The sequence below is a fragment of the Sminthopsis crassicaudata genome, chromosome 3, assembly GCF_048593235.1.
Source record: "Sminthopsis crassicaudata isolate SCR6 chromosome 3, ASM4859323v1, whole genome shotgun sequence".
Taxonomy (NCBI): domain Eukaryota; kingdom Metazoa; phylum Chordata; class Mammalia; order Dasyuromorphia; family Dasyuridae; genus Sminthopsis; species Sminthopsis crassicaudata.
In genome coordinates this window covers 631,894,784-632,021,238 of record NC_133619.1, presented here as the reverse complement: position 1 = coordinate 632,021,238, position 126,455 = coordinate 631,894,784, and the positions used below count along the sequence as shown (strand labels likewise).

At 40.1% G+C, this 126,455-nt stretch overlaps 1 protein-coding gene across 3 annotated transcripts; it reads right to left on the bottom strand.

Annotated features, from left to right (window-relative positions):
• Window positions 1-5,784: 5,784 nt before the first annotated feature.
• Window positions 5,785-91,153, bottom strand: TTC34 (tetratricopeptide repeat domain 34). Of its 3 annotated transcripts, XM_074306487.1 has the most exons (10): window positions 77,661-77,815; window positions 76,552-76,801; window positions 72,738-73,568; window positions 70,764-71,574; window positions 68,186-68,411; window positions 61,845-62,037; window positions 43,176-43,342; window positions 28,704-28,974; window positions 26,628-26,842; window positions 5,785-6,547 (listed from the first exon to the last, which is right to left on the bottom strand). In XM_074306487.1, exons 3-10 carry the CDS (start codon window positions 73,516-73,518, stop codon window positions 6,023-6,025), a joined length of 3,189 nt encoding a protein of 1,062 aa, XP_074162588.1. In that variant the 5' UTR covers window positions 73,519-73,568; window positions 76,552-76,801; window positions 77,661-77,815; the 3' UTR covers window positions 5,785-6,022. The 3 variants fall into 3 exon arrangements, with proteins under 3 accessions (XP_074162588.1, XP_074162589.1, XP_074162587.1); XM_074306488.1 differs by lacking the exons at window positions 76,552-76,801; window positions 77,661-77,815 and adding an exon at window positions 90,651-91,153; XM_074306486.1 differs by lacking the exon at window positions 76,552-76,801 and having other exon boundaries at window positions 77,661-77,830.
• Window positions 91,154-126,455: the final 35,302 nt, after the last annotated feature.

Below are 126,455 nucleotides of genomic sequence, written 5' to 3'. Positions count from 1 at the left end.
AGTCCTAGGGATTGTGGGTAACATGATAATGGAGGTTCAGTATCACTGGCTGACTCAGGACAAGGTTTTGGAATGTCTTTATTCAGCTTATCCCTATATTCTACTTCTATTTTCCTTCTATTCATACACCCTCTGTCTCTTTCAAAAATATGTCTCATTTTAATCTCTCTGTCTGATAGACAAGAAAGATAAGCCAGTACTACTGGGCTTATATCCCAAAGAAATACTCAAGAGGGGAAAGGGACCTGTGTGTGCCAAAATGTTTGTGGCAGCTCTATTCGTAGTGGCTAGAAACTGGAAGATGAATGGATGTCCATCCATTGGAGAATGGTTGGGTAAATTATGGTATATGAAGGTTATGGAATATTATTGCTCTGTAAGAAATGATCAGCAGGAGGAATACAGAGAGGCTTGGAGAGACTTAAATCAACTGTTGCTGAGTGAAATGAGCAGAACCAGAAGATCGCTGTACACTTCAACAACAATACTGTATGAGGATGTATTCTGATGGAAGTGGAAATCTTCAACAAAGAGAAGATTAATTCAGTTCCATTTGATCAATGATGGACAGAAACAACTACACCCAGAGAAGGAACACTGGGAACTGAATGTAAATTGTTAGCACTGCTGTCTATCTACCCAGATTACTTATACCTTCAGAATCCAATACTTAACGTGCAACAAGAAAATGGTATTTACACACATATATTGTATCTAGGTTATACTGTAACACATTTAATATGTATGGGATTATCTGTCATCTAGGGGAGGGAGTAGAGGGAGAGAGGGGAAATTTTGGAAAAATGAATACAAGGGATAATGTTATAAAAATTACTCTTGCATATGTACTGTCAAAAAATTATGATTATAAAATTAATAAAAAAAAGAAAGATAAGCCAGACCACATCAAGGTAACTTTAAGCAATAGAAGATATTTCACCCAGAAGAAAATGAGACACAGAAGAATGAGTATAAGTCTAGAAACCAGAGAGAGCTGGGTTTAAATCCTGAATTTTATTCTTGTGCCTTACATAACCTTAGACAAATCATTCAACTTTGGGGGAGGGTTAGTTCCCAATTTTTCATTTTCTTACTTTTGAAATGGATGGGATTTGTACTAGATAATCTTTGTGATCCTTTTCCATTGTAGATCTTAATATCCCACCAGGAAAGAAGTAAGGAAGCCTTGGGCTTTGGTTTAACTGCATAAAAGATCTTGGTGTTGGAGAGGCTGCTCAGTAGCCAGGTGACTTCTGCATCATTCCTACTGAGGGTCTTTCAGATTCTGTTTACATAGTGCTAGAGACAGGGAACTTATTTCCCCTCAGCCTTAGTTTCCTTATCTGTAAAATGGACCTACATAATAGCACAGCTCTCAGAGCTATTGTAGAGGAACAAATGAGATGAGTTAATGAATGTCTAATCAATGGCAAACTTTAAACATCATATGGAGAAAGGCAACTTTGAAGTAGTGAAAACAACATTGATTTTAGTGTTCAAATCCCCCTTATAACAAATACTGTGTGATCCTAGACAAGCTGCTTAACCCATCAGTATTAAAGACAACTATAAGACACTAAGATGCCCAATTTTCATATTGGTAGTTAGAGTTTCCTTAATAGGAGTTCCCTAGGCCAATAAAATCACAAATCTAGTAAATAAAAAGAAGAAACAGCATAAAAAATCCTACCTACTGGATATTATCCAATTTTTCACTCTCCTATCTAAAAGGAAATAGCCCTTCCCATTTTAGATGGTGTCAAATATCAAAAATATCTTTCTCTTGTTGAATCCAAACCTGTCTGTTTATGGACACTGTCAACCTCCAACTCCCTTCCCCATCCCTTACTGGACTAAGGACACCTCAGAAATTTATTTCTCTTTCTCCTTGACAGCATATCAGATATTTGATGACAGCTCTTAAGCTCCCACCAGAGACATTTCTTCTCAATAATAAACAGTGAAGAGATCCAGGCAGTCTGGATAGGGAGGAAATGAAATGAGAAACTAAATGCAATCATTTTCACCCTAAAATTTTGTTATGAGTTTGTAATGCAGTTTCACAATCTAATCATACCACCTCTTCTTTCCTGCAAAATAGGCGTCTTGTCAGGCAGTTTCATATCTTTGTGAGCAGTTGGGGGGAGGAAAATTTAGGTTTGCTACAGAGGAAAATCTAACCAGGAGATCTGACACAAAATGAGATGGACTGACTTTAGAAGGAGTGAACTCCCTGTCACTTGAGATGCTCAAAGATTAGATGGCCATTTATTGTGGATTCTGTAGTCAATAGTTACCTTTTTGTGTGTTAGGTAGCCCTTTGGCAGTTTGGATCTCCTTTTCAGAAACATGTTTTTAAATTACCGGAGAAAATACTAAATTTCAATTAGAAGTTCATGAAAATAAAGATGTGTTTTTCCCATTTAGTTGCCCAGACCACCTAAAACTTCTCCACAGATCTTTTGGAAGATCCATAATCTCCAGGTGAATAACTCCACTGTAGAGGAGAGTCTTGTTCAGATACAGTTGGAACCAATGGGCTATGAGGTTCCTTAGAATTGTGAAATACAATATGAAAGAAGAGATGATAAAGGCCAAACTGAGATTTGATAAAAATATGGATAATGAAGAGGCAATCAGGTTCTTTTTGAAACCTTAAGCAACACAGAAACAGTGGGATATACCCAGCAACTCAGAGGCCCAAGGGATTTCTGATACAATCCACACCTACAAAAGAATCTTTTACCATATCCTTGACAAGAGGTCATCCATCTTTTGCTTTACCATTGCACTTTTGGACAGCTCCCACAATTAGGAGCTTGTTCTTGTATTCTAATGCTTTAAGAAAATTGTACGCGATGCTAATCTTGGGTTGCATGGTGGAATTTGCTTTGAAATTTATTCTCAGATTGGCAGAGCCAATGAAAGGTTACTTGTATGATGGTAGAAGACTTGAATTCAAATCCCACTTGACTCTTGGATGTGATAGTTATCAATACTTCAGTTTCTATCTTTAACAAACAAAATAACTGTTTGGACATGTATACATATATTGTATTTAATTTATACTTTAACATATATAACATGTATTGGTCAATCTGCCATCTGGGGGAAGAGGGTGGAGGAAAGAAGGGGAAAAATTGGAACAAAAGGCTTGGCAATTGTCAATGCTGTAAAATTACCCATGCATATATCTTGTAAATAAAAAGCTATAATAAAAAATAACTAAGGAAAAAATAAAAATAATTTCATTATCTAAAAAAAATGGGCTTAATATTTGCTCTACCAACCTCAGCTATCAATCATAACAATTGATTAGCTAGCTTTACAAGTATGAGTTTTGAATTTTTTAACCCTGACCTTGCTAATCTGAAATTACTCAGAGTATAATGTTGTTAGACTTACTTTTGTTTTGCTGCCAAAAAAGTCTTGTTTTTTTTTTTTTTTTTAAGAAAATAGTTAAATAAAATTGCTTGTAAAGGAAATGCTTCCATTACTTTGAGGAGTGGGGAAAGGAACCACCTGTTTTTATAAGTTCTTCTGCAGCTTGGCGTTTACATCCCAGCAATGGACATAGTATCCCTGGCATTCTATTCATTAAAGTAGGTCCTCTAAAGATTTGGAATGGGCAATGCTTCCTTAGACTAGATCAAGTTATTATGTGTATTTCAATCTAAGAAGTCAACATTATAAACCTTGATAAATCAAATTCATATACAATGCTCAAGAATTTCAAAAATGCAAGACTCAGAGAAGAAAAGATGGGTTAGTCATAAGAAAAATGAAGGATAATTAATTTGTTTTTACCCTGCTTGTTCCATAGGTAACTACCCCAAATCAGGAGATCTTTAGGAGGGCCTTTGGGAAAACTTATAATCTCCTTATGAGATGAATTGAATAAGATTAGAATGGGCAAATTGGATGAATTATAATATGTACCATGGGTAGAGTTCCCCTTTAGATGATATCACTTATCTTTTGGATAATTGCAGTAATTTCCACTGGATTTTGTCTCTTTCTCTTAATTGTTTATTTTAAATTATATTTCAAGGAAATGCAGACAGACTGATGACCACAAGTAATAAGAGATTGAGTCCATCAGCAGAGAAAGAAAACAATCTGTAGCAAGGCATAAATAGGCTTCGTCAAACCATGATTGTAGTAAATAGATAATAAGTGTGGAAGTTCTCCACGAGGACGGATCCAGACTTTCCAGGAAACTGGACTTTAGGCACATCCCTGACTCCTGTGACCAAAGGCAATTTCATGCTTGTGAGAACATGCTTATGTAGTTGCTCTTTTATCTCCTGTGACCACCTGGAGTGTTCTTGCCCTTAAACCCAATTGAAACCTAGTCAACCTTAAAAATTATATACAGGGGAAATTCTCCTTGGGGTCTTGCTCTTTAATTCTTGAGTTTAAGGTACAGAGACTAAGAGAGACTGATGACTCCAGCATGTTTTTTTTTTTTTTTTTATTTTGAAGTAGGCTATGCCTCTGAGAAGTCCTAGCATCTTCCCTTGCTGCAGAAACTCTCCCTTCCCTTGCCAATAGCACCTCTAACTTTACGGCTTAAGTCAAAGGAGCAAGTTACTTTATACCTCTACTGTGTATTTATTTAAAATGTTAAAACTTCCTTCCCCACCCCCTCCATTCCACACTGAGTGTAGGGAACAATCTTGTAACAAATATATCTATGAGTTAGTCAGCCAGTGAATATATTGTTTGTTGTCTTTTTGCAGGCAATTGGGGTTAAATGACTTTCCCAGAGTCACACAGCTAGGAAGTGTTAAGTGTCAGAGGCCAGATTTGAACTCCAGTCTTCCTGACTCCAGGGTTGATGCTCTATACCTCTACATACAGTGGTCCTCAAACTTTTTAAATAGGGGGCCAGTTCAATGTCCCTCAGACTATTGGAGGACCGGACTATAGTTAAAACAAAACCTGATACTGTCTCCGCCCCTCAGCCCATTTGCCATAACCCGGTGGGCAGCATAAACATCCTCAGCAGGCCGCATCTGGGCCAGGGGCCTTAGTTTGAGAACCCCTGCAGTCTACAACATCTAGCTGTCCCGTTGAATATGTTTTATTAAGCACCTACTATGTGTCATGTACTAGCTCTTAATTTATTATAAATCCCAGGAGCGCAGCAACTATATTTTATTTAATTTTTGTCTTTCCAACTAGGTAGGAAAGTAGATCAAGTATTGGTCTTAAAGTCAGGAAGAATTGAATTTGGATTTTGTCTCCGACATTTACCAGCCATATGATTAATCCTGGGCAAATCATTTAACCTTTCTTAGACTAGTTTCCTCCTCTGAAAAATGAAGATCATCCTTCTACCCCCAGAGAAAGGACTGTTAAGTACTGAGGGTGAACCACAATTTATAGCATTCTCACTCTTTCTCTTGTTGTTTGCTTGCATCTTGTTTTCTTTCCCAGTTTTTTCTTTCTTCTTGATTTGATTTTTCTTGTGCAGCAAGATAACTGTATTAATATGGATATATTTTTGATTTAAGATATATTTTAACATATTTAATATGTATTGGACTACCTGCCATCTAAGGGAGGAGGTGGTGAGGAAGGAGGGGAAAATTTGGAACAGAAGGCTTTACAAGTGTGAATGCTGAAAAATTACCCATGAATATGTTTTGCAAATAAAAAGCTTTAATTAAAAAAAAAAAAAAAGAAAAATGAAGTTCATGTGAAAGCATCTACCTCAAAAGGTTGTTACAATAATCAAATGAGGTTACGTAAGGAAAGTGCATCACAAGTCTTAAAGTGCAATGTAAATGATAGCTTTTATTATTATTATTTAGGCTAATTTTGGATATCTCAATTTTCTCCTCTAAAAAGTAGTTGACAGTTTGTCAGGAGAATAACAGAAAAAATGGACAGCCACTGTGATTAAGTCTCATGTTAAAGGACCACTTTCCCCTGCCCTCCCTAAACAAAGGAGGATGGATACTACCCAGGGAGAAGTGGAGGGGTTAGCTTTTAAAGGCCTCTCTTTTTCTGCAGGTCAGTGAATACTGCAGCCCCATGAGATTTCTCTCTTGAGCCTGCCTCGAAGCTTCTTTAAATCGCTGCTGTTTTCATCTAGAAGGAGGCCATACTCGATCACCTTCCAAGAATCCTCATAGCGCTGTTCCTCTAAGCAGTGCTGACCTGCCACGTGAAACATTTGGGCTAGGTGTTTGGGTCCTGGCTGAGCAGACACACTACGCAGAGCCAGGGATGGAGAGAGCTGGAAGGCTCGGATGAACTCTTCCACGGCACTAGCCTCGTCTCTGAGGCCCAGAAACATTTGGCCTCTAGAGCAAAAATCTTCCACTTGTGTCTGAAGGTCACTGGCTGTGTGCTTCTGGATCACTTTGTCCAAGTCCCTGAGGGCCCGACTGAAGTCCTGCAGGTGGGACAGGCAGGCCGCCCTCAGCCGGAGGTATCTAGGGTTCCCATTGCTGGCCAGGACAGCCAGGGTGTAATAGCCAAGAGCCTTCTCTGGGCACTGATCCTTCCCTAGGGCATTTCCTTCTTCAGCTGCTGCCTGAACAGAGATAGAAACAGGGGCACATAGATTATCTCCCTATTATTTAACAACCAAAAGGACCTTAAGAATTATAGACACTCGGAATTGGAAGGAAACTCCAAGACCAACTGTTCTGACATGGAGCTGAAGAAAAATCCTTTCTACTTCGCATTCCTCCTAAAATGGCTCATTCCAGTTCAGGAAAGTTTCCAGTTTCTCTTTTTTTAGACAGGTTTTTTCCTAACCTCAAATATAATTTTGCCTAGTTAGAATTCTGCCTCTTCCCATCCTCTACCCCCCCAATTACTTCTAGTTCTGGCCTCTGAACCAGGCAGAATAAGTCTCTTTCCTATGGTGAGTCTTCAAAAAAACAACTCCACCTTCCTACAATTTAAACTTTTCCTCCTTAAGGCTAAACATTCCCTTTTACTCATGTGGAATGAACTCAAAAGCCCATTATTTATCTTGCCCTCTTCTGGCTACTCTCCACTCATCAGTTCCATCATTTCAAGTTGTGTCCAACTCTTTGTGATCCTAGTTGGTGTTTAGATGGCAAAGATACTGCAATTACAGATGAGGAAACTGAGGTAAACAGGATTAAGGAACTTGCTCAAGGTCATACAGCTAGTTAAGTGTCTGAGGTCAGATTTGAACTCAGGAAGATCAATTTTCCTGATTCCAGACTCAAGTGCCTTGAGCGCTTAGCTGTCCTTGCTAAAATGGGCTGCCCCAAACTGAACACAATTCTCTTTTTGGTTTTAGTTTTTTATTCATCTTTCCATCCTTCTGAGTGTCCATCCAGCATAAGCACTGGTTGAATTTAATAGAATGAGTTGAGGAGAATAGGAGAATTTTTAGGCAAATTGAACTGGATGATGTGGAATGGACCTTGAAGTTCTTAATCTATGAAAACAGTAGATGACAATAAGAACCTTGGAGGTCCAGGGGCTTGCCCATGGTGACGCAGGGAATGAGTCCAAGTCTTTTATCTTCAGAGTCTGTTCCACTATTCTATTTTCCTATTACCACCACTCCTGTGCTTTCTGGAAAAGAATTTGCCTTTAGTTTAGATGCCTTGGTCCAGAGTTTGAAGGATGGATAAGATATTGTCTAATCCTATTAAAGCACATCTTAGATTGAGATGCATTGAGCTTTGGATGTGGACTTGGGTCATAGTATCACAGGAAAGATCTGGAGGATTTAGTCAATATAATATGAGTCAACAATATAATATGGTGGCCAAGAAAGCTAATGGGCTTCTAGCTTAGATTATAAGAAAAGGACAGTATTCACGAAGAAGGGTGTCATAGTCTTCTTCTCTAGTTTAAGTGCATCTAGAATACTGTGTTCAGTTTTATATGAATAGTTATTATTTTCTCCCAAATCATCATTTTATTTTTATTATTATTGATTATCTTAATCACAACTAGGTGGTGCAGTGGATAAAGCACCAGGCTTGGGGTCAAAAAGACCTGAGTTCAAATCTGGTCACAAATACTGGCTAGCTGTAGGACCCTGGGCAAGTTACTTTATCCTATTTGTCTCAGTTACTATAAAATGAACCAGAGAATGGCAAACTGTTCTGTACCTTTTCCAAAGAAAGCCCCAAATTGGGTCACAAAGACTTGAATATGTCTAAATGTCTAATTAATGAACTCAGTTTCTTATTTCCTCCAACTGAACTTTTTTTCATTCATATTTTTTTTTTTATTTTGAGCTTCAAATTCTCTTTCTCCCTCTAGTTCCTTTCCCACTTAGTGAGAAGCCAAGCAATGTTACCTATTATACATGTGAAGTCCTGAAAAACACATTTTATATTAGCCATGTTGCGTGATTACCTTGGGGACTTTTTCTAAGGCAATTGGGTTAAGTGACTTGACTAGTATCACAAGCTAAGAAGCGTTAACTGTCTGAGGTCATATTTGAACTCAGGACCTCCTGACTCCAGAGCTGGTGCTCTATCCATTGCACCATTTGCCTATCCTGCATAGTTATTTTTAAAGGGAAAATAAAGATCCTATAACAAACAACCACAGTTGAGGAAAACAAATTTCCCCACTGGACATGTCTGAAGATTTATGTCTCTTCCTACATTTTTAGCGCTTCATCTCTCCAGCAGGGTATTTCACCTTGGGTCATTGCATTGACTGGATGGATATTTTATCAACATTAAAAAGATGGAGGGATGAGGAGAACCAGAATAATGACTGGACTAGAGACATATACCATATTAGGACTGACTGAAGGAACAAGGGTAGTTTAGCCTGGAGAAGAGAAATGGAGGTGAATGTGATGGCTCTCTCAAAAATTTGTGAAAGATTGCCATGTGTAAGAGGGATCCGACTTGTTTGACTCAAATGCTAAGAACTAGGAGGTGGAAGTTATAGAGAAGCAAATTTAGACTTCATATGAGGAAGATCTTTCTTGATTTTAGAAAAATCCCAAAGTGTAATAGACTGCCTAGAGAAGCAATACCTTTTCCATTCTTGGGGGATTTTAAAAAGCCAAGGCTAGACGAACATCTGTCAAGTATGTTGGAAAAGGGATCATGTGAGATGCCATTGGGACTAGATGGCCTCTAAGGCTCCAACTGCGATATTCCACAATTTAGTGTCAAGCTAATTTAGTGCCAAAGCCTCTTAGAAATCATCTATTCCCAAAGTGTCATAAAAACCTAAGGTTTTTTTATTATTATTACTATCTGTTGTGTTTCTATCGTAATTCACTCATCACTTCCCACTGACTCTTCCCTTGTGTAAAGAAAAACAATTAGGCAAACATATTGAATAAAAAGACTAAATTTGACAAAATATACAATGTAATTCAATGTGTCATCTATCCCTTCAAAGCATCAAATGGGATAATATTTAGAAAGCCTGGATCATAGTAGGCACTTAATAAATCTTATTTCCTCTTTTCCCTTCATCTATGGGGCAAATGAAAAATTGATAAGCAGTATACCCATCTGCCCATAGTCTTTCCAACATTGATGGCTTCCATAATTTTTAAAAATCTCTGCCAATTTAGGGGCAGCTAGGTGGCACAGTGGACCAGCCCTGAAGTCAGAAGGACCTGAGTTCAAATCTGGCCTCTGACACTTAACACGTCAAAATTGTTAGCACTACTGTCTATCTACCCAGGTTACATGTACCTTCGGAATCTAATGCTTATTGTGCAACAAGAAAATGGTATTTACACACATGTATTGTATCTAGGTTATATTGTAACACAAGTAAAATGTATGGGATTGCCTGTCATCGGGGGGAGGGAGTTGAGGGAGGGGGGGGATAATTTGGAAAAATGAATACAAGGGATAATATTATAAAAAATATAATAAAAAATTATTTTAAAAAATTTATGCTAAAAAAAAATCTCTGCCAATTTGTTGAGCTTGAGATATTTTCCCTTGCATATCTCTTTCTATTAATGTTTTGGAACATTATCCTATGTAGTTACTTAATAGTTTGCAATTCTGCTTCTTTCCAATCCTGCCTTCACACAGCTAAGTGATATTCTTAAGTAAAAGTCTGATCACTCCCCTATTCAATAAACTCCAGTGGCCCCTAATATATAATATAAACTCCTTCATTTGGTACTTAAAACCCTATAGAAATCATTAAAGGTCCAACCTATAGAAAGAGCCTTGCTTTAGACTTAGAGAAACTCCATTCAAATCCCACCATTGATGCTTACTATGTGTGATCTTTGGCAAGTTGCCTTACATCCACTGGCCTCAGTTTACCTCCTTGTAAAATTAGGGATTTGGACTAGATAGTTTCTAAGGTTCCTGCACAGGAGCCTGTGATTTTATATTGGTTTCCCCAATAGAAGGCAAGTTCTCTGAAGACAGGGATCCATTAGTTTTTCTCTTTCTATCTTCATAGCTTAGCATAGTGGCTAGCAAAATAGGCCCTTAATAAATGCTTTTTGATTGATGGATAAGACTACCCCTGATCAGATGGTAATTTCCTTCTAGCTGTCCTGCTGTAGGTCCCATTGAATTATTTCTCTCCCAACAATGATTCAGGGTCCAACAATGGTATTTATTCTCTGGGGCACAGAGCTTCCTCTGGAAATAATGCCTCCCCCATGAAGAAAAATATACTAACCTTTGCTCCAATCTCCCTTAACACCTGTTCATTAGTGGTTGTTATAACAGGGAACAGACGTGTCTGTTGCCTGGGTTAATCTAAAAATTCACTATTAGAAAAGCATCCTACAACATTAATGCTGACTCATTTGTTTTTACAGCCTAAGCAACATGAAACTGGTTCCAAAACATTAAAGTGTGTTTCCCATAATTGACAGTCAAAACTCAGGCAGAAAGCAAGGGGAGGGAGGACCTTGCAGAGGAGGAAAGTAGGTTGCAGAAAGAAGATGCTTAGTTCTCAAGGTTTCAGAAGAGGAAGGGACGGGGGACCATTCTAGGTCCCCATTAATCCAGGCCAGGCTGTTTATTGGCTTTGGGCTAATACTCCTCTCTGTGCTTCTCACCTCCCAAAAGCCAAATGCTTGTTCATGAAGGTCAGCAAGGAAAGCAGCCTGGACCCTCGGTGCACTAATGGATTTTTCATTACTCCTAACAAGCGGATTGTGCTTTCTTCAACCTAGAGAGAATGTGTGAACTGCCAAAGAGAAACTCCACTAAGACTCAGTCCTTCTCAGCAAGGGCAAATGGGCTGTGAGGGTGGAAGGAGGCAAGGAGGAGGGGAAGAAGAATTTGGCACGGCGGGGCTCTTATCTCCCCAAATCCTGCAGGTTCGAAAGGCTGTCCTAACCACCTTAGCTTTCCCTGTTCAAATCTAGTTAAAGAATATGATTATTCTCCATAAAACCCCAAATGAAGTAGACATATACAATAAGAAATAAAAGCAAGCAACCCTTGATAGGTAGGAGGCGGGGTATTACAGTGAAACAAATGGCAGCTCTAAAAAAGAGTAAAAAAGCTTTCTTTATGATCTGTGAGATCTTAGGCAAATTACTTCTCTTATTTGGGTCTCAGTTTTTTGATCTGAGAAATGAGATGGTTGGATAAGGTTTAAACTAAAGACCCCATGGGTATTATACTAATATGCTATCTGAACAGAGTAGAAATGAACAAATAAATCATGTAGACATACTCTGTTTGAACATTTTGCAAGGTAATTAATTTAACTTAATTTGGGAACTTTATCCTAGAAACAAAATATAGAATTTGCTCCATTTTAAATCAGTTTGAAATTCGACATCCTTTGGAAAACTGGGTTTCTTTTTTTAAAAAGTAATATTTAAAATTTATTGTATACTTTTTCCCCACAAATTAAAAAATTATATATATTATAGCTTTTTATTGACAAAACATATGCATGGGTAATTTTTCAGGATTGACCCTTGCAGAAGTGAATGTAAATTGTTAGCACTAATATCTGTCTGCCCAGGTTGCATGTACCTTCGGATTCTAATGTTTATTGTGCAACAAGAAAATGATATTCACACACACATGTATTGTACCTAGACTATATTGTAACACATGTAAAATGTATGGGATTGCCTGTCATCGGGGGGAGGGAATAGAGGGAGGGGGAGTAATTTGGAAAAATGAATACAAGAGATAATATTATAAATATATATATATATATAATAAAAAAAATAAAAAAAATAATAAAATAAAATAAAATAAGTATACCATCAAAAAAAAAAAAAAAAGGATTGACCCTTGCAGGGGCAGCTAGGTGGCGCAGTGGATAGAGTACCAGCCTTGAATTCAGGAGGACCCGAGTTCAAATTTGGTTCTAGACACTTAACACTTCCTAACTGTGTGACCCTGGGCAAGTCACTTAACCCCAGCCTCAGGAAAAAACAAAACAAAACATTAATCCTTGCAAAAATTTATGTTCCCACTTTTCCCCTCCTTCCCTCCCCCGCCTCCCCTAGATGGCAGGTAGTCTTATACATGGAAAACTATGTTTCTTTAAAAGTACCTCACTATCCCTAAAAATTAAAAATCCAACCATATTTGATTATATAAGATGCAGTGTGACACAGCTGAGAAATCATTAAGTTAAAGGTCAGCAAACCTGGGTTTGCATCCTGCCTCTCTCAGGCAGGATTTATCTGTGTGATCTCTGTAACTCACCTTTAATTAGAGAGGATTGGACTAGGAATCCCTTTCCAGGTACCTATGATGGTAAGAGTAATAGAAATCTTGGGAGAATAAGTGCTTGGCATTCTAGGGGACTACTAGGAAAATGGAGAACATTTATTGGAAAGTAGAAGTCCTAACTTATTTGTCACAACATCAAAGATATTGTCCAATTCAATTCAACAACAGTTCTTTCTTGGAATATTTTGTTCAGTTCTCAGTATTATAGTTTGTTTAAGGAATGTAATTATAGGAAGATAACCAGGATGCTGAAGGACCTTATAGCTATGTCATATAAGGGCATGTTTAGCCTAGAAAAGAACAAACTTGAGGGGGACTGTCTCTCTCTACCTGTCTCTCTCTGTGTGTCTCTGTCTCTTTCCTTGATGAAGGGACTACCTTTTGCCTCTTCTATCCTCAGTGCCTGTCCAGGTGTTTTCTAGAATATGAAGTCATGTGGAAGAAGGATTGGACTTTTCCTGCTTTGCCCCAGATATAGAGGAGACAGAAAAGTGATGCAATGGAGAGAGTGCTGGGCTAGACTTGAATTCAAATGTAAGGACAGACGCTTAATAGATATGAGAAAAATCACTGTCTGTCTCAGTTTTGTAAAAGGAATCAAAATGATGCTTTCCTTCCAAGGTTGTGGTTGTGGAGATTAAATGAGATAGATAATATTTGTAGAGCAATTTAGACAATGCTAAACTGAACCCTGAAGGAAGGCAGGGATTTTGATCAGTGGAAGCAAGGAAGGAGTATGTTCTAGTCATGGAACAAAGGCATGGAGGTGGGAGATGCAAAATCAAGCTCAAGGAACAGACCAGGTTGGCTAAACTAGGAAGAAGATGAAGATGAAATAGAAATTCCTGAAAGGTCAGTGGGATTCATATTGTAGAGTACTTTAAATGCCAAGGTGCAGACTTTTGTTTTTGTTTTTATAACTCTAAAGGTTTTTTTTAATATATAATTTTATATATGTAATCCTAAAGGGTTTTTAATATATACTTTATATAAGTAATCCTAAATGTTTTTAATATATGCCATAACTCTGTGGGCCAAATAAACGTCCTCAGCATCCCACATCTGGCCCATGGGCCGTAGTTTAAGAACCCTTGGTATATATATTTGTTTGCAAATATATGCATATATTTATATATTCCTATACATACATAAATATATATAAACACACATATGTTTATCTATTTATCTTTAATCTATCTTTTAGGACCATCTTCAGTCATCCTGATCTACATTTTGTCATTGAACAAGATGGTTCCAGAGGAGAGAGGGAAGCTAGTGACTTTGCACAGTCCTCCTTCACTTAAATCTAATTCACTTACAAGTCATGGCGTTGCCTTTTTGATTCATGGTCCTCTTTGAAAATGAAGAACCAACAACAATAAACAATTTCTTCCTCTTTATCTCCTTCCCCCTCTCACCTCCCTCCTTTCTTCCTTCCCTCTTTCTCTGTCTGTCTTTCTGTCTCTGTCTTTGTCTCTCTCTCTTTCTTTGTGTCTGTCTCTCTTTCTTTGTCTGTGCGTATGTATGTCTCTGTCTCTATCTCGTTTCTCTTTTTCTCTCTGTCTCTCTCTCTTTGTCTCTGTCTTTGTTTCTCTCTCTGTGTATCTCTTTTTTTGTACCCCCAGCCTGTCACATTAATAAATGCTGATTTATTGATTAATTAAGATGGCCCTCAAAAAAGCTAATACAATAGTTAACTGTGTGACTAGAATCCAAAGCATAAGAAGCAAGAGTCCTATCTTCCTCTTTCTTAGTCAGAACACACCTGGAAGATTAACTTAAGCTTTAAAATTTTATGGAGGGCATTGATAAGCTGGAGTGTGTCCAGAGGAGGGTAAGCAGGAGAACAAGTTAACTGGAGACCATGCAATATATGGCTCTGTTAAAGGGGATACTTAGTCTGTACAAGAGAAAAAATGGGGAGAGGGAGAGGAGTGAGGATGGTGGTTACCATCAAATATCAGCTATCTTAAGGACCATCACAAAGAAGACAGTCTAATTCAGCTTGGTCTCAAAGGACAGAACTGGAAATAATCAGTGAATATTGCAGAAAAGCCAGAATATGGTCAGGGTGGAGGGAACAACAAAAATACACACACACGCCAAACTTCATACATTTCCTAAGGCAGGATGGGCTGCTTTGGGAACTGGTAAGTATCCCTCAGTTTGACCAGCAGCTAAATGACCTTTTGATAGAGATGCAGTGGAGGGGCCATTTGCTCTAGGATGCCCAGCTCCGACATTTTGGGAGCCTGTATATTTCAGCTAAAGACAGAATCTTTTCAGTAGATTTCTTCCAGCCCTATCTGCCAGAACCCCACAGCTTTCCCAGGGATACATTAATTTCTCAGGATGAGCACGACAAAGAACCGATATTCTGGAGCTGACTTCTCCCCAACAATTTCTAATTGCCAGTAACACTTGTGAATGCGCAGTATTTTCTCTCTTTCATTGCCAGTATCTCTTAGCCTCTTTTCAACTAATTCCCCAAAGGATTGACCAGAAGAGTGTCATTGCTACAAACTCAAAAAATTTCTACAAAATCATGTGAAGACCTCTTATCTTGTACAACAGATGTGCTCCCACAAAGTTATACATATGTCTCATTTTGTGGACGTGAACCCTAATTCTGATGCATGCTGGGCCATGGGCTTTGAAAAGCAACACTGAGATAACTTCTTTTGTAGTCTGGACAATCACCTACTAATTGTTTGGTTTCATAAGCTGGGGTTTGGGGATATTGGATTTTCTTAAAATGGGGCTCATAAATTCTAATGCTTCTGTCTTTTCCCAATTGACAGATAGCCTGAATATCCATTGCTGCTTTGGCGTTCTTTAAAGAAAGATCTTTTCAATTTGGAATTAGAGTAACAAAAATGCCTATTTCCTCTGACCCAGAGCTTCCACTGCTTGAAATGGACCCTCAAGGTGGTCGGTGACAAAACAAAAGACCATTTATCTATTAAAATATTTGTAGCAGAATTTCTTTTGGTAAGAGCAGAGAATTGGAAAGAAAGCTGATGCTCATTGATTGGGGAATAGCAGAGTAACTGCTTTTTTTTTTGAATATCATGAAATATTATTATGCTGTAGGAAATAATGAATGTGATGAATACAAAAAGCCCAGGAAGATTTATCTGAGCAGAAACCGGAAATGATATACAAGATGACTACAACAATGGGGATAGAAAGGATAATAAGAAAACAACCAAATCAGAAGCCCATGACAGTATAATGGCCAAAATTGTCCTAGAAGGAGAGACACAAGCAGGTAGCTCCATGTTACCCCCATTTCTGTGCAGAGATAGGGGATTATATGTGCAGAGGTAGGGGATTATAATTGTAGAACATGGAATGGCTGTTATGTTGCATAGTTTTACTGAACGGTTTCCCCCTTCTTTTTTATTCTTTGTTAAAAGCTATGGCTCTGGGGGTTGGAAAGTGGGGAGGCCCACCTGGAGAAGTGTAGCTGATGTAAATATGAAGATATCAATATTGATATATTTTAGAAACAAAATGTTTATGTAACTATGTGATACATAGCTATAGCTGTCTCTAGCTATATACTTTTAAGTTCTAATGACTGTCCTCTCTATCTTGGGGTTCCCTGGAGTTAGTATTCAGTGGTGGTAAAAGAATTCTTCATTGTATTAGCTAGGACTTCTTCTTTAGGGGGCACTCTGTAGTGGGGAGTTAGGGAAGAAGGGAACTTGTTTGTAGTAATGAGGTTGATGATTGGATGGCTGAAATAAGTCACAGGTTCCTAAAAAACATTGGATCAATGAATTGAACCAGCTAAACCCAGTGAAAGAACTCTGGGAGATGAATGTGAACCACTACATAGAATTCCCAATCCCTCTATTTTTGTCTGCCTATATTTTTTATTTCCTTCACAGGCTAATTGTACACTATTTCAGAGTCCGATTCTTTTTGTACAGAAAAACAACTGTCTGGACATGTATATATATATATATATATATATATATATATATATATATATATATATATATATATATATATATATATATATATATATATATATAGTATTTAATTTATACTTTAACATATTTAACATGTATTGGTCAATCTGCCATCTGGGGAGGGGTGGAAGGAGGGGAAAAATTGGAACAAAAGGTTTGACAATTGTCAATGCTGTAAAATCACTCATACATATATCTGGTAAATAAAAACTATAATTAATAAAAAAAATCTAATGGGAACATTAAAAAATTACAAAAAATAAAAAAATAAAAAGCATTGGATCCATTAGCCTTATTTTTCAGATGACAATATGAAGGTTCAGAGAGAGAACCCACATATTTCACAATCAGAGGACCTCAGACTAGGACTGAACCTTACAATTTATCTAGTCTAACTTGGAACTTAACTAGAATCCCTCAACATTTATCTGGTGAGTGATCGTTCACCTTCACATTACCAAGAGGGAAACTGAGTCTTAAAGCCTTCAAAAGTGACTTTCTTAGGGTTGTATACATAGGAAGTGCCAAGGTAAAATCTGAACTTGGATCTTCCTCCCTTCCAAATCTTGTAGGCCCTGTGAGATGCCACTCTGAGGTCTCAGGGAGTCACATGAAACATTCCTTGTCTTTAAAAAGAAAAAACAGTTTTCTGCAGGAAATTGTCTATTGCTCGCAGTGGTGCACCATCCATTTATTTTCTTGCTTGAGTTAATATGCATTATTGGAAAGCTCAAGCCAAGTAACAGCTTCAGCCCAAATGGCTTTCAGAAATACCTTGAAGACATTAAATTTGAGGCAGATTAAATACCCACAGCCCAACCTTCGTTCCTCTGTCCCCAGGTCTTGCTCTGCAAAATGGTTAGTCTGGTCCTGACTCATTACCTCTTCAAGACAGAAGCATTTAAAAAAAAATATTTATTCAGAGCACGACTTAGGGTTATCTGAGTGAATTCTGCCTGTGTTCTTATTAATCCAGCCTTGTCTTCAGAGGATGGAGGGAAAGAAGGGAAAGAAAGTTAGGGCAAAATAAGCATTTTTATGATCCTCTAAGGAGATCACATACCTAGAGCTGCCAGGGATCTCTGAAGCCATCAAAACTAACCCTCTCATTTTACTATTGAGGAAACTGAAACCTGGGGAAATGAAGCACTTATCCAAGATCACACAGGTCAAATGATCAAGGGATCATAAAGAGAGAAGCAGAAAGTAACTCAGAGGTCATTTGGTCCAATCTGTGTTTGAACAGAATTTCCATGAAATGGCCATTCAGACTCTGACCAAAAGTTGATAGTGAGCAAGGAGCTCCCTACCTCTCTCGAAAGCCCATGGCACTCTTGGGGCAAGTCGCTCATTATTAGAAATTTCTTTTTTGTCAAAGCTCCAATCTGCTTCTTTGCCAGTTCTAACCTCTGCCCAGATTGTGCCCTCAGGGGCATAGAACAGGATGAGTCCAGGATTTCTTTCACAGAGCAGCAACTCAAATATTGGAAGACTGCTGTCTAGTCTCTTCCTGAGTCAAGCCTATTTCCAGGCACAACCTTCCCAGTTCCTCCAAATGATCCTCATATGGGTTGGACTCAAGATCTAGCCTAGTTACCTTCCTTTGGCCAATCCCTGTCTTAGAAGCTTTCTTCCTAAAACTTAGCACTTGAGACTGAACACAAAGCACTGGTTGGGGTCTGACCAGCTCCAGAACTGCTTCTGATCCTTCAGCTCCTCCTGGTGTCTCCACTCCATCCCAACCACATTGTATTGCTCTTATTAGGAAGGTGGGTGGACTGAGCACTGTGCCTCAAGTCACAAAGATCTGAATTCAACTTCTACCTTAGATACTCCCTAGCTGTGTATCACTGTATCACTCTCCAGGCCGCAGTTTCCTATGCCTAAAGTAGGCATAATAATAGCAACTACCTCTTAAGATATTTGTGAGGATTAAAGGAATGAAATTAATTCATTAAATTGATGGGATTGATGAAACGATTAAATTAATTTAATGATTAGATATTAATATGCAACACGCTTTAGTTGTTGCTAGGTCCTTTTCAGTCATGTGTTTCTCCATAATCCTATTTGAGATTTTCTTGGTAGAGATACCAGAGTAGTTTGCTATTGCTTTCTCCAGTTCATTTTACAAATAGGCAAACAGGATTAAGTGACTTGCCCAGGGTCACACAGATAGGAAATGTCTGAGGCCACATTTGAACTCAGGTCTTCCTGCCTCCAGTTCCAGGCCCCTTATCCACTGCGTTACCCAACATGGGACAATTAAAATGTTAAATGAATTATAGTAATTATTATTTTAACTATTATTATCATTACTAGTACTACTATTACTAGCTATATATGTGTATAAATGCTATTTGCAAATTGCTTTGCAACTTTTTAAAATGATTTTATTCTGATTGTGTTCCCATTCATATTTTTTGTGTATGTATATCCCCAACTCTTAGTATAGGACTTAGCACATAGCAGGTGTCTAAAAAGTATTTATTTATTTGTTTGTTTGTTTGTTTGTTTATTTGTTTTTTAGGCTGGGGTTAAGTGACTTGCCCAGGGTCACACAGCTAGGAAGTGTTAAGTGTCTGAGACCAGATTTAAAACTCCTGAATTCAGGGCTGGTGCTCTATTCACTGCGCCATTTAGCTGCCCCCTAAAAAGTATTTATTTATCTTGACTGTGTGCCCTTTGGCAAGACTCTCTTAATCTCAGTTTCCTCATCTGTTAAATGAGGATAATAATATCACCTGACTTACAGGGAATGAAATGAAATGCTACTTGTAAATTGGTTTGCACTTTAAAAATGCGTTTATTCTGATTGTATTTCCATTCACATACTTTATCATTCTTGATAGCATGTAAGGTTCTTGAGGGCAGAACTTATTTTGTTTTTGTCACCGCATCTCCAACACTGAACAGAGTAGGATAATAGGGACAGTGGCAGGGATTAGACTTGAGACTATACTAGTATAGGAAACTGCAAGGTGAGGAAATTCCTTTTATCGATACAGCTAAGAGTCTTAGAGAGTTGTCTAGACTCAGAGTATGAGCAATGTAAGGGACTTGGCCAGAGTCACCCAGCCAGAATGTATCAGATTTTCCTGACTCCCATGGCAAGCACTCTGTCTACTCTAGTCCAACATCTTTTTTAGGAGGGTGGGAGACATTTAATAAATACTCATTGACTGACTGATGGATGATGTCAGAGAGCAGCAGGCCCCTCCCTTGTCCTGTTCACTATGTTTCTCTTAAGGCGTCACAGAACCTCATCATCCTATACCTGTGAAGGGCTGAAACTCTTGAGTCAATGCACTGAGGTGGGGACAATCGAGCACTTGAGGCTAATTAACAATTGGACAATATTCTATAAGAATATGCTTGGAAAATGGCCCCCTCCCACTATCCTGTGCTGGCCCAATCGTTTGGTGTATACAGAGAATTGTGGGAGGGACTAGGAGGTGCAGTGAGACTAGGCAGGATCAGTTCTGGAGAGAGACTAGGCGGTGAGGTCACAGAGATCCTAGGAGCCGGCTCTCTTCATTTCTATGGCTAAAGACCTAGAATAAAGACTTTTGCTTATCCTGACTCCGGCTGATTCTAAGGCATCCAGAGTCCTAACACGGTCGCCACATATACCTGTTCCTCTTTTCTCTCTCCAAACTCCAAAGGTTTCTTGGGAATCCTTAGATACTTACCTACCCATGACCAACCCCCCCCCCCCCCCCAAAAAATACTCACTCTTTCTCTCTCTCTCTCTCTCTCTCTCTCTCTCTCTCTCTCTCTCTCTCTCTCTCTCTCTCTCTCTCTCTCTCTCTCTCTCTCTCTGTCTCTTCTCTCTCTCTCCTCTCTCTCTCTCTCTCTCTCTCTCTCTCTCTCTCTCTCTCTCTCTCTCTCTCTCTCTCTCTCCTCTCGTCTCTCTCTCTCTCTCTCTGTCTCTCCTCTCCTCTGTCTCTCTGTCCTCTCTCTCTCTGTCTCTGTCTCTGTCTCTCTCTCTCTGTCTCTCTCTCTCTCTCTCGTCTCCTCTCTCTCTCTCTCTCTCTCTCTCTCTCTCTCTCTCTCTCTGTCTCTGTCCTCTCTCTGTCTCACTCTCTCTGTCTCTGTCTCTCTGTCTCTCTCTCTCCCATACTCCCTTTAAGGGAGGGGAAAACACAAAAGGTCCAAGTGAGCCAGATTGTCCATCCCCAAGAACATTTGCACATGATACTAGAACAAATAAATGAAAAATATAAAATATATTATAGCATCATTTAATTGAGCGAGGCTATGGTACATAATAAAGATGGTCTTGACAGTTGAGGAAATTGAAACTGGGAAAGATCCCATCTGTAGGGTCATAGATTCAGATCTGGAAATGACCTTTGGGATCATATAGTATAGATCTTTCATTTTAAAGATGAAGAAAATGAGACCCATGGAGGGAAATGCCCTGCCCCAAGTCAGAGCATCATGGGAAACATGGGAAAAGTTGCACAAAGGAAGAATTCTAGATCTAGATTTAGAAAACCTAGACTCAAAGTGTCCTAATGGCCCAAGGCAATTAGAGGGGCTTTGTCCTAAGGTTCAGGATAGACTAGACATCTTGGGAAGGTTGATTTCATTGGTCATCTGACTGAATCTCTACTCCAATTCTCAAGCTGATGGGTGGGGTGAAAACTCTGTTCCTGGAAAAATACATACACAATACATATGTGATGTATGTGTGAATATTTATATACATACATATGTGTGTATACACACACGCACACATATAATAATATATAAATATATACAGAATGTCAAATGAGCCACTATATGTAAAAGAAATGGGCATTTTGGTATCATCTACTATGTTTTAGCACTATGCAAAGTATACTTACAACTAATTATCTCATTTGACCCTCCCACAACTCTGGGAGATAGGTGTTAAATTACCTCCATTTTACTAATTAGGAAACAGAGGCAATCAGAGATGACAAGATTTGCCCATGGCCACATTGCTTGGAACTGTCAAGAGACTGGATTTGAAATCAGGTCTGCTTGATTCTAGTCCCATGCTCTAGCCACTGCACTACCTAGCTACCAACTTTGAAAATTCCCTTTAGGAATCCAAGAATGGCTACACAACCTGAGAGGAAAGTGTGTTTCTGGGATTCAGGTGGCTTGAGCAGCTCATCACTCTAACCTTAACTACACAGACTTTGCAAGAGGCAGAACCTTCTATCATCTTCACAAGAATGTAGCGGAGAGGGGAATCTGGATCACTGGCTCATGGAGGTATCTGGAGGGAAACCAGGCTTGGTCATTTGGAAAAAGCTATATCCATGGAGAGGACATGGTGGGATGGCCACTCCATGATTGCCCAGTCTTCAGCTTCTGGTCTACCCTTTAGTAAGAAGTAGGGGCCATTTCCCCATTTCTAAACAAGCAGAAGGGGTCCAACAGGGGACAGAAAAGGCTGCCTAGATTTTAGGAAGATTGTGTCATTATTCCATGGAAGGATGGAGCAGGGAAGGGCTGCCCAGCAGCAGAACCTGGACCATGGCCATCATGAATAAGCCCTCCAATTCTTTTGGGTCTCTTATCTCCCAGAAGGACACATCAAAGCCTTTAGCTTTAATTTTAATGCTCTCAACCCTTTGTTTTTTTTTTTTTAAGCCAGGTAGGGATCCTAGAAGCCCTAAACTTCTTAAAAGGAAGGGGGATGGTTTTAGAGAAGGAAGGGAAGGCTTTTGCTGCCAGTCATCCTGTTCTCCAAAGCTGCCAAAGTAGGAAAAAAGAGCCAATCCTCATCTGTTTGATGCAGCTAATCCCCCAAACAGATTTTCTTTTCTTAAAATGTCAGTCAATAAGGCAAAAAAGCCAGTTTCCCTCAAAACTTTTCAGGGGTTAGATAGTGAATGCCACCATCTGTCTGTCCAGTTCTTTGGTTGATACTAAGTTAAAATAACAAAGATGGGGGATAAGAGTTTTAGGATTAAAATCTTCTTGAGAACAGGATTTATCTTTCACCTCTTTTTGTATCCCCAGTGTAAGCACTACTCTATGCCAAGCAATGTACTAAGGTACATTGCTTGGCATAGAGTAGATACTTAATAAATGATTTTTTTTTTTGGCCAGGCAACTGGGGCTAAATGACTTACCCAGGATCACATAGCTAGAAAGTGTTAAGTGTCTGAAGTTGAATTTGAATTCAGGCCCACCTGACTTCAGGGTCAGTGTTCTATGTACTCCACTATCTAGCTGCCCCCAATAATGCTTATTAATTGATGATAAGCCTTACAGCTGGATTCAATCAATAACCAATAAGCATTTATTAAGCACTTATTATGTTTCAGGCACAATGCTAGGAATATAAAATCAAAATCAGAATACCTCTTTCCTCATGGAACTTGTACATATAACTATATATATATATTACTATATATATATATATATATGTGTGTGTGTGTGTGTGTGTATACATATATTACTATATATATGGAGAATGAGAGAGAGAAGAAGAAGAGAGAGAGAAGAGAGAGGGAAAGAAAGAAAGAAAGAAAGAAAGAAAGAAAGAAAGAAAGAAAGAAAGAAAGAAAGAAAGAAAGAAAGAAAGAAAGAAAGAAAGAAAGAAAGAAAGAAAGAAAGAAAGAAAGAAAGAAAGAAAGAAAGAAAGAAAAAAAGAAAGAAAGAAAGAAAGAAAGAAAGAAAGAAAAAAAGAAAGAAAGAAAGAAAGAAAGAAAGAAAGAAAGAAAGAAAGAAAGAAAGAAAGAAAGAAAGAAAGAAAGAAAGAAAGAAAGAAAGAATATGTTGCTGCTGTTCTGTTGTTTTCAGGGATGTCTAACTCTTCATGACCCCATTTGGGATTTTCTTGGCAAAGATATAAGCATGTTTGCCATTTCTTTCTCCAGTTCATTTTATAGATGAGGTAAATGTCACACACAGCTAGGAAGTGTCTAAAGTTAGATTTGAAATCATATAGACATACATAAAGAACATATGCACATAACAATACATACATATATATACATATATATATATATATATATATATATATATATTATACACACACACACACACACACACACACATGTGTACCGGCACATATCCACTTGCATATACATGTGTATTGTCTGCCTTATTTAGAATATATGTTCTCTGAGAATTTTTTCATTTGTTAATAAATGCTTTGTTAATTGAGACCAATAACAAAGGGAAGTGATCACTTCAGAAACACAAAGCCCCAAATGATCTTTAGTTGTGACATTGGTCCTATTTAATGAGTTTGGTTGGCTTGCAAAGTTCTGAATCCCTAAACTGAACTACTACAATGAAGAGGGGGAAGGTAATAAACATTTTATACCAGCTACTATGTGCTCAGTGTTATATCATTTTTTGCTTCATTGTCACAACCACCTTGGGAAGTAGATATAGTTATTATACTCCATTTATAGCTGAGGCAAACAGAGTGATTTGCCCAGAATGACGCAGTAAGGATTTATCTGAGGTTAGATTTGTACCCAGGTCCTCCTGACTCTAGGTCTAAGGTCCCCTAGTAGTTTCAACCGAAAGCTTCCCAGTGGATCCCCTGGTTTCTAGTCCTATTCCTTTTCAAATCACCCTTTGCCCTGAGAAGATCTGTCCATGCCGTCCCTGACTCAGACAATTTTCAATGACTCCTTATTGCCTCTTAACCGAAATATAAAATCCTCAATCTGGCATTAAAACTTTCTGGAATCTCCCATTTTCTTTTCTACTCTTATTTTATAGTATCCTTAAAGTCCTGTCTATTCCGATTAACTGGCAGACAAGCTGGTCCCTGTACACGACCTGCAATCTCTTTAAGACAGCCCTGTGTCTGCAATCCTTTCCTTTATCATTTCTGCTCACTGGAATCCTTAGTTCCATTTTAGGTAAAGGTCTAGTACCACTATGTACAGGAAGTCTTCTCTGATTCCCTTAGTTGCTAATATCTAAAATACCCCCATAAGTATATTGTATATACTTCATACCTACTTACATGGATGTATTAGTTTTATCCTATAGAATATAAATTCCTTGAGGGCAGGGATCATTTAATGTTTGGATGCATATACAAATACTATATGCTTAATACAGTGTTAGGTATACAGTAGCCACTTACTAAATGCTGTCATCCCTGAAGTGATTAGGACACTCTCTCTCTCTTAAATTCACTTTGTATAAACTTTATAGTTATTTATTTCTGAATATCTTGCATCCCTTTACCTCTTTCCAGTTGAATTTTAGCTCCTTGAAGCCAAGGGTTACTTAATTTTTGTCATTTTATTCCCAGTGCCTAACTTAGTATTTAGCACATGATAAAAGTTTAATACAATTATAGTTCGAAGGGTAGAAGGGAACACAAAGACCACAAATTACAAACTCCTCATTTTACAGATGAAGAAACTGAGTCCTGGGGACCTTGATTTGTCCAAGGTCACACAGATAGATGAATCTGAATCTCTGTCCTCTGACTAGAAAATGCTGAACCAGAACTTGATCTCCATTCTCAATCCTCATGTTTCAATTTCCTCTAGGACCCCTTTCAAGCCTCTTGCTGGGGAGGAGAAATCATAATTCATGGTTCAGTTAGTCCCAGACAGTTAAATGAGATTCCACTGGCTTCTGCCTGGTACAAGGTGTCTCAGCCCCCTGTACGGGTACAGAGGCTTCTTTCAGATAAGGTAAGCAACAAACTTTTACAAGTCGACAAATTAATTCTTGTTTACCAAGCTGTCTTCTCCCCATCAGCTAAACCCATCACTGTAAATTGCATGCCTGTGCTTGTCTCAGAGATGCACTCAGATAATCAGGCAGCCACCATAGGCTTAATAGGGGCTGATGAAGAGCAGGAAAACATTTCCAAAGACTTAAGGAAGCAGAGATGGGGCTTTTAGACTGCTGTGGCTGCCTGAGTGAGCAAAAGATGGAGTGGGGATGATGATGGGAATAGGGGATGCTATCCCCCATCCGATTACCTCTCACACAAAATGTACATAGATAGCAGCCCCTGAATTCCTGTCGACCCTTTGAGTCACTGTCTTGTCTCCTCTGTTAGTGAGCCCTTTGAGGACAGAGCCATTTTTTTCTCTCTTTTCCCAAGTAGGACACATTGTAAAGTGCTTGGAATGTACATAATTTTATTTGGGTCTCACAACTGTCCTGTACAGGGCAGCTATAATTCACTCCATCTCATAAGTGTAATAGGAAAAAAAAACAAATTAAACAGAAAACTACCTTGGATCCTTGGGGCCTTTTTAAGATCTGTTGAATTCAATGCAATGTAATGCAATTCACTGCAGGATCATAAGGATCATAGATTTTGCTTCAAGGGCTGTCCCTTGGCAAGTGGGTACGGAGAAATAAGTGTTAATTTTAGAGTCAGAAGATCAGAATTCATATCTTTCATCTGTCACTTAAAGCTTTTATGAGCTTGATAAACTTGACCAATCTCTCTGGACCTCAGTTTCCTCATTTGTAAAAGAAAAGAGTTGGGCTGGATCACTTCTGAACTCCTTTTTGGCTCTAAGTAATATCACTGCTTTAGAGTTTGGACTCAGAAGTCATCCACTTTAACCCTTACTTTTACAGATTGGGAAACTAAGATTCATGAAAATAAATTGATTTGCCTAACATCACAGAGGTAGCATGATTCAGAAGTGAACACTGAACCCACTAGAACCAACTTTTCACTGTTTCCCTTCACTGGGCAGCCTGTTGGAAAGAGTACATTTGAGATCAGATTTGGGTTCAAATCTTGGCTCTGCCATTTACTACTTGAATGTCCTTAAACAAGTTCTTCTCTGGGCCTGTTTTCTCATCTGTAAAATGGGGGTCATAATAGCACCTACCTGTCAGGATTGATGTGAGAATCAAATATGATAATATTTATAAGCACTTAATACAGTTTCTGGCACATAGGAGGGGCATAATAAATGCTTGCTCTCTTTCCTTTACTCTTGGGAGACCCCAAGCAAAATGGTACCAGTCCCTACTGTACCTGTGAGAGACTGTGCCGCTGCTTGGTGTCCAACAGATGCAAGAGGAAGCCCAGATCCTTGGGGTCTTTCCCAGCTAGGGGCTCCAAGTTGTGAATGGCAGCTACAAGTTCTCTCTTTTTCAACTGGAGGAAACCCAGACGGGCCTGGGCAGGCTCAGACCTGGGAGTGGGTATAAGAACTTCTTGTAGCTGTTCAAGAGCTTTCTCATAGCAACCTGTTTGAAGGAGAATGAAGAAAGGAAGGTCAGAAGAACTGCTGTACCATGCAAGGAAAACTCAGGAACAAGAAGATAGATCAGTTCAGATTTGGAGTCAGAAGTCTTGGGTTCAAATCTTCACTCCACTCCTGGGTGACCTTCAACAGAACACAGCTTCTAAGACCTCAATTTCCTCATCTGGGGGAGGGTGGGGATTGATTTGGCAGCTCTTCAGATCCCTTTCACCTCTGAATCGAGGTTTCCATCATAGAACATAGTAACATAGGTTCCCAATTGTAACAATGTCATGCTGCAACATTTTACATTCTCCTTTTAAGACACTAAGATTTACAAAATAATTTATATGCTATCTCATTTGACCATGTAATCTCATTGGATCACGGACATGATATCATCTGGTTCTCAAAACAACACCTTGACATAAGAATTACAGACATAATTATTGACATTTTATAAATGGGGAAGCTGAGAATCAAAGTGAATCAGCAACTTTCCCAGAATTATGTAGCTAGTTAAGAGTTTGACATTTGAACCCAGGTGTTGTCTTTATTCAAGGGGTTTCTCCTCTCCAACACAAAGTGACTGATTCACATTTATTCCTACATTGTATATAATAGAAAAAAGTCTTAAAACAAAGTGTTCTTCACCTTCAACCCCTATGTAATATTCTACCTCTGCTTTTCTTATGCACTTATCCCTTTCTGTTTTTGTCTTGTAACCCTTTGAATAACTGGCTTATCTCTCCTGCTAGAATGTGAGATCTCTGGGGGCAGGAGACATCTTTTTTCTCTCTTCTTTTTTAGTATTCAATATAATATGTTTTAAATGAATATGATTTCATTTGAGGCACAGTCCTGTGAAAGACAGCTATAATTACTTGTCCTATTTTATACATGTGACATTTAGGAAAAAAAAACAAATACACACACAAAAACCCTCTAATTCTTTGGGTCTTTTTCATATCTGCTGAATTCAATGCAAGGCAACTCAGTGTTCACTATGTTCCCTGAGAATTAGCATAGAGGATAGAATGAAGGATTTGAGATCAGGAAGAAAACACTGGTGGGAGACATGATAGCTGCTTTCAAGAACTTATTCGTTGTCACACAGAAGAGGGATTAGTCTTGTTCTCTGCATGGCCATCAAAGACCAGGACCAGAAGCAGTGGGTACAGGGTCTGCACCCCTGATTTCACCTTTTAAGTTCAATCAAAAGGAAATATATCCTACTTAGATTCTACCAGTATCTTCCCATTACAAAGGCTATAGATTCAGGTTCCTTCAGGCCCTTGACTTTGAAGGTGAATATTTCTGCTCACATTCATTGTTATTGGCTCTGCTGGACTTTGGCATCAGTCAGATGCCAATAAACATTTATTAAGCACCTACTATGTGCTAGACACTGTTCTAAGTGCTAGAGACAAAAGAATCCTTATCCTTTTCTTCAAAAAGCTTCCAGTCTAATGGAGGAGACAGCATGCAAACTAATATATACACACAAGCTATATCCAAGATAAACAGAAAATAATTAATAGGAAGAAGGCACTGGAATTAAAAGGGGTTAAAGAAAGCATCCTGTAGAAGGTGAGATTTTAGCTGTTTTTATCTGCTTGTTGCTGAGTCCTAACAACAACTCTACCTGTCTCTCCTCCTTGTAGTTGACATTTCCTTTATGGGATTTAGCCCCTAATTAGAATATGAGCTCTTGAAGAGCAGGGACAATCTAGTGTGTCCATTTGTATTCTTATCACTTAGCATGGTTTTGGGCACACAATAAATACTTAATAAATGCTTTCCCGTCTCCTGCCATTTGATATAGAATACTCATAACAAATTTCCTGGGAAAGCAACATTCTTACCTGTCAAAATCAAAACATCCACAAGGAGGATTCTCCAGCTGGAATTTGTGGCATCTATTTTAATGAGTGCTTCCCCGATGGCCAGTAGTTTCTCAGAGGCTTCTTCCCTAGGAAGGCTCCTGTCTGAAGCCAGCTGGTTCAACCCAGTTCTACAATGGGAGTAGAGGCCTTGAGTGATGAAGACCTGGGCTTCTTGCTTCAGTGATAAGATCTCAGGGACCACACCTGCCATATCCAAGGTAAGAGCAGAGATGATGCTGTCCACAGCCTCCTATGATGACAGGCAACAGTGAAGGGTTAGTCTCAGGATGGGAAAATTCAGTCTGCGACTCCAAACTCTTCCTTTCAGAAGATTGTGGAATACTAGTAGAATTTCTACTTGTATTTGTATTCTCAGGGCTTACACAATGCCTGGCATACAACAAGCACTTAAAAAATGCTCGTTGACATGATTGACAGGTATATGACATAGTTAGGTGGCCCTGTAGATAGAATTCTGGACTTAGGGGCAAGAATATCTGAATCGGGATTCTGCCTTATGCTTACTTAGCTGCATGACCTTCATAAGTAATTTAATTTTTTTTCTAAGCCTTTAGTTTCCTCATATATAAATAATAAGAGCATCTACATCAATGTTTTATTGTGAGGATTCTATGACATAATATTTGTAAACTCTGTGAAAGCCATATGAATGCTAGCTATTATTACTTATACCATTTAATTATATTATTTCACAGGCAACTAGATGACGCCATAGTGTATAGAGCACCAGGCCTAGAGTTGGGAAGACTCATCTTCCTGATTTCAAATGTAGCCTTAGATCCTTCCTAGCTAGATGACCCTGGGCAAGTCACTTACTCCTATTTACCTCAATTTTCTCATATATAAAATGAATTGGAGAAGGAAATGGGAAACCATTCCAGGATCTTTGCAAGAAAAGCCCAAAGGGGGGAGGTCATGAAGAGTTAGACAACTGAAAATGACTAAACAACAAAAAATAATATCATATATAATAAGATAATATCATATCAATTCATATGATATTATTTATATCATGTAATTTTATAGACTAACTAGGCTTTCAACTGCAGGCCCAACAAATGTTCTTCCCAATTTCTGCTCCAAGACTTCCAGTGAGGGGGAGTCCACAGCCTCACATTTGTGGCTATTGGGCAGTCATTCAGTCATATTTGATTCTTGATGACCCCATGGACCATAGCACACCAGGATCTTCTATCCTCTACTATCTCCCTAAATTTGGCTAAGGTCATATTTGTTTCTTCCATGACACCATCTATCTATCTCATCCTCTACTGTGTCCTTTTCCTTTTGCCTTCTAAGCCTTAACTTTATATATACATCCTTAATTTTAGTGCCTTCCTTCTGAGACTACTCTCTTCTCTATGTCTTCTTTGTATGTGGCTGTTCACATATTGTCTCCCCCATTACACTGTTCTATCCTTAAGGGCAAGGTCTTTTTTTTTTTTCATTATTGGCATTTGATTTAGTACCTAGTTCATAATAGGTGATTTAATATTAATAACAATTATTATTATTAATATTATAAGCACTTATATATAATTATAATTATGTTATAGAAACATGTAATTATAATAATCAATCTTACTAATTAATTAAATAATTAATGATTTAAAAATATTTGTTGACTGATTCAGGCAATTTTCCCTTACATTTGCCTACTTGCGCCTTTTGCCCAATGCTCCTGTTTCTGCTTTTGGAGTCAAGAAGCACCAGAATAATTCCTCTTTCTAATGATTGAAGATAACTGTCATGTATCTCATAAGACTTTTCTTTTCCAGGATAAACATCCCCATTTCTTTCCATCAGTTCCCACATACAATTACAATTTGCCATCTGAAATGCCCTGCTCTGGAATTCTCCCCAGCTTCTGAGTATTCCTCCAAATGGAGCTCCAGCTGGGATATACTTAGCACCATTCCCTCCCTCATTCTGGACCCAGTAGGGATTTGCTTGGCCACTATATCACACCTGAAACAGTAATTGAAAAGTCATCAATTTTTTTTTTTAATCCATGGCCCTACAAGTCTGGAAGTATGAATATTGTTATCATACAGATATCATTATTATGTTATCATAATACTATAATACAGATAAGAAAAAAGAACCAGAGGGAACTGCATAAACTCACACAGTGAGCTGAGATTTAAAGTTAAGTTGACAAACATTTATTAAACACTTAATATTTGTCAGACACTGTGTTAAGCACTAGAGGTACAAAAAAAAGGCAAAAGTCAATTCCTGCCTTCAAGGAATTTGCAATCTAATGGGATGGACCACATCATATAGAAACAAGATGCATACTGGGTAAATTGGAGGTGATCTCAGAGATTGATATTCAGAGCTTCAGGAGACAAGACTAATATCTTCCTTCTAGGTCAGGCTTATCTTTTTTTTTTTTTTTTTTTTTAATAATAGCTTTCTATTTTCAAAATACATACAAAGATAATTTTAAACATTCAGGTTCTGACACCCCATGTTCCAAGTTTTTCTCCCTCCCTTTCCACAGCCCTCTTTCCTAGACAGCAAGCAATACAATATAGGTTAAATGTGCAATTCTTCTATACATATTTCCACATTTATCATGCTGTGCAAGAAAAATCAGATAAAAAGGGAAAAAACGAGAAAGAAAGAAAAAAAGTCAAGCAGACAACAAAAAAGTACAAATATTATGTTGTGATTCACATTTAGTCCCCATAGTCCTTTCTAGAGACAGATAGTTCTCTCCATCACAAGATTATTGGAAATGGCCTGAATGAGTTCAATGTTGAAAAGAGCCACACCCATCAGCATTAATTGTCCCATAATCTTGTTACTATATTCAATGTTCTCTTGATTCTATTCACTTCACTTAACATTAGTTGATATAAGTCTCTCCAGGTCTTTCTGAAACCATCCTGCTGATTGTTTCCTATTGAACAATAATATTCCACAACGTTCATATACCATAACTTATTCAGCTATTCCCCACCTGATGGGCATCCACTCAGCTTCCAGTTTCAGGCTTGTCTTTACTTCACAATCAACCACCTTTCATTTCTTCTTAGATATGTTGTGCCCAATTTTGTTAGAGCCTGTTTCCTCCTATATGGGCTTGGCTAGAAATCTAACTAAAATATCCACTCTATGGCATTCCTGACCAGGCCATTTTGACAAGATTATCTTTAAATAATGAGCTTCTACAAAAAGGAGTCCTGCCCTAGGTATTCTGGGGAAGGGGGGAGAAGCATAAGAAGTTATCCCTGTTCCATATGAAGTTGTGGGGATCTAGTTGATCTGGTGGAAAACAATTATATTATTGTTTCAGTCGGGTCTTACTCTTTATGATCCTATGTGGGGTTTTTCTTTGCAAAAGTACTGGAGTTGTTTGCCATTTACTTCTTCAGTTCATTTTACAAATGAGGAAACTGAGGCAAAAGGAACTAAGTGCCTTGCCTAGGGTCACACAGCTAGGAAGTGTCTGAGACCAGAGTTGAATTTGGGAATTCGAGTCCTCCTGACTCCAGGCCCAATGCTCCATTCATGGTGCTATCTAGCTGACCATTATTTCTCATTAACTATTTGCGATGAAATCTTAGTCTACTTTGCCTAACAATAATAATGGTAATAGTTAAAATTCATATAGTGACTTGAGATTTACAAAGTACTTTGCATATGCCTGGGCCTTGACCCCTGAAATTAAAAACAAGAATTTCCAAAAACCTTGGCAACTTGCCTTGGAGAGAGGGACAGATAATTTTACTAAATACAGATCTGACCTGGGTTCTACATGATCTATTTTTAATATCTATTATTATTGTTTTCCCCCTTCTCTTTCTTAGAATTTGAACTGTTAACTGCATCAGGAAACATAAATAAGTTGCATAAAGGAGCTGATTATATCTAGAGAAGTCACTTCCAATTACCAGGACAGAGATTAGTCTACTGCCCAAAGATTGGTCTAAAAAAAGGAGGCTGACTGGATGGCAGCCAAAATATGAGGCCATGTGGTCTTGAAGCAGGATTCCAGTTCTGTCCTACCATGCAACATCATATCATATAATATCATTTCATATTAAGTATCATATCATATATTGTTAGGGCTGGAAAAGATGGTAGAAATCACTTACTCCAGAGGTTCTCAAACTTTATTGTGTCCTGCATGGCAGATGAATTCCATGGATGCCTTTTCATAGTCATGGTTTTGAATGCATAAAATAACATCCACAGATTGCAAAGGAAATCAGTTACATTGAAATGCAGTTTATCTCTACCTATTACTCTATCATCTCTCTCTCTTTTATATTTATCTATACATATCTATCCATATATATATATATATATATATATATATATATATATATACATATCTCACTATATGTCTTTGGTTTTTTATTTCATTATAGTTTTCTCTATTATCCCTAAGCTTCTCCCTCAGAAAGATCTATACCATATAACAAATAATATATTGTTAAAATAGCATTTTCCGGGGGGCGGAGCCAAGATGGCGGAGAGGAAACACACGACTCAGTGAACGTCCTCACTCCCTCACAACCAATTAGATAAATTAAGTCTCAGAATTAGCTCAGGACTGATAGATACCACAAGGACTGGAAGCACGACTTACCAGCTGAAGAGAATCTGGAGTTTCAACAGGAAAGGTCAGTTCTCAGGGGAGGAATAAGAAAGACCAGCACAGACGGTGGGGTAGGGGCACACTGCGCCCATTGCGCTGGGAAGGGCTCTGGGATCAGAGAAGCCACTGAGGTAAAGGAATCTGGCACAGGCTGTTAGCTCTTCTCTGCTAATCATTTAGCAGTTCAGAAGAGAAAGCCAAAATATTTTAAAACTCAAATTAGATTTTCCCCTATCTGGGGGGGGGGGGGGGGAGGTGACTCAGCTGACTCGGCACCAGGGGGTGTGGCCTCAGCTACCACCTGAGAATAGTTAAGAGATTGACAAGTGGGTGGATACGGCCCAAGGCAACACACACTGCCTAGCTTAGCTGGAGGGAGTGGAACTCAGCTCCAGGAAGTCCCAGAGAAGCGGAACCTTTGAACTAGGGACCGCGGTTTCTGGCAGACACTTCCAGTTTGAGCGCAGGGGCTTCTCACGTCACCTGCTGCAGACACCCACTCTCCACCCGGACACATAGGCTGGGCTTCGTGCTGTCTTCACTATTCTACGCCCTCGAAGCACAGTAGTGCTAATCACCTCTGAGGCACCTCCAGGGAGGGGGTGGGGAACTCTCTCCCAGAGCTCTCTCTTAGCTCAGGCGCAGGGGCCGCTGCATCCATCCGGTCTGGGAGGAAGCTGGTAAAGAAGTAAATAATTTCCTACCCCAGGGACAGACCCCAAAAGTTTTTTTTAAGTATGAGCAAAAAAGCTAGAAAAACTATAGATTCCTTCTATACAGAGAAAGAGCGGGTAACCAACCCCGAGGAAGTTGACAGCAGAGAATCAGCAGACAACAACCTAAAGGGGAACGATTCCTGCCCCCCATCACATAACTCTCTCCTAGAAGAAGCTCTAAAAAAATTAAGGGAGTTTGAAGAAAAATGGGGCAAGGAAAGGGAAGTTATGATAGAGAATAACAACGTCCTGAAATTGGAGTTGGAAAAAATAAAGAATTCACAGGAGATGCAGGGAAACAAAATTAATGAATTAGAAAAGGTTAAAAAAACACAGGAAAGTAGGATTTCTGAATTGGAAAAGATAAAAAAGTCTCAAGAAAATAGAATTTCTGAATTGGAAAAAGAAAATAATTCTCAAAAAAAAAAATTAGGGAAATGGAAAAAAATTCAATAGAGCAAAATAATTCATTTAAAAACAAAATTGGGCATTTACAAAAAGAACTAAAAACTGTGAAAGAAGAAAATAACTCCTTAAAAGTCAGGATGGAACAAATAGAAATGAATGATTCACAGAGAACCCAAGAATCAGTCAAACAAAACAAAAAAAATGAGAAGCTGGAGAACAACGTCAAATACTTACTGGGAAAATCTATGGACCTGGAAAATAGATCTAGGAGAGATAATCTGCGGATTATTGGACTTCCAGAAAACTATGACCAAAAAAAGAGCCTAGATTCTATTTTACAGGAAATTATCAAAGAGAACTGTCCAGAGATAATAGAAACAGAAGGGAAAGTAGATGTGGAAAGAATTCATCGAACTCCTTCTGAAATAGACCCTAAAAAAAGAACACCACGGAATATTGTGGCTAAGCTGCAGAATTACCACACAAAGGAGAAAATCCTGCAAGCAGCTAGAAAAAAACAATTTAAATACCAAGGTGCCACAATAAGGGTCACCCAAGATCTGGCTGCCTCCACATTAAAAGATAGAAGGGCCTGGAACCTGATATTCCGAAAGGCAAAAGATCAAGGACTGCAACCAAGAATGAACTACCCAGCTAAGTTTAGCATCTTTTTCCATGGAAGAAGATGGTCATTCAATGAAACAGAGGAATTCTATATGTTTCTAAGAAAAAAACCAGACTTAAACAAAAAATTTGATCTACATCCACAAGACTGAAGAGAAACAGAAAAAGGTACACAGAACCCTTGAGAACTGTAACTCTGTTGTGGGTATATAAAAAATACTCAAGGATAATTTGATTTTACTGATATAAAAGAAAAAAAGGGGGGTGTAGTAAAGGGAAGGAGGTCGGTTCAGAAAAAGGGGAAGGAGTGATAAAAAGAGGGAAACTACATCCCAGGAAGAGACATAGAAAATACACCATATCTGAGGGAACTTAGTGAGGGGGAGAATCATTGTGTGAATCTTACTCTCATCAGAAGAGGCTCAAAGAGTAAATAATTAACATATTTGTTTTTCAGAGAATTTTCTCTCACCTCATTAAAAGGGGGGAGAGGAAAAGGGGAAAGGAAAAGGAGAATAAGTGAAGGGACTTGGAGGGAGGGGGAGGATCCTAAAAAAAAAAAAAAAAAAAAAGAGGGAGGGTTGCGCGTCACAAGGGGGGTCTGTAAATTAAATATCGGGGAGGGGATCAGGGGGGTCAAGGGAAAAAAGTATAATCTGGGGATAATACGATGGCAGGAAATACAGAATTAGTAATTTTAACTGTAAATGTAAATGGGATGAACGATCCCATCAAACGGAGACGGATAGCAGATTGGATCAAAAAGCAGAACCCTACAATATGTTGCCTACAGGAAACACACTTAAAGCAGGGAGATACATACAGAGTAAAGGTAAAAGGTTGGAACAGAGCCTATTATGCTTCAGGTAAAGCCAAAAAAGCAGGGGTAGCTATCCTTATCTCAGATCAAGCAAAAGCAGAAGTAGATCTCGTTAAAAAAGATAAGGAAGGAAACTATATCCTGCTGAAAGGTAGCATAAATAATGAAGCCATATCGATACTAAACATATATGCACCAAGTGGTATAGCATCTAACTTTCTAAAGGAAAAGTTAAGAGAACTGCAAGAAGAAATAGACAGTAAAACTATAATAGTGGGAGATCTCAACCTTGCACTCTCAGATTTAGACAAATCAAACCACAAAACAAACAAGAAAGAAATTAAAAAAGTAAATAGAACATTAGAAAAACTAGGTATGATAGACCTTTGGAGAAAACTGAATGGCAATAGGAAGGAATATACTTTCTTCTCAGCAGTTCATGGATCCTATACAAAAATTGACCATATATTAGGACATAAAGATCTCAAAATTAAATGTAGGAAGGCAGAAATAATAAATGCCTTCTTCTCAGATCACAATGCAATAAAAGCTACATTCAGTAAACAGTTAGGGGTAAATAGACCAAAAAGTAATTGGAAACTGAATAATCTCATCTTAAAGAATGACTGGGTGAAAGAGCAAATTATAGAAACAATTAACAATTTCACCCAAGATAATGATAATGATGAGACATCATATCAAAATCTTTGGGATGCAGCTAAAGCAGTAATAAGGGGAAATTTTATATCTTTAGAGGCTTATTTGAAGAAAATTGAGAAAGAGAAGATTAACGAATTGGGCTTACAACTTAAAAGGCTAGAAAAAGACCAAATTATAAACCCCCAACCAAAAATTAAACTCGAAATACAAAAATTAAAAGGAGAAATCAATAAAATTGAAAGTAAAAAAACTATTGAATTAATAAATAAAACCAAGAGTTGGTTTTATGAAAAAGCCAATAAAATAGATAAACCTTTGGTAAATTTGATCAAAAAAAAGAAAGAGGAAAATCAAATTGATAGTCTTACAAATGAAAAGGGGGATCTTTCCACCAATGAAGAGGAAATTAGAGAAATAATAAGGAGTTACTTTGCCCAACTTTATGCCAATAAATTTGATAACTTAAGTGAAATGGATGACTTTCTCCAAAAATATAGGCTCCCTAGATTAACAGAGGAGGAGATAAATTGCTTCAATAGTCCCATTTCAGAAAAAGAAATAGAACAAGCTATTAATCAACTCCCCAGGAAAAAATCCCCAGGGCCAGATGGATTCACATGTGAATTCTACCAAACATTTAAAGAACAATTAGCCCCAATGTTATATAAATTATTTGAAAAAATAGGGGATGAAGGAGTCCTACCAAACTCCTTTTATGACACAGACATGGTACTGATACCTAAACCTGGTAGATCGAAAACTGAGAAAGAAAATTATAGACCAATCTCCTTAATGAATATTGATGCTAAAATCTTAAATAAGATATTAGCAAAAAGACTTCAGAAAATCATCTCCAAGATAATACACTATGATCAAGTAGGATTTATTCCAGGAATGCAGGGCTGGTTTAATATTAGGAAAACTATTAATATAATTGACCATATTAATAATCAAATTAATAAGAACCATATGATCATCTCAATAGATGCAGAAAAAGCATTTGACAAAATCCAACATCCATTCCTACTAAAAACTCTTGAGAGTATAGGAATAAATGGATTATTCCTTAGAATAATCAGGAGTATATATTTAAGACCGTCAGTAAGCATAATATGCAATAGAAATAAACTGCAACCTTTCCCAGTAAGATCAGGAGTGAAACAAGGTTGCCCACTATCACCATTACTATTCAATATAGTACTAGAAACGCTAGCCTCGGCAATAAGAGCCGAGAAAGAGATTCAAGGAATTAGAGTAGGAAATGAGGAAATTAAACTATCACTTTTTGCAGATGACATGATGGTATACTTAGAGAACCCCAAAGACTCTGCTAAAAAGCTACTAGAAATAATTCAAAATTTCAGCAAAGTGGCAGGATACAAAATAAATCCACATAAATCCTCGGCATTTTTATATATCACTAACAAAATGCAACAGCAAGAGATACAAAGAGAAATTCCATTCCAAACAAATGTTGAGAGTATAAAATATTTGGGAATCCATCTACCAAAGAAAAGTCAGGAATTATATGAGAAAAATTACAAAACACTTGCCACAAAAATAAAATCAGATTTAAATAATTGGAAAGACATTCAGTGCTCTTGGATAGGCCGAGCGAATATAATAAAGATGACAATACTCCCCAAACTAATCTATTTATTTAGTGCTATACCAATCAGACTCCCAAGAAACTATTTTAAAGACCTAGAAAAAATAACAACAAAATTCATATGGAAGAATAAAAGGTCAAGAATTGCAAGGGAACTAATGAAAAAAAACTCAGAGGAAGGTAGTCTAAGTGTACCTGATCTAAAGCTATATTATATAGCAGCAGTCACCAAAACCATTTGGTATTGGCTACGAAATAGACCGGTAGATCAGTGGAACAGATTAGATACAAAGGACAAAAAAGGGTACATCTATAGCAATCTAATCTTTGACAAACCCAAAGATTCCAACATTAGGGATAAAAATTCATTATTCGGAAAAAACTGTTGGGAAAACTGGAAATTAGTATGGCAGAAATTAGATATGGATCCACACTTAACACCATATACCAAGATAAGATCAAAATGGGTCCATGATTTAGGCATAAAGAGGGAGATAATAAATAGATTAGAGGAACAGAGGATAATCTACCTCTCAGACTTGTGGAGGAGGAAGGAATTTATGACCAGAGGAGAACTAGAGATCATTATTGATCACAAAATAGAAGATTTTGATTACATCAAACTAAAAAGTTTCTGTACAAATAATACTAATGCAAACAAGATTAGAAGGGAAGTAACAAATTGGGAAAATATTTTTAAAAACAAAGGTTCTGACAAAGGTCTCATTTCCAAAGTATATAGAGAACTGACCCTAATTTATAAGAAACCGAACCATTCTCCAATTGATAAATGGTCAAAGGATATGAACAGACAATTCTCAGAGGAAGAAATTGAAACTATATCCACTCACATGAAAGAGTGTTCCAAATCACTACAAATCAGAGAAATGCAAATTAAGACAACTCTGAGATACCACTACACACCTGTCAGATTGGCTAAGATGACAGGAACAAATAATGACAAATGTTGGAGGGGATGTGGGGAAATTGGGACACTAATACATTGCTGGTGGAGTTGTGAAAGAATCCAGCCATTCTGGAGAGCAATCTGGAATTATGCCCAAAAAGTTATCAAACTGTGCATACCCTTTGACCCAGCAGCGCTACTACTGGGATTATATCCCAAAGAAATACTAAAGAGCGGAAAGAGACATATATGTGCCAAAATGTTTGTGGCAGCTCTTTTTGTTGTAGCTAGAAACTGGAAGATGAATGGATGTCCATCAGTTGGAGAATGGTTGGGTAAATTGTGGTATATGAAGGTTATGGAATATTATTGCTCGGTAAGAAATGACCAGCAGGAGGAATATAGAGAGGCCTGGAGAGACTTAAATCAACTGATGCTGAGTGAAATGAGCAGAACCAGAAGATCACTGTACACTTCAACAACAATACTGTATGAGGATGTATTCTGATGGAAGTGGAAATCTTCAACATAAAGAAGATCCAACTCACTTCCAGTTGATCAATGATGGACAGAGGTAGCTACACCCAGAGAAGAAACACTGGGAGGGGAATGAAAATTGTTAGCACTAATATCTGTCTGCCCAGGTTGCATGTACCTTCGGATTCTAATGTTTATTGTGCAACAAGAAAATGATATTCGCACACATGTATTGTACCTAGACTATATTGTAACACATGTAAAATGTATGGTATTGCCTGTCGTCGGGGGGAGGGAATAGAGGGAGGGGGGTAATTTGGAAAAATGAATACAAGGGATAATATTATAATATATATATATATATATATATAATAAAAAAAAAAGAAAAAAAAATAGCATTTTCCCATAATTAAATACAAAGACAATTTCATTTCCACAAGACTTTGTTACAAATTTTTCTCCCCTTCCCTCTCTTCCACTCCTTTCTTCTTAAAATGGTAAGCAAAACAAATAATATTGTTAAAGAATAAAAAAAAAGAAGAGGAAGCATATTTGTTTAACACATTTAAAAATACACAAAAACATGCAGTGGGTGCCCCACTTTTGTGAAGGGATTTCTTCTTTGGAGATATATCTATTATCTGTCAATATATTGTCATTTATCCATATATCTTTCTATTTATTCATATATACATATCTCTATCTGGTTATCTACATATCTATCTATAAATTTATCTATACATATATACGTGTGTATGTATGTTTCTCTCTGTCCCTGTTTCTTTTTCTGTCGCTTACTTTCAGGCTCTGGATTAAGAATTCCTGTTATACTCTGCCCAAAGGGCTATCAAACTGTACATACATATGCTTTGATCCAATGGTGTCTTTACTGGGCCTGTATCGCAAAGAGATCATGAAAAAGGGAAAAGGACCCACATGTGTCAAAGTGTTTGTAGCAGCCATTTTTGTGGTGGCAAGAAACTGGAAACTGAGTGAATGTCCATCAGTTGGGGAATGGCTGAATAAGTTATAGTACACATTATGGAATATTATTTTCTATTAGAAACAGTTAGCAGGATGATTTCAAAGAGACCTGGAGAGATTTACATGAACTGATGCTAAGTGAAATGAGCAGAACCAGGAGATCATTGTACATAGCAATAGCAAATTTAATCAATGATCAATTCTGATGGATGTGGCTCTTTTCAACAATGAGATGATTCAGACCATTTCCAATAGTCTTGTGATGGAAGAGCCATCTGCACCCAGAGAGAAGTCTGTGGGGACTAAGTGTGGATCACCACATAGTATTTCCAACTTTTTTATTATTGTCTGCTTGCATTTTGTTTTCTTTTTTCTTTTTTCCTTTTTGAGCTGATTTTTCTGGTGCAGCAACATAATTGTAGAATTATGTATAGATTAATTGTTTAGCATATTGGATTACTTGTTATCTGGGGAGGGGATGGGGGAAGAGAAAGAAAAAATTTGGAACACATGCTTTTGCAAAGGTGAATGTTTAAAATTATCTATTCATAGGTTTGGAAAATAAACAGCTCTAAGAAAAAAAAAGAAAAGAAAAGAAAAAAGAGGGGTGGGGGGAAGAATCCCTGTTCTAATCCAATTGACTCATTTTAGGCTGGAATAAACCAAGTCCAAAGGTTAAATGATTTATCCATGTTCACATAGGCAGTGAATGTCAAAGGCAGAAATTGAAACCAAATGAACTTGGTTTGATTCTTGTGTTCCTTCTGATTCATGATCCAGCTTAGTTTCCTAAAGTTTTCTTAACTGCTACAAAGATATTTCTCTTTAAAGTCCTGCCCTGTGGTTCCATTGATGGGAAACTACTAGTATAAATACTAAATACTTCCTCCACTGAAGCAGATTGGATATCTCCTTTGAGAGAACTGCCTGCACATATGGAGATGTGCTATGATCATTAAACCAGGATGTGTCACGAGCAGAAAACAAGCCCAAACCTTATGGGCGCCAAGTTGTCCCTCCATCCAATATACTACACTGTCTTGCATCCATCTTTAGTGTATCATTAAAGAATCAAATATCTTCCCTCCCTTCTCCCAACATTTCCCAATTTGGAAAGTTCTAATTAATTGACACAGTACATATTTTACTCAATCCTCAGTGACCCACAGAAGTATAGCCAGAAAAAAACAGAGGTTGACATTTAAAAAACGGATAATAGTATCAACAGGAGTTTTTATTACTATAGACTTAGTTTAATAATTTCTCCATCCCTTCCTGTAGGGCCAAAATAGTTGGATTTTGCATCTTTTCCCTAATCGTTGTTCTTGAACCCATGGAAATGGAGAGGCAGCATGTGGTAGGCACTGGCAAACTTAGGGTCATAAGATCATAGAGGAAGACATGGAAGGGACCCCAGAGGATTAAACATGTTCCTCATCAGGGGGAGAAACTGAGGTACAGAGAGATTGAATAACTCAATGACCCACAGGTGGCACAGATCTGGGATCAGAATCCAGACCTTTCATCACAGTATGAGTTCTTCCCACTATCCTTCCTTCCTTCCTTCCTTCCTTCCTTCCTTCCTTCCTTCCTTCCTTCCTTCCTTCCTTCCTTCCTTCCTTCCTTCTTTCCTTCTTTCCTTCCTTCCTTCCTTCCTTCCTTCCTTCCTTCCTTCCTTCCTTCCTTCCTTCCTTCCTTCCTTCCTTCCTTCCTTCCTTCCTTCCTTCCTTCCTTCTTTCCTTCCTTCCTTCCTTCCTTCCTTCCTTCCTTCCTTCCTTCCTTCCTTCCTTCCTTCCTTCCTTCCTTCCTTCCTTCCTTCCTTCCTTCCTTTCTTCCCTCCCTTCCTTTTTCCTTCCCTTCCTCCTTCCCTCTCTTCCTCCTTCTCTCCCTCCCTCCTACCCACTGGTAGATTACAACTTTTTATGTTTTTTGTGGTTTCATTTCTGTAGATAACTGAGGATTGACCTTAAACAGGTAAAGCACATGCTTTCCTGGTTGCTTAACATTTTCCAAAGTTTTAAATACCTTTTTATCCATTTCTTCAAAGACCAAGCAGTTTTTGGAAATTTCCTAGAGATACCTCTGAGTGGAGGCAAATAAATTAAAGAAATATGAAGGGGAGCTGCCCTTGAGATAGGACAACTGGAGTCTTAGGACACTGCTTGCATCTAAGTCTCCTATGATTCTATGATCTCTGAGGTGCTTTTCTGTGCTAAACCTATAATCAACCTATTCACTGAACGGTGTCTTTAAAATGAGGAGCTCCCCTAGCGTATTTAAGCATTTGTTCACAGACCATTAACTGCTTGGTGGGGAGGAAATAAAGACTCAGATGGCTCTGATGCCAGAATGTGAGCCATTTGGCAAACAGGACTCAATTGTAAAATTCTGGTTTATATTCAAAATTTTAGGAATTTATTTAGAGGTTAACATCTTCCATAAAATTAAACAGGCCCATTTTCATCTTTGATCTGAGTAGGTCCAGCTTTAGGGTACATCTCTTATCTAGTCTGAAGATCTTTGACTCTAATTATCCAACACACCTTTGTAATTCTCTCCCTAGCTGCCTATCATCTAAAGCTCCTTACTTCTCCAAAACATGGATAATCATACCTTCTGCTGATTCAGAACCAGATGCATAAATGCCCGACCACACAGAGCCTGCACATTGGTAGGGTCAGTCTTGAGAATGGTGTTGAAGTCATAAATGGCTGTTTTCTTTTGGCCTAGGTGGCCATAGCATCGGGCTCTGGCCAGGAGGGATTCCCTTGCCTGACTTCCTGGAAAAGAGAAGAAATAGATAGACAAGTTAGGCTGCACTATGCAATGGAAACTAATGGAGGGGGGGGAAATCAATTTGGCATTTAATATAAGCTGTAGTTGAGATTTCCTTGAGTTGAATTGAGATTGACCTATGAGTATGTGGGTAGGAACAAGCCACAGGTATATAATTTAAGGGCTATCTCTAAAAGAGGAGCCAATCTCTGTAAGCCCAGAGACTGGGATAATGGGCCATGGGTTACATCTGAACCCATGTTCCATCACTACTAGTGAGGACTGACATACAGTGCATTATGTAAATTATAAACATCTTTCTTTAGTCTAATTCATGGAAGACATCAGGCATGATTACAGTTAATGTGACAGGAAGGGAGAAAGGAGGGAAGGAAAGAACTAAATTAGGAAAGAAGGAAGAAAAGAAGGGAGGGAATAAAGGAGGGAGGAAAAAAGGAAAAAAGGAGGGATAAAGTAAGAGAAAAAGGAAGGGAAAAGTGAGGGAAGGAGGAAAAAAGAAGCAAGAGAGGAAGGAAGAGAAGAAGAAAAAGAGGGAGGAGGAAAGAAAGGAGGAAGGGAGGAAAGAAGAGAAGAGAGGGAGGAAAAAAGGAAAGAGAAAGAAATAAAGGAGAGGTAAGAAAGGAAGGGAGGGCAAGATTTGGAATTCCAGAAATTCAGGAACATATCTGAGGAAGGAAGTGAGCCAGTGTTTATAGCAAGTGTTTATATGCAAGTAAATAACTTGTTTTAAAGCTTTGGGGAAGCACTTCTGTTAAGTGGATTAGATTTCCATTGAAATGACTGACATTAGTAAAATATTTGGCAAAACTTTTACTTCCAAAACATCAAGCAAAATAAATTTTTGTCCAGCTTTATTTCTAATGACAAATTAGATGATTTTAAGCTAATGCATTATATTGCACACGTACCCCCGATCATGATCACTATGCACCCTGACAAGGACATTTTTTATGTATTCATTTAAAATTATTATTGTTTTTATATCACCTTTATTTCAAATCTCTCTCCTCCCTGTACCTTATTCAGAGAGGCATTTTTTGCCAGCCAAGAAAGAAGAAAAAAAATCTTAATAAAATTAACCTACCACTTAAGTCTGATGGTATATGGAATATTGCATACTTGTAGTTCCCAACCTCTTCAAAGAAAGGAAGAGGGTACATGCAATTTCTCATCTTTTCTTTGGGGTAAAGCTTGGCCATTACAATGATAATGTTCATACTCAGTGGATATTTTTTCTTCTGTTTTTTTTTTTTTTTTTTGGGGGGGGGGAATTTCCATTATTATAATCACTGTATATATTGTTTTCTTTGCCTCCCTTACTTCTCTCTGCATCAGCTAAAACAAATTTTCTAATATTTCTATGTATTCTTAATATCCATCATTTCTCATGGAATGAGGAATATTTCATTTCCTTCATATATACAATTTATTTAGCCATTTCTAATGCTTTGGGCATTTACTCAATTCCAATTTTCTTTCAGGAAAAATGATATTATGATTATTTTGCTAGATGGAAGGACTTTTTTTGTCTTTGCCATCTTTGGTGTATTTACACTCAGAGATGAGGATCTATGGGTCAAAGGATATCATAATAACAACAATTTTGTTTTCAGCTGTGTGATCCCAATTAGGATTTTCTTAACAAAGATACTGCAGTGGTTTGTCATTTCCTTTTCTAGCTCATTTTGCAGATGCAGAAACTAAGACAAACAGGATTAAGTGATTTACTTAGGATCACACAGGTAATGTCTGAGGCCAGATTTAAACTTAGAAAGAAGAGTCTTTTTGACTTCAAGCCTGTCACTTTATCCACTATAGCGCCACCTAGCTACCATATGTTTTGTGATAGTCTCTAGTTTAAGGGAGTCCCTCTTGGGATGATGTAGGATTCATCCTTTTCTCATCTGGATTCACAGTGTCATGCTCCCCTAGCAAAGGTGCAGCTATCAATAGGCTAAGTCTTTGTCCTAGGCCCAAGTTTATATCTAAGGGAAGGCCTATGGACTCTACAGAGATTATAGGGAAACTCAATTTTGGATGTCAAGTAAAACAATGAGAATCAGTTCAATGCCAAGTTTTATTGGCAAATAATAGGAAAGAATGAAATCGGGGAGAAGGGGACCCAATATATCACTCATGTAAGGGTGCTGTGTTGGGGAGTATAGAGGCATGGGTTAGTTGAGCTTCCTGTGGAAATACTGGGCCTCTGCAGGAATAAAGGGTGGACTCCAGTGTTGTTCTCAAAGTAGGTTATTTATATACTGATTTTTGATGGCCATGGGGACCTGACCTAATTGCCTGTCAGGACATAGTGTATATGAGATTTTGGGGGACACATGGATGCAGTGAGAAAAACAAACTGTTGGAAAGATATTCTTTTTGAGAAGATCCAACTCACTTCCAGCTGATCAATGATGGACAGAAACAACTACACCCAGAAAAGGAACACTGGGAAGTGAATGTAAACTGTTAGCACTACTGTCTAGATACCCAGGTTACTTGTACCTTCGGAATCCAATACTTAACGTGCAACAAGAAAATGGTATTTACACACATATATTGTATCTAGGTTATACTGTAACACATGTAAAATGTATGGGATTGCCTATCATCTAGGGGAGGGAGTAGAGGGAGGGAGGGGATAATTTGGAAAAATTATTACAAAGGATAATGTTATAAAAATTACTCATGCATATGTACTGTCAAAAAATTTATAATTATAAAATTAATTTAAAAAGAGAAAAAAAAGAAAGATATTCTTTTTGGCACACAACCTCAAAACCTCAAAAAACTGTTGCCAGGACTTTTCTATGGTAGATTATATGAGCTTACAGTCCTTCTTTCAGAAACTTAAGAGGACCACCAGACCTAATCTTTATTTATTTATTTGATGAGGCAATTGCAGTTTAAGTAACTTGCCCAGAGTCACTCAGCCAGGAAGTATTAAGTGTTCGAGGCCAGATTTGAACTCATTTCCTCCTGATTTCAGGGCTGGTGCTCTATCCACTACACTAACTAGCTGCCCCGGCATAATCTTATAACAAGGGTATCAATGCATTGGTTCTGTGCTCTTCAGCTTTTTTTATGGTATTATTGTAATAATTGTAATAATACCATTCTCAATTGAGCCTTATTAACTTTGGTTGAGAGTCACCTTGGTGATTTAAACACATTTATAGAATTCCTTGCCTCCAGACAAAGGACTGGCAGCTTGGAGAGCTCAGCCTGGCACTCCTTGATAGACAGAGGACAGGATTTTGATCCAGGAAATCTTGGACATCAAATCTCTGAACTCCCCACCTCTATGATCCTGGGGTGGAGGAAGGGCTTTTTTTTTCCTACCAATCTCACTTCCTTCTTCTATAAATAGGGCTAAAGGTTTCAGTAATACCTGCCTCACAGGGTTGCTATGTGCATACAGCTCTTTACCAACTTGCAAATGCCACAAAAATGCTGGTTATTATTATTCCCTCACTTTTTCCCTCTAAGTGACAATGGCAACACACACAGGGGAAATAGAGTCTCAGACTTCTGAGACTGGCCTTAAAATGCCAGTCTTCCCTGCAGTTAGGATAACCAGAAGAGACGTCGGACCTTGAAAACATCTGGAAAACAGCCCTGGCTTTGGAGGGGGCGGGCAATTTGGTGTCTGTCAGCAAAGGCCTTTGGAATTGATGGGCAAATCTCTAATCTCTGCAGAGCACAGATAACAAGCTACAAGGCCATTTACATAAAGAGAGCTGGCTCTGTGATGTGCCATGTGGCGGGCATGCTAATGGGTCCGCCTCCAGCCTGCCTTCCCGGCTCCTGCCTCTCTCCAACAAGGCAGATTTCTAAGACCCTGCATTCTCAGTAGGAGGAAGGGGTCTTTATCTTCAATAAATAGATACATAGTACTAGATGTTAGAAGCACAAAGATGTTTTCTTTCAAGGGAAAGAGAGTCTCTTGTGGGAAACAGTATCCACATCATGAATTATTTACCTTTCTGTGCCCTGGACCCCTTTGGTAGGAGAGTGAAACCTGAGAACTCTCAGAAGGATAATTGGTTGTCTATATTGTAATTGAAGGAAGTACTAATTTTGCCAGTAGGGGAATAAAAATAAAGATGTAATTTTTTTCCCATGTAAATTTGTCATCCCACTGACTTCTATCCCTCAGGACCCCCCAGTTAAGATTCCTGATCTATACTAAGAATAAATAAACATGCTAAGTATGAGCTGAGTAAATCAGTGGAACAGAAGTACAGACAACAGGGGCACCTGAGTTGAGCCCTGTTAAGAGCCGGAGGAGCTGGGAAAGAGAGAGAGCGTTCTCCCTATGGGGGAGAGCCTGGGCAAAGACTTGCCAGGGGTTCTCAAACTACGGCCCATGGGCCAGATGCGGCCGCTGAGGATATTTATGCGACCCACCGGGTTATGGCAAATGGGCTGAGGGGCAGAGACAGAGTGTGAGTTTTTGTTTTAACTATAGTCTGGCCCTCCCACAGTCTGAAGGACAGTGAACTAGCCCCCTATTTAAAAAGTTTGAGGACCACTGCTTGAGACACTGCCTCTGTATTGTCCTTTGCATCTCTCCAAGGAGTACAGGAGCAGCTAGGTGGTGCAGTGAATAGAGCGCCAGATCTGAAATTAGGAAAACCTTAGTTCAAATCCAGTCTCAAACATTTGTCTGTGTGTGACTCTGAGCAAATCAATTCACTATTTTCCTGTTTCCTCTCCCAAAAGAAATAATGAACCCTCTTACCAAGAAACCCCCCAAATGAGTTCATAAAGAGTCAAAGACAGAAAAACAACCAAAAATTAATGTGGAGGAAAGCTCACTGCATTATTTTGGGGGAGAGAAATACCTACTCAATAAATGGAAACTCATTAAATCCTTCAGCACATTAATTCGAGTTGGCAAATATGTGAAAGTGACTACTATGTACCAGTCACTAGGCTGGGTACCCTGAAGATATAAAGACAAAACCCCTCCGATGTCTCATTTTGCCTGTACACAGGACCCTGTGCATGCATGAAATCACAGTATTATCAATGAAGGACAGAAGAGACTTCAGACATCCTCAGCCCCAGTCTCCTACTTTTACAGAGGGGAGAACTGAATCCCTGGAATCTGAACCCAAGTTTTCCTGAGGCCAGAACTGCTGCTCTGTCCACTGCTAGACTCTGTTCTAGTATAGCCACGCCTAGAGTATCATGTTTTATACTAGGTACCACATTGTTGGGAGGGCCACTGCTTAACTGAAGAGAGAAATATAATCAGAATAATGAGAAGCCTAGAGAATATGTTCTATTATGATTGGCTGAAGGACCTGGGGATACTGAGTTCTGAGGAGAGGGAAGGTAGAAAGGGAAAGGAGAGAGAAGAGAGGAGAAGAGAAGAGAGAGGAAATGAGAAGGAAGGAGAGAAGAGAGGAGAAAAGGGAAGAGAGGAGGAGAAGAGAAGACAGGAGAGGGGAGGTAAGAAGATGAGAGGGGAAGGGAAGGGAGAGGAGGAGAGAAGAAGGAAGAGGAAAAGAGAAAAGAGGAGAGAAAAGAGAAGGGAAAAAGAGGAGAGAAGAAAAAAAAGGGGGGAAAGGAAAGGAAGGGGAGAAAAGGGTAGGAGGAGAAAGCAACCAGGATGATGAGGGACCATTCAACAAATAGTTATTAAGCACATATTGGTTACACAGTATTTAATTTAAAGCATGCTATATTAAGAACGGCTTAGCCTGGAGAAGAGGAGGTGGTGGTGTGTACATAGCATCTGCTAACTGACCCCCTCTTTTTCAGGGCTGTGATGTGGAAGAGGAATCAGCCTTGTCCAGCTTTGTCCCAGGAGGCAGAATCAGGAATGATAGGTTGAAGTTTCAAAAAGGCAAATATAACCTTGAATCTGAGAGTCTTCCGTCAAGAGCTGGGCGACCACCTCATAGAAATACTAAAGAAGGTTTATTTGATTCGGGTTTTTTTTTTTTTGTTTGTTTGTTTGTTTTTGTTTTTGTTTTTTTGGTTTGTTTGTTTGTTTTTGTTTTTGTTTTTGTTTTTTTGTTTTTGTTTGTTTTGTTTTGTTTTGTTTTGTTTTCAGGTATGGGTTACATAGATGGTCACAGAGGATTTTCTAGCAATCCTTGTGGCTGGGGAAGACTTTGTAATGGAGATGGCTATTGTTCCAGGACTTAAAGAATAACTGGAAAGATACAGACAGGCAAGAAAGAAAAAAAGAATCCTAAGATGCAGAGGTAGAAAGATGGCAGCCACATTGGGCGGCAGGGAGAGCAGTGGGATTGAGGGGAGGACTTGGGTTCTAGAATCAGAGTTTTCAAGGGAAGAAGGGCATTAGTGATCCCAAGCTAACCACCTCATTCAGGAAGAGTGGGAGAGGATGCTGGAAAGGAGAAACACAAAGAGAGAAGTTTCCCTCAAGATGCCTATGTCAGGAGCACATTTGACATCCTGTTCCCCATGCTAAGCATTGACCTTTGGGAAGGTCATTCACAAGCCAGAAGGTCTCCAGCCTGGGGACAATATAGAAAAAATGCTGTGTTCTACTGGGAGCTTCAGAACCACCAGAGACAAAATATGATGAAATGATAGTGTTAAGGGTCTGGTAATTGCTTTTGGCCACATAGTGCCTCATCTAATGTTTGACAGGAAGATGCTAACTGTCAGAGGAGGTTGAGAGGCAGTCTAAGATGGACTTTGAAGGAAAAAGAGACTGGAAAGCTGCTATTTAGAAATATAATCAGACCCAGGAGCCCGTCCACAGGCAACTAAGAAGGGCCAAGAGTGACTTTGTTAGGTGGCTGGCAAGGGTGTACTGGAGACAGATATGCTGTTAATTTTTTTATATGTGAGCATTTATAGCTCAAAAATCAACAAAGGCTATCAATCAGGTCTTGATTTATTGTTTTGGTGATTGTCTCAACTTAAAAAAAGATGAAAAATATTAATAATGTGCATATAACAAAAGTATATTGCGCACACATTTTCATTCCTGGAAAGCTGCTTGTTAAAACATCTCTAAGAACTGGCCACAAGCACAACGCACAGTGTGACAAAGGATGTAGGATCTCATTGGCAGCAGGTGTGGAGAGTTTGAAAACTGACTTTAGTTGAATTGAAGTACCTGAATGCAATTGTTGAATCTGGGCAAATCAATTTACTCTATTTTCCTCAGCAATGACTTGAAAAATCAGCAATAGTTGATAGAGCAGATGTTATTTAACTCTAAATATTAAAATTGAGAGGGAAGGAGAAAGGACAGGTGAATGTTTAGGACTGAGTAACAGGCCTAAGACAAAGAGACAGATTTAACCTAAAACAAGGAAAAGGATACGGATACCAGATAAACCAGATAAAACGATACCAGATGAACCACATCTTTAGGTAATGAGAAAGTTGATAAGAATAACTAGTCAGCCATAATTTGAAGGGGGAGGAAGGGAGAAAAAGAGAACAATCTTGTATATAAAAAGTGCTAAGCGATGACATGATGGTATACTTAGAGAACCCCAAAGACTCTGCTAAAAAGCTACTAGAAATAATTCAAAATTTCAGCAAAGTGGCAGGATACAAAATAAATCCACATAAATCCTCAGCATTCTTATATATCACCAACAAAATGCAACAGCAAGAGAGACAAAGAGAAATTCCATTCCAAATAAATGTTGAGAGTATAAAGTATTTGGGAATCCATCTACCAAAGAAAAGTCAGGAATTATATGAGAAAAATTACAAAACACTTGCCACAAAAATAAAGTCAGATTTAAATAATTGGAAAGACATTCAGTGCTCTTGGATAGGCCGAGCGAATATAATAAAGATGACAATACTCCCCAAACTAATCTATTTATTTAGTGCTATACCAATCAGACTCCCAAGAAACTATTTCAATGACCTAGAAAAAATAACAACAAAATTCATATGAAGAATAAAAGGTCAAGAATTGCAAGGGATCTAATGAAAAAAAACTCAGAGGAAGGGGGTCTAAGTGTACCTGATCTAAAGCTATATTATATAGCAGCAGTCACCAAAACCATTTGGTACTGGCTAAGAAATAGACCGGTAGATCAGTGGAACAGATTAGATACAAAGGACAAAAAAGGGTACATTTATAGCAATCTAATCTTTGACAAACCCAAAGATACTAACATTAGGGACAAAAATTCATTATTCGGAAGAAACTGTTGGGAAAACTGGAAATTAGTATGGCAGAAATTAGATATGGATCCACACTTAACACCATATACCAAGATAAGATCAAAATGGGTCCATGATTTAGGCATAAAGAATGAGATCATAAATAGATTAGAGGAACAGAGGATAGTCTACCTCTCAGACCTATGGAGGATGAAGGAATTTATGACCAGGAAATAACTAGAGATCATTATTGATCACAAAATAGAAGATTTTGATTACATCAAACTAAAAAGTTTCTGTACAAATAATACTAATGCAAACAAGATTAGAAGGGAAGTAACAAACTGGGAAAATATTTTTAAAAGCAAAGGTTCTGACAAAGGTCTCATTTCCAAAATATATAGAGAACTGACCCTAATTTATAAGAAACCGAACCATTCTCCAATTGATAAATGGTCAAAGGATATGAACAGACAATTCTCAGAGGAAGAAATTGAAACTATATCCACTCATATGAAAGAGTGTTCCAAATCACTACTGATTAGAGAAATGCAAATTAAGACAACTCTGAGATACCACTACACACCTGTCAGATTGGCTAAGATGACAGGAACAAATAATGATGAATGTTGGAGGGGCTGTGGGAAAACTGGGACACTGATACATTGCTGGTGGAGTTGTGAAAGAATCCAGCCATTCTGGAGAGCAATCTGGAATTATGCCCAAAAAGTTATCAAACTATGCATACCCTTTGACCCAGCAGCGCTACTACTGGGATTATATCCCAAAGAAATACTAAAGAGCGGAAAGAGACATATATTTGCCAAAATGTTTATGGCAGCTCTTTTTGTTGTAGCTAGAAACTGGAAGATGAATGGATGTCCATCAGTTGGAGAATGGTTGGGTAAATTGTGGTATATGAAGGTTATGGAATATTATTGCTCGGTAAGAAATGACCAGCAGGAGGAATACAGAGAGGTCTGGAGAGACTTAAATCAACTGATGCTGAGTGAAATGAGGAGAACCAGAAGATCGCTGTACACTTCAACAACAATACTGTATGAGGATGTATTCTGATGGAAGTGGACATCTTCAACATAAAGAAGATCCAACTCACTTCCAGTTGATCAATGATGGACAGAGGTAGCTACACCCAGAGAAGAAACACTGGGAGGGGAATGTAAATTGTTAGCACTAATATCTGTCTGCCCAGGTTGCATGTACCTTCGGATTCTAATGTTTATTGTGCAACAAGAAAATGATATTCACACACATGTATTGTACCTAGACTATATTGTAACACATGTAAAATGTATGGGATTGCCTGTCATCGGGGGGAGGGAATAGAGGGAGGGGGGGTAATTTGGAAAAATGAATACAAGGGATAATATTATTAAAAAATATATATAATAAAAATTATTTTTAAAAAAAGTGCTAAGCACTTTATAATTATTACCCCATTTAATCTCCACAAGAAGCCTGGAAGGTAGGTGTTATTATGATTATAATTTTACAGTGAAGGAAACTGAGGCAGAGATTTAAATGACTTGTCTAAGGTCACATAACTACTAAATATTTAAGATTGGATTTGAACTCGGGTTCTCCTGTCTCCAGGATTGTCACTCTAAGCACAGTACCACTAGATGTCCTGGGAATACATCTGATTAGTGACCTTCCTACATTTAAGGAAGGACACTAGGAAGCTGCATGGTATCCAGAAAAGGAAAACTAAGATGGTGAAGAGTTTTTAAGTTTTAACACACACTTATTAAGCTGTGCACCAAAGCAGTTAGCATTGTTTGGGGGAGAATATGACAGCTTTCCTCAAGTATATGAAGGTTTGCAATGCGTGTGAAGGCTGCAGTATGGTAGAGGGATGAACTTTGCTCTCTATGGGCTAAGATGATTGTTGTTTGTCCTTCTTTCTCACAAAGCAGCACCATGACATTAGGGAAGTGATAACATGACAAGCAAGTGACTTGGGTTTAAGTGAGGGAGAGCTCAGCAAGGTCATTTTCTTCTCCAGAGCCACTGAGGTCCATTGACCAGATATAGATCGGGAGGACTGGAGATGGCCTTGGACCAGTCATCTTTAACAGTTCTCAGTTTGACTGAGGCAATGCCCAATCAGTGCTTAAAGCAGAAAATGGTCTCTTAGTTAAAATAAGAAAAATGTGTATACAAATGTGCATACAAAATGTACACATATATATGTGTATCTCTCTCTTCTCTCTCTCCCTCTTCCTCTCTCTCTCCATCTATCTATCTATCTATCTATCTATCTATCCATCCATCAATCTATCCATCCATCCATCCATCCATCCATCCATCCATCCATCCATCCATCCATCCATCCATCTATCTGGAATAGGAAGAATCTCCGGGCCAAAACAGAAACAATTGCTATTAACATTCACTCTGAGTCAATCAGGGCCCAAACAATGGCCAACTGGGACTTGATCTGGGATCTTTCATTGACCAAAGAGAGCCGGAATGATTTGAGCCAAGAGAAGGAATAACAATGACCAAGAGGGAGATATCTGCCAGGTGAATTTAATAAAACTTTCTAACTGAGAAATGTCCCAAAATGAAATTTTACAGACGTGGCCTTTTAAGGAAGTGAGTTCTCCAGACTTCAACAGGAAGCATGGTCTAAGTGACCTGTGAGATCTGTATCTAGGATATATTAAAATGTGAGGGATTGTCTTCTTAGTACTTGTATTCCTAGTGTCTGGAACACAGTGCTTTATACATATCTGTTAATTGATTGATATCTCACATCATCTTTTCTTCACTTATATAACCATCATCCTAGTACAAGGTCTCATGCCCTCTCCCCCACACTGTTTCAGTAGTCCCCTGATTTCCACTTTCCTCCCCCCCTCCATCACCCCATATAGCTACAAGTACATATACATATGACATTTATTCATACACATATGTGAGTATGTATGTATATGCAGGTAAATATATGTGTGTATTTATGTGTGCATGTGTATATATCTATATTTGTATACATACATATATATATATATATATATATGTATGTATGTATACTCAAGAATCTTCAAAATACAATACAATTAAAAATACCAACTCATCAGTCTGGTAGCCCTTCCCAGTCTGGCTCCAGCAGAGATATTCAGATTCATTTCATGCTTCCTTCACACACTCTTGATTCCAGCCAAAGTGTCCCTATCTTGTTCTCTTGCAAAGGCTGCTCCCACCCTAAATTAATTTGCGTTCCACTTCTTTCTCTTTGAATCCTCAGCCTCCTTCAAAGTTCATCTCAGATGCTTCCCATTTTTGAAAGCCTTTCCCAATCTGTATCTGGGTTGGATTTCTGTTTCCCCTTCCGCTACCATGTCATAAGCACTCATTGGATAGAAAGGAAGTCCTCTATGTGTTTAGTAGTTTTGTCTTTGGATCCTCAGTGCCTCATATAGAAATCACTTAATCTGGTGAATGTAAATTGTTAGCACTACTGTCTATCTACCCAGGTTACTTATACCTTCGGAAGCTAATACTTAATGTGCAACAAGAAAATGGGATTTACACACATATATTGTATCTAGGTTATATTGTAACACATGTAAAATGTATGGGATTACCTGTCATTGGGGGGGGGGGGGGAGGGAGGGAGGGGATGATTTGGAAAAATGAATAAAAAAAAAAAAAGAAATCACTTAATCTGAAATGTAAGAATTGAATCTATGATTCACACAGCATTTCCTGAGCAAGCTGACTTAAAAAAAATTATAACTATACCTAAAACTATGATAGTTTGAAATACTACCATATCCATCCTCATCATCCCAATGGACATCTATACAGAACTCCATGGCTTTCACAACACCTTATATATCTTACCCCATTTGATCTTACAATAATTTTTGGAGGTAGGTGTTCTTATTCTTCCCTTTATACCAATAAGGAAGAGGTTAAGTTATTTACCAAAAGTCACCCAGCCAGTCACCCAATCAGTAAAAGTCTGTGACAGAATTTGAATCCAAGACTTCCTGACTCCAATTCTAGACTTTAATCACTACCATACTTTACAGAAATGAACTGAATGTCCAATCTAGAGAAAAGGAAATGGGAAGAGAGGGGAATGATAGCTGCTTTTGAGTATCTGAAGGGCTTTTATGTTAGACTTGTTAGACTTTATTAGACTTGTTTTGTTTAATCTCAGAAGGGGAAACCAGGAACAAAGAGGAATGTTTCAGAGAGGAAGATTTCAGAGGTCAGAGTTCTTATAAAGAAAACCTGAGTAGACTGGGAGGCTTCAGGAAACAGTGAGCTCCCCATCATTGGGATACCCACATGGCAGCTGAGTGGCCACTTTTGGGGGACATTGTAGAAGGGATTTCTAGTTAGATACAGGTTGCTCTAGAATCCTCTAAGATCCCTTCTCAACCCTAAGATACTGCAGTTCTGAGATTTGTGGAGAGATCAAGCACTAGATCAAGGGGAAAAAATCAATTCCATCCTGTAGTTCAATAATTCCTCAAACTTTTTGTTCTTAGAATTATTTCATACTCTCAAAAAATATGGAGGATCTCTCCCCTAAAATCCTTAAAAGACTTGATATTTATAGACGTGAGTCAGAAGACCTGACTCAAGAGATGAGCTCAAATCCTAATTCTGACACTACTGGGTCTCAGTTTACTAATCTGTAACCCAAAGGTGTTGGATCCAATGGTCTCTGAATTTTCTTCTACTGCTGGGATCCATTATCCCTTATAATGAAGAATATAAAACCAACACCAAAAATAGACCTGTAATATGAATCAATTCTGAGGTCCCTTCCAACTCTGAATATATGAGTCTCCTTCTGTTCCCAAAACAGGACACTAGCTTCTTAGGGTGACATTAAGGCAAGATGGAGATTGAAGATGGAACAGACTTAGTGAACAAAGCAATCTTCTCCTGTCTGAACGACCATAAATATCCCTTTCACAGCCAATTCCCAAAATTAAAAAAAAGGTCATGGCACATAGTGAGTACGTAATAAATGCTTGTTAACTGTCCCCTGGGAACATGTCAAATTGTCATTTTTTGGAAGAGTGTTAAGATAGGGTACTGACTTTGTGTATATGATGAAATGATTATAATTAAATGAAAGGCATCATAGGGACATTGGTTTAAAGCTAAAAAATTCATTAGAGACGATGCAAATTTCTAATAATGAAAAAAATTCTAGGATTAAGTCTGGAATATAAGAACAAGATCAAACAAATTCAAACATCAATTGATTTTTTTGACCTTCTGGTGATAAAGGATTCAGTCAATTTCAAACCCATCTCTTATAATTCAAAATCCAGTGATTTTTCTGCTACCTCTAAAAATGGTCCTCAATAGCTATAAATATCTCTATGTATTTTTGTGTACTTTATTTCTTATTTATGTATTTATTGGAACCACACAAGGCTAAAACTGGAATAGAATTAGGTTCTGACAAAATGGAATGAAATTTAGTTTAAAAATGGAGTTTAGTTTGATGTGGGAATTGAGAAAATCGGTCAGTGTCTAGTTCACGAACTCCATCTTGTATCACCCCATGTATTATCCTCCATTTTGTTGTTTTCTTGAAACTCATCCATGACAAGCTAGATGGTATAAGCCATCTACTGGTTGTTTTGTTTTGTGTGTATGAGGAAATTGGAGTTAAGTGACTTGCCCAGGTTCATACAGCTAGTAAGTGTTAAATATCTCAGTCCCTTTTGGGACTCAGTTCCTCCTGACTCCACAGTCTTGCTCTATCCACTGTGACATCTAGCTGCATTCTCTCTATTGTTTTATAAATGTTGTTGGATGCAATTACTCAGCACCTCTCAATTATGGGAAAAGAAAGACCCTGAAACCTACCTGACCCTCTTCTCAACCAACTGAAATTCACTATTCCTCCCTCCCAACTTAGAAAGTTCCTAATCTTCTCCAACTAGAAGAAAATCCACTTAGAAATTGGATTCCAATTAGAAATCAGATTATTTAATTTTACATCCTGGCTTCTATCTTGTGAATTACTTTCTTTTAATTAATTGGTCTTATTTGATTGGTTATTTTTAATACATTTATTTATTTACATATTTACATATGTTTAATACATTTATTAATCTCATTTTGTATTCAAGTTCCTTGTAATGAATAGGGAATTCATTGGGCCATTTATTATGCCTTTTTATAAAAAATCTGATTTCAGACACTTGCTAGCTGTGTGATCCTAGATAAGTCATTCATTTCTGTCTGCCTCAGCTTTTTTATTCGTCATACAGGGATAAATAGTAACATGGGCTTCCCAGGCCATTATGTTACAAAGATCAAAAGAAGTAGAGTAGGGAATGACCTGAGAAGGAAGCTTTCACATATGTCCAAAGGGTGAAACTGTTCAGAAATGACCAATGTGTTTTGACTATATTTATCTATTTCAAGTAAGGGTTTTTATTTGGGAGGGACCAGATATTGAAAGAACAGTGATAAAGGCACAAAAAAAAGAAAAAAGAAGGATAAAAGACATTGAAAAAATACCAAAAAGAAGGAAGGAAACTGAGAAAGCAATGTAGATAAGGAATGAACAATTGGCACTACTATGTTAAATTTAATATATATTTTAATAGAAAATGATCGATATGTAAAGGATGATTTCCTATAAAAATATTTTTTTCTGCTATCTACATAGAATGTTCCAAAAGTTTTAATGTGCTTTTAAATTATTAAAGCTAGTAAACTTTTTGGGACACCCAGCATACAGAAGCATTCATTTTTGTGTGTGTTTTTCAAGTTAAAAGTTTAAAAAAGGGGCAGCTAGGTGGTGCAGTGGATAGAGCACCGGCCTTGAATTCAGGAGGACCGAGTTCAAATCTGGTCTCAGACACTTAACACTTCCTAGCTGTGTGACCCTGGGCAAGTCACTTAACCCCAGCCTCAGGGGGGGAAAAAAAAAGGTTTAAAAAAAAAAAAGGAAAAATTTGAAATAAACCAATTGCAAAATCCCAAGTTTATAAAAGGCTGCACAAACCATTAAGCTCTATGGAAATGAAAATAGGCAGCTGGCACAGTGGCTAGAAGACCAGGTCTGAAGACCTAAGTGCAAATCCAGATTCAGTCATTACTAGGTGAGTGATCGTAGGCAAGTCACTAACGTTCTTTACCTCAGATTCATCACCTGTAATATGATTTGGAGAAGGAAATGATAAACCACTCCAGTATCATTCCCAAGAAAACCCCAAATACCCCAAATGGTCATGAAGACCGGACTAAATAGCAACAACAACAAAGGCAAATTATTAATTTTTTAAAATTTTTTTTCTGGAAAAGTACTATCTTCAGGCTGGAGAGTACAGTAAAAATGTATAAAAATCAAAACAGTTGCTGCTCTTAAGGAGCTCAGGCTCATCTAGGGGAGGGCTAAAACATGAATTAAATGCAAAAAAATTTCAGAAGGTGGAAACCCAAGTAAAGGCACCAGGAAAAGCTTTTGCAGGGATAGTGGCTGGGCTGAAATTTTAAGATTCAGAGGGACCTGGTGATGGCGGCAGGGAATGAATGACCTTTGTGGAGGAAAAGGTAGCAGAAGAAATGTCAAGCTAGCTCTTAAGCCAGACTGGCTGGGAATGATAGCAAAAGCCCACAAAGGGGGAATAAAAATGAGCTCTCTCCAACAGCAGGATGCAGCTAGACTGTACAGGGCTCATAATGTTCATAAAATCATTTGTTTCTCCTGTAAAGCTGTTGTTATAACATTTGCTCTACAAAAGACAGTAAATTCTCAAGTTGTTTCTCAATTAGCTCAGCAGGTGAATCTTCTGTATTCTGGGCATGATTTTGTTGTACTGAGAAGTGAAGAGGAGACACTAGAGTCCATTCAAAGCATATTTATTAAGCACCTACTGTATGCAATGAAAAATACCAGGTGAAGGACAAAAACAAAAAGAAATTTCTGTTCTTAACGGGCTATTTTGTAGAGATGGGAGAACAATATAATGTGCAAAAAATGTGTAAGTTGAGGGGCCAAAATCCATTTTCAGACTGTTCTAATTTTGGCTTGGAATGGCCCAAAAGAGAGATGGAATTTAAAAATAAAGAAAATTACACTTCTAGAGAATGGAGCAAAATAAAGTAATGGGTCAGAGGTACCTTGGCCCAGAACTCTACTACATGGGAGACAAAAAGGCTTCAGAATTGAGACCCAGAGGGAACAGAACAAGATGATTTCAGGTTGAGGGTAGTGGGGCAGACTAACCTGCCAGGTACATCAATAGCAAGGCCAAATATAAGGGGGCTGATCTGTTCTGTCCTGATTTGTCAACTGTCAGGGTATGGATTCTCCAGACAATACTGATATATTGAAGAAAGAGAGGCCCAAGTCAAATACAAATTTGTTATGTTAATTGGGTTGTTTGGAACAGCTTTTTGAATGAGGAGTCAGGATGGGAAGGAAGAGAGAAAATCTGGAATTTAAAGTGTTAATAAAAATTTTTTTAATTGGAGCACTAGCAATTGGAGGGAGAGATTATAAATATATGTGAAAATTTATTTTAAAAACCCAATTACTATTCACCTTCGAGATATAGTAATTTCATTTAAAAGCATTTAATGTGCTAGTTAGACACAAGACAGCATAAACATATTATAGAGGAAATAGGTGACTGGGAAATATGTGATCTGTTTGTTGAATGACAAGCTGGTCTCTTTCTGATTTCTTAGTTATTGAATCCAGAAAGCAAAGGGTAAAGCAGAGAAATAGCTAAGTTGTGTGTGTGTGTGTGTGTGTGTGTGTGTGTTACTTTGAAGAAGAATCTTCTCCATTCTGGGATTTTATCCTCCCTTCCCAATAAAAGGGGATGACTTTGATTGTGTGCTCAATTTCTATCATTTAAAAAGGGAGTAAAGTAGGGGATAGATCTCCTAGCTGTTTCAAAAGCATTTCCTGTGAAATCCTGGGGCCCAGATGGTTCTTGGGAATTTGGAAAAGAGGATGGGGAGCGAAGGACTGGGAAATGGGCTGGATGAGCACATGGAAACTTTACTATTCCTGGGCTCTCTTTGCAGCACACTCTCACCCTCTGCTGGTTAGCTGCATGCTCCAAATAAGAAAATAAGCTTTTTAGACCATCAGATCCTATTTTTGACAGTTGTAAAATTGAAAAGGGATCTATTATATTTACGACAAATGGTTTTCTAGAGGTAACTCAGTCCGTTTTGGATTAACTGAATTGTTAGGAATTTTTTCTTCCTTTCTACTAACATATATATATATATACATATATATATATATATATATATATATGTACACATACATATATATGTGTATATATATAATATGCATGTATATGTATAATTAATAAGCACTTTCTCTTTTTTACACCTCCTTCCCTTCCACTAAAAGCAAAATTAGTAAAAACAAAATCTTTGCAACAAATATATGAATAGTTGAGTAAAACAAATCTCTGCCTTGACCAAAATTGTATGTTCAGTTCTAGATCTTGCGTGATAAGAAGTTTCCCTTGACCTCAAACCTAGATCTGTCTCTAAATGCTGCTCCTGATTCTGCCCTCTGGGGCCAGGTAGAATAAGTCAAGTCCTTTATACCAGGGCTTCTTAAACTTTTACCACTTAAACTCTTTGCACCTGAACAATTTTTATACAACCCCAGATATTTAGGTATAGAAAATGGTTATTTGAATAAAACATTTGCTGATGATAAATCATAATTTTGTGACCCTCACACTCAGTTATGTGACCCCATCATAACTCATGGTTTGAGAAGTTTTGCAATATATCAAAATCCTTCAAGGTCTTGTCTCTCCTGAATCTTCCTTCTCCAGGATAAATGTGCCTTGTTCCTCTGAGCAATCCTTCTATGGCATAGCTTTTTTATTATGTTGGTTGCCCTTCTTTGGACCCTTTTTAAAGATTACTAATGTCTTTCCTCAAGAATGAGCTCCAGGTTTGCAATCAAGGTACAACCAAGGTAGAGGGTGGAGTCCTGTCCCTCTCAAGGCAGCCCCGCATTGCCCAATAGGTGGATGACCCATTACGTTTCTGTCTCATTCTGGGCTTGGCTCCCACAAAGGCGAAGTAGAAAGAGCGCTGGATCTAGAAGTCTATAGCATTTACTTGGGCACGTATGACCATGAGCAAGTCACTTAATCTCATTCATCATCGTGGCTGTCTGGCCTTATGGAAAGACAGACATCCAAAGACTCAAGTTTGGATTGTAGCTCTGACACTAACTGGAAGAAGGGCCCTAGACAAACTTACCTGCTCTGAACCTCGGTTTCCTCATCTCTAATCTAAGAGCTAGATGTTCTTTCAGGTCCCTTGCCACTCTAACACTGGGAGCCCATCTTCCTCCAAACATACCTGAGGCAATGATGGCAAGAGAGAGGTAGGCAATGGCCTCTTTGGTATATGTGTCCCCCTGTTTATTCTTCAGGATTGTCACAGCCCTAGAATGGCAGTGAGTCTGTAGTAGCTTCCGGTCCTCTTCCCTGAAGATCTCCATGATTTGCTGGAGGCAGGAGGTGTCTCCAATCTGGATCACCTTCTTTATCAGCTGAATGGAGTGGAAAAGCAAAAGGAGAGTTATCCTCACAGGATTGGAGAGTCTGACATACAATCTTCTATAGCTCCCCATTACTTATTACAGAAAGCTTCATTTGTCAGTCAAGGCTCTCTAGTGTCTGCTCTCATTTCCATATTACACAGGATACCAGCTGGTGACTGGTGGGATGGGAAATCATGAGGGATATGCTGGATCCCTCATTCAAATGAAATCTTTAAGCAAACCTATAAACATCTTTTTTTTGGGGGGGGGAAAGCTATGGTTGATGGAGGAATGTTTGTTTATGTCCATATTAACCAACATGGATCAAAGTACCTAGATCTAGGCCTGGAAGGACTCTCAGAGACTCAGAACTTCAGAGAAAAGGGTCCAATCCCTTTCCTATTTTCAGATGGGGAAACTAAGGTATAATGCATCTGAGTAACTTGTCTAAAGTCACCTGGATAGGATAACAAGATCATAGAACTTGAATTGGAAGGAACTTTATACATTTTTTTAGTCTAACCTCTCCCCTCTCATTTTTCAGAGAAGGAAATTGAGGACTAGGGAAGCTAAGGGATTAGCCTAAACACACCCAGACTGTTATAAGAAATAGAGACAAGATGTGAAATCAGGTCTTTGGACTTCAGAATTAGTGACATTTCCTTCTTGCTCTGAATTTGCATTTTTGATTCAGCTAGGTGGTTCAGTAGTTAAAAGCACCAGTCCTGCTGACAGGAAACCCCAAGTTCAAATCTGGCCTCAGGCATTTATTACATTGGACATATTGAGTCAAACATGATGGGTTCTGCTGGACTTCAGAATTGGCAAAAGACACTTACTAGCTTTGTGATCATAAACAAGTCATTTAACTTCTGTGTGCCTCAGTTTCCTCATCTGTAAAATAGAGAAATAAAAGTACCTCCCTCTCAGAGTTGTTGTGAAGATGGAGCCTGATAATATCTGTAAAGCACATTTAGCACATAGGAGGAGTTTAATAAAACATCCTTTCCTTTCTTGTTACTCAGCTTCCTCTCTACCCTGTCCCCATTTTCATTTCTCTACATGATTCAATTATGGAAAGTATTTTTCAAAAATGAAAACTTACAGAACATCACTCAACAAAGACATTTCAGTTTACAAAATGGTTTTGTCTCAGGATTCCTGAACAGTCAGGTCCTCCAGAATGACTCAACTCACTAATATTCGACAAAGCAACTTTTGGGGAATTTTGAGACTTGTGTTCTAGTCTTCATGTGTGACCTTGGATGAATCTGTATGACCTCTTTGTACCTCAGGTTTCTATTCTCTATAATTAGAGGTAAGGAGTGGGGCTCTCCAAGGCTTGGCCAACTGAGAGTCTAATTGCATGGTCTTAAAACGTCCCCTTGTCTCCATAAACAGGCATATCTGATCCTAATCTCAACCTCAAACTCTAGGCTGGAAACCATGGGGGCAGGGAGTCCCCCTCCTCTTATGGATGCTCAATGGATTCCATTACTTTCATTCACTTAGGGCCATCCCTTCCTATCTTTAGAGCTAATTCAGTTACAGGACACTCTAAAGCAGTGGTCCTTAAACTTTATTTAAATAGGGGCCAGTTCCCTGTCCCTCAGACTGTGGGAGGGCCAGACTATAGTAAAAACAAAAACTCACACTCTGTCTCTGCCCCTCAGCCCATTTGCCATAACCCAGTGGGCCCCATAAATGTTCTCAGCGGGCCGCATCTGGCCCGTGGGCCGTAGTTTGAGAACCCCTGCTCTAAAGCTTCTAACCCTCAATTCAGTGGTCAGAATTGGATGCTCAGACTTAGATAATAATTAATTAATAATGAGAAAATATACTATAATAACTATAATATCACTTTAAGATTTACAGAACATTTTAATAACCATCATTCTATCCTCACAAATAATCATTTTACAGTTCAGGAAAATAAGGTAGAAAGAGATTATGTATCTTGCTTAGAGTTTCACAGTTAATATGCTCAAGGGATTCCATTACTTTCATCCACATAGGGCCATCCCTTCCTATCTGTAGAGATAACTCAGTTACAGGACATTCTAAGGCTTCTAACCCTCAATTCAGTGGCCAGAAACTTTTGGATGCTCAGACTTAGACAATGATAATTAATAATAAGACAATACACTAATAATAACTTCTAGCACTTATATATCACTTTAAGTTACAGAACATTTTAATAACTATCATTCTATCCTCACAAATAATCATTTTATAGTTCAGGAAAATAAGATAGAGATTCTGTGTCTTGCCTAGGGTCTCACAGTTAATAAGTGTCCAAGGCTATATTTGGACTTCCTGACTGCAAGTCTAGCACTCTGGTTCAGGGCACCATCTTGAGGTCAAGACTAAATTAGTGGGAGAAACAGATACTGATTTGATTTAGCCTACAAGCACAGGCTTCCTTTATCATCACGTTCTATCTTACATCACTCTACCCTTGTGGAACAAGGGTCATCGTCTGTGAGCCACAATGTGGGTCTCAGAATATGGGCATCATAAGCTCATATTGAGCGATTCTCCAGAGTGGTCCACAGACTTCAAGACTCACCCCAAGATTATTTTCATAATAATACTAAGACATTTTCTCATTAAAACATTCTGCTCTTTTCCAGTTACATATATCTGTGAGACAGAATTTTGTTCACAGATTTTAACCAAAATAAAATATCACAACAAATGAGAAAAAGAAACAGATAGAAGAATCCTGATGTCTTTTATTAAGACATGTCAAAAAGATTTATAAAAAAGATGTAAAACAGTATCACTCTTTGTACTTTTTTGGGGGGAGAAGAATATTTTTTATCATACAAAGCCATGTTATTTCTGTTAACATGTTTTATTTACTTATTTGAAATAAATATTTTAAAACTATTCATTTTGATTTCAAATATAGTAAATATTAATGGATAGAATGTTTATGATCAAAAGCTCTTTTAGGACCTCAATAAGTTTTAATAGCATGAAAGGGCCCTAATTTGCAAAATAAAAAAAAAAAAACTTAAATAATGACCTTCTTGCTAATTATCTTTTGTTTTGGAAAGCATAATTAATTTCCACAAAATATATTGTTCATGCTAACATCTTTTTTATTGTTATTTTAAATCTTTTAGTCATTTTTAACAATGATCAATTTTAACTTCAACCAGATAAATCTTTTGATAAATAGATAAATCTATTGATAAATCTTACCCATATAAATAATTTAATAAAGTGTAAAGAGTTCTGAGACAAACAAGTTTGATAATTACTAGTTTAGTAGGAAGAGTCCTAAAATGATGGGGACCAGGAACTGGTATCTTTGCCAAGAAAACACCAAATGGGTCACAAAAGGTGGGAAATGACCGAAAAAGAATGTATCATACAAAGAACTACAGAATCATTTATGCCCTAAGAATTTCTTCAATATCTATTGAATTCTGGACATCATGGCGTAAGAAGGAGACTGGAATTTGGGAGAGGATCAGGGGAAGGAAATCAGGATAGTAATGAAGGACTTGGAGTCCATAGTATATGAAGATCATTTAGTCTGGAGAGATTTAGATGAAAGATGAAAGACTGGGGAGTGGCTGGGGACTGTTTTGGAGTGTTTGAAGGTCTGGCAAGTATGGGAAGGATTAGCTCTGCTTGGTCCAGAAGACAGAGCAGTATTCACAGGAAGAAGCTGGCAAAGATGCCAGGTGTGGAAAGGTTGCATGGAGGAGACATTTGGGTTCTCCTATTGTGGAGGCTCTAAGCAAAAGCTGGACACCCTATTTCTGGAGATGCTGGAGGTAGATTCTAGGTCATCTACAGCTTGGGCTTGATGGATTCTGAAGTCCCTCCCAACTCTGAGATTTTCTAAGGGCAGTTTTGTTGCACATTGTCTCCTTAGCTAGAATGTAAGTTCCATGAGGGCAGGATTTGTCTCTCTTTTATATTCATGTCCCTAACATTTAAGAGTGATGGTGAGCAGTAGGCATCTAATAAAAACTTGTCAAGGGTCAGCTAGGTGGTGCAGTGGTTAGAGTTCTGGGCCTGGAGTCAGGAGGACCTGAATTTAAATGTAGCCTCTGATACTTACCAGCTATATGACCCTGGGTAAGACACTTACCTGAAGATTGTCAGTCTGCTAATTAAAATTATTTTATATACTTTTCAAAAACAACTCCTAGTGAAAATTGGAGTTGTTTGTTGTGTAACTACACTTTGTATTTGTCATTTTTATTAAATTTACAATAAAAGAAAAAAGAAAGAAAACCAGACGAGGGCCCCTAAAGTTGTTTTTTTGTTTTGCCATGTTTGATTCTGAACCCTCCCCAGTTCTGTCATTGAGGCTGGACATACTGCCATGCCACCTTTGGAGAAATATCACAGAGAATAATAGCATAAGTGGTATTTATATAGTACTTTAAGGCTTATGTAAATCGTACACTTCACAAATATTGTTGCCTTTGATCCTCACAACAATCTGGAAGATAGGGACCTTTATGCTTATTTTGCATATGAGAAAACTGAGGCAAATAGGGTTAAGTGACTTGCCTAGGGTCACACAGTGAGTGTCTGAGGTCACATTTGTACTTAGCTCTTCCTGACTCCAGGCCCAGTATTTTGTATACACACACACACACACACACACACACACACACACACACACACAAATACACACCATCCAATATATGTATATAGTAAGTCAAATATACACATGTGCATATATTGGTGGACATACGTACATATAATTGCACAACATACACTTACACGCATGTTTGTGTGCATATATACATACATGTGTATTTATTTCCATCTACCTATACATATACCTCTAAATATATTCACACATGTGTTACCTACATGTTAAATGTAGATATAAAATATCCTATACATATTTATATGTATATGTATATCTATATATTCACATCTTTATAATACATATATACAAATAGATGCATAAATATACATATACACACCCAGGGATTCTGAGTTAGTATAGACTTAAGTTCAAATAAGACTTTAGACATATACTAGCTTTGTGACATTTATGTCTTCCTGTCTGCTATTTATTTATTTTTCTAGTTTATCTATTTATCCTCTATCAATTAATCTATCCATCTTTCTAGTCATTCTTTCTCTTTCTTTCTTCCTTTTTCTTTCTTGTCTGTCTATCCTCCATCTATTCATCCATTAATCTATCTATACATACATAATGTACATATATAAATATATCCATATACACATGTCATATGTATGTTATATGTTGTGTGTAGACTACACAGATATCCTATATACATTTGTATGGGGCATATGGGATGACATCATTTCTCAAACAATCTAAGTCCCCTTGTGAGATTTTTCCTGTGCTAGTAAGGCACGCGTGTGTTCTCTGTTGGCCACTCAGATCCCTGCACCCAGTCTCTCCCCTGGATTGGACAGAGCTGGGGTCCCCTTCAGAACTAGAAGGGACCTTAGAATGTACCTTATCCAATACCACTGTCCAGTTTTACCGAGAGGGAAACTGAGGCCCAGAGAGGTTCAGAAGAGTTCATCCATCGTCCTTCCTTCTGTCCTCTGAAAATGATGCTGGATTTTAAAGAATTCTGAATTTTAAATCAGAATCAGTCAGTGAACCAGCATTTATTAAGTGCTTGCTGTGTGCTAGGCATTGTGGGAAGTTCTAGAGATAGAAAGAAAGACTAAAACAATCCTTGCCTGAAAGAACCTTCTGGTCTAATAGGGGAGATCCCCTGTAAGTAGCCAGGTGCATAAAAGATATAGACACAATAGACATAAGGTGGTCTGGGAGGGGGAGCACCAGCAGCTGGGACTGAGAAGGACAGTAAGTGGTGTCTTGAAGGAGGCCAAGGCAGGAGGTGGAGGTGGGAATGCAGAGCATCCTAAGCATGGGAATAGGCAGAGAGAATGGCACCTCTGAGTCCCTGCCATCCCTAACACTGTGGTGCTGTGATCCTTTAACTAGGGCTATTTTCCCTGATCCTGCCTCCTCCCTAAATACCAATGCAAGAAGAGATTCATCTAGTTCCATTTCACTGATGGGGAAACTGAGGCAGATATAGATATTCTGTTTCTTATAGCTGGGTCTCACTGTCTTCTTTCCCTTAGACCTGATGCCCTATTTCCTTGTGCTTTTTCCCCTTTGCCTTACCAGGTTGGCATCGTAGAAAAAGCCCTTCCGCAGCTGCAGCAGGGCCAGGCGGGCCAGGATGGGGGCTGTGTGGGGGCTCTTGGACAGTGCCACCAAGAGAGTCTTGTGTGCATCTTCAATACGGCCCATTTGGTAGAGGGCATCTGCACTCAGAAGCCTGGATATCTCCTCACTCGGATCCAGCTCCATCAGCAGGGCTGCCAGCTGGTGCACCCCACAAGCATCCCTTGGAAAAGGGGAATAAAAAGTCTAGATCAGTTACAAAGAGACCCTCTGGGGCTCTCCAGTCATCAGTGAGGTTTCTCTGCTCTACTGCCCACCACCCTCCTACCTGACAATGACAATGACTTCCGAGAGAGAGAAGAGAGAGGGGAGAGAGAAAGAGACAGAGAAAGACAGAGAGACAGAGACAGAAACAGAGAGACAGAGAGAGACAGAAACAGAGAGACAGAGATACAGAGAAAGACAGAGAGAGAGAGAGACAGAGAGAGAGAGAGAGAGAGAGAGAGAGAGAGAGAGAGAGAGAGAGAGAGAGAGAGAGGGAGAATCATGCTGGAACTAGTCCCTAATCTAATGAAATCACAGGTCTGTATTGTTTTAAGAGAGAATTGATCTTACAACATTGTTAGGGCAGAATGGAAAATGATGGCCAGCTATTTTTTAAAATGAAATTTGTAAGTTACAAAGCACGTTATGTCTATTTTCTCCTTTAACTTTCACAAAAACCTTGTGGAGCTAATAACAGAGGGATAATTGCTCCTTTTTGTAAAGATGAGAAATTAAGAGATTTGCCTAAAGCCTCGTGGCTGATATGAATAGTGCCCAGGCTTCTTGGCTTAGAATTTCGTGGGCTTTTAGGTTTGGACCTTACAGAGCATCTGGATGAAGAAACAACATCTGAGAAGGTGAATGACTTGCCCAGTTTTGGGGATGGGGTTTGCACCTAAGGACTCCAACTTCCAATGTGCCTTGTAAGCGTGCCTCCATCTCCTTGATAATTTCCTAGGATTTAGAACTAGAAAGAATCTAGAATCATGTAAGCACAGAACCCGATGATCTCCATGCAGTCTTCTAACTCTAGCTCTAAGGTCTCGTAACCATAATCAATCCACCGTTTCATTTTATGAGGGAAGAAAGTGGGGCCAGAGAGGAAATGACTTGCCTAGAGTTAAGAAGCTGATGATGATGATAAACATTTATGTAGTTCTTTAAGGTTTTCAAAGCACTTTACTCATGTTTTATAATTTGATTCTCACAATCAGCTCACTGAGAGGTAGCTGCTGCCATATCCTCATCTTACAAAGGAGGAAATTGAATTTGAGACGTATCAAAGTAACTGGCCCACAGTCATACATGTAGTCAATCATTGCAGGAGGATTTGAATTCAGGTCTTCTTGACTCAAAGAGAGGCACCATGCTACCTTCCTAGGATCAGAACTCAGGTCTTTTAAGCACAAATCCAGCATGCTTTCCATCTGCCTAAGGTCTAAATGAATCTAAAAACTGAATAAAACACAGGGCAGTAAAAAATGAGATTTACAACCTATTCTTAGGACAATAGATTGTAAGCTCCTTGAAGGCAGGGATTGTCTTTTGTCTGTTTTGTGTCCCCAGCACTAAGAACAGTACCTAGCACATAGTAGGTACTTAATAAATATTTATTGACTAACTCTTAATCCTGCTTTTATTCTATTCTCTGGCTATAAGGAAGACACTTAACTCCTTTACCTCATTTTTTGTTAATGTTGTTCAGTCATTTTAGTCATGTCTACTCTCTGTGACTCATTTTTTTTTTCCTTTTTTAAATGAAAACTTTTTATTTTCAAAACATATGCATGGATAATTTTTCAACATTGACTCTTGCAAAACTTAGTGTTCCAAATTTCTCCCACCCTCTTCCCTAGATGGCAAGTAATCCAATATATGTTAAATGTGTGAGCCTCATTTCTTTTCCCTTCCTTCCTTCCTTCCTTCCTTCCTTCCTTCCTTCCTTCCTTCCTTCCTTCCTTCCTTCCTTCCTTCCTTCCTTCCTTCCTTCCTTCCTTCCTTCCTTCCTTCCTTCCTTCCTTCCTTCCTTCCTTCCTCCCTCCCTCCCTCCCTTCCTTCCCTCCTCCCTTCTTTCTTTTTCTTCTTTGTTTCTTTCTTTTTTGCTGAGACAATTGGGGTTAAGTGACTTGCCCAGGGTCACACAGCTAGGAAGTGTTTAGTGTCTGAGACCAGATTTGAACTCGGGTCCTCCTGACTTCAGGGCTGCTGCTCTATCCACTGCCCGCCAGTGACCACAGTTCCTTCTCCAACTCATTTTACAGAAGAGGAAACTGAGGCAAACAGGTTCAGTGACTTGCCAATGCAGCCAGTAAGTAGTCACTGGGTATCTAGCATCTACTAGGGCACTACTAGGGTGGCCCTGGGGTACTAGAGAGTAGATTTGAACTCGGGAAGATGGCTCTTCCACCCCTGGGGTCCTGTGAATTCTGGCGCTGAAAGGTTGGAGCACTACCTGCAGCCTTCATCTACAAGGTGAGCCCCTGAGCAGGCCCCGATCCCCGCGAGGGTGGGGGGTGGGAGCTGGGATTACCCCTCCTTGGCGGCGGGGCCGCCCTCCTCCTCGGCTGCCTTCTTCCGCCGGGGGCCGGGGCCGGGGCCCTTCTGCAGCATCTTCTGCCCTTCCTCCTGCAGCACCTTGAGCAGCAGCCCGCGCTGGTTCCACGGGACGTAGGACTTGACGGTGAGCACGGCCTCCTGCAGCCTCAGCCTGGAGGCCGTGATGTAGTCCAGCGCGGCCAGGTACGGGCTGCCGGCCAGGAGGCGCAGCAGCCCGCGGCCGCACAGCGCCCGCACGCAGCTCCCGGGGTGCGGGGCCTCGTGCTCTATCACGGCCTGGAAGTCGGCCAGGGCCCGCGCGGCCTCCCCGGCGCGCAGGCTGCAGAAGCCCCGGAGCGCGAGCAGGGTGCTCAGGTAGGTGGGGCGCTCGGAGCCCAGGAGGCGATCGCAGAGCGCCCGGGCCGCGCCGCCGTCCCCGGCCAGCAGCAGGCAGTCGCCGAGGCGCACGCTCAGCTCCCGCTGGGCTCCCAGGGGGGCCACGCGGAGGAGGAAGCGCAGGCCGCGCACGATGGGCGGCAGCAGCTCCAGCCCCCCGTCGGCCCGGAGCTCCTCCCGCGCCCTCACGGCGTCCCGGAACAGCGCCAAGTCCGCGTCCAGCGCCTCCTGGCCCTGCGCCACCACCCGCTCCACGTCCCCGGGGGAGAACAGCGCCTCGAACTGCCGCGTGGCCCGCTCCGGATTCAGCAGGAAGGCTTCCCGGAGGTCGCCGAGAGCCTCCCGGCTGTGGCGGCCCAGAGAGAAGGAGGCCGCGGCCCGGGTAACCAGCAGGACGGACGCGCTGTCCCCTGGGGGAGAAGCACCGGGAAAGGCGAGTCAGCGTGGGCGGGTCCCATCCATGCCCTGAGCCTTTATTCCCCCCCCCCCCCCAAGCTGGGCAGAATGGACCCTTCCAGGCCAGGGCAGGGCCTCGGCTCATCATCCTGGGCCCGGGGGCACCACGCAGCGCCCATGGGGCGTCTGACCCCAAACCGTGGGGGGGTTTCCCCACTGAGCCCGCGCTGTCCCCCTGACACACCTGGGTGAGAGGGCCCAGCCACTCCCTTTTCTTCTTTATGGTCCCATTTCCCGGAACCCCGGGGCACTGGTTAGGCCACATGGCTGCCGGGCCTTTCCTGCTCTATGACTCAAACCCCCTTCCTCAGGGATAATCGTTGGCAGATATCAGAGCGCCCCATACCAGAGCTCTGGCTTTGAAACAGGAGATCAGACTGGCTCGCTCTCTGGGAAGCTGGGCGGCACCTTCCCCGTGCTCAGCAAGGACCCTGAAGGGGCGCTTTACAGAGGAGGAAACTGAGGCAAACAGGATTCCGTGATCCGCCCGGGGCACGGAGCCAGTCAGATTCTGCTGGATCTGCCCTGCCCAGCTGTGCCTCAGTCTATCCTACGGAGGCCCACGACATTCTCCCATTGAGGCTGTAAGGACGTGAATCACGGAACAGTGGGAAGAGCTCACCCACTGAGTTTACCTATTCCCCTACTATGTGCCAGGAAGACACTGTGTGCTAAGTACTTTGTAATTATTGTCATATTTGATGCTCACAACAGCCCTGGGAGGCAGGCGCTGCTATGATCGCCATTTTACAATTGGAGAAACTGAGGCAGACAGGGAACGGACTAGCCCAGGGTCACCCAGCTAGTCAGTGTCTAAGGATGGATTAAAACTTTATAACTGGGGTTTAATAAATGCTTGACTGACTCCCCTTGGATCTGACACTCAATCTCCCACCTCCATGCCTTTGTACTGGTGGTCCTCCACATGTGGAGGATTCTGCCTCCTTAACTCCATCTCCTGTCTCCGCTAGCTTCCTTCCAGACTCAGCTCCAACTCCACCTTCTGCAGAAAACCTTCGCTGGCTGGTATATGGCCACTAAGCTACCCCTTTAAGGGACTAAAGTTAAGGTTTTTCTTTTATTTTCATGGCTAGTAACTTAAAAACTCAGCTAGTACCTTGGAGTTTGTCCCCTGTGGAGGCTGATTCAAGGGCCCGGCTGCACGTGGTCATGCACTCCTCCAGTCTGCCCGTCCTAAGCAGGGACAGGGCCTGGGCGGAGGCTGCCCGGGTCTCGCTGGGTGCCAGGGCCACCAGGAAGCGCTGGCAGTCGCTGCCCCACCGGCCTCCAGCTGCCTCGGCCTGGCTGGGCTCCAGGAGGTGATCCTGGCAGGCGCTGATGAGCAGGGGCAGGTGGTCCTGCTGGTGCGAGAGGATGAAGTCCAGAGTTTGTTGGGCATGTGTGACAAAAGCCTGGAGGTACTCGGTCACGCCAGCGCCCTCTTTGGTCCCGGACAGGATCCAGGCCAGAGCACGCACGAGCCGCAGCTCCAGGGATCCTGCGGCGTGGCCGTCCAGAAGCACCTCACATCTTCTGGCCACCTCCTCGTGGCGACCCTGCCCCGTCAGGGCGGTCAGTCTGTAGAGGGAGGCGGCCAGGTTGTTGGGTTGGAGGGCGCCAAGGAAGGTGGCAGCCAGGGCCACGGTGAGGGAGACCACAGCCATTCCGTCCCAGTGGATAGAGGGGATCTGGGATTCTCCCCGGCACCAGGCCTCCAGCACGGAGACCACCCGCCCCGTCTGTTCCTGGCTCAGTGACTGCTGTGCCCTCTGCACCACTGAGGACGGGTGGCAGCTGAACGCGGCCAGGTAGAAGGCAGTGGCCAGGGAGAGCTCATCCAGGGACAGGTGCCGGTCTCCCTCCTGGCACAGTCGGACAATGAGCTCCTGAGCCGACATCCCTTGTGGACTTCCTCTGGTCACATGTGCTCCTTACCCTAGGTGAGCCCCTGTAGAACAGACAATAGAGTGGTCAGTCCTGGAAAGGGACACTGGGCCTCCAGCTGGGCTGTGACCCTCAGTCCAGACCTCCCATAATACCCCCTGCCAATGTTCCCCAACTAACACTCTCCTCTAAAGCCCTCTCAATGCATAGAGACCCTGGATTTATGAAGGCAATAAGCCTGTTGTTAGGCCCCAGAGGGCACAGCTAGAAGTGCCAATTACAAGTGTTCAGGAATAAGTCAGGTGACCTTGTCTGGGGACCTTAGAGGCCACAGAATCTAACATCCTAATTTTTTAAAGATGGGGAAACTGAAGCCCAAAGAACCAAAGACCCAAGGTCACACAACAGAATTCTTATTCTGGGACAGATCAGAAGCAGTGGCTCCTGAGATTATCCATCTGATGAGGACAGGCCTGGTGGCTCTCCTCTGAGCTCCAGCCTAGTTCAAAGAAGCTCATCCTCATCTCAGCTGTGACACTGGACTTTTTAGCCCCAGAAACTCTAAATTGATAATGTTATAATCCTACTCTCCCGTTCTGTCATTTTACAGAAGAGAGCTGGAACGTTGTCTGCTAAGGGTGGGGGGAAGCTGGGAATTTCGTCCACAATGGTCACATCATTGACTGACTTTTCAGAACAGGTTTGTGAAACAAAAGAAATAACAGACCATCATGGATGTGAATGCAGCAGATGTAATGTAATAGGCTGAGACTAAAATCCAAGGTCCTAAGGATCAAATCCCTCATTTAATAGATGAATCCCTCATTTAATACATAGGATGGTCTGGTGATGTGAGGTCCATGATCCCCATCTTAGAGATGAGGACACTGACACAGAGGAGCTAAATAAGTTATTTGATATCACACAGTAAGTAGCTTTCCTGTCCTCTTCTCTCTCCTCCCCTTCTCTTCCCTTTTCTTCTCCCCTCTCTTCCCCTCCCTTTCCCCTTATTTCTCCTCCCTTTTTTTCTCCCCTTTTCTTCCCTCCCTTCCCATCCCCTTACCTGTCTATCTTTCCTCTGCCCTCCCCTTTTCCCTCCCTCTCCTTTTCCCTCCCTCCCATTCCCCTCCCTTCCTATCTTTGCTTCCCTTCCCCTCCTTCTCTAGGATTATTGTGAGTATCAAATGAGATAATATTGGTAAAACACTTAACCCAGTACCTGGAACATCATAGTATTATTATGCAGATGTTTATTCCCTTCCTTTTTCTCCCCCTCTGAAATTCTGAGCTCAAGAGATTCACCAGCCTCAACACCTCCACTCCACCAGCATATGCCCCTGTGCTGCTCTCATATACCTAGTATCAAAAGCAGAATTTGAACCCTATTCTAGGTTTTTTTTTTTTTTTTATTTTCCTACTACCTTTCAATTCTTTAGTTGACTACCCCACCTAAGTACAAATTGAAAGAGTCTGAGTTTAAAGGGACATAGAATAAGCGGAAGTGGAGAGGGAAATTCAAGAAAACCCTCTGGGTAAAGAGGAAGGAGATTTTTTTTTTTTTTCTTTTTGCAATGGAGTCATTTTTAGGATTAAGGTAGCGCCAGGTGGCAGGGGTCTAGGAAGAGACCTGTGGATTTCACTGATATCTTCTCTTTGTTAAGGAATGAAATAATAAACAAAAAATTCAGTTACTAAATGCTTATTATGTGCCAGGCAATGTGCTATGTGTTGAGGACATAACTACAAAAAAGACAGTATCTGTTCTCAAAGAGTTTACTTTCTAGTAAGGAAAGGTGATTGAATATAAATAATTATTTTATGATTTCAGTCAGAGAAGTCTTAGAGATTAAATCATATGTCTATGGTTTGTAATTATGTCAGAGGGCCCAGAGCTTCCTGGTTGTGAAACTGTTTCACTATCTATTACACCACATTGCCCTTCTCATAGAATTAGAGAGTCAGTGCTGGAAAAGACTTGGAAGGCTATCAGGTCAAGCTCCTTCCTCAAAGGAAGAAGAAAAAAAAAGTTACACAATAACTTTATTTCATGTTTAAAAGTAATAGTAAGTTGTCCATAATAGATCTGCAGCTTCGTGTACAATCATATTTTTTCTATTCTCTTATGTTATAGAAATGCTTGTTTTGTTTCTTAAATTCAGAATAAAGCAAATAAAGATTTTTTTAAATAAAAAAGAGAATACGTTCAAATAAAAATTTCAGAACCATAAAAAAGACAGGTCGAGAGATTTGGATGACCATTCCAAGAATACACAGCTAATAAGGCTCAGATTTTGACTTTGGCACTTTCTACCTATGAGAGTGTGAGTTGTAAAATAAGGAGGTTGAGCTACCTGACCGGTCTTTAATATATCAATTCATTTTTGCCATTGATCCACTCTCCCCACAGGAAACTTAGACACTAATTTAGGGTCCTCCCTGACTCAGCTTATGTTGAACCTTGTCTTATCATTCTTGGGAACCAGACTGACATTGCTCTGTCTGGTTTCCTCCTCATTTCCTCCTCCCTCCAAGGTACTCTTCCCCCCTTTCTAGATTCCTTTAAGTATCATCTTCCTCATCAGGCCATGAGCTCCTTGTGGGCAAACAGTCTTTTTTGCTTGTATTTGTAGCCTTGGTGCTCTGCTCAGTGCCTGCCACATAATAAATTTAATAATTACTACTTCTTAACTTGCCTTGCTTTAACTTAATTAAAAATTAAAAAGCATAAATTGTAAAATAATTCTCTATCCACACCACTTTTCTATTCCTTTGCACACAGCACACAATTAGCCTTAAATGAATCTGAAGTGATCAAAATGAGCCATTAAACAATTGTTACTCACAGTTCCTAGTTGTTGTTGTCTTATTTTAAAAGAGATTCTAAGAGGTTCTGTCCAGTTTCCAAGTCTGATAGGAAAAGTACTAGCCAGATACCACTGACCTGGTATCCACACCCTTCAAATGAGCCCTGCCCAAGGCAGGTCCATGGAAACTGTGACACCCCCCCCCCCCGGCCCCCATGAGCAGATTGGACAATAAACATTTACTTTAGGAAAGGCTTTCCATTAGCTTTGGAGTGGTTGATGGGCTTGAGCCCCTCTGCTGATTGGCTTGTGTCCTGGTCTCTTGGGGCTGGGCCTGGAAAGGTGGTGGAATGGGGATGGATGGAACCTGTGATGGGTGCCAGGGGTAGAAGATAATCTTGTCCAGCCCTTAGCTGAATTAGAATCCCCTCTGTCACAATTCAGGCAGCTGCAGGGCTCCCAGGGAACAGGGCCAGGTAGGAGATGCCTGGGTCTGCATGGTAGAGAAGGCTGAGTCAGCTCACTTAGGAAGAAGGGCTAGCTGCAGAATGGTCTCTCTTTGAGGGGGGATGGAATCTGGGATTTCAGGAGGATTCAGAGAGTTTGGGGGTCTCTACAGAGTGTAAAGGCACTGAAATAGGCTTGCTTTTCCAGGCCAGACTTCTCTGGGGCTCCCTTCTTGCTGTCACCTCTTGCCCCAGGCCAGCTCAGAGCACTCCAGCCCAGCCCAGCTCAGAGTAACTAGCCCAGCTCAGCTTAGCCTCCCCCAGTGTAACCCAGCCTAGTTCAGTGTGCTGCAGCTTAGTGTATCCCAACCCAGCCCAGTCAAGTGTACCCCAACCCAGCCTGGCTCAGTGTACCCCAATCCGGCTCAGTTTTACCAAGCACGGAACATCTCAACCAGCCATAAAACAACACCCAGCGTACCCCAACCCAGCCGGTCCCAGCTTACCCCAACCCAGCCGGGCTCAGCGAACCCCAATCCGGCTCAGCCTTTCTAGGCACAAAACATCTCAACCAGCCATACTACAACTCAGCTCAGTGTACCCCAACCCAGCCGGGCTCAGAGAACCCCAATCCGGCTCAGCCTTTCTAGGCACAAAACATGTCAAGCAGCCATACTACAACACCCAGCGAACCCCAGCCCTCCTGGCTCAGTGTACCCCAATCCGGCTCAGTTTTACCAAGCACAGAACATCTCAACTCAGCCCAGGGTACCCCAGCCCTCCTGGCTCGGTGTACCCCAATCCAACTAAGCCTTTCTAGGCACAGAGCACCTCAACCAGCCATACTAGACCTCAGGCCGGTGCACCCCTGTTCCGTGAGCCCCGGTGCAACCTACGAGGCAATACCTGTGCTTCCTGCCTAAGCGTTCAGGTCCGGGGCGGGGCGGGGGGGAGGGGGTTCCGTGGGTCCCGCGCCAAGCTGTAGGTCGCAGTCTGTGCGCCTGGGAGGCGGAGGGGCGGGAGGAGGGCGGCGCCCCCGCGCTGCCAGCCTGCCCGCCCGGGATCCGTCCCTCCACGTGAGATGTTTCCCGGGAGATCATCAACAGAGCCCGGGGAATCGCTCCCCGGCTTAGCCCAGCCCTTATTGGCTGCGAGCCGGGCCCATCCCCGGAGGCATCCTCCCTCCGCCCGGAGCGCCCCCACCCACGGCGTCTAGAGCCGGGCTCCCGAGCCTCCGCAGCCCCTTCCAACCCCAGGGACCGGCCCAAGAAAGCTGACGAGGACGCTGCAGGGGACTGAGGGGCTACCCAAGCGGCTCCAGCACCGGGAAGGCTCCTGTCTGCGGGGGCTTGCACCCACAAGAGAGCGCCCCGGGAGGGAAACGTCTCTGACTGGGAACAGGACTTCACTGAATGGGACCCGGCCGCTGTCCCTGAGGACTGGCCAAGTCACAGCTTGTAGATTTCTCTGCTCATCGGTCAAAACAGAGCTGGGACTTGTGATAAAGACCAAAGGCCCTTTCGAATGTTAAATCTATGCATGACCTCCCAAAACTTCACCTGGATCCGAATTTCTTCGTCATCCCTGGGCGATGGCCGCTGGCTTCCACTAAGCCTGCAGAGAAGGGGTCCTGCTCCCGGGGGAGGCAGCCCCTCCCCCTTAGGACAACTTCAGTGATTAGTGGGTTGTCTTCTGTCAAGCCTGGATTTGTCCTGGGGACCTCCACGTGCTGCTGCTAGTGCGGCCTTAGGAGCCGAGAACACATGGGGCAATTCTCCATATTGTACAACCCTTAACCCACAGGAAAATAGCTATAATTCCCCCAACACTCTCTGTCTCTGTCTCTGCCTCTGTTTGCCTCTCTCTGTCTCTCTGCCTCTGTCTGTCTCTCTCTCTGTCTCTATCTGTCTCTGTCTCTGTCTGTCTCTGTCTCTCTGACTCTGTCTGCCTCTCTCTGTCTCTGTTTCTGTCTCTCTGTCTCTCTGTCTCTCTGTCTCTCTCTGCCTCTGTCTGTCTCTGTCTCTGTCTCTCTCTGTTTCTCTCTCTCTGTCTCTCTCTGTCTCTCTCTGTCTCTCTCTCTCTGTCTCTCTCTCTGTGTCTCTCTGTCTCTCTCTGTCTGTCTCTGTTTCTCTTTCTCTCTCTGTCTCTGTCTCTCTGTGTCTGTCTCTGTGTCTCTGTCTCTCTCTCTCTCTCTCTGTCTCTCTCTCTCTCTCTCTCTCTCTCTCTCTCTCTCTCTCTCTCTCTCACACACACACACACACACACACACACACACACACACACACACATACACACCCTCAATTTTCTTTTCTCTTTTCTCTTTAAACAATTCTTAAATGACATGGAGTCAAGGATCCTCACCATCCTTCCCTCTCCTCCTCATCTCTCCAGTTGTTCCTAACTGCAATGGTTGGAACCCAACACAATCCTACAGACATGATTGCTCAGAAAGGGCAGAAGAGACTAGATCCATATCTCTACAATTCTTTAGGCTATACCTCTTAGTGTCATGGACAATCCTCTTGCCTTCTTTGACTGCCATATTTTACTTAGCTTGAGTTTGTAGTGCACTAAACCTCCTAGGTTTTTTCCCATTCAATTGATTTTATTTTTTCTTTTTGCTTGTAAAACTAAACTCTTAAAATTAATTTTTTAATAAAGAAAAATCTACCTTCTTTTCCTTCCATACCAATCCTTGCCATCCCATTGAAAAAACAAATCCCTGTTACATTGTCAAACAAAATAAATTCCTGAATTATGTTAAAAAAAAAAAAACCTCTCTCTGTTTCTCTGTCTCCAGCCTCCAGGGATAAGGAGGAAGCTTGCTACTTCCCAAGAAGTGCTTTTGGTTCTGCTGACTTCAATATGCATCAGTGCATATGTCTTCCAGGTTTTTTAAAATCTCTGCCTATTGCTCCTAATTCTGTCCTCTGTTAATTTGCCACAAAAAAAGTTGCTCTGAATATTTTTGTGCACATGAATCCTTTCCCTCTTTTAATCTGTTTGGAGGCATAGGCTTGGTAGTGGTATCCCTAGGTAAGAGATAGAATCACTTTAATAAGTTTGGGAGGATAGTTCCAACTTCCTTTCCAGAATGGCTGGACCAGTTAGTAATTTCACCAATAATGCATTAATACATTTGTTTTCCTACAGCTCCTCCAGGATTTATCATTTGTCTTTTTTCCCCAATGCTGCTCATCTATGGATGTGGATAGAACCTCATGTTTTTAAAAGTTCATTTCTCTAGTCATAAGTAATTGAGAGCATTTTTATGAGAAATTGTGGTATCCATTTCTTCCTCTAAAAACTGTTTATATCCTTTCATTATTTATCAATTGGTGGTGGTGATGGTTGTTCAATAATTTCAATTATATCTAACTCTTTGTGGTCCAATTTGGGTTTTCTCTTCCTCTATTTTTTGGCAAAGATACTAGAATGCTTCATCATTTTCTTTTCCAGCTTATTTTACAGATGGAGGAACTGAGGCAGACAGGATTAAGTGACTTGCCAGAGTGACTTAATTAGTAAATATCTGAAGTCAAATTTGAACTCAGGAAGATGAGTCTTCCTGACTTTGAGCCCTATCCATTATGCCAAGAATGGTTCTTATTCTTAAAAATTTTAATTCCTTCCCTCTAAGTCTTAGAATGGAGACCTTTATTAGAGAAGATTACTCCAAGGATTCGCACCACCACCATTTATTTTCTCTTCTAATTTGAGCTGCATTGATTTTGTTTGTGCAAAAAAGACTGGCTTTTTGTGTCATAAAAAAAATTATTCATTTTACCTTCTCTCTATCCCTTATTTGGTCATGAATTCCAGCCTTATATTCTAAAAAGTGAATTTCCCTCTTGCTTTTCTAATTTGTCTATGATGTTACCTTTCATATCTAAATCATGTTTCTCCTGGTATATCCTGTTAGATACTGGTCTATATCTAATTTCTGTCAAACTGATGTCCAAATTTCCCATCAGTTGTGTTGAATAGTGGATTCGCAACCAAATAGAATTTTGGTTTCACAAAAAACACTAAGTGATTGCTCTTTTGGTTAAACTGCTTTTAAAAATTTGTGTGACACTGGACAGGTGTAACAGATTTATTCTTTTAGGTCTCAGCTTCTTCATCTACAAAATGAACAGGATGGAACTGGATGGTCCAAGTCTGCATTCTCCTTCCCAGATGTTGGATTGTGGGATGGGTTCTTTGCTCATATTTGCATTATTTTTGTTCTTAGGGTTATTTAAAACCTTTTTTATGGGGTATTAATTTTTTCTTGCTGTCATTATTATTATTTTATTACAATATTAGAGGCAGTATTTGAAGCTAATTTTTTCCTGTTTGATGATTCTTCAAAGCTTCTTCCATCTACCATGTTGCCCAGTCCCATCCTATAATCTTGACTTCGAAAGACTATGCTAGAAAACTGTCAATTCCCACGAAGCTGGAAAGTTTTCTGGGCATGCACTTGTACCAGAACCAGCCCAACTAAAGTCAGGGAAGCTAATTATAAAAAGGATGCTCACTTGTGAAGAAAATTAATTAAACCTTGGAAGGTCTGTATCTTTCTGTGGAGGGAATAATCATGGAAACTAAGTATTCAGATCATCTCAGAGGTGTTCAGGGCAGTGGGGCAAAGCTTGGAGATGAAGAGTAAGCTGAGTCATAGATGAGTGGTTGCCCCATCTTATACTCTTATTTTAGGGACTTGTGGATGAGAGCCTAGTGGAATCATTTGATGGTGTATTTTCAGATTTATCAAGCATGGGGAACTCTATCCCTATGAGTCAGTACTCCATTAACCCCTAAGAGAAGGCAGATCCCAAGAAATGGTAAGAAAGTCGTGTTGATGAGCTGTTGGTCTTCAGAAGAAAAGGGAAAGAAGTTGGGTTAGTCCCTCTGTTTATAGGTAAGATTGTTTTTCATAATTTGCATAATAAAAGAACTGAGATTCCTAGTCATCACTCTGACCATCAGCTTCACAGATATCCCAGTTTCATTAATTTGTGGATAAAAGGAACTTTGGAGGTTACCAAGGTCAGCTCTTTTATTTTACTAATGAAAAAAAATAGATGTGGAGTGAGGGGAAAAGACTATGAAGGTCACGTGGTAAGTGCAAAACCAAGTTTCAAGCAGTTCAAATCCTTGTTTCGATCCATCTCACTGTCCCCCCTCCATTCCTTCTGAGTCCTTATCCCCTCCTGCCTAGACCATACAACAGTATCTTAATTAGTCTTCATGCTTCCTGTCTCTTTAATCCATCCTTCATACAGCTGCCAGAATATTTTTCCTAATCAGTTCTTGTGTGAACATGTCATTCTCCAGAAGTTTCAGGGGCTCCCTATTACCCTAAGCTAAAATCCACACTCCTTAAAGAGCTTCACATTCTAAAGAACCTTTACGTCCCTTAACCTCCTCCATTTTAATATTCATTCTCATCCCTATTTTAGCCCTTTCAATTGCCCTGACAATCTGAACCCCACTACCCATGCCCAATACACTACTAGATCTGAACCTAGGACTTCTCTTTATTCTATCACTTTCAGGTCTTTCTGTGTACTCAATCTTATGATCTGGGTGAGCATCAAATTCAAAATACGCCCTTATTGGAGCTCTACAGGCAGTTGCACAAACTATCTCATATGAGGTGTCTCTTGACATTATTCTCTGGAAATGTGATTTTTGATTTCTTTTCCTGATAATCCCACCTTGCCTTAATACTTGGATGGGGCTACTCCTAAGAAATAATCTACACTCTTCCTTCTCCCAAGGCAGGAGTGCTCAGGAAGACTTATCTTTCTGAATTCAACCAGTGACCCTGGGCAAGACACTTAATTTTGTTTGTCTCAGTTTCCTCATCTGTAAAATGAGCTGGGGAAGAAAATGCAAACCACTGGCTGTGTGACCCTGGGCAAGTCACTTAATCCTGTTTGTCTCAGTTTTCTTATCTGTAAAAAGAGCTGGAGAAGGAAATGGCAAACCACACTATATCCCTGCTAAGAAAACACCAAATGGGGACATGAGTGTTGTGCCAACTGAAATGACTGAATAACAGCACAGACCTCTAGAACTAAGTGTGGTACCTGACACATAGCAGGTGCTTAATAAATATGATAGATTGACTGATGAACCCCTGAGTAAGTCATCTTACCTCTGTCTATCTCGGGTTCTTCAACATAAATGGGGAACATAAAAACAGCTACTTCCCAGGGTTATTGTGAAAATCAAATGAAATAATAATTGTAACATGCTTAGCACAATTTCCACATACAGTGGGTGTTTAATAAATGCTTATTCTTTTCCTCTTTCTCTTTCCGGCTCTATGGATGACCTTGGCACCAGGAACTTGAATTCCAGCCGCATGAAGCACAGACTTCTCTCTGGCCCAAAGACTCTTGGATTATAGCCTGACCCTTTTTCTCAGCTCTGTTGCCACAAATAGAGTTGTCTTTCTCCCTCTGCCCTTCCCCTCTGTACCCGAGTACGATTGATGAAGTTTCTGACAGTTTATTAAGAGATTTCCCATTACTTTGCTTTGATTACTTTCATTTTAATTATCCTAATTAGCCACCAGGCTATAATTGAGAGGGGCTGTCACCACCGAGCATAGGAGATATTGTCAGAAAGGGGGGGTTCAGCTCAGAGTGGAGCCATTCCACATTAGAAATCACATTAGGCAGAGCCAGGCTGATCAAACATCGCGCGCCTGGCCTCTGGGGCCGCCGTGCCAGGAGGGCCCGCGGGTGCCCGCCAAATGAGCCTGGCAGTCTCAGTGGATCCAGAGCCTGTGACACAGACTCATTACCCCGCTCTCACCATGAGTCTGCCAAGCAGCCCTGTCACAGAAGCCCGGAGGACACAGAAATATGATGCTTTTGGAGAACGTGTAACCCTCCCGTAGTCCTTTGAAACTTTCGTCATATCAGGTGAAAGGACTGGAAAGAACAGCATTGAGAATCAGAGGACCCACTTTTAAACTTACTTCGCATTAACAGGTTGGACTAGAGTACTGGAGCTAGAGTTCAAATCCAACCTCAGAGATTTATTGACGGTGTAACTGACAAGTCACTTAACCATTGTCTGCCTCGGTTTCCTCATCTATAAAATGAAATTGGATTCGATCATTGTTGGAAGGTCCTAAGAGGCCATTTTTTTTCTGAGCCCTTCATTCTATAGGTGAAGAATAAGACCTGTGAAGGTGCCTTGATCAAGGTAGTAATCATTGGAGGCAATATTTGAACCCAGGTCTTTTGACCCCTAACCACAATAGATGGTCAATATAAACCAAGAAGGGCATTTCAAAATTGACTCATTAAAATCTAGGATTACAGTAGTGAGGCAGCAAGGACTGAATACTACATATTCATTTTATGGGTCTTTTCCTGGCCAAATGCATACACTCTTGTGACCTCCATAGTGGACAGAGAACTGATTCTGGAATCAAAGGACTTGGGTTTAAATCTTCCTTCTGCTACCTATTGTCTACATGACCTTGACCAAGGTGCCCATACTTTGGAGTCGTAGTTTCCTCATATGTCAAATGAGAGGGTTGAACTAGATTAGACCTTTGGTTTTTTCTATCTCTAGTTATGATTCTATGGCGTAACTTCCCCTCTCTAGGTTTAGTTTCTTCATATGCAAATGGAAAAAAGTTGAATTAGATGGCTTCTGAAATCCTTCTGCTGAGGACCCCAGATCCAGCTGTCACTGGTCCGCTCTCAAAATCTTCCACCTTTACTTGACCTGTCAGAGCTCATCCTCTACTGGCAAAGCCACTGAGAGCCCAGACTCACCCCCGGCTGTGGAAAGACATCAGAAACGGACCCAATTGAACAAGATTCAATCTCCACAAGTGCAAATGTATGAGGAAGGATGTAAGAGTTTCTGGTTTTCTCCTCTCTTGTCTGCTATCTCCAGCACAATGATTTAATCACCATAGCTAGCTTTTGTCCTATTTCTCTCTTCCTCTTTTTGACTAAATCCTTTCAGAATGCCAAGTACAATAAGTGCCTCTGCTCTTCCTCTTCCACAGACTTTTCTGAAGTCTGCTTTCTAGCCTCATCAATCAGTTGAACAGCTCCAAAGGTACCAAATGATCTCCTAATCGCCAATTCCCATGGTTTTTCTCTCCATCCTCATCCTTTTCTATCCATTAGCAGACTTTGATCCTGTTGGCCGTCCTCTTCTCTTGGGCATTCCATTCTCTCTCTTTTGATTCTATTTTTCTGACTATTTCTTTTTTATTTCTTTTGTTAGCTCTTCCTCCAGGTCACACCCTCACATATGTCCCCCAATCCTGTATTTAAGACCTCTTTATTTCTCTCTTTATGCTATTTTTCTTCATGATCAGTTATCATTATTATGTAGATCACTCATACATCTAATTTGGCCAGTGGTAACCTCTCATCTTGCATTTTCAACTTCCTATTGCACATCCCAAACTAGAAGATCCTTTAGACAGCTCAAGTTCATCATTTCCAAAACAGAACTATCTTTCCCTAAAGTCCTCCTTTCTTCCAAACTAATATTACTTTTGAGTACAATATCACCTTCCCACTCATCCAAGTTTACTCAACCTCAGCAATATCTTTGATTCCTCACTCACTTTCTTCCCACATATTCAGTCACCAAGTTTTGTTGACTCTGCTTTCACAACCTTTCATCCCATATACATCTCATTCTCTTGATTCTTGGTGCAGACCCTTGTCCCAATAACCTCCTAATAGATCCCCCTGCCCCACCTCTGCCCCTCTCCCATTCATCTTCCACTCAGGTACCAAACTCATTTTTCTAATGAGTTTCAGTGACTTTCTATTATTTTCGGAGTAAATAAAGACTCATATGTTTGGCTTCTGAAGCCCTTCCCAACATGCCCCTTCTATCTTCTTACATTTTACTCTCCTCTATGAGCTTAACCATCCACGTACCAGTGCCATGCCAAGAAACCAAATGACTTCCATTTGAATGGTCCTAGGAAGATATTGAAGATCACCTGGCAGGATAAGCTACCCAACACTGAGATCCATTCTCAACCTAACTTGCCAAGCATTCAGGCTCTGCTGCAGAGAGCACAACTCCATTGGATAGCCACACTGCTCGATGCCAAATGTACCCTTGTCAAAAAGATGAGAATTCATACAGGGCAGACAGTCACATGGTAGTCAGAAAAAGTGATACAAGGACCCTCTCAAGGTCTCTCTTAAGTACTTTAGAATTGATAGGCAATCTTTGATCCTGTTGGCCATCCTTTTCTCTTCGGTGGCTGGCAAAGGACCATCCAACATGGCCCTTATTGCAATATAAGCAAAGCAAAATTGAATTAGTCCAGAGGAGACGCAAGATGCTCAAAGTTCAAGAAGCGCCCCAAATGCTCCTAAGGATTATTTGTGTCCAACCTGTGGCGGAGCATTCTGGGCTTGGCTGGCCTTGGGAATATTCCTCACACTCAGTACTCCCCTTTCTGACTCCAGGTATTTTTCCTGGCTGTCCCCCAAGTCTGGGATGCTCTCCCTTCTCACCTCCACTTCCTGGCTTCCTTCAAGACGAGGCTCAAATTCTACTTTCTGCCACAGATCTCCCCCCTTCACTATTAGTGCCTCCTCTCTCAGGTTACCTCCCACCCACACAGCATATATCTGGGATGTACAGCGTTATTTTCATATTTTCTCCTCCATTAGTACATACTTCTTGGAGTTCCTGACTTGCTTTTTTATTTGCTTGCTATTCTAGTTTCTATTTCCTTTAGCACTATGTTTGGCCCTTAACAAATACTTAATATAAGAGTTAATAATCATGTTAATTTTTGAATTTAAAAATGATTTTGATAACCATATTCCAATCTAATTAGTTTTCTTTGAAATCTATGTTATATTTTATGAATATTATTCCGAGAATGGGTCCTTTGGCTTCCCAGAATGCCAAAAAGGTTTGTGATATTAAAAAAAAAAAATTAAGAACTCCTTACATTAAAAATGTTTGTTGATTGACGTAAAAAAAAAAAACAACAACAACCTAATTTCTCATTGAGGGGGTGGACCAGTCTGAGAGGCTGAGGGTGATCTGGTATATGAGGGATTGACAGGACAGACTGGTCAGCCAGCAGTCAAGGACAGTACTTTAATAGCCCATGAGGAGAGGACACAGCACCTTATACTTCTCCCTCCACCCACTAGAGGGAAGTCTTGAGCTGTGAACCTTCAGAGCCACAGCTATTGGAACTCAAAGCTCATGACAGATGCTCAAGTCTTGCTCTGAAACAAACTCATTGGTTGATGATATAGGCAGGAGAGAGGGAGGAACATATCAGGAGGGGAAGGCAGAAAGGAGGGAGAAGGAAAGAGTGAGGGGGAAAGGAAGAAAGGAAGGGAGGGAGGGGGGAGGAAGAAATGAGGGAAGGAAAGAAGAAGGAAGGAAAGAAGGGAGGGAGGGAAGGAAAGAGAGAAGGAAGGAAGAGAGAGGAAAGAAGGAAGGAAGGAAGAAAGAAAGAAAGGAAGGGAGAGAGGAAAGAAGGAAGGAAGGGAGAGAGGAAGGGAGGGAGGGAGGAAGTAAAGAAGGAAGGAAGAGAGAGGAAAGAAGGAAGGAAGGGAGAGAGGGAAAGAGGGAGGGAGGGAAAAGGGAGGGAAGGAGGAAGGAAGGAGAGAAAGAAGGGAGGGAGGGAGGGAGGAAGGAGGGAAGGAAGGGAGAGAGGGAGGAAGGAGGGAAGGAAGGGAGAGAGGGAAAGAGGGAGGGAGGGAAAAGGAAGGGAAGGAGGAAGGAAGAAGAGAAGGAAGGAAAACCCCCTCAGAACTAGAGGATCTCTGAGTCAGAAAAGACCTCAGCATTCATCTGGTCCAAGGTACCCGAACAAAACTCCTCTTTACAATACCCCCCAAGAGGCAGTTCGGCCTTTGTTTGAGGACCTCCAGGGGGTTGTTCAGTCATGGCTGGCTTCTCTGTGACCCCATTTGGAATTTTCTTGGCAGAGACACCAGAATGTTTTGACATTTCCTTCCCCAGATCATTTTATAGATGAGGAAACTGAGACAAGCAGGGTTAAGTGACTTGTCCAGGGTCACATCTTGTAAGTGTCTGAGGCCAGATTTGAACCTATGGTGCTGAGACTTCCTCACTTTAGGCCTGGTACTTTACCTTTGCTGCTTAGCTACTCTTGAAGAAGTTCATTGGGATCCAATGCTTGTGCCACAAAATTGACCAAAAACAAACAAAAACTTAAAACATAATCCTGACCTTGTCATCCAGAGCTCAAGAAGCTTGCCTACGGCCTTTAGGATACAAAGCAACCTTCTCAACATGATATTTAAAGTCTCTCATATTCTGGTTCTAACTGACCTTTCCAGAAATATTTCTCATTGTTCTGTTTTATGCATTATTCCATATTCAATCAATCAATAAACATTTATTAATCACCTACTGTATGAAAGGCATTGTGCCAAGTATGGGAGAGAAAAAGGCAAAACAGAAACTGTCTCTGCAAGGAGGTTAAATTGTATTTTATTTACGCCCCTACTGATATGGATGACTTATTATTTTCTGAATGCCTCGTATCATTTCCTGCCTCAAGGCCTTTGCATGTCCACATGTCTGAAATGCCCTCCCTCCTCACCTTTATCTCTTAGAATCCCTAGATTCTTTAAAACACTACTCAGAAAAACAATAAAATAAAATAAAGCGCTGCTCAGGTGCTATTTCCTCCCATAAGTCTTTCCCACTCTCATTGCTGGGGAGTTAGGCAAAATACTTTAAAGTTATTGTTCTTCCTGAAAAGCACTGTAGTAGTAAAAAGAGTGCTAGACTTAGCGGAAGGCAGGAAGACTGAAGTTGAAGTAGGAAGCCTGATATAGAAAATGAGTTTGAGTTAAAGGATTTGAGTTTGAATCGGAGTTCTACCATCTGCTTTATCCTGGGTGAGTTAAAGAACTCCCAGGACCTCAGTTTCCCTCTCTGTTAAATAAGGAAGTAGAATTTTCTTCCAGCACTAATTTTATAATCGTCTCGGGGACCTTGGACAAATGGATTGACCTCTCAGTGCCTTATTTCTCCCTCTGTAAAATGAGGGATTTGGATTAGATGGTTTCTGATATTCCTTTTAGCTCCATTTAACCTCAAGCAAGTCAATTAGCCTATCTGATTTTCAGTTTCTTTATCTGTAAAAAGGGATCATAATACTCCCTTAGATTACTTCTCTCCTAGAGCTGTCAGAAGGAAGGTGATTTATTATCCTTAAATCACTGTAGAAAGGGGAGTGAGGCTTTTGTATAACTTGATCATATCCTCTGTCCCCCTTATGTCTTCCCTGGAATATATCAGAATGTAGTGTTTTTTCCCCCCTAAGACTTAATAGAAAAGTAACAGGAACCTCAGCTCCCATGCAAGCATTCAGGCTCACCATACATCAGAGGACAGGCTTCTTGGTTAGCAGCTTTACCTGTAAGGTCCTTTTCTGAGAGGCAGGAAGTGCTTCTCACATGCTCTAATATTCTCTAAAGCTCAAAGGTCCAAAGTGGCAACAGCTAGATTCATATCTGGCCATAGCCTTTGACTCAGTCTAGTGCTCTTTCCATTCCATGCATGCTCTCTTGCTCCTTTGTCTCTCTCCCTTCCTCTTTCCCTCCCTCCCTTCCTTCCTTCTCTCCTTCCTTCCTCCTTCCCTCCCTTTTCCCCCTTCCCTCTTTCCCTTTCTCCCTTCCTCCCCTCCTTTCTCCTTCCCTCCCTTTCTCCCTCCCTCCCTCCCTTCCTCTCTCCCTTCCTTCCTCCCTCCCTCCCTTCCTCTCTCCCTTCCTTCTTTCTTGCCTCTCTCCCTTCCTTTCTTTCTTCCTTCCTTCTTTCTTGCCTCTCTCCCTTCCTTTCTTTCTTCCTTCCTTCTTTCTTTTCTCTCTCTTCCTTTCTTTCTTTCTTCCTTCCTTCCTTCTTTCCTCTCTCTTCCTTCCTTTCTTCCTTCTTTCCTCTCTCTTCCTTCCTTTCTTCCTTCTTTCCTCTTTCTTTCTTCCTTCTCTCCTTCCTTCCCTCCCTCCCTTCCTTCTTTCCTTCCCTCATTTCTTCCTCCCCCTTCCTCCCTTCCTTTCTTCCTTTCCCCCTCAATCTTTCCTTCTCCCTCCTTTCTGCCTTCCCCTCCTGATATTTTCCTCTCTCTCTCCTGCCTATATCATCAACCAATGAGTATGCTCAGGGACCTCAGGTTCAGTTTGATATTAACCTGTATAAAAACAGCACATCAATAAAAAAAAATCATATAGCCCATTCCTAGACCTAATTAAAACACTTATTTATGTATTCCCCATCGCACATACCTCTCACAGCATTAATAATTGAGAATTACATGTTTCTAAATTTCATGAGAAAACACAAAGAATCATGAAACTTGCTCAAACCAAAGGTGACCCTGATTCACACGGATCTTTCCATGGGCCTGAAAGATCAAGGCAGTTTTCTAGGCACACCTGAGACTGTCATGGTAGAAATCTAGAGGCCTTTATAAGTAGCTAGGTTTACCAAACAGGGAAGAAAGATTGATTTTGATTTTTTTAAAGCCTTGGGTTCGAGTCTTAGGTAGTGTGTGTATGTGTGTGTGTGTGTGTGTGTGTGTGTGTGTGTGTTTTCTGGGTGAAATAAAGATTTTTTTTTTTCTCTCTTATATATGACTAGTCTCAGTGTTTGCATGGAAGCTAAAGTTGTTTTTATGTTTTCTGTACAGACCTAGACACCCAACATATTCTGGGGTTCCTAGGGGAATATCTTAGATCGGAATAAAATTTGTAAGAAATTTCCTAGGATTGAGTTCACTCTGAGCTGGGGAGGGATTTGTAAGAAATTCCCAACTGGGTTGGAAACCACTAACAATCTTCCTCTCTTTTTCCTCTCACCCTGTTTGTGGAATAATGGAATAATAGGAAGCTGAGTTACCTGGGCTCTGAGGGTCCACCATAATTATAACGACTATCTGCAGGTAAGGTTCCAGGCAGTATCTCCAAGCTGCTACTCCAAAAGGTCAATTGCTGTCCTTATTTCTGGGCCACAGACTGCTGGGAGACAAAGAGCAGCACTCAGAGGGTCTGAGGTCTGCTGAACATCCCACTTCCTTGATTACATCTGCCAGGAAGCTGGAAGATGAAATTTCAGCCCTAGTCACCAGCTCCTCTCATAGTGAGTTCGATGATCAGGAAGATAATTGGGATGGAAAGGGAGAAGGGGTTTTTCCTCCTTGGAAGGACGCCTAGGCCCTTAAGACTGTATTTTCTCTCGGTCATTCTTTCTTTCTTCCTTTTTTCCTTTTCATAGAGATTTTAATTCAGAATGGATTTTCAGGCTGCCTCCCTCTCCATGGCTGCTCTCCTTGGAAGCCTGACCTGCTGGAACAGCAGTGTTCCCAGACACCTACCCATCCTCCTGTTCCTTTGCTCACCCACCTGTTCACTAGCCTTCTCTTCTCAGTAAGCATCAGGATTCCCTTTCTCTACACATGTTCAATAATAGATGGCTAAGGTATAAAAGGAGGAAACTGGGAGAACTTCTGCCTCCCTACCTCCCATTCTCCTCCCCACCTGCCCATCGCCTCCCTCCCCTAGTTGGCTTTTTCATCTCAATTACATTAGAGTTTTGCTTATGATTCCTGAGTGGGATTATATGGCATTATGGTCCATAAAAGGGGGATTAGACTGTTTTGAAGGAGGAGCAGGGCAGAGAGGAAAATCATCATCATTTCCCCAATAGGAAAATTGCCTTCTTTCTCAGGAGGGAAAACAAGATTGGAATCCCCTGGGGCTGCTTTGCTGACTCTGTTGGAATAATTATATGCCTTTGGAGAGGAGCTCATCTGCTGCCTTTGTGGGTGGTGGAAGGATATCTGGAAGTTCAGGAGATTGGAAGATCATAGATTAAGGGCTAGAATGGACCTCCGAGGGACATAGTCCGATTCCCTCAATTGATAGAGAAGGAAAGCAAGACTGAGACATGGGAAACATCTTGTCCAACATCATGCAGTTAGAAAACAAGAAGGCTCCCATTTACTGATTGCTTTGTGATTTGGCAAGGGCTCTCTTCTCTCTATCTCTGTTTGTCTCTTTCTCTGTCTCTGTCTGTCTTTGTTTCTTTTTTTCTAACACACACACACTTGTGTGTGTGTGTGTGTGTGTGTGTGTGTGTGTGTGTGTATACATGTCTTAGGGAGGTGCTGTTATTGTTTTTCCCATTTTACAGTTGAGGAAACTGAGACCAAATGGTTAAGTGGCTGCCTGGGGTCACATGGTTCTTAGATACCTGAGAAACAATTTGAACGAAGGTCTTTCTGACCCCCAAAGTCAATGCTATGCCCACCCTTGTCACAAAGCCTCTCCTGACTAGCCAGAGCTGCTATTTGAATCCCATATCCATTGATTTCTTTACCATACCATGATCTGTGACCTCAAAGAGACAGAGGTGAGGGATTTTTTTTTGTGCTTTCTTTCAGTTGCTAGGACATTGGTGTTAAAGCTAAAAGAACTAATTTTTTTCATTCTGGTATTGCTTTGGACTTCCCAAAGCAGTTTTGCATATTTTCTGAAATTTTCTACCTAGAAGCAGCCAGGATAGAGTGGATAGAGCATTTGACCTGAAGCCAGCAAAAACTGAGTTCAAATTCAGTTTTAGGCACTTAATGTTGTGCCTGGGAAATCACTTAATTGCTATCTGCCTCAGTTTCCTCAAATATAAAATGGGTATCATAATGGCACCTGTCTATCAGGGCTGTTCTTGGGATCAAATGACAAAATTTTAAAGTCATAGAGGTACCAACCCTCGCAGAGATAAGCCATCTTTTCTATAGTGTTCCAGACACTGGAAACACAAATATGATTCAGCTCCTGCCCTCGAGAGCTTTATTTTCTATCTGGGGAGATAATATATCCCAAAAAAGGAACTGAAGTTACATGGTCAGCACAAAGGTACACACAAAGGATAAGTTAGAAAGTGGATTTGAATCTGGGTCTTCTGGGCTTGGAAGCAAGTTCACTATTTACTCTCCAAGGCGGCTTTCTCTAATATACAAAAAAGCATACAAAGTATTTTTAAAATAAGCATGCAATATTTTTTACTCATAAGTTTATATTTGTGAGAGATAGACAGAGACAGAGAGAGATAGAGAGGAAGAGATACAGAGAGACAGAGAGAGAAGAAGAGAGAGACAGAGAAACAAAGATAGAGAGACAGAGGCAGAAAGAAACAGAGACAGAGAGACAGACACATACATGCACACAGAGAGACAGGGACAGAGAGACAGAGGGGGGGAGAGACAGAGACAGAGACAGAGAGAGAGAGACAGAGACAGAGACACAGAGGGGGGAGAGAGACAAAGACAGACAGACAGACACATGCACACAGAGAGACAGGGACAGAGAGACAGAGGGAGAGGGAGAGGGAGAGAGAGACAGAGACAGAGATACAGAAAGAGACACAGAGAGGGGGAGAGGGGGAGAGAAAGAGAAGAGAGAGAGAGAGACAAAGACAGACAGACAGACACATGCACACAGAGAGACAGGGAGAGAGAGAGAGAGAGAGAGAGAGAGAGAGAGAGAGAGAGAGAGAGAGAGAGAGAGAGAGAGAGAGAGAGACATAGGGGGGAGAGAGACAAAGACAGACAGACAGACACATGCACACAGAGAGACAGGGACAGAGAGAGAGAGAGAGAGAGAGAGAGAGAGAGAGAAGAGAGAGAGAGAGAGAGAGAGAGAGAGAGACATAGGGGGGAGAGAGACACATTAGGGGGAGAGAGACAAAGACAGACAGACAAGACACATGCACACAGAGAGACAGGGAGAGAGAGAGAGACAGAGAGAGAGAGAGACAGAGAGAGAGAGAGAGAGACAGAGAGAGACACATAGGGGGGAGAGAGACAAAGACAGACACAGACACATGCACACAGAGAGACAGGGAGAGAGAGAGAGAGAGAGAGAGAGAGAGAGAGAGAGAGAGAGAGAGAGAGAGAGAGAGAGAGAGAGAGAGAGAAGAGAAGAGAAGAGAAGAGAAGAGAAGAGAAGAGAGAGAAGAGAAGAGAAGAGAAGAGAAGAGAAGAGAAGAGAAGAGAAGAGAGAAGAGAAGAGAAGAGAAGAGAAGAGAAGAGAAGAGAAGAGAAGAGAAGAGAAGAGAAGAGAGAGAGAAGAGAAGAGAAGAGAAGAGAAGAGAAGAGAAGAGAGAGAGAAGAGAGACAAAGACAGACAGACAGACAGACACATGCACATGGAGAGACAGACCCAGAGAGAGACAGAGACAGAGATGGGGGAGGACGGGGAAGCCATTATGATCTGGAGGATCAGGAGAGGGGAGGTGACATTTAGCTTGGTTTGAATTTCTATGTAAGCCTCCGAACTTTTCGCTTTTTCCTTCCTCTGAAACTTTGAAACCAAGAGGGGATAGAGAGAGAGATTAATATTAGCCGGGGCCCCATTTGCCACTTTGTGTACAGAACTTAGATTGGCTTGAACTAACTAAGTTTATCAAGCAGGCACAGAAACATTAATCACCCAGAAAAATAACAGAGGGAAATGACTTTTTCAAATGTCGTCAGTATAATTATCATCTCGCCCGTTACATTAAATGCCACCATTTATAACTGTGATGTTTAAGTATGCAAACAGTAATTAACTTGGTAATGAACTGAGGACCCCAGTGCGTCCCCTCCCTGAGCTAATTTGCATGTTAATTATCATTAGCGGCCAGGGAAACAAGTTCTAAACAGCCTAATTAGCAGCTTAATCATTTTTACAAGAAATCGCGGGCGCACTTTGATACATGAGCAAGAGTTCGATTAATGAAGTCAGGGCGAGCACGCTTTCCTGAGCGGGCTGGGACCGCAGGGCCGAGCCTCCATCGAACAGCCTTAAATACCACATCTCTGGATGGGCCCAGGCTTTAATTGGAGCAAAAGTAATTGTGCACATAAAACATTCCCCCCATCGCCTCTGCCCCGTTCTCTGTGGACTCTGCAAGGGCGTCTGGGTACCGTTATCTGGCGGGTACACCATTAAAGCTGAAGTGGGGTTTTCTCCTTGATTTGTCCGGCCCTTGATGCTCTCACCAGAGCCTGATTCAGGAGGCCGCCTTCCGAGACCCCACGCATTTTGGTGCAAAGAGTGATCTTTCCCTTCTCCATGTGCTCTTAGCCATTTGCCGAGACCCTTTTCTTGCCCTCATCTTGTTCACTCTAGTACCAGTTATTCATTAGATCGTAAGCTAATGCTGTATGAGAATTAGTCAATTTAACGAGCTTTTCTTTAGCGTTGAAGGAGACTGGATATGTTTAGCCTGGAGAACAGAGAGAAGGACAGGGTTTTTTTTGTATATGGTAAGGTCAATCTGAGTGGTCAGTGTGATGGGGCAAGCCAAAAAACCCTTCTGGGGCAAAGGAGATAACAGATCTGCTGTTTGCCGCCATGATTAAATCTCCTCTGGAGTCCTACATTCAGTTCTATGAAGGAGATCCATACACTGGCAAGTATCCCAAGGAGTACAGTTGGGATGGCAATGGGCCTTGATTCTATAGCTCCTAATCATGGTACAGAGGATGGAGTGCTGGGCCTGGAGTCATGAGTTCAAATTGGGCCTCAGACACTTACTAGCTGTGTGAACCTGCGCGGGTCATTTAAACCTGTTTTCCTCAGTTTCTTCATCTGTAAAATGAGCTGGAGAAGGAAATGGCAAATCACTGTAATATGGGCCGAGAAAACCCCAAATGGGGTCACGGAGAGTCAGGCATGAATGAAAAATGACTGAACAACAATAATAAGACCGATGAAAGTATTCGGGCTGTTCGGCCTTGAGAAGAACAGATGGGGAAGCAGAGAATGAATGGCCATGTCCAAGTCTTTGAGGGGCTGATCTGTGGGAGGAGAACATTTGTTTCTTTGCTTGATCTCAGAGGAAGGAACTTGGAACAATGTGTGGGAACTGACATCTAGGCTCAATGTCAAGAAAAACTTTCCAATCTAATTGTCCCAAAGCAGAATGAACGCGTGACATTCTACAAGTTTGCATTTATCTTTACCGAAGGTCTTCAAGCCACAGTTGGATGCTCATTTGTCAGGTGTGACATTGGGGTGATTTATATTCAGGCAGGGTTCCTACTGGATAGAAAACTTACTTTGGAAGTTAAGAAGATTTGGATTCAAGTGTTGCCTTTGATACCTGCCAGGTGTGTGATTCCAGGTGAGTCACTTAAACTCTGGACCCTAGGAAGTGCTCTGAGTGTATAAGTGGAAAAGGAGGGGCTGACCTGCATTAATAAAGGTATTTTCCTCACCTGGGAATTCCTTATAGCAATGAAATCACAGATCTAGCCCCTATCTCTACCTTGTTCAGGTATTGTTATTGTTGTTATGTAGTCACTTCAGTCATGTCTGACTCTTTGTGACCCCATTTGGGGTTTTCTTGACAAAGATACTGGAATGGTTTGCCCTTTCCTTGCCTCATTTGACCGATGTGGAAACTGAGGTAAATAGGATGAAGTGATTTGCCTAGTGTCACACAGCTAGTGGTTTGCCATTTCCTTCGTCAGCTCAATTGACAGATGTGGAAACTGAGGCAAACAGGATGAAGTGATTTGCCCAGTGACACACAGCTAGTGGTTTGCCATTTCCTTCGTCAGCTCAATTGACAGATGTGGAAACTGAGGCAAACGGGATGAAGTGATTTGCCCAGTGGTCACACAGCTAGTGGTTTGTCATTTCCTTCTTCAGCTCATTTTACAGATATGGAAACTGAGGCAAACAGGATGAAGTGATTTGCCCAGGGTCACACAGCTAGTGGTTTGCCATTTCCTTCTTCAGCTCATTTGACAGATGTGGAAACTGAGGCAAATGGGATGAAGTGATTTGCCCAGGGTCACACAGCTAGTGGTTTGCCATTTCCTTCTTCAGCTCATTTTACAGATGTGGAAACGGAGGCAAACAGGGTGAAGTGATTTGCCCAGTGACACACAGCTAGTGGTTTGCCATTTCCTTCTTCAGCTCATTTTACAGATGTGGAAACTGAGGCAAACAGGGTGAAGTAACTTGCCTAGGTTCACATAGCTAATAAGTGTCTGAAGCCAGATTTTAAACTCAGAAAAAAAGAAGAATCTTCTTGACTGGAAGCTTGGCAACTCTGTCCACTGCACTACCCATATGATTTAGACTAGATGGCCTCAGAATTTATTTTCAGTTTTGGGATTTTGAGAACAAGGACTTTTTTTTTTAATATTTTTTAATTGGGTGGTCAATCAAGTCACTTGGCTCCCACAGCTGAAAGTGATCTCCCCTCCTCATAATCCTTTCATAATCTTTGTTTGACATCTCTCTTTTTTCTCCTATTCTACCTTACACTATACTAGAATACAATATTATATTCCCATTCCTTACTTCCTCATCTCCCAGTATATTGTGAGCTCTTTGAGGATAGAGATTGTATATTTTTTTATACTTCTTGTCACTAGTGCTCATCACAGGACCTTGACACATTGTAGGTGTTTAATAAGCTTCTGAAAAAAATGAATGCCCAGTTCAACTCCATCAGCCCCACTTGACATGTTCCTGAAAAAGCATTAAAAATATATTAGTTTTGTTTTTTTTTTTAAGTCATAGTCATTTCCTGATTCACACCCCCTGTCAAACCTTTTGTTATAACCAAGAAAAACAGCTGAGCAAAACCAACCCACACAGAAACCAGCAGGTCTGATGGCACACGCCTCCTATTGTACCTGTCGACTCCAGGCTCTCTGCTCCGAGGAAGGCGTCATCATCCATCATTTGTTCTCAGGCACAAGGTTGGGCATTAAAAGTAATCAGAGTTCAACTGCCTCTTTCAATTCTTTTCATTTACATCAAGTTGGAGATATTTTTCCCCTGCCTCTGTTTTCATTTCTCTGTATCAGTTCATACATTTGTTTTGTTCAGGCTTTATTTTTATAATAATATAGTATTCTATTAAATTCACGTCTCACGTTTTAATTCAGCTCTTCAAATGGAAAGTGTCCACTTTGGTGTCATTTTTCCTACCACAAAAAGGGCTTATGAATATTTAGTTTCTAGAGACAGGTAGGAGTGCAGTGGATAGAGCAGTGGACTTAGAGTCAGCAACTTGTGGTGGTTGTTTAGTTGTGTGACTCCTTAGGATCCAATTTGGGCTTTTCTGGTGTGGTTTGCCACTCCCTGCTTCAGCTCATTTTACAGATGAGGAAACTGAGGCAGACGGGGTGAAATGACTTGCCCAGGATCAATGACAAGTCTGAGGCAAGATTTGAACTGAAGAAGATGAGGCTTCCTAACTTCACTCTCAGCACTTTATCCACTGTGTCACTTGGCTTCCACAAGATCTGAGTTCATATCCAGCCTCGGATACTTTCCACGCAAATGATTTAACCACCATCTACCTTAGTATTCTCATTGCAAAATGAAGATTAAAAAACCCTATATGATCAAATAAGATAACTTATATAAAGTGATTTGTAAACCTTAAAGCACTAAGTGTTTTATGTTATTATTATCATCAGTACTACTAGTAGTAGCAATACTATTAGTAGTAGTAATAGTAATAGTAGTAATAATGGTGGTGCTGGTTGTAGTAATAAAATTATAATAGTAGTAATGATGATAATAGTAGCTGTTATAAAAATAGTAATAGTAATAGAACTCACAAGTAATAGTTACAGTAATGATCATTGTCATTAAAGTAATAATAGTAGTACTTGTAGTAGTGATAGTTGTAATAGTAGAAATAATTGTAGTATAGCACTAGTAGTAGTATTCACAAATAGTATCTGCAAAGGTGGTCATTATCATTATTATAGTAGGTCCTAATAGTTGTGGTGGTAGTAGGAATAATAAAAATAGTATTAGCAATAAAGTAGTTAGTACTAGTAGTTGTAAGTAGTTGTTTCAATGGTGGTTAATGTCAACATCATAGTAGTAATCATTGTCATTGTCATGGTATGAATTGTGCCTTTTTAATTTTGGCCTTTGGGGAGCATCAGATTATTAGATCAACGAGCAGGGATAGTTTCATGCTTTTCAAAATGAGAGGACCAATTCAGAGCTCTTGACTATATTTCCACAGTCTCTCCATCATTGATAATTTGGGCCTGTTTTGTACCTCAAAATGAACCGTTTTGCTGGCTTTGAAGTGAAACTCCAAAATGCTTTTGATGATTGATTTTTCTATCATTTTTAATGACTAGGAATCATGTTTCATGTCATTATTCATAGTCTGTAATTATTTGGATTCTCTGGTAATATACTGGTAATAAGAGCAAGTGAGTGAAACAAGGGCATCAGTGTTTATTTATTTTTTTTTTTTTTGCTGAGGCAATTGGAGTTAAGTGACTTTCCCAAGGTCACACATCGAGGAAATGGTAAGTATCTGAGGTCAGATTTGAACTTAGGTCCTCAGGAGTGGTGATCTATCCAGTAAGCCATGTAGCTGTCCCATAGTGTTTAATGTTTTGTTAGGGTGGGGATATCACAAGCTATATGCCTTTATCAGTTACCTAAGAATTAAAGTTTGGGGTCACTGATAAGGGAGGAAGAGGCCATGGGAAGAATTGATAGGAAGCCCATGCACTCCAATTATATTTATATAAATATCAAAATCTAAAAGAAGGCCCTCAAATATCTGGTGGACTCTCTGTGGAAGATTTATGGGAGGACACAAACAAAAGTTAACACAGCTTGTATTCTAATCTGCAGCTGCCAAAATAACTTTCTTAAAGCATAGGTTTAACCACATCAGTCTCCTATTTTATACCATCAATATTTATTTAGCCCTTTAAAATTTGCAAAGAGTTTTCAAAATCATCTCATTTTATCCTTGCAACAACTCTGAGAAGTAGATACTATTATTATTCCCATTTTCAGATTAAGAAAGTGATGCAGACAGATTTCCCCAAGGATTAAATAACTAATTAAATTCATATGGTAATATTTGAACTCAGGGCTTCTTCATTCCATTAATGCCCTATCCACTGCACTACTTAGTGTGCTGCTCATAAACTTCAACGGTTCCCTTTTGCTCCTAGGATTAAGTAAAAATTCTGTTTGGTATGTAAAGCTCCTCAAAACTTGACTTAAATTTAGATTTCAGGCTCATTACATATAATACATTATCCCTGATCTTATTTTTTTCAACATACATTGAAACTAGGGGTTGTTTTTATTTCTTGAACCTCCAATGATTTTTCCAAGAATTCTTCCAATCTTTCAGAATTCACAAAGTCATAATATCACCTGTCCATCTCTGATATTTATTTAACTAAATCAAGAAAAACAAAACAAAGACAGAAACAGCTTGACCATATGTTCACCCATGGAGGCTGGATATGAGATCGAAACCTTGAGGTAATTCTTTTTGTTAAGAAGAGAAAAATCTTCCCTTTATCTGAGACTTTTTATGCATACTTAATTCTAACTTAGTAGGCAGGTAAAAGGCATTTAATTATTATAGTAGAAACAATTAAGCCAACAGACATTTATTAAGTATCTATTATTTTTCAGGTTCTGTAGTAAGGACTGGAGATACAAAGAAAAACAAAAACAGTCTCATCCTCAAGAAGCTCATTGTCTAATGGGGCAGATAACATGCCAACAACTATATACAAACAAGATGCATGCAGGATAAATTAGAATTAATTTCAAAGGGAAGACTTGACCATTAAACAGTCATAGAAAACTTGTGCATGGATTGGGAAAAGTTCCCACCTATACACATGCCAAGAAGTGAGCTCAACAAGCCTCCAAGTGAATTGTACCAGGAAATACACTTTAAGGATTCTCATTACAAACACATTATTATTCCTTTAGTATTCTAGGGTGCAGCCAAATTGGCCTTGCTGTTTTTCATACATGTAATCTCCTTTTGCTGTGTCTTTTCACTGGCTGTCCCCCATGCTTAGAATGTCCTCCCTCCTCACATCCACCTCTTGAACTCCCTAAACAGGGGAGCCTTCAAACTTGGGTCAAATACTACCTTCTATATATTTACCTTCCTTGATGTCCCCCAGATACAGCAACATGAGATTTCACACATGAAGAATAGCTAATGCTTCCTTTCTCCTTCTAAAACCACTTTATCCTTATCATGTATTGTAAGGATGTGGTTTCTGCAAAACATGAGAAGGGAATTGTAAGGGTCCTTTAAATGGGCAGCCACAGAGCAACAGGAGATTTGAGTGGCCCAGAAGTAATCTCTGTGGATATAGGTCTGCCCTGTGGGTGGGATCCTGGCCATATTGAGATAGCTTCGTAATGGGTGACAGCGCTCTCGCTGATTGGCTGTGTGTGTGTGTGACCTCACAGGCCCTTTATAACCCCACTGCAGACAGCAGTCGCTCTCTTTAACCTGGCTCCCTAGCCTGAGATAGCTGAGCCAAGCTGATGGATAGCTGAGAGGTAAGGAGTTTGGTAATGAACACGTGGGTCTTCAGACCAGGTGTTCACTAGGGAGCTGACAAGTCAGGGCATTATGTGAGTAGGTATAATAAAGGCTTTTAAGATTACATGTGGCTGTTCTTGAGTGCACTACCAGTTATTAAACTATAGATTCAAGAGATCGTGGCCAGAGACCTTTGAAGGCCTCAGAGGAGGCGAGCTGGGTAGAGTTCACACTGCAAAGGTCAGTGGTCAAAGGTACTCTGTTGGGCCTAGGGCAGACTGGTAATAGTAACTGCCAGGAGTGCATGTTACAGTGTATATACTTCTATGTATCTATGTTCCTCTTCCCAAGAGAACATAAGCTCCGTGTGGCCACAGCATGGTTTGTTTCTGTCTGAATCCTCAGAAAGGTTTAATAAATAATTCTCAATTGATGAGATTTTGGGAGGAAGGACTCATCCTGACTGAATAGAGATCTATCCAAATATGAGTATGTTTCTGAATAAGAAGACAAGGAAAGGCAATAAGCATCTATGTAGCACTTGCTACATGTCTGGTACTGTGCTTAACGTTTTACAAACATCTAATTTGATCCCCACAACAACCCTGGGAGCTAAGTATTATTGACCTCCCTATTTTTATAATTGTGGAAATTGAAGTAAACAGAGATAAGTGATTTATCTAATTGAGTGTTTGGGGATGGATTTAAACTCGTGCCTTTCTGACTCTGTGCCCAGTACTCTGCACTGCTAGCTTTAGCTGCTTAATGAGAGATGAGAAGTAATCAACTTTCTCTTTCCTAATATTCTGATTCTCTTTTACCAACTTGACTTTTCTAGAACTGTGCATCACTTTCACTCAGTGAGTGGGGATGAGAATAATCGCTTTTCCATTGGAATGATGAATAGTTTATACAAAAATACAGCAATAGTAGATTTCATGTGAGGAAACTGAGGCAGGCATAAAGTGATTTACTTAGGGCCATATCATTAGTAAGTGACTGAGATGGGATTTGAACTTGGGTCTTCATAACTGTACACTCAGAACTCCAGCCACTGTTACCAGCTGTCTCAGCACTACCAACATGTGGTCTTTGGCTTTTGCTGCAACATCTCCAGAAAAGGGAACCCCTTCTCACTTGAGGCACTCTATTCCTCTTTGAAATAGCTTTAATTATAAGGCTCTTTTTTTCTTTATATGAAGCTTATCTATCTCTTTACCATTTCTTCCTATGTGCTATATAATGGGGCTAAATGTCAGACAGAATTTTTATTTGGTCCAAAAGGCAGAAAGAATGGAGTTTATTGATTGATGTGCTCAAACTGATAACCTTCAAAATCAGACCCCAATCTTTCTTTGCAATCTCATTATTTATGGCACATAGATTTTACATATAATATCTCTTTTGATCCTCACAGCAATAATGTGGGGTAAATAATATTATTATCTATATTTTACAGATGAGGAAACTGAGGCTGACTGACTTTACAATTTATTTAAATCACATAGCTAGAAAAGTGCCTTAGGCAGGATTGAACTACTGCCAAGTCCAGCATGTTATTCCCTGCACTATCTAGATCCATTTATTAAATGCTTACTGTGTGCAAAGCATGGACATAAGTGGTGGAAGCACAAATAGGCAAACATACAGGTCCCTGCTGCTTAAATTCTGATGGATAGGGTCAACCCATGTAGGAAGGAAGCCCGATAGACTGATGAGTATCCATGTGAGCACAACCGGGATGGCCAGAGATTGTAAATTAGTCTAACCTTGATTGGTTGGAAGAGCTGAGAATATTTATCCTGCAAAAGGTTGTAGATTTATACCTGAAAGGGATTGTCAAAGCTTTCGAGTCCATTTTAGGGCTTGAGCAACTGAGGTCCAGAAAAGTTAAAAGTGACTCAGGTAGCAAAATTGCAGAGCCATGATTTGGATATGAGACCTCAAATTTCAGATTTAATGGTGTTTGTACCACACTATGGGGACAGGATAACATAGGAAGGTCTATAATGAAATCCAAGAAGAAGTTATATTTAGCCTGGTCACAGAGAACAGAATCAGGAGCAGTAGGCAGAGTTCACAGAGGGAAAGATTTAGGACAATCTTCTTGACAAGGTGACATGGATGGCACAAGTTTAGCACAATATCTGATACATAGCAGGTGCCTAATAAGTACTTATTGACTTCACCTCAGTGGGCTGCCTTAGTAAGGAGTGGACTTTTCTTCACAATCTGCCTACAAGCAAAGATGAATTGACCACTTCTGTCATACACAAGATTCCTGGGAAGGATGACCTGTAAAGTCCTCTCTAGTTCTGTGATTTTATAAGACCAATCCCCTCATTTTACAGATGAGCAAACTGAGGCTCCAGAGCTAATGAGCAGGGACATTTGATTATGTTTATTTGTTTTACTCTCATGCTACCTAGAACAGCAATTTGTTTGACTTAATAATTCAAAAGAAAATATTCTTTTGCACATTAAGAAGGAAGCAAATAGGATTGTTAGCCCTAGGGCTAACAGCTATTAGGAATACAATTAGATGAATGAAAGGTTTAGTTGATCCACAAATGATAGAGATGTAGTGCTGATGAAGAGAATATCTGGATTAACTATATCAAGTCAGAACAGCCAATATTTTCATATCCTTTGTTGTTGTTCAGTTGAGTCTTTGTGATTCATTTTGGGGTTTTCTTGACAAAAATACTGGGGAGTTGATCATTTCCTTCTTCAACTCATTTGGCACATGAGGGAACTGAGACAAATAGGGTGAAGTGACTTATTCAGGGTCACACAGCTAGTGCTTTGCAATTTATTAAATGCCTACTGTATACCAGGCACTGTGCTAAGCAAGGTGGCTACAAAGTAAAGCAAAAGACATTCCCTGATGGGGCTCTTTTCTTTCTTTTCTTTCTTCCTTCCTTTCTTTCTTTCTCTTTCTTTCTTTCTTTCCTCTTTTCTTTCTTTCTTTCTTTCTCTTTCTTTCTTCTTCTTTCTTTCTTTCTTTCTTTCTCTTTCTTTCTTTCTTTCTTTCTTTCTTTCTTTCTTTCTTTCTTTCTTCTTTCTTTCTCTTTCTTTCTTTCTCTTTCTTTCTTTCTTCTTTCTTTCCTCTTTCTTTCTTTCTTTCTTTCTTTCTTTCTTCTCTTTCTTTCTTTCCTCTTTCTTTCTTTCTCTTTCTTTCTTTCTTTCTTTCTCTTTCTTTCTTTCTCTCTTTCTTTCTTTCTCTTTCTTTCTTTCCTTCTTTCTTTCTTTCTTTCTTTCTTTCTTTCTTTCTTTCTTCTTTCTTCTTCTTTCTTTCTTTCTTTCTTTCTTTCTTTCTTTCTTTCTTTCTTCCTTCCTTAATTTGTTTTTTTTAATTATAGATTTTTATTTACAAGATATATGCATGGGTAACTTTTCACATTGACAGTTGCAAAACCTTTTGTTCCAATTTTCCCCTCCTTCCCCCCTCCCCCAAATGGCATGTTAAATATGTTAAAGTATATGTTAAATACAATATACATATATATGGAAAGATATATAGTTATTTTGCTTCACAAAAAGAATCGGAATTTGAAACAGTATACAATTAGCCTGTGAAGGAAATAAAAAATGCACGCGGACAAAAATAGAGGGATTGGAAATTCTATATAGTGGTTCATAATCATCTCCTAGAGTTCTTTCCCCGGGTGTAACTGGTTCAGTTCGTTCTTTCTCTCATGCTCTATTGGAACTGATTTGGTTCATCTCATTGTTAAAGAGGGCTACGTCCATCAGGATTGATCATCTTATGGTATTGTTGTAGAAGTATATAATGATCTAGTTCTGCTCATTTCACTCAGCATCAATTCATGTAGGTCTCTCCAGGCCCTTATGAAATCATCCTACTGGTCCTTTCTTACAGAACAATAATATTCCATAACCTTCACATACCACAATTTATTCAGCCATTCTCCAATTGATGGGCATCCATTCAGTTTCCGGTTTCCGGCTGCCACAAACATTCTTGCACATACGGGTCCCTTTATGGGCTTTTTTTCAATAGTGACCTGACTCAGGCCAATTCCAATAGACTTGTGATGGAGAGAGCCATCTGCATCCAGAAAGAGGGTTAGAGGGACTGAATGTGGGTCACAACAGAGTATTTTCACCTTTTTGTGTTGTGGCTTTTCTTTTTTCTCATTTTTTTCATTTTTGATCTGATTTTTTTCTTGTACAGCATGATAAAGGTGGAAATTTTTATAGGAGAATTGCACATGTTTAATACATATTGCATTACATGTTGTCTAGGTGAGGGAATGGAGAAAGGTAGAAAAATTTGGAACATAAGGTTTTGTAAGGGTGAATGTTGAAAACTATCTTTCCATGTATTTTGAAAATAAAAAAAAAACTATTACATATATATGAACAGAAAAAAAAAATATCCCCTGCCCTCAAGGGGAGACAATATGCAAATGAGCATGTACAAATAGTAGATAAAGTGTAAAATGGGGGGCGTATCAGAGGGAAGAAATTCATAAATAAGCTGAATGAGAAACAAAAATAATAGCTTACATTTAAATAAAATAGCCCTTTAAGGTTTACATAGTTTTTTTGTATAGTATTTAGGTGGCGCCATAGCTCACGGTGTGTTGACCCTGAAGTCAAAAAGATTTGAATTCTATGATTTCAGTATTTTAATGAATTAGGAAAAAAACAACAACTCTGTGAGGGGCCACTAGATGTCTCCATAGTGCACAGTGTTGCTCAATTCAAGCCTCTCTGACTCACATCCTGTGCTCTATTCATTACCATGGTTAGTATGTGACTATTTGTCCAATGAATGATACAATCATTGTTCCACATTCATTCAGTCAATCAATTTGTATTTAGTAATTAACTATATAGACTGGGCACTGGGCTAAGGACAAGGGAAACAAAGACAGAAATGAAATAATCCCTGCCCTTGACAAGTGAATATTATATATAGGAAGAAATATTAAAAAAAAATATATATATATATATATACATATATATATAATGTAATAATATATATTATATGTGTAACACATATATAATATATATGTCATATATGATATATATCATATATAATAATATATATGATATATATATATATTTAGGTATACATCAAAGGCATAGTTTTGAAAAGAAGATGCTAGCAGTTGGGGATGGGGATAAGCGCTCATGACAAGTTTTATGTAGGAGATGAGATTTCAGTTGAACTTTTATAAAAAAACTAGGGACTTTAAGAGGGAGAGGTAAGGAAAGCGTGAACTTGCAGGTAGGAGGCACAGCTTCTGCAAAGGTTAGAAGAGGGGAGGTAGAAAATAATTCTTGAGGAAGAGCGAGATAGCCCATTTGGCTGAGTCGAAGAGTTTTTGAAGGGGAATGTGTGTTGCAAGGCTGGAAAGGTGGACTGGAGCCAAGTCGTGAAGGCTCTAAATGTCAAACAGAGAGGAGTTTGTATGTGAGCCTAGAGAAGTCGCTGAGGAATGGTGATGGTCAGGATGTCTGGGGAGAAGGTGGCTCTTGAGCTGATGTGTGTAGCATTAGATGAGGGCAGGACATGTCATGTGGGGCAATGATTTGAGTTAAGGGAGGAATGGGTAAGCTGTTTGCCAGCTGGTCGGGAGGTCATCTGGGTTGAAGTTGAAAGGTCCCTTAAGAAAAAGAGACTTGAGACACATATGGAAGATTGGGTCTGGATTATGGAGACTAAGAAGTTCAGACTCCCCGGTAATGGCGAACCAAAGGGTCAAGTTTTGCCAGAATGATAGATGTGATGAGTCTGACCAGTAAGAAAAGTGCTGACTGTGGTTGTTTTTAAATCCCATTCAAACTTTGGTGGATGGAGCCTGGTCAGACTCTACTGGACCTGTCTTTATGCCCAGAGGTATTCCATGGCAACCGACACCTCCAAGCTTTGGCTGTTAGAATGGATAAACAGCTGGCCCAGATGTTTATTCTACACAGACTGGCCAAGTCTACTTAGCTTCCTGAGCCAATGAAATCACTCTGCACTGGGGTGATGAGAGAGATGGTTCATCTGTAGCAGAATTGAGCAGACGGGAATGGAGACGTGGCCAAGTGGGCCTTCCTCTTGGGAACCAGGGAGGGGAGGAGCCCTTCGTAGTCTTGGGGAGCTACGGCATCGGTGGGGGGGGCAGGCGGCATTCAGACTCCCTGGACATGGTTTCTGACCCTGGCAGCACTAAGATTTCAGACTGTCAGGAACCAGACTCCCAAGGCCATCGAGAGAATTGATGCCAGGAGGTAGGGAAGGTTATAATAGACAGCCTGTCTCTGGATGCAAGATGCCCTGGATTGTAGGCCTTTGGGGGTGGGTAGGAGGAGGGACCGAGGGTGAATTAGGCAGGAGAGGCAGGAAAGGAAACAGCCTTCCTATGGCAGGCATGGCTGATTGAACTTGCAGTGGGCTCCTTTATCACTCGGTTTCTATTGGAACAAGGTGTCTACTTTTGGCTGGTGACCATCCTGTCCCTGCAAGTGAAGCTTAAGGCTTAGATCAACTGCCTGCCTGGCAAGGCCACAGCTCCAAGACACATCGCCTCCTTCAGAGTGGAAAAACATCTTGGGCTGGAGTTAAGAGAACTGGACTCGAGTCCTGGGCCTCCTGTGGATTTCCTGTATACCCTTTATGGGACTTAGTCAGATAATACACATAAGGTATTTTGCAAACATTAAAACTCTATGCAAATCATAACTTTATTATTATTATTAATCTCAAGCTGGAAGGAACTTTGGAGGCCATCTATCCTCATGACCAGAAAACACTGTCCTCCCTTGCAACTCTTGCAGTTCCTTTCAAACTCCACTCAAGCTGTATTCTGATGGAAGTGATATCTTCAACAAAGAGAAGATCTAATTCAGTTCCAATTGATCAAAGATGGACAGAATCAGCCACACCCAGAGAAGGAACACTGGGAACTGAGTGTAAACTGTTGGCACTTTTGTCTTTCTTCCCAGGTTATTTTTACCTCCTGAATCCAGTTCTTCCTGTGCAACAAGAAATTCCGTTCTGCACACATATATTCTATCTAGGATAGACTATAAGATATTTAATATGTATGGGACTGCCTGCCATCTAGGGGAGGGGGTGGAGGGAAGGAGGGGAAAAACTTGGAACAGAAGAGAGTACAAGGGATAATGTTGTAAAAAAAATTACCCATGCATATGTACTGTCAAAAAAAGTTATAATTATAAAATTAATTTAAAAATTATAAAAAAAACTCTGCTCAAGCACTTTCTCTTACAATAGACTTTCCCAGTTCTCCCATTCTCTGCTCTTCCCTCATCAACAAATTGCCTGATACTTATTTTGTATATGGTCATAATCCACATGTCTATATGTGTGTCATGTATGTATACATACACATACATATGTCCCTATATGATTATGTCGTGCACATAGATCCATTTTTGTGCCTGTGTGTATGCATCTATTCAATCCAATAGCTATTTACTAAGCACCTACTCTATGGTAGGCACTGTGCTAGACACTGGAGATACAAAAAGAGGCAAAAGACTGCCCTTATTTTCAAAGAGCTTGTTTGCTAATATTTATACATGTGTATACATATAAATATATGTGTGTATCTATATACACACATGTGTACAATGCATGCATGCAAGATGGTATGTTTTGAACATACATACACACGTGTGTAGCTATGACTCCATATATGTATGGTGTGTGCATATATACATTCATGTAGATGTTGTATATATAGGAATGGGTGTATATCTGTGCATTATTCACACATATATGTCAACATGTGTACATATATGATCGAATAAAAGCTTCTTGAGAGCAGGGATTGGGATTTTTTTCTATCTCTAGCACTAGTGCAGTGTTTCCCCCTCCCCCCAAGCAAGCCCTTAATAAATGCTTGTTGACTTTTTTTTGCTTGCTCTAAACCCATTTTGCTTAGGAGGAAGCTGAGGCTGGGAGGAGGGTCAAGCTACGTAGAGCCATCCTAAAGCGGGAGCTCATGGGTTCTCTTCATTGGTGTCTCCAAGCCAAGAGTGGAGAGCTACTTGTCAGTGATATTGTCCAGGGAGTTCCTGTTTTCTGAAGTTCCCTCCAAGGTATCAGCAGATGGGTTCCCATCTCACCCCTAGAATTTCCTCTCTTTCATTTCAGCACGGGGCCAGCAGAGGGCCCCCAAACTCCATGCATCTGCTCTAGCTTTTCTTTGGGTGAGCTGAGAAAAACTAAGGATCAATCTATAATTTAAAAGCAAGAATTTCAGAGCTGGAAAGGTCCAGTCTAACCTACTCACTTTACAGGAAACTGAGGCCCAAAGAGGGGGTAGTGATTTGTTCATAATGACAGAAACAAGAGAATTGGAATTTAAGTCTTCTCTGGGTCTTCAACATAGCCACGGTCCCTTGGATGGGGTAGGAAACTATACATGCAACTGTGGGATGAACTGGGAAATGAAAAATAGTGGAGAGTATTTGGGAGGGGGGTAATGCCAGGTTAAATGGAGCCACAATGTGGAATGGAGAGTCATCTCCTTCTTTCACCCATTCAGCTCCGGTAAGAGCCAAGGCTACCCATTTTGTCCTCATACTCAGCTCTGGTCTTTGTTGCATGGTTAACCAATAGTATATGCTCTAACTGGAACTGAATTCATATGTTCAGATTTGGGGTTCCAGTCCATCCTCTCATTCTCTGGAAATGTCACCCCCATTCCAGTTTCATCTTAGACAGATCTTCCAGTGGGCAGGCTAGAAAGATGGAGCTCGGAGATGGTAGGACCATAGAAAATCAAAACTAGAATGTGACTTTGCTGCTCATTGAAGTCAAACCCTTCATTTTTACAGATGGGGAAACTGAGGCCGAGAAAGAGAAAATAATTTGCCAACATGAGAGAGAAATTCTGACGCTCTAGAGTTTCTCTTTTGATGTGATTGGGATTCACCCCTCTCTGTGTGGGGTGGCCATTATTTCTGCCTATAGAGATCAATATTATTCCCATGTTTAAAATCGTGTACTGGTATTTGAGTTCACTCTCTCTAGGACTCCACAGATGTCTGATCAATTCCTGGTTCTTGCTGTTCCCAAATCCATAACATCCATCCTATGTGCCCCCCCCAATCCATCATTTCTGTTGATGCTTTTCTTGTGACCCTCGTTTCAATCTGTTTGATGGTTAGATCTATAAAGGTCCTAGCATCATAAATACAGCTAGAAGAGACTTCAGAGGCCATTGAGTCCAACCCCAAGTTACAGAGGAGGAAACTGAGGATGAGATAATTGAAGTGACTTGTATAAAATAGATAGTAATTATAAGAGGGGAGCATTTGAACCCAGGACTTTTGATTCTAGAGCTAGTGCTTTCATATGGCATTGCCTCTACTCTGCCCCTCTCCAATCTGTCTTTGAAAGAATAAGCATTTATTAAGCACTTACTATGTACAAGTACTTTAAAAATACATAATTTGAACAAGCTTTAGAAATATAATCTCTCTGACACAGGAGTCATAATAACCCTTTATAAGATTAGATCTGATTCTGTCAATCCACTGGTCAAAAAATCTCCAGCCTCCAAAGTTCAAATTCTGTTATCTGGTATAAAGCTCTCTGTGATCAAGGACCTCCATACCCTTCTAGTCTCTTACCATATTATTCTCTTTACCATATTCTAGATTTTAGTCAAGCAGTCCCTTTTCTCTTCTGTGTTCCTTCCCTCATTGGAGTACCTGGAATCCCTTCCTTTTCTTTACTAGTTCCTCAAATATTCCCTTTACTAGGAAGCCTTCTCTCTTCTCCATGTTGTCGGGACTTTCTCCCTTGGATCTCAAAGAGCATTTCATTCTGCACTCCTCAAATGCACTTTACCATGTAATATTCTCTATTACAGTCATCTTATTCCATGTACCAGGGATCGCCAATCTTTCCTCCCCAGATGTTTACAAGCTTTAGGGGAATTGAACTCTTATCTCCTGCATCTTTGTGTTTTATCCAACCAGCCTTGGGTAACTCCAGCAGTCCTGCACACCAGCTCTTGGGGGATTTTAGTGTCCTGAAAGCTATTTGGGGAGAAAGTGAGATGCTTTCTTCAGTTTCTAGAAATGGAAAATGTTAATATGCCTAGGAGGTGTACTGATTGTGTGGGAGAAGAGGCTAAATTGTTATTTTATAATTCTTATTATATGTTAGACACTTAACCATTATTATCTTTTTTAATCCTCACACCAAGGCCATTGCTATCATTCTCACTTTACAGATGAGGAAACTGAGGCAAATAGAAATTAAATGATTTCCTCAGGGTCACACAACTCATAAATGTCTAAGATTGCATTCAAACTCAGAAAGGACACAATGGAATATGGTGACCCGGAATCTGATAAAAATGGAAGGAGGTAGGAGTCACAGGGAAAGTAATACTATTTTAACAGATGGAGGAACTGGTGAGAAGAGTTCTTATGTATCAAGGAAACCTCCAGACATCCCATATTAAAACCCAGCCCAATGGGTATTGTAAGTCGCTGAGCTTCTATTGGGCTATTAGGAAAGGTTGTTTGTTGGTATAATGTTGTATTCTGTTGAGAAAACTGAGGCAGAGGTTAAGTGACCTGTTTAAAGTCATACAGCTATTATCTGAGGTCAGATTTATAATACAAAGAGTGACTCTGATCCAAATAACCCCTTTTTCTCTAAACTGAGACAAAGGGGAGTATGAGAGGTAGGATTTAAACCAATTTTCTCAGTGTTGTTTCCTCTGTGCAAATACAATGAACCTCAGGAGGAAATCTCAGAGGATATCTAGTCCAACACCCTTATTTTGCAAAAGAGAAAACTGAGTCCCAGAAAGTAGGAATGAACTTTCAAGATGTCACACCTAGAAAATGTCAAAGTCGGGATTAAGTCCCAGAAGAGTGGAGTGGAATGAGTCCTGACCTCAGAGAGACAAAGACCTGAATCTCTCTCTTACTAGCTATGTGATCTTGGAAAAATCACTTTTGTGCCTCAGTTTCCCTATTTGTAAAAGGAGGAATCTGAGCTAAAGCATCCCTAAGGTCTTTTCCTGTGAAAAGCACTGGTTGCTGTTAGCCACTTCCTACTAGGAAATGATCATAGCAGTCACTTTGGAGTCATGACTTGTCTTTTCCCATGAATTAATTTATTCATTTATACATGCATGTGAACATTCGTTCATTGGCACATAATAAGTAATTAAAATTTTTTTTCATTTATTCAACAAATAGTAAGTCAATGCTTATTATGTACGAGTTCCTCTCCCGTAGACATTAAAGATATAAAGATGAAAAAATTATATAATGTTTGTCTTCAATGCACCAGTGTAGACAGAGCAATTCCATATAATTGTTGAGTAAAGGAAAGAACTTGTTATGAGAAACAGAAGTCCTATGTCTGGCAATCACTTGGCAAGCATTTATTAAATGCCTACTGTGTGTCATAAGTAATTAACAAATGGTTTTTCATTCTTCAACAAATGGTAGTTTAATGCTTATAATGTACCAGCCCCTTTGTCAGCTATTAAAGATAAAAGATGGGGGGGCAGCTAGGTGGCGCAGTGGATAGAGCACCAGCCTTGAATTCAGGAGGACCTGAGTTCAAATCTGGCCTCAGTCACTTAATATTTCCTGGCTGTGTGACCCTGGGCAAGTCACTTAACCCCACTCACCTCAGTAAAAAATAAAATAAAAAATATAAAGGTGAAAAAATGATATAATATTTGTCTTTAATGCACCAGTGTAGATAGAGCAATTCCACATACTTGTTGAGTAAAAGAAGGAACTTGTTATTACAAACAGAAGTCCTATGTCCGGCAATCACTTGGCAAGCATTTATTAAATGCCTACTGTGTGTAACAAGTAATTAACAAATGGTAATTTAATGCTTATAATGTACCAGCCCCTTTGTCAGCTATTAAAGATATAAAGATGGGGGCAGTTAGTTGATGCAGTGGATAGAGCATCAGCCCTGAAGTCAGGAGGATCTGAGTTCAAATGTGACCTCAGACACTTAATACTTCCTGGCTGTGTGACCCTGGGCAATCACTTGGCAAGTATTTATTAAATGCCTACTATGTGCTATGTACTTACCGTGTGCCTACTATGACAGACACTTGGAGTACAAAGGCAAAAACAAAAGTTGGAAGGTCTCTTAGAGCATCCCCTCATTTTGCTGATGGTGAAATCTGAGGACGACAAAGAGTGACCTTACCCAAGTTTATACCTGAAGGAAGTGGCAAGCTCTGGATCTGAAACCATATCACCTGCCTACCTTATTAGTGTCTGATAAGAGAATCATAAATAGTAATTTTTACATTTGGGATAGATTCCCACCTGGGCCAAAGCCCAGTGAGCACATCCTCGTTTTAACTTTGCGCTATATAGGGCTTTATATCATAATTACCAAAACAAACAAAAGAAGGAACAACAGTTGTTGAATAAATAGGAAAGGGTCCTTCCTCTTGGAGGGGGAGCAAGTTGTGTGTCTGATCCCTACCCTGTGGTCCTTCATGCTCCTAATGCTTTTGAGGGACAGAAACGGATGCTTGCTGGCCAATTGAGAGTCTCTCCCCAGAATGTCTTCATTAAAGTTACATACTTAAAAAAAAAAGACTACAAGTTTTAGACAGCTAAAAGATGTGGAATGGCTGAATGGGGAGGTCTCTCCTGCAGGCTGCACACCCAGAGGAGGAGGAGCTCTCTCTGATGTTCCAGTACACAGCAAAGCTTGTTTTCTCTCTCAGTGGCCCACAACATCTTGGGCTGTGAAGGGCACCTCACTTAAGAGCCATTTCCATTAAGAACGCCCTTCCTGTCCTATGTTCCATAAATCCCATATCAGCGCCTGTAATCAGATAGGGACCCTGACTGTTGACTTTGTTACGGTACCTGAAGCAAGACTCTATCTGCTAATTTAAAGCTATAAAACTGCAGCTCAGGGTTCCAGTGCCCTAATTCAGACTTCCTCTTCTCGGGGGCATTCATGCCAAAGTGAATGGGAAAGAAGGGAGGGGGTCAGTTAAGGTGGGGGGAGCTAGCTAATGAAGTTAAAGAAGGCAGGACATCCTCTCCAGCATCCAACAAACCCTTCCAAAGGCAAACACTCTCTCTGCACTGCCTAAGGACAAACTGGCTTCTTTCCCATAATTTTTTTCTTTTGGCTAAAAAAAAATGGATATCTTTTGGTTTTTTATATCACCTTATTTTCTGAATGTATGCTTTCCCATTCTCTCTCAAGTGAGCCATTCTTTGTAACAAAGATTTAAAAAGGAGGAAGAGGGCAAAATAGTTCAGCAAATTCAACAGACACGTCAACCGAGTCTGAGAGTGTACATAATATTCCATGGTCATAATTTCCTACCTTTACAAAAAAAGGAAGGAGGAGATGTATTTTCTAGCCTCTCCAGGCTCAGGTTTCTTGGTCGGTGTAATTAGGCATAATTCTGTTTATTTGTTTGTTCTTTCCTTTCTCGTTGTTGTGATTACTGTGTAGATTTTTTTTTCTGATTTCACTCCATGCTTCTCCAAAGTCTTCCTCTTCCTCATCCTTTAATTAGAGTCTCTCAGAGGACCAAAGGAGATAATAAATTAGAAGCACTTTGGGGAACTATGATGATGATGATGGCTTAATAGTAAGTATATTACATTCACTCGACACAATTTGTTTAGTCATTTCTCAATTAATGGGCCCCTACTCTATTTCTGATTCTTTGAAATCATAAAAGTTCGGTTATGAATATCTTGGTGCATGTGGACCTTATCTTGGGTAAAACTAGCAGTGAGAATCTTTGGGACAGATATGAATATGCTCTTCACTTTCTCAGCATTATGACTATAAGATTATAAATTAAGAATTAGAGAGAATTTTAGAGGCCATCTAATCCAAACCCTGATAAAGAAGAAATAGGGGGAGGATCAATGAATAATCTTAACTTGCATTCAAGAATGGCTGGATTAATTCACAACTCCACCAACAATGTATTAGTGTGCCTGTTTTTCAACAACCCGTCTAACTTAAGCTCTTTCTGTCTGTTTTTGTTATTATTGTTACCAATTTGGTAGCTGTGAGGCAAAACCTTAGGTTTGTTGTGATTTTTTTTTGTTTTTTTCATTTCTCTCATTATTTGTAATTTGGGGCATTCTTTCATATTGTTGCTAATGGCTTGCAATCCTTTTGAGAACTGTCGGGGTGTATGTTTTGGTCATTTATCAACTGGAGAATAGCTCTCAGTCTGATATTATGATATATTATGTTAATTTTTATAGAACTCTAAATCTTTAATCAGAGATATTTGTTGCAAAATTGTTTTTTTTTTCCTTTTCCCCCATTTGGAAACTTAATTTCATATCTTAGCTATAATGATTGCATTCATGAAAAAGATTTTCACTTTCATGGCATCTAGGTGGCACAGTGTTGGGCCTCAGGAAGACCTGAGTTCAAATATGGCTCCAAAGACTTACTAGTTACATGACTCTAGGCAAGTCACATAATCATGTCTGCCTCAGTTCCCTCATCTGTAAAATGAGCTGGAGTAGGAAATGACAAATCGTTCCAATAGCTTTGCCAAAGAAATCCCAAAGTGGATCATGACTGAAACTAACAGCAACAACAAATGATTCTGGGGCCAATATTTTGTCTCTTACTCTTATCTCCTCATTTTATGGAATCTTATCATTTTAGAATGACAGAACTAGGAAAGCCTCCAAAATACTGAATGTCAGAACTGGGATAAACTTCAGAACACAAATGTAAAAGATCTTAGAAATCATTTAAGACAACCTTCTGATCTCATTCCATAGATGGGAAAACAGAAGTCCAAAAAAATTAAAAATAACTTTTTCAGGGTCACCCTGGAAATAATAACTGATATTTAAATCATGTTTTGAATTTTATAAAGCAATTTACATATCTTATTTTATTTGGATCTCCCCAAAACCTTATGAGGTGGGTACCAAAGGTATTATCGTCCTCATTTGATGGATGAGGGAACTTTAGGAAAAAAGTAATCTACATTCACATCACTAGTAGAAGAGATATGATTTGAACCCAGATCTACCTGGATTATTATTTATCATGTTGATAAGCAACAGGATTCGAATTTAGATCCTGATTTACAACTGGAAAAGAGCTTTGAGTCCAAGTAGATCTTTTTAAACACAAGGAAAATGGATATTAGAGGAACTCTAATTTTTCAGACTTACACAGTTAAGAAGTAAATGGAAGTGGTATTTGAACACAGGTCCAAATTCAATTGTCTTCCCATTGTTCCACACTGCCTCTAGTTGTAATTCTTCATTGGAAGACTTTAAACCTCTATTCCAACCTCTCCATCTTACCCCAGAGGGGAAAAGTGAAGATAATGAGACATGGTGGAAAGGGCATTGGTTTTGGAATCACAGGGTCAAGGTTCAAATTCCTGTCTTTTGCCTCTTTTGGTAACTCCAGCACATAGAATAGTGCCTGGGACTAACAAAAACACCTAATGATTATTGACTGATAGATTGATTTCAACTCTGAAAACATTGTAGGCTACCTTTTTTCTTCATTTATCAAGTAAAGGGATTAGGGTTAACCATCTCTAAAGCCCCCTCTCCATATAAATGCTAAGATTCTATGAAGGGACTTATTCAAGGTTCCAAAGCTACCCAACAACAGGAAGGACTGAAAGCCAGGTTTTCTGACTGATTTTAAAGCTCTTTCCTACCAATTCCATCCCCCACCTCCCTCCAACCCCAGCCCCCATTCCTCCACCTCTACCCCAAGAGCCTGGAATGACAGCTCTGTCTCTGGTGATGTTCCAAGAAGCAGCCTGGGCTCCGATGGGAAAAGAAGTAAGTGGGAAGATTAAGTCCACTAAGCAACACAGACCCTTGTTCATGCTTAGGTGTCTGTTAATTTTGAAGAAAAACAAGGAGGGAACCCGAAGGAGATGGAATGGGGCCTCAACTGAATGACTTTTTTGAATCCATCAAGGGACTGTTTAACAACTATCGCAAAGGGATTCAGCCAGTTCAGGGGAATGTACATTAATGTAATTATGGTATATCGTTACTCAGTGGTTATGGGTAATGCAGTTGAATTACCTGGACTGGAGCTCGGCTCGAGGCAGACATTTTCTGCAGTTTTTTTCATACCTCCCTTTATCAGATAGAGGTGATTAGATGGGTTCCAGCATCTGAATAATTCAAATGGAAAAAAAAAGACAAAAAGCAGGAATATACCAACCATTTTTCTCCTTAACTACTTGAAGCTCGATTTAGACATAATAAAAATGACATCTACATATTGCTTTAAAATTTATGAAGTACCTTTAAAATCATTGAATCATAGACTTAGAGCAATAAGGAAACTCTAAGTTTCCTTCAAGTCCAAGTTCTTTATTTAACAGAAAAGGAAACTGAGGCTCGAGTGACCTGGTGGCTGACCCTCTCAGGGTAATTTCTCCTCTTTGCCCTCCACTGTAAGCTCTTGGGTGGGGATTAGAGTCCATTCTTCATAACTGCCTTTATTTTCCCAGTGTCTAGCACAATCCCTGGCAAACAGAGGGCACTTAGTAAATGCCTGTTGGATTGGACTGGATGGAAGCACTTTGAGAGGCGATCAGGGTAATTAAAAGAAAAGCTTTTGGTCTTAAATTATCTGAGTTCTCTCGACTGATTGTTTTCACGGGATAATTGCCAACATCTCATTTCATTGTACACTATATAGATCTGAACTGTGGATTCCTGTTTCTTAACCCCTTGGCATCTTTGACCAGTCATAGGATAATGGGGCCCCTCTGTAATGTATCATTCCAAACCCAAGCAGTGTAGAAGGGCAGGGAAGTACAAACATGAGTTTTTTTGGCTTCATTTCTGTCAGATGCTCAGATACTTTGTTCAGTGGTTAGAGCCCTGTATTACTGAGGCTAAGTCACCAGGTTATACTTTCCTTAAGACCAGAGAACTTTTTATGGAGTAAGGCTATTCTGTGACCTATGGACCTCCTAGCCCTAGACAGAGCCTTCAGGTAATCAGCCTAGTCTGGAAGGGAATTGGGGGAGTGGAGTTGATGGATCAGTGTCTATCCATGAAAGTCAAATCCCACCTCAGATATTTACTAGCTGTGTGACATAGTTTAAGTCATCTAACTTCTCTGTGCCTCAGATTCCTCCCCTGTAAAATATCAGTTCTTAAAGGGACTGGTAGTTCTTATAGGTCCTCAGATCTCTCTCACACTGTATATGTAAGCTTTTCTTAAAAGCACAGTTAAATTCTGAAAGGTAATGCCTTCCAATGCTTTGGAAGCTTGGAGGTTCCCCTGAGGGATCAATCTCTTAAAGATTCTATGAGTCATTTCCATTCTTCCTTCCTTCCCTCCTTCCTTCCTTCCTTCCTTCCTTCCTTCCTTCCTTCCTTCCTTCCTTCCTTCCCTCCTTCCTTCCTTCCCTTCTTCCTGCCTCCATTCCTTCCTTCTTCCTTTCTTCCTTCCTTCTTCCTTCCCTCCATCTTTCCCTCCTTCCTTCCTTCCTTCTTTCCTTCTTTCCTTCCTTCCTTCCTCCCTTCCTTCCTCCCTTCTTTTCTTCTCTGAACCTGTCTGTCTCATCTCTCTCTCTTCCTCCCTCCTTCTCTCTTTATTTTTTCCCTGTGTCACTCGCTCTCTCTATTCTCTCTACCTCTCATGCCTCTCTCCTCTTCCCCTCTCCTTTCTCCTATTCTCTTCTCAATAAAGATCCTGACTATAGCCCAGAACTATGATTTTCCAGGAATAATTATAGGCTCAGTCCAGTTTCTCGGCAAATTCAAGTTGAGCCACAAACATTTATCAAGCATCTACTATGTGCCAGGTACTGGAGATAAAAAGAACAATAAAAACAGCTCCTGTCCCCATGAATCTCATCTTTCACTGGGAGATACAACATGTAACTAGTTAAATATACCGATGATAATTTGAGGACCTGTGAGAGAGCCCTAGACACTAGGGAGCTTAGATAAAGCTTCTTACTATGTGGGTGCAAGCAATTCCCAGGGGGTAAACTAAGGCAGGAAGGATGCTCTCCAGGCTCAGAGGAACATGTCCTTCTTGCATGGAGTTAGGAGATAAAATCCCATGGTAGTCAGCCATGTCTGTCTTCTTCCAGTGAAGAAGCTGAGATCCAGCTGAAATGATTTAGCTGAGCTCATGGAGCCAGAATCACAAGGCCACAGCTCAACTTTCTTGCTTTTCAAATAACAAAACTGAGCCCCAGGGACAGTTGTTGACTTGCCCAATGTTTCACAGGTAGAACTCTGGTCCTTGGATTTCAGACTCAGGACTTTTCCCAGCAGACCACACTCTATTGTGGCCAAAGCAAGACCGAAACTCGGGTCTCTGGTCTCCTGACTCCTGTCACCCTTCCTTTCCTTTTCATTCTACAGTATTTTTTTTGGTGGGGGACAATGTCAACAAGTATGCTTTTCTCTTTGGTTCCAGTATCTCTCCCTGTCTCTGTCTCTCCATCTTTCTCTGCTTCTCACTGCTCCGTCCATCCCAAGCCCATTAGGTGGTTCTGATAGAGATAAAGAAGCTGAGGATCTGGGTTGCTGTCCCCAAGCCTTTGACGCCAGCTGCCCTGAACCGTCACAAGGCAGTAGTGGTGGTGGTTGGGGCAAGGGAAGGGGAGAGGGATTCCCTTTAACCAATAGCACATATGTTTTCCCTTTCCTTTGCATTTACTATGCACCCACATTCAGAAAAGCCCATATTGTTCTGGAGACACAAGGATTTGGCATCCTCCCCTGTCCTGAGGCTCCCACTCTGCAGGGTCCTTCCCCCCTTATCTCTCTCCCTAGGGGCTGGGAAGCTCTCCCAAGAGGAGAGCGGCCAGTTGACTCAGCTATAGAGTAGTCAGGGAGAAAGGAAGTGGACAGGAGAGAATATTATGTAGGATTGATAGATGCCTGTAGTTTATAAGTTATTAACCACCAGGTAACAGATTTGATTAATTTTGTGCCTGGAGGTCCCCCCCTCCTCCTCCCAAAGAATCAGAGAAAACAAAATATTTTTCTAATTAAATAAATCCACGGTGCCCGCTAATGGAGCCCGTCTGTGAGCGCGTGACAAGGCAGGGGTAGAAGTGGAATAATGATTTTATTTTTTCATTAAATAGAATTATAGGCAGTTACTCAAAGCAACCCTGAGCCTAATTGAAAGAAAACCATTTCTTCTTAATTTACTTTCACGGTTTGGAATGATAAAAGAGCGCGTTCACTGGGAAATTAAATACAAAACACAGCACAAGTAAAGGACCTTTTTCTTTTTCTTTTTAGTGAGTTTTCAACCCTCCACTCTTCCCCAAATATGAAGTGAGGATCTCCAGGCACAGGTGAGAGAGAGAAAGGACACCCCCTCCTCCGATCCCCCTCCAGTTCTAGTTTTGCCTGAATTTTTGATCCCCTGAGAAAGAAGGTAACATGATCAACTGAGTCATAGCTTCAGAGACTACTTCATTTTGTGTCAAATATCCAACATTTGTATAACAGTTAAAATTTTTCAAAGCCCTTTACCTATATTAATTCATTTGATCCTTACAACAATCCTAGGATATTATTATACTTATTTTATAGATGAGGAAACTGAGGTAAATGGTGGTTAATGACCCTTCTGGATTTACAGAAATAGCCGAGTTTGGATTTGAACTTAAAATTTTTCTGACTCCAAATTTTGCACTCTGACCATTTAGAGAGTTTAACTGCCCAGATAAAGGAACTAAGACACAGAAAGGGAAAAAAACAAGAACAAAAACTTGCTCAAGGAAAAAGTTAACATGATCATCTGATTCATAACTTCACAGACCACTTCATTTTGTGTCAAATAGCTAACATTTGTCTAACATTTAAAATTTTTCAAAACCCTTTACCTATATTAATTCATTTGATCCTTACAACAATCCTATAATATTATTATACCTATTTTATAGATGAGGAAACTGAGGTAAATGGTGGTTAATGACCCTTCTGGATTTACAGAAATAGCCGAGTTTGGATTGAACTTAAAATTTTTCTGACTCCAAATTCTGAACTCTAACATCTAGATAGTTTAACTGCCCAGATAAAGGAACTAAAACACAGAAAGGGAAAAAAAATTAAAAAAAAAAACTTGCTCAAGGAAAAAAAATTAACATGATCATCTGATTCATAGCTTCACAGACCACTTCATTTTATATCAAATCACTAACATTTGTATAACATTTTAAGATTTTCAAAACCCTTTACCTATATTAATTTATTTGACCTTTACAACAATCCTGTGATATTATTGTGCCTATTTTATAGATGAGGAAACCGAAATAAGTGGAAGTTAGTGATCCTATGATAGTATTATACCTGTTTTATAGATGAGGAAATTGAGGTAAGTGGAGGTTAATGATCCTTTGATATTATTGTACCTATTTTATAGATGAGGAAACTGAGGTAAATGGAGGTTAATGACTCTTCTGGATTTACAGAAATAGCTGAGTTTGGATTTGAACTTAAAATTTTTCTGACTCCAAATTATGTACTCTTAACACCTAGATAGTTTAACTGCCCAGATAAAGGAACTAAGGAGGCCAAAAAAAAATTTAAAAAAATTTCTATTCCCATAAGTAAATATAGAGATGCTAGGGAATACAGAGATTAAAACCAAATGACTCCTGCTCTCAGGGGGCTTGCATTTCAGGGAATGGTATAGTACAATGTATGTATGAACAACATCCATCACTTGTAAATCAATACAAACACATAATGATGTAATTTAAATGTTAGCTAGGCCTGGAGTCAGGAAGACTTAGTGTGAACCCAGCCTCAGACACCTGTGTGATCCTGGATAAGTCACATAACTGCTTGCCTCAGTTTCCTCACCTGTAAAATGAGTTGGAGAAGAAAATGGCAAACCATGCTAGTGTCTCTGCCAATGGGATCACAGAGAGTAGGATATGATTGAAATGATTCAGCAACAACAGATTTCAATATGTGGAGGGACATGTGTGTGTGTGTGTGTGTGTGTGTGTGTGTCTTGTGTGTGTCTAGAAGAACAGCAGCAGGGATCAGAAAGGACCCTCCTGAACAAGAGCAGCTGAGCTGAACCTTCAAGGCAGAAGGAAAAGAGGGAGGGCATCCCAAGCCTGTGCTAAGACACCTGGGATGGGAGATTCTCCTACAGGAAGAAAATAGCCCACCGTCCAGTCTGCCCAGTAGGGAGACAGTGGGTGGAAGGGAATTCTATGTAATGGGTCTAGGAACATAGATTGGAGCCAGATTGTAAAAGGCTAATTCTGTTTGAATTCTGTGAGTGCCATTTCTCCCCTTCTCTTGCTAAAGTCTGGCCAAAGAAATGGCTTCCATTTCTCTATGCATTAAGGTTTTTTGAGTTCTCTCTAGAGGTCTCATTAATATCCCCATTTTACAGATGAGGTAACTGAGGACAAGAGAGCATCAAGTACTTTGCCTTCAGTGACATCCCAAGTTCACAGATTTTGAAGAATAAAAGACTTTTTTTTCCATTAATGTTTGGTCTCTTTTCAGTCATGTCCCATCTTCCTGCCCTCATTTGGGATTTTCTTGGCAGAGGTACTGGACTGCTTGGCCATTTCTCTCTCTGACTCATTTTACAGATGAGAAAACTGAGGAAAATAGGGTTAAGTTACTTTCCCAGGGTCACATATCAATAAGTGCCTGAGGTAGGATTCAAATTTCAGACACTTGAGTCCACAAAAGGAACAGCAATTCTCCTGGTGTTATTTTTGCAAGGAAATCAAGATTAAATGATTTGCCCAGAGTCACATAGTTAATAAGTGTCAAGTGTGTGAAGCTGGACTTGAATTCAAATCCTCCTGATTCCAGGGCCAGTGCTCTATCTCCTGTGCTCCTATTATTATTTTTAACCCACCCCAATCCAACCTGACAAGCATTTATTAAGCATTCATAGTATGCAAAATCTGCTTTCTCTCCTAGATCTTTTTTTTTTTTTTTTTACTCTCCTGCTTTGAATACTCTCTGCCTCCAGTTCCCCAGATTAATCCAAGGTTCAGCTGCAGGGCTCTCTCTTCCAAGGACCTTTCCAAGATAACACCAGTTCAAGACAATCTCTTTCTCCTCTGCCATGACAACAGTCCTCCTAGGATGCACCCGCAGACAGGTAGAAGGATAGAGTGCTTGCCTTGGAGTCAGGATAGTTTGAAATTAAAATACAGCCTCATATACATACGAGCTGGGCAAGGCACTTAACTATTGTTTGCCTCGGTTTTTCTCATCTGTAAAATGGGTGTAAAATGGGCACTTACCTCCCTAGGTTGTTTTGAAGATCAAATGAAATACTCTTTGTAGAGGACTTTGTAAGCTTAATAATACTGAATAAATAATAGCTATTATTATTACTTTTTAATTTTTTTTTGGTAAGACACCACATAACAGAAGCAAGATCTGAACCTCTTTATAAGAGAGCCAGCATTTTATCTACTGTTCTACCAATGTCTGAGAAGGAAAAAAAAAAAAACTGGGTTGTTTAGGGACAGGAGCAGCAAAGGGAGGGGAAGGAGAGGTTTCCGAGATGTTGATCCCACATGCCAGAAATTGTTCAGGCAAGATCTGTTTTCACTAACCATTTCTGCTACTTTTTACACTAAGTGCTTCCTTAAGAAGGTTAGAGCTGCTCAGATAAGGTTTCAGCTACTGCTGGGACTCTTCTAGGAAGTTCCCTCTTGTGCCTCCCTGGGCCCACAGGGCCAACTTCCCCTTCCTCTCTCTGAGCAGATGTCAACTACTATAGTCCCCAAGGGCATCAAAGAAACCTTTTCCATCAATGTATCTTATTTTTATTTTAAAGTCATTTTTTTTCAGTTGTGTCCAATTTCTAGTGACTCCATATTGGAATGGTTTGTAATTTCCTTCTCCAGCTTACCCCTACCCTAAAAAAGATTAAAAAAGAATAGGGGGTAAGGAAGATTTTACTTAAATCATTTATGCACAGTGGGAAATGGTAGCAGACATCAGCATGAGACTTTGCAGAGTCTGTTTCTATTGCTTATTCCTTAGTCAACAAGCATTTATTAATGCCAGGCACTGTACTCGGCTCTAGACAGATAAAGAAGGGCAAAAATTGTCCCTGCCCTCAAAAAGTTCCTTTTTTATTGAGGGAATACAAGATGTAGAGAACTAAGCAGGGATATAAGATAATATTTGGCATAAATGGAAAGTAATTTCAGTAGGATGGAACTAAGGGGGTAGGAGATCAGAAAAGGATTTCTCTGCGATTTGGGCAATTTTGTAGGAATCTAGAAGGGAGGAAGCAGAACATTACAGGTGAATGGGGAAATTAATACAAAGGCAGACTGTTAGAAGATTCACTTTTGCCATTTATCACTATATATGATCAATTCATATTCATTTTGAAGAGCATCAAGTTTTATTTGTTTTACTCATTTATTCATTCGTTTGTTTATTATTTGCCTACTACTGGTGGGTGCTGAGGAGATACAAAGAAAAAAAATAGAATGCAGCTGCTGCCTTCAAGGAGCTGATGTTCTATTGGGGAGATAGAATAAGCGTATATATGAGTCAATACAGTTTGTACAAAAGGTGAGAGAAGCATTGATAGGGGGGATCAGGGAAGACATCTGATATGAGCCTTTAAAAGGGACTAAGGATGCCAGTAGGCAGAGATAAAGAAGGAGAAGTCTCTGGCCCAGTTGCCATATAGGAAAGTGAAGGATGGAGGAACAAATTAGGGAGTATGGTCCTCCTTTAAGTCCTGAGCGATTCTCACACAAGCATTTCTACTGGTTAGATGCTGCAGGACAGAGGATACAAACAGCAAAAAGTCAGAATGGGAAAATATGTGTGGAAAAAAGACCCATTCGTGAGAAAAAAAGCTTCTGAAAGAGCCTTTGTGTGAGAGGCTTTGAACTATGGGTACTGGTGTATAAAAGGAGACTGGAAAAAATATGGAGGAATTCTGTCCTACAGATGTTTTGTTTTATTTTTTAAATTTCTTTTTCTATTGAGGGAATTGAGGTTAAGTGACTTGTTCAGAGTCACACATCTCAGAAATCTTAAGTGTCTGAGACCAGATTTGAACTCAGGTTCTTCTGATTTCACAACTGGTGGTCTATCCACTGTACCATCTAGCTGCCCCCTTACAGATGGATTTTTAAGCACCATCTGAAATGTTCTTTTCGTTCAGGGCCAGGGACATTTTATATGTCCCTGGAAAAAGGAACAAGTGCCATCTATTGGAGGTGGAAAAAAATAGTAAAGCAACAAGTAGAGCTTGCAACAAATTCATTCCATTGCTAGATGCTGCTAAAAGGTGTAGAAAATTTTAAAACAAATTGGATTTTTGATGAAACCATTAATACCTGAAGAGCCCAGAATTATAGAGTATATGTAGAGTATAGACACAGGGAGCAGAGGCCAAGGGTGCCTGATGAGATCTTTGTGAAGCAATTGATTCAATCCCAATAAGAGTTATAGTCATCAGTCATATTAAACACTATATATTTTATTTTATTTTACCAAATATTTCCCAACTACATTTTAATCTTCTTGGTCAGCCCACATAGGCAATGCAATGCCTTTGATGCCGCTGTTTTAGAGGATTTCTCATTTTCCCTGATGGTTTTCCTTCACCCAGATCTGAGTAGTTCAATATCTGAGCTCATCCTCCTGGTTTGTCACCGGCTTTCCTTATAAGCACATAGGTTCACAAGACTCAAAACGCAAACTTTTGCTTTAAAATTAACTAAAACATTTATTCGAGGCCTTAGGAAGAAATAGTTTGGTTTGGATGATAATACTTTATGATCTTTCCAAGTGCAGTCTTCGAAGAATGTCCTTTGTTCATAATAGGAGCAGAGAACTAGCGAGCTTAGAGATAGTTTGTGTTCAGCTGCCTCATTTTACAGAAGAGCAAATTAAGATTAGATCAATTAGGTTCCTGGTCCAAGCTCACACAGAGTCAGAGGTGTTATGGCAAACCAGATCCTTAGAATTCCGGGCCACTGAACACAATCACACAATGCCTTCCACTCCAGTCCCTCTCTGCATATCCATCTTAGATCCTTTCTCTGGAAGGCAGTAGCCATGCTGAATAATTAGAGCATTAATAGACACTTTATAAAGGTGTTTTGAAGATGATTCATTTCCTTTCAGCACTGTGCAGTTCAACAAATGTTTATTAAAAACTATGTGCCAGGAACTATATTAAGCCCTGGCTGTACAAACAGCCTCTCTGCGCTCCATAAGCTTCTATTCTCCTGGGGTGTATAGCATCCATCCAGATAAGTACAGCCAGATTCCCATTAATGCAAACAATGAATGTGTCTCCCCAAAGTGGTCACAATGAGAATTTCTTCCTAT

Coding starts and splice junctions, on each gene's coding strand:
- TTC34 (XM_074306488.1), bottom strand. CDS start 73,518: ATGTCGGCTCAGGAGCTCATTGTCCGACTGTGCCAGGAGGGAGACCGG. Junction 28,975..43,175: donor TGGTTCTGAATCAGCAGAAG/GTATGATTATCC, acceptor CTGTCATCATAG/GAGGCTGTGGACAGCATCAT. Junction 26,843..28,703: donor GGATGTTTTGATTTTGACAG/GTAAGAATGTTG, acceptor TCCTTCAAACAG/GTTGCTATGAGAAAGCTCTT.